The sequence below is a fragment of the Heterodontus francisci genome, chromosome 25 (assembly GCF_036365525.1).
Source record: "Heterodontus francisci isolate sHetFra1 chromosome 25, sHetFra1.hap1, whole genome shotgun sequence".
In the NCBI taxonomy this organism is placed as follows: domain Eukaryota; kingdom Metazoa; phylum Chordata; class Chondrichthyes; order Heterodontiformes; family Heterodontidae; genus Heterodontus; species Heterodontus francisci.
In genome coordinates, this window is record NC_090395.1 from 65340072 (window position 1) to 65484250 (window position 144179).

The window sequence follows — 144179 nt, forward strand, 5'->3', positions numbered from 1 at the left end:
GATATCAGTGGATGAACACACAATTTGTCTGTGATATTTCTCTGAATGAAACTTTAATATGGGCATAAGTCCATTTATTTTATGAGTTACTAATAATGGATAATGGATTGCAATAGAAAAGCTTTGTGCATTTGTCTGTTAATAACACCAGCAATAATCTCTTAATTTCTTCAAATACCACACAGGCTATAGAATTGAAGCTGTCAGCAGAGATGAAGACATTGACTAAAATGGGACTTTCAGACTGTCCTTTATAAAGATAGCGTTTAAGTTTAAGGTATCAGTAACAGAAGCATTACAACTGAAATGCAAGTGGGGTGCATTGAACATGCTCTGAAACAACGGCGGTACTCTGGAATTAGACAGGCGTCTTCTGTTCACGGTGATGGTCATCATAAATATAAGTGGGAAAGTCTTCTTCTGTCTGAATGCTGGATTTGATTGTTGCCATGTCATATGTGATATCTTGGCCATCATCTCCAAAAGACTTTTAAAAAAGCGTCCATAAATTATTGTCATCATACACGTCAGTTGATTTCAAATAGAAGAAAATTTAACACTTGCGACTGATTAAGAATTCTATTATAAAATGATATATTTCTTTTGTTTTACTTTCTTCCATAATTTAATTGAGAAGCTGGAATAAATTAGATGAAGGGGTTACAATTTTTCATCAAGCCCATGATGAAAGATCTTTGACCTGAAACATTAACTCTGTTTCTCTCTCCACAGATGCTGCCGGGTCGGCTGAGTAATTCCAACATGTTCTGTTTCTATTTCAGAATTTTTAAACAATCTCTTTTATTTCAGTGTAAATATATGAATGTAACATTCCAACTTGCATTCCAATTGATCCGTGCTAACTGCTTGGTACTATCAGTGACATGGATAGTAGGGATCAGTTAGATCCAAAAATCACTTCATATAACAAACACAGAAGACAGCCATTACACCTTCGCTCCAAAAACTGACAGTTTAAGTAAGTTGAAAGCTTGGGTCTGGTCAAGGTCTGGCCGCTCACAAGCCTTGAACTTAATTTACGAGCAGATGCAATTAAGGGTATCAGTTGTTGAAGACGACCCAATGCTTATCTCTTTCTGTGTGTTTCTTGTCCTCTCACCTCCCTGGAGACCTGGGGTTTCAACCTTCTAACATCTGCAGCAATAATTTTGCTTTAGGAATGGAGGACTGGTTTATTCTCGGCTACAAATCTTCAGCTCAAGCCCCAGGAAGCAAAAAAAGGGGCAGGAGCGGTGTGGAGGTGAGCAGACTGTGGTGGTGATGTGAAGCCTGGGATAGAGTGACTGAGAAGAATGAATGAATGGGAAAGAGAATGAGAGCGAGCCAGCAGCGATGTCAGGAGGCACTGAGCAGGGAGATTAAGATTGGGAGTTGTAAGGAAAAAGGTTGGGACTAGAAGGGATTGAGATGGGATAATATTGCACCACCACCTTGATGAGAATTAAGCTCTAGTGCTTAATGTGAAGCTGCAAAGATAAAAAAAAAAATCAACACTGGGCCCGGATTCTCCTGCCAGCTGCAACTCCAGAAGAGGCAGCTGGGCAGTTAAAGGGGCAGAAGCGTTGCGAAGATTGACGCATTGTTTGCATGTTAGCCTTTGGTAGGGATTGAGGCCTACAAAGCAAGGTAAGCGAGGATCAGAATGAAGGAGTGGAGGCCCTCTCCCTCTTTGGAGAGGCTTCAGAGCTGTTATTGCTGTTTCCTGAGACCGACAGTCACCATCTCCATGGCGAGCTTGGGACGCAGCAGTAAAAAGTGAAAGGAAATCTGCCAGCACCTGGGCCTTGTTAGCGCTTTCTATTCTTTGCCTGTGGCACACAGGGAAGAACTGGCTTCAGTCAGGGAGGGTGTGGAGAAGCAGTCGGGTGGTGAAATCACTGCCTGAATTTTCCATCACAGCCATAGCTTGATAACACACAAAGGGACATTTTCCTGCAGGGATTGCAATTGCGACCTGGAACCCATGTTCATTTTACCCCCTCCCCAGCCTGAGGATGCCGAGTACAACGGTAGATCCCTAACTACCTACTGGATTCTTGGTCATTGTCAATCACTCCAGGTGGTGTATTTATGTATTAAGTCACTGGAGGGCAGCAATAGTACTTATTAAAGACTTGCCTGACCAAACATCTGGCTGCTTATGTTTTGCTTTCCATTGCAATCATTGATTTAATTATGAATTGGTTCAATCGAGGAAACTGTCAGAACTTAAACATGAATTCAATGTTTAAAGGTGCCTTTCATCACTTAGTTTTAAGTTGTGCAATCAAATATCATTGACTCAGTGTATGGCATTTCTTTCTCTTGTGGTTTAAAAGGCTAATAGTGAGATTTATCCCATTGTTATTTTAACCTCCACATTAACCCACTTAAGATGAACATTAACGTCACACTGATTGAAAAATCTGGACTACAGACTGAAATTGGGTAATAAAGGGACAAGTGAATTATTCCATCCTAATTCAAGTTTCAGTTCTTTGTTAAAAAGAAGTTTTGATTTGAATTGATTTTAACCTAAGTACAGAGATTTACTTGTACTTATTTCAATTTAGTATACGATATTCGCTGCTCACAATGCAGTCTCCTCTACATTGGGGAGACTAAATGCAGATTGGGTGACAGCTTTGAGGAACACCTCTGTTCAGTCCACAAGCATGACCGTGAGCTTCTCGATGCGTGCCATTTTAATTCTCCACCCCACTCCCACTCTAATCTCTCTGTCCTCGACCTCTTACACTGTTCCAATGAAGCTCAATGGAAGCTTGAGGAACAGCACTTCATCTTTTGATTAGGCACTTCACAGTCTTCTAGACTCAACAGTGAGTTCAACAATTTCAGATCATAACCTCTGCCCCCTTTTTTAGGAGGCAACTGTTGGTGTTGATTCTGCTTTTCCCATTTATACCTTCTCTAGAGATACCTTTGGTTCCTTGACTTGTCCCAATACTATCTCCTTTTGCCTTGTACCATCATCCGTTTTGCCATTTAATCTCTCCTGCCTTCCAGGGGCAGTCCTCCTTTTTGAGGACTCTTTGGACCATGAAGGGGCTGCCTGGCCGCAATGGCCACCCTCACAGTAACGGTGATGCCTGCCCTCACCGACAACTGCACCCCCCTCCACCTCCTCGCTGGTGCCCCCAGACCCCACTTATCTGCTTGCGAGGGCACACATCCATCAATGTACTCTCATTGGTGCAGTTCCAGCAGTGGCCACCACGCCCAGTGACGCTGCTGAGCTGTTGGCCTTCTGACTGGGCCGGTAGCTGTTGGGAGCTGGCCACCAACCTTAATAGGATGGCAGGCCCGGCGGCAGCCACTTAATTGGCTGCTGCCTGTAAAATGTGGGCCCAGGTCCTAAAGTGGGGTCACCACCCCCTGCCCCCACCACCCCAGCTTTTGGCGCCAGTGGTGGGACCCCTGCTGGCTCAAAAAAATCCCAGGCATTAACTCTGCTTTTCTCTCCACAGATGCTGCCAGACCTGCTGAGTATTGCCAGCACTTTGTTTTTATTTCATATTTCCAGCATCTGCAGTATGTGCTTTTGTACAGAGATAATTGGCTTATTTAGTTTTCTGACCATAAATAAATTGACAATTAAATGAGGATAGGTATGTGACTTAAGTTAAAAATCTGACATCAAATATGTTGCTGTGTGAAATTCTTACCAGATCATTAAAGACTGGGTTAGATTCTTCCTTTGTATGTTTTGATCCTTTCTTACCTAAGAATGATAGAAGTATAGATGACAAAGACATGACTGTAAAGTTGAAAAATAATATTGTGAATCCATTGCTGTACATATTTTAATGATCTACACTGTGCTTTTGCATTTGCAACAGACATGTTTACTAAAAAGTAACATCCTAATATCAAAGATCAAAATGGGGAAATAGAATCGGATATGTAAGTTCAGAAATTACTCTTTTGCAATATTTATAGCATACTAGCATTTAGAACAGTTGTATGATACTCCTCTGTCTTTTCTTTTTCTTTTTCTTTTTGGGCCTCCTTATCTCGAGAGACAATGGATACGCGCCTGGAGGTGGTCAGTGGTTTGTGAAGCAGCGCCTGGAGTGGCTATAAAGGCCAATTCTGGAGTGACAGGCTCTTCCACAGGTGCTGCAGAGAAATTTGTTTGTCGGGGCTGTTGCACAGTTGGCTCTCCCCTTGCGCCTCTGTCTTTTTTCCTGCCAACTACTAAGTCTCTTCGACTCGCCACAATTTAGCCCTGTCTTTATGGCTGCCCGCCAGCTCTGGCGAATGCTGGCAACTGACTCCCACGACTTGTGATCAATGTCACACGATTTCATGTCGCGTTTGCAGACGTCTTAATAGCGGAGACATGGACGGCCGGTGGGTCTGATACCAGTGGCGAGCTCGCTGTACAATGTGTCTTTGGGGATCCTGCCATCTTCCATGCGGCTCACATGGCCAAGCCATCTCGAGCGCCGCTGACTCAGTAGTGTGTATAAGCTGGGGGTGTTGGCCGCTTTATGGCCATACTAGTCTGTCTTTTAACAGGGACATTAACCCATTTATTTCAAATATATAAATTTTTGTCTTGGTGGTAATCTGCTGGAGTGGAACACCTGTCTTTTAGAGAGTCATCTGTGTGTTAATTCCAATGAAACCAAATGAAAATATTGCATTACTGGCTGGCAATGATCTGAAACTACTTCATTTGGAATCCCATATTTAGTAAAATGCTGATTGCAATTGCACTTGAACTCATGGTACTTGTTTACTGACGTCTACAATGATTTGAACGAAATTCAAATTCATCAAACGTAACTTTCCAGCCTTGTCTGTTTAGAACATCATACTTACACTAGCTTGTTGCACACTTCTTGTATATACTCCATTGTATATTGTTCTCTTTTTATGGCTTTATTTAAATCTGTAGGGTCAAGACATATTCTTATTCATTGTTTAACTTGACGACTGCTGCTCTAGAGAATCCTGCAGGTGTCAGCTGTGGCTCGGTTGGTAACAATCTGAGTCAGTAGCTTGTGGGTTCAAGTCCCACCCCAGAGACTTGAGCACAAGGACAGAGCCTGATACTCCAGTGCAGCACTGAGACAGTGAAGCACCATTGGAGATGTTGTCTTTTGGATGAAATGATAAACTGAAGCCCCTGTCTGCCTCTCAGGTGGGCGTAACAGGTCCTGTGGCACTATGTCGAAGGCGAGCAAGGGAATTCTATCCACTGTGTCCTGAACAATATTTATCCCTCAACCAATTCACTAAAAAACAAACAGATAAGCTGGTCATTGTCATGCTCTGTTTGTGGGAGCTTGTTGTTACACTTCCTACATTTACAACAGTTCAGAAGTATTTCATTGGCCAAAAAGCACTTTGGAATGTTCTGAGATGCTGTATAAATGCAAGTACTCTTTTTTTCTTTACATCTAATGTTGGTGCTAGGCTCTTTTCAGTATAGTCGCTGACCCCGGCCATTTAAGCTGCTCAGGAATCTGTGATTATTTAGTGACCACGTGGAGTTTATTTTACCCTCTGGGTGGAAAAATGGGTAGCGCTTGTATTTTGATCTGCGAGATCCTGCCTCACTTCAATCCAATTTGTAACTGTAAATTAGGCTTGGAATTTCCTCGGAGCTGCTTGTTCACAGTCTATCATCATAACCTTGCAGAAACCCCACTTCCTCGGATTCTGCCACTCTCTTGACCAAGTTACGGCTGGTGAAGCAGGAGCAGCTCTGAGGATATTCCCGGCCTCTCTCTTCGGTTTATCCAATTGGAAGCAGAGAGCTTTTTCTTGAATTTGGAATTGGAATTTTCTTAGTTGTGTAACTTACCAGCTGCAGTTTTCTTTCTGTGTCTTATGACAAAAATAGTAGCAGTAAGGAACAGTACAATCAAAATTCCGAGCACAGAAACCACCAGCATAGTGGAAAGGTTTGTGGTGCTGTGAAACAGAAGAGTGGAAAGCTTATTTCTGCAAAGTGAAGCTCATTTTCATTCTTTGAGCAATACAGCCTCTCTTTCCAAATTTCCCAATGTCCATATCCATTCTGTACTGCTAAAAGTGATGATGTTTGCAGGGTGCATTTCCACAGGCATCAGTTGCCTACTGGCACCATATAAATGGCCACTGGTCAATATTCATGCGTGACCCTTGATAGTGACTATTAACAGGCTATTCAGCTGCAGTAGAATCACAGATAACTCCAATCCTGTCCTCACTTAATATCCACAAGAAACCTTTTCCAGCAGGTTGCTGGATAGCGATCAGGAGAAGAAATCCTGAACCATCCTCCCCTGCATGAACGGAGTCCATTTCTCCACAGAAGGTACATGAGCAGTAGGCCTTAAGGAGAACCGAGTTAAATCTAGAAACATATGAGCATTGTAACCATGCCACGGATCCAATCACACTCATAAGCAGTGCCAGGGAGATCTAGCTTCTTTAAATAGTGCAAATGAACTGTAACACATGTGAATACACACAGTTAGAGATGGACAAGTGCAGCCACAATTTATAGAATCACAGAGGTTTACAGCATGAAGGAGGCCATATGACCCATCGTGTCAGTGCCAGCTGACAAGGAGCTATCCAGCCTAATTCCACTTTCTGGCTCTTGGTCTGTAGCCTTGTAGGTTATGGCCCTTCAAGTGCATATCCAACCAAGGAAAGAGTAGGGCCCATTAGGGACCAAGGTGACAATCTGTGTGTGGAGCCGGAGGACATAGGTGAGGTTTTAAATGATTACTTCTCATCTGTGTTCACTATGGAGAAGGACGATGTAGGTGTACAGATCAGAGAGGGGGATTGTGATATACTTGAACAAATTAGCATTGAAAGGGAGGAAGTATTAGCTGTTTTAGCGGGCTTAAAAGTGGATAAATCCCCAGGTCCAGATGAGATGTATCCTAGGCTGTTATGTGAGGCAAGGGAGGAGATAGCAGGGGCTCTGACACAAATTTTCAAATCCTCTCTGGCCACAGGAGAGGTACCAGAGGATTGGAGGACAGCGAATGTGGTACCATTATTCAAGAAGGGTAGCAGGGATAAACCAAGTAATTACAGGCCAGTGAGTCTAACATCAGTGGTAGGGAAACTGTTGGAAAAAATTCTGAGGGACAGGATTAATCTCCAGTTAGAGAGGCAGGGATTAATCAGGGATAGTCAGCATGGCTTTGTCAGGGGGAGATCGTGTCTAACAAACTTGATTGAATTTTTTGAGGCGGTGACTAGATGTGTAGATGAGGGTAAAGTAGTTGATGTAGTCTACATGGACTTCAGTAAGGCATTTGATAAGATCCTGCATGGCAGATTGGTTAAAGAAGGTAAGAGCCCAAGGGATCCAGGGCAATTTGGCAAATTGGATCCAAAATAGGCTTAAAGGCAGGAGGCAGAGGGTGATGGTTGAGGGTTGTTTTTGCGAGTGGAAGCCTGTGACCACTGGTGTACCACAGGGATCGGTGCTGGGACCCTTTCTGTTTGTAGTGTACATTAATGATTTAGACATGAATATAGGAAGTATGATCAGTAAGTTTGCAGATGACAAGAAAATTGGTGGTCATAAATAGTGAGGAGGAAAGCCTTAGATTACAGGATGATATAGATGGGCTGGTAAAATGGGCGGAGCAATGGCAAATGGAATTTAATCCTGAGAAGTGTGAGGTGATGCATTTTGGGAGGACGAACAAGGCAAGGGAATATACAATGGATGATAGGACCCTAGGAAGTACAGAGGGTCAGAGGGACCTTGGTGTACTTGTCCATCGATCACTGAAGGCAACAGCACAGGTAGATAAGGTGGTTAGGAAGTCATAGGGGATACTTGCCTTTATTAGCTGAGGCATAGAATATAAGAGCAGGGAGGTTATGGTGGAGTTGTATAAAACGCTAGTTAGGCTACAGCTGGAGTACTGTGTCCAGGTCTGGGCACCACACTATAGGAAGGATGTGATTCCCCTGGAGAGGGTGCAGAGGAGATTCATCAGGCTGTTGCCTGGGCTGGAGCATTTCAGCTATGAAGAGAGACTGAAAAGGCTGGGCTTGTTTTCCTTAGAATAGAGAAGGCTGAGGGGGGACATGATTGAGGTATACAAAATTATGAGGGGCATTGATGGGTTAGATCGGAAGAAACGTTTTCCCTTAGCGGAAGGGTCAGTTACCAGGGGGTATAGATTTAAGGTAAGGGGCAGGAGGTTTCGAGGGGATTTGAGGACAATCTTTTTCATCCAGCGGGTAGTTGGAATCTGGAACGCACTGCCTGAAGAGGTGGTAGAGGCAGGAACCCTCACAGCATTTAAGAAGTATTTAGATGAGCACCTGAAATGCCATAGCATACACGGCTACGGGCCAAGTGCTGGAAAATGGGATTAGAATAGTTAGGTGCTTGATGGCCAGCACAGACACGATGGACCGAAGGATCTGTTTCTGTGCTGTATAACTCTACGACTCTATGACTTCTTAAATGTTATGAGGATTTCAGCTTTTACCATCCTTTCATGTGGTGAGTTGCAGATCCCCACCACCCTCTTGATTTAGCAGTTTGGTTTGACTACAGAGAGATACACTGAAATTTATTTGGTACCCAAGTCATAACCAGGAAATAATTTTAAGGTAATTGGTGAAAGAATTAGAGGTGGCATGAGGAGAAAATTCTTTATGCAGTGCGTATGATCTGGAATGTACTAATTGAAAGGGTAGTGGAAACAGATTCAATAGTCACTTTCAAAAGGCAATCGGATAAATACTTGAACCAGAAAAATTTACAGGGCTAAAGGGAAAGAGCAGGGGAGTGAGACTATTTGAATAGTTCGTTCAAAGAGCTGGCATAGGTATGACTGGCTGAATGGCCTGCTTCTGTGCAGTATCATGCTATAATTCAACAAGAAGTGGAATAGTGTAAGAGTGATAAACAGGGACAGAGCACGGCCTGCGTAACCCATGCAATTGCACGAGGCCTTGAGCCAGTGTGGGGCCCTGTGTGGATCCAGTGAAAGATCACCTATTCAGAGCTACATTAAAGCACAAGTCTACAGGGCATGTGTCCAGGGCCCCTGTGAACAGCTGAGGCTCAAGCATCAACTTGCACTGGCTTACATCATCAGCAGCAGGCGGTGGACAGGACTAAACATTCCTAAAGCAAAAAATACTTGACTGGGTCCATCAATAAAATAACCACTTAAGCGGTTGTTGTTTCTTTTGTTCACTCCAATGGCCAATGAACCTTTGGACCGATAACTCTGATGGCCCACAAACTGATGATAGGTGCTGTCATGCAGACCCCCACCTGCCAAAAATGAGGCATATTAATTTTGTCACATGAATATTGATTCTAAACTGTTGCTGGAGTGAAGAAACAACTTGTTTAAAAAAAAATCACCAAACTCTTGGCTGGAAGAACATTTGCGTACTAACAGACAGTAATTGTGGAGACAAAGGACTATTCCCAGGTCCACTTAAGCCACCATGGACTTTGATCACCAGACACTGAAGGTGAGGGAGCTCACATTCCAGGATGACTGCTAAGATGGCAGAATCCACAAACAGAAGTGATCAAGCCAGCCAGTCACATGACTAACCTGCTGGGCAACCTGGGGTTTTTTTGAATTGTGAAATGCAGAAGACTGTTTTGAACTGGAAGCTGAAACAAGTAAGGCTTTCGCCTGCTGTCTCTCTTTCTCACTTTCTCCCAAGCCACCGAACCCACGGAAGGCACGTAAACCTCAAAAGAAAAAAGACTCCTACATCGGAACAAGTTGTAGCGTGAATTGGGCATTGGGCCCCAATGAATTGCAAGACTTACTGGCAACCAAAGACTCCACATTGAACTTAAAGGACTGTAACTACTAGATATTGCCTCAAACTTTTCCCCTTTATTCCTTCTATTTTTTCTGTATCTATCTGCATGTGCATTTATCGCGTATGCATGCTAGCGTGGTAGCGTTGCATATTTGTAGTCGTTAACTGGATTAGAGTTTAAGATTAATAAGCTTCTACCTTTCTTGTTTAAACCTAGGGAAACTTGCTCGATTTCTTTGTCTTACAATTGGATCAGTGAACAAGGATTCACTAAGGGGGAACTAAAAATATGGTGTTTTTAAAATTAATCCCTGTTAGGGTTAAACCCTAGGGAACCCCTAGACCTTCTCACCTGGCCTTAACAATGCGAAAACAACATTCATTGTACATCAGCTTGTGCTGCTTCTGTTCCTTCCCCCTCCAAAAGAAATGCATGATCAAAGATAATGGTGCAAGCTGTTAATTGTAATGCAGCCTGCTCACGTTTATAAACTAAAATTGCTTGCCTTTTCTAACCTCAAAGTTGCATTCTTGCCATAGGGCAGAAATCGATTTCAACCTCTATTGGAGCGAGCTGCTGTGCTATGTATCATTGGAACTGCAGTAATGTGCTTGAAAGAGGAGTAAAGGAACCTTAATGCTATTATTAGTGGTGTAAGATAAGGAGTAATACATCTAGAGCATCATATTCTGTTACAAGGCCATTCAAAAGTGCATTTTACGCATCTAATGAATGTGGCATATAATGCAGACCACTAATGATAGTGTTTTTTGCTAACTTTATTGCATATTGGTGACTAACCAATGTCAGTGCACTTTTCTTAGTGCTACTGTCTAACATGGCAAGCTTTAAAGTACCATACCTTTGCGAAGTATGACCAGATCAGATATAAAACCTTAGTTCTCTCTGTCTCAGCTGTCCACTTACCCTCCTGCAGTTACGGATGAGGTAGGGGAAAGACAAGACAAATTGAGTTCACTGCTATTCTACTAGACTTTAATGCAGCTGAAGTATGAAACGTTGGTTTCTGAGATATCATACGGCCCATATACTGACATAACATTGGCATTTCAAGATCTTTATAATCGTTCATTGTGATTATACTCTTGTATTAACTATGGCATCATTTTAACAACCCCTTGTATATTACCCATTGCAAACTTTGGCTGTCCTTGTTCTTCTAGGTGGACGAGGTTGCAGGTTTGGAAGGTGCTGTCGAAGGATGCATGGTGAGTTGCTGCAGTGCATCTTGTAGATGGGATAGACACAATGAGCTGAATTTTACTTGCCCTCCAGCATTGGGGATCATGGTGTGGGGGCCTGGAAAATTCTTCTGAGAGAGGCCTGCCAAAACCCCCAATGCCGAGAAGGCCCTACTGGATTTTACTGGTGGTGGCGAGGCCTCAGTGTGGGTCTGGCGGGGCCTTCATTTCAATATGTTAATAAAGTTTAATGAATGCATGGTCACAGACCTGAAACGTTAACTTTGCTTCTCTCTCCACAGATGCTGCCAGAACTGCTGAGCATTTCCAGCACTTTTTGTTTGTGTTTCTGTTTTTATTCCTGCTGGTTTGGGGATTGCATTCACAATAGTTTCACAGCTTCCCCAGTCTGGATCTGTCTTTATAACAAACTCTTTACCTGCAACTGGATGAAGTTACCTCAGAACTTTAAAGGAACTCCAACATTTTCCTTCAAGAATAAAGACCCTAACACAAAATTGATCCCACCAGCCAGTGTCAATGGTGAGTACCAAAAATATCAAGTGCAATAAATTGCAACTTTACCTGCAAACCTAGCTGAGTGAATAACTTCTCAATGAAAAATCAAAAGGACCTTGCGAGTCTGGATAGGCCAGGGTTGATTGGGCAATCACAGTCAAGCAATTCCTGATTTATTTATTGTAAGGCCACAGAGTCATAGAGTTTTACAGAACAGAAACAGGCCCTTCGGCCCAACGTATCCGTGCCGGCCATCAAGCACCTAACTATTCTAATCCCATTTTCCAGCACTTGGCCCATAGCCTTGTATGCTAAGGCGTTTCAACTACTTCTTAAATGTTGTGAGGGTTCCTGCCTCTACCACCCCTTCAGGCAGTGCGTTCCAGATTCCAACCACCCTCTGGGTGAAAAAATGTTTCCACAAATCCCCTCTAAACCTCCTGCCTCTTACCTTAAATCTATGCCCCCTGGTTATCTAAGAAAAGTGCACTGACATTGGTTAGTCACCAATATGCAATAAAGTTAGCAAAAAACACTATCATTAGTGGTCTGCATTATATGCCACATTCATTAGATGTGTAAAATGCACTTTTGAATGGCCTTGTAACAGAATATGATGCTCTAGATGTATTACTCCTTATCTTACACCACTCCTTATCTTACATCTCTGCTAAGGGAAAAAGTTTCTTCCTATCTACCCTCTCTATACCCCTTGTAATTTTGTATAACTCAATTAGGTCCCCCCTCAGCCTTCTCTGCTCTAAGGAAAACAACCATGGCCTATCCAGTCTTTCTTCATAGCTGAAATGCTCCAGCCCAGGCAATGTCATGGTGAATCTCCTCTGCATCCTCTCCAGTGCAATCACATCCTTCCTTAGTGTGGTGCCGAGAACTATACACAGTACTCCAGCTGTGGCCTAACTATTGTTTTATACAGCTGATTATATCATAACCTCCCTGCTCTTATATTCTATGCCTCGGCTAATAAAGGCAAGTATTCCTTATGCCTTCCTAACCACCTTATCTATCTGTGCTGCTGCCTGCAGTGATCTATGGACAAGTACACCAAGGTCCCTCTGACCCTCTGTACTTCCAAGGGTCCTATCATCCATTGTATATTTTATTGGCCTGGTAGGAATCAGTTTTTTTTATGAATGCCATCCCTAAACCAGCAGCAATAAAAATAGCATTTGACTTGCATCTGGCTCCGTAATACAGCATAATATAAATTGGCAGGTAATCCATCGAACCTTATGGTCGTATTTTAAACAAAACCAATTTTGAAATAAATTCAAGCTGTTAGCTGTGCCCAGATGAGATGTTGTGTTAAACACCATGTCAGCCACATTGAATCAGCACTCCAGATGAAAGTTTGATACTACAGTAGCTCTTACATTAAATTGTTTACATTAGAACCAACTGAAAAGCAATAGCCAGTGATAGAAAACAATCCCTGGTCTCCCCTATAGTTCATCGAGCAGGTGGACTAAGCAACAAGGCCCATGAAGCTTCCAGGTTCCTGCACTGCCGAGTTATCGAAGATTAGTTGAGATAGCAGATGGGGTGACACAATTACTTTCAGTGCCTCTGGGTCAGGAAAGGGAAAAATAATTACATAATCAAAGACTCCTGCTGGAAATGTGCATGTACAAACATAGGACAGATTTGAGGGCAGATTTGGGTTTAGCTGCGAGGCAACCTGGGGTCAAATAGATTTCTGATGATGTCAAGGCTCACGCATGAATAGTGGACACAAGAGGATTCATTTCCCAGCAATGAGTCAACAGCTTCGGGAAAGAAAAGGTGAAAACTAGCAGGGTCAATAGATATAACAAGAAAGCATGTTTATTTTTTGGAAACACTCTGCTGACTAAACCTGTTTCCCAATATTCTTCTGCAGTGTGAGAGCTCTGACTTTGAGCTATTTGTTAAAGAGGACTTGGATCAATGTCTTTGTCCTCCTTCCTAGAAACAGTGGTCAACCAAAGCCACTACTCCAGGCTGGGATCTATGTTTTGATCTTGTCCAGAGGGCTTGGGACAACCCCTGAAAGATAAGCATCAGACTGTTGTATTTCTCCTATTTGTGTTAGAGCAGGCAGCGATCCATCAATATTGAGCAACAGGGTTCTGTTCTGGAATGCTCAAAAGAATATGAGTTTCATTCATTTACTTATTGATTCATAAAATTACCTTTTATTTTTCCCGCTGATTTTTTTCTGAACTTCATTTGACAGTATTGGTGTCAGAAGAGTTGTTGTTGCTGTAACAGCTGTAAAAGCAATAACCAAGTAAGTGTTTTGCTGATGTAAAAGTTTATGTCCGGTTTCCTGCACATTGGGACAAAAATATCCTTTTTGCTTTGGCTGAATTTCTTTCAGCTTGTACTGTACTCGAAACAACATTACACAGAGTTTTCTGTGATCTAGGCTCTGCAATACACAGAAAATACATGGTATGCTATGTCAGATGATTGTCAATTGAACTGCATGGGGAGGTGATCCCGGACACACTGGTGTTATCACAATGTTAATGTCGGCTGGATGTGAAACATTCAACAACAACAACTTGCATTTATATAGCTCCTTTAATGTAGTAAAACACCACGTGGTGCCAACTCCAATTTTCACAGATGGATCACATGGAGGTATAAACCACCCTGTCAGTGTCAAAGATTGCCTGTATTCAATATTGATAAAGGGACCAGCTGTTTCTTAGAGCTTTTTGGGGAAGGGCGAAAGGACATTCATTGAGAGCCATTGATTTTGTAAGAGACAAACCTCCACCACCTCCCCCCCACCCCCCACCTCCCCCCTACCAATGAGTGTGGCTGGAGAATTTTTGAAATCAACAATCCTCCCCAGAAGATGTTGTTTCAAACAAAGAGCTGGTCACATGACTTACTCGCTGGCCATCCTGGGAACTGTTTGAATTGTGCCTCGCAGAAAGGTTTGGGGCAGACTGCAATTTGAAGACAAAAGATAAGGGAGCTCTCTCCCTGTCTCTCCATCTTAAACAAAGTCCCAGGGACCCATGGTAGCAGCTTAAGCCTCAAGACAGAGGACCTCTTCAGATTTCTGGTACCAGAGAAGCCAGTTTGAAAGTGTGTACTGGGCCCCAGCAAGAACTGCAAGACCTTAACTCTAATCAAGGACTTTACGTCAAACCAAAAGACAGTAACTGAATTCCATTTACTACTCCAAACCTCTTTCTCCCCCCTCTGTCCCTATTTGTGTGTGTATTTATTTCGTATGGATGCTAACATGGTTGTGTCGTGTATTTTAGTAATTTTAACCGGGCTAGAGTGGTAAGGTTCATAAATTTACATCTTTCTTGTTTAAACCTAAGGAAACCTGTCTGATTGGTTCATTGGCAATTACAATTAGAGAGCAGTGAGCAAGGACTCACTGAGGTGAAGCTAAAAACACTGTGTTTTTAAAAGTTAAACCCTATTACAGCCAAACCAGGAAAGAGGCAAGAGGGGAGCCTGAGACCCCTTCCTCACCTGGTCAGAACAGGCCCATCTGAACCATCTTGGTGATCACATGGGCTGGTTGAAATTAGGTCAATTATCACCTTAAATGGATATTGGATTCGGTTGTTTTTATACTTTATCAAGATCAAATTCTGTCGCAGATTAAATTCCTTTATTATTACTCAAATAATCTATCACTATTTAAGGACTTACACAGTTTAGATTTGAGAGATTCATTAGTAATAGTTACTGCTGGCTGTTATGTATGTTTGCTTCCTCTCTCTCAGGGTCAGTGACCCACATTCCAGGCAGCTGAAAGTAGTGTTGTTCCGAATACCTAGTCCTTTCCAATCTCTTAGTCACATCAGTACAACAGCCTACATTTCCATAGGAAAATGCTGCTGGCATTTAGTGACCCACAATGGTGCTTGTCAGATTGAACACTTCTGCTTTTCTCTTCTGTGGCAGTAGATTTCTCCTATGTCTATACACGTGCTATTCAATGACCTTTTGAGAGAAAAGAAAAATTTGAGCTGAATAACTATATTAAAAAGGGGTATGTGGCTTTTATTATATAATTTTTATGTGTTGATCGTGTGGCTCATCTGCATAAAACTAGAAAAAAATGTGATCCTATATGCTCTGGGTCTGCACCATCATTGTGCCTACATTTTTAAACTGAATTTTAGAACCAACATGTTGCCTTTACCCTCAGGAGGAGGTTAAGAAACCATATACATTTTAATGCATTCAGCAAATACCAACTAAATGATGAATACCAATGACAGATGTGAGTCGTACTAAATTAACTGACAGTTGAGCTGTACATTGTTGCATATTTAATGGTGGTACCTCCATACGCAGAATTAATACTAAAATATCACTTGCTCTGAGGAATTATAGTTTATGACAATGGCTACAAGTCACATCTAAGCCAGTAGAGAAACCATCCTCATGTAAATTGTACATTATCTTATTTCCGATTGGAATGAACAAATAGATAAGAATAATAGCATGTAGCAATTGGCAGAACTTTAAACTGATGAAATGAGTTAATTTAATTTAATTAATGACTCCACAACAGAAAAGCACATAAAAATGGTATAAAGCCGCACACCTTATTACAGCTAATATAAATAGCTACTCTACTGAAACTTTTAATAATCTTTAAAGTTATGAAGGGATTTGATAGGGTCGATGTAGATAAACTGTTTCCACTTATGGGAGATTCCAAAACTAGGGGCTGTAAATATAAAGCAGTCAGTAATAAATCCAATAAGTATTCAGAAGAAACTTCTTTACCCATGAAGTGATGAGAATGCCGTGAATTGTAGAGATGCATTTAAAGGAAAACTGGATTAATATATGAGGGAGAAAGCAATAATAAGATATGCTGATGGGATCAGATGAAGTGGGATGGGAGGAACCTTGTCTGGTACATAAAAACTGACATAGACCGGTAGGGCTGAATGGCTTGCTTTTGTGCTGTAAATTCTATTGAATTTTATGTACTATGACACTGAAATTAGGCTTGGGTTTCATGCATATCCGTCCAAAGTCGATAGGGAAGGCAATGAGCAAAGGTAACAAGATGGAGACACTGGTTTTCCTGCTGGAATTAGTCAAAATGTAATTTTTTTATTCGTTCAGGGGATATGGGCGCCACTGGCTAGGTACTGCCCATCCCTAATTGCCCTTGAGTAGGTGGTGGTGAGCTGCCTTCTTGAACTGCTGCAGTCCTTGTAGCAGTTTGATACAACTGAGAGACTCGCTAGGCCATTTAAGAGTCAACCACATTGCTGTGGATCTGGAGTCACAAGTAGGCCAGACCAGATAAGGACAGCAGGGTTCCTTCCCTAAAGGACATTAGTGAACCAGATGGGTTTTTACATCATAAAGCAATGGTTTCACAATCACCACTAGACTAGCTGTTTAATTCCAGATATATTAATTGAATTCAAATTCCACAATCTGCCGTGGTGGGATTTGAACCCATGTCCCCAAAGCATTAGCCTGGGGCTGTGAGTTACTAGTCTAGTGACATTACCACTATGCCACCGCCTTCCCTTTAGCCTGTTGAGGGTCCTAGGCTTCCCCTATCGGACGTGTAAGGTACATGCCAATTTTTCACCTGTAATTTCAGGTAGCCACCTCTGTTTTGCTTCTATAGTTTCAGGTTGCCTATCCCAAATATTGTCCCTGGGGCTAGGGAAAGGATCATTGTCCTGGGTCCCATCCTGTTGTACTTCTGGCATGGGGCCAAGAACTTAGCGATGTTGGGCCCTAAATATGATACAGGCATGTTAGCAAGATTCACACTGAATTACATTTGTTATAAACTAACCTCAGCAGAGGACATTGTGCCATTTCGAAATAATTTTGAGATTGATAAATTGAGGAACTGAGCTTAACCAAAAATCACAAGTAAGCCAATTTGAGAAATAAGGTCAGTTGCCAATTTGTTTACCGCAGCAGAGATGTCTCAACTAACTACAGAAAGACAAGTCAGCACTGCAGAAATGAGGCACTTTTTCCTATAGCCAAACATGCTGGTTTCAAGCACTCCCAAATCAACACAAGATACAGAGTAAGATGGCTTCAGATCTGTCCCAACAGGATGTCGGAACGACAGCCGTAAAAAAAAAACTGGTGCTCTGGTGAACTGGGACACATGTTTTGCACATCAACCTTTCTTATAATCTTTAAGAGATGCTCTACAGACAGTTTTATTTCAACGATCTTCATCACTCCACCATTGGTGGCTGTGACTTTAGCTCCCAAATTCCTATGCTCTAAAATTCCCTCCATGAACCTCCCCATTTCTCTATCATTCTCTCCTCCTTTAAGATACTCCTTAAAACCTACCTCTTGGATCAAGCTTTTGGTCACTTGTCTTAAAATCTCCTTATGTGGTTCAATGTCAAATTTTGCCTGATAATGCTCCTGTGAATCAGTTTGGGATATCTTACGACATTTAAGACACTATATAAATGCATGTTGTTATTATACTGTGCATACTAGGAACTGAAATTAAGCAAACATTGTACCTATATTTCAAAAAAAGAGATGAATCTGATCCAGGTTTGCAGGCCTAAAATCAATAAAAGGTAAAATAATGGAAACTATTCTAAGGACATGGCCCGTGGCAATGTGGAGAAGTAAATGGAAAAGCAAATAGAATTTTGAGACTCATTGCCAGAACATGGAATGCCATGCAACAGAAGGCATGCTGATGTCTTCTAGTGCATTCATTCTTAGCTTTTGCCATCAGATCACTATCTAGTCCAATGCATTGGCAGAATTGCATGTGTGTGTACATCACGACACCCCAAATTCCATGGGCATGGCCAATGCTCAGGGTGAACATCCAGATATGTTGCTGCGTAATAGTAGCAGGCACTTAACGGAGGAAGGAAAATCTTTAGAGTGTCACCATATTGCTCTGAGTGGGCAACGCACAGGCCAGTTGGGCCTAACATCAACATCCGGTGGACACCATTGACCAGAAATCTATCTGGACCAGCCATATAAATACTGTGACTACAAGAGCAAGTCAGAAGCTGGGAATTCTGTGGCGAGTAACTCAGTTCTTGACTCCCCAAAGCCTGTCTAGCATCTACAAGACACAAGTCAGGAGTGTGATAGAATAGTCCTCACTGGCCTGGATGACTGTAGCTGCAACAACACTCAAGAAACTCAACACCATCCAGGACAATTAAGCAGCCTACTTGATTGACACCCATCCACCACCTTAAACATTCACTCCCTACATCACCGGTGCACAGCGGCAGCAGTGTGTACCATCTACAAGATGCACTGCGCAACTCACCAAGGCTCTTTCGACAGAACCTTCCAAACCCATGACCTCTGCCACCTAGAAGGACTAGGGCAGCAGATGCATGGGAACACCACCATCTGCAAGGTCCCCTCCAAGCCACACACCATCCTGAATTGGAACTATATTGCTGTTCCTCCACTGACTCTAGGTCAAAATTCTGCAACTCCTTCCCTGTGGGTCTACCTATGCCACACGGACTGGAGCAGTTCAAGTAGGTGGCTCACCACCACCTCCTCCTCAAGGGCAGTTAGGGATGGGCAATAAATGTTGGCCTTGCCAGCAACTCTCACATCCCATGAACAAATAAATAAAAATATTTAGTAGCCTTATTTTTTCATTTTGATCTAGGAATGCTGGTCCCCCTCTGGCACTTGTTCCATTAGAAGTTACATTATGGGACCCAGGACAATGGCTACACCTGCTGTCAGTAGACATGGAGGTGTTTCTCCTGGGATTCCTGAGGAAACTAGTTATGCATTCTAGACACTCCCCGCCTAGTTTCTGCTGAGATGGAAGACTGCGGAGGGTGGGAGGGCTTTGGTAGAAGAAATTCCTGACCCACTTGGCTGAATTTGACCCCTCCCTGTAAATGGGGCAGAAACCTGATGGATCCATTTTCTACTCGCAGAATTCCAGCACCTCCACCTGTACTGGAGCAAGCGGAATCTCCACTGTATAAAAACGTCTTCACTAACGGATCAAACAAATTACAATAAGCCTGTCAAAAAATGCTTTTTTTAAAAAAAAAGAGCATCGCAATAGACCCTCTTAGCAGAACATTTAACACTTTATTTAAGTATATAGGAATTACTCATTGGGACGAAACGAATGTTTATCTTACGTTCAAGAACGTTCAGTTGTAGGGGAACCATGTCGTAGCCGATCACTGTTATGCCGCACCAGTAAGATCCCGCATCTTCCATGGATAATTCGGTCAAGGTTATGGCAAACACTCCACTGGTCTGGTTATCTGTAGCAATTATCCTTCGGCCCCTGTTTACATCCAGTTTTTGAGTTCTAGCAATCACACTGCACAATTTCCTCTCTGACCCCTTGCACAAGTACTTCTCGTAGTCCTTGTAATATGATACTGGATAGTGACACCTTAAGGTGACAGCTTCTCCTAAAGTCCCATTCACTTGTCTTGACCCAGTTAATCTGTCTGCGAGAATAGAGAACAATATATAATTGCTTAAGGTCATGAAGAGCACCTGCTGGCAATATAGTGTGACAGCTATCTCAGAATCGAGGTATTTTACAGCACAGATGGGGGCCATTCAGCCCATCATGCCTATGCTGGCTTCCTGAAAGAGTTGTCCACTTATCCCATTCCCTTCGCTCCATAGACTTATCAAATGTTCCTTTCAAGGATGCTCGGATCCTTTCTGCTTTACAAGTCAAACAGAACCCTGAAAGATCTTATGAAGTGACAGTGATAGATAATTCATTTGTTTTTAAGCCAAACAGTTCACCTTGGTGGACAGTTTTAGGACTTATTCTATGTTCAACTTCACCTTTGAACACTAAAGCATCTTCCAGCATTTCTGTCACTTCAGTTATAACCTAAAGAATTATTTAAAAAAAATTGCATATATAACAAATCATATCAGAGTGAGAGGAAAGAACAGTCTATAATAAAAATGTGCAAATGACAAAGTGTCAGGATTTAGTTGAAAATTGGACACATGTATTTCTTTGTAATTTTTCTAATGGTGCTAAGTAGATCTACATGTGTATTCTGTTTTAGTTCCAATATCTGAGCTCTCTATTTACCCACCTTTGAGTATGAACTTTCCTCCATGTCAACTGCCAGCTCATTGAACTGTCAACTGGTCAGCACTCTACAAGGAATAGCAGCTTCATCGCCAGGATTGGAGCTTGTCAACATGAACCTGCCAGTCACAAGGGACAGCTGCAGACTGGCAGAGCCAATTCGATGAGTTGGAGAGAGAACTGATGGTTAATGGAGTCTTATTTGGTTGTGCGCAAATTTCTCCAGGAAAACATGCCCCAAACATTCCTTAAAAAATACATTACCAAGTTTTATCTTCAACATCTTCAGCCTTTCATGTGCTTATGTTCTTTTTCTACAAATATAAATGAAGGACAGATGGATTTGCCAACTGCTTCAGTTATAAAGGCTTGTAATAATGGTATAGATTTTTGCCTGCCTCTTATTGAGGAATGAAACTCTGACTAAAATTGTTCTCACCTTGAACATCTCTTCGAATTCAACTAATTTCCTTGAATTTGGAAAGGGTTACAATGGGACCTGCATTTGAACAATATGTAGAATACGGTTTTTAACAACTCTACTTGGATCCCCCACTCTGACCTTGAGAATGTAATTAACTATGCTTCCAATTTCCACCATTCCTCGCTTTCATACGATTCTTCTCTGATTATTTCCTTCCCTCTATTTCTGTCTGCCTGTCTCTCTGTTGATGGGCATTCCACAGATGCCAGCGACGACCTGGAATATGCTACTTCCCACTCCTTTTCCTGTCAGGCTCCGTCCCTTCTTCCAAGTTTCTCCATCCACAATCACAACTCTGCTGTGCTGACTCCACCTTTTGCAGCAGAGCAAAAACACCCTTCTTCCTCAGTTATGTCCATTGCATTTCCATGTGTCTCTGCTCTCACCCTTCCTCCTCCTTCTGCAGCAATAGGAGTCCTCTGTTTAACTTTCAGTTTTAAGATTCTATCCAAAACATTAACTTACATTTTCTCTCTACAGATTGTGACTGATTGAATATATAGAATTGCTGTTTTTATTTCAGATTTCCAGCATGTTATTTTTTGATCATTTAACACAATTTTAATGCAATTCTTCTGAACTATCAGCCAAATGTATGGGTTGCTTATTTTTCCTGAACATGTATTTTAAATCTGAGAATCTTTTTATTAATCTCTGAGCAAGACTAAGAATGTTTTCTGTTTAAACAGATAAGAGCCACAGGGAATACTTCATTTCTTGGAATGCTTATCCTGTACTTGAAGTAAATAAATGGTGATTCATTTTACCTTCAAGAACATTCAATTGTACAGGAGCCATTTCATCGCGGCCCAGCATTGTTATCCCACACCAATACCATCCTGCATCTTCGCGTGATAAATGTTTCATTGTTACAGAAAATATTCCACTGGTTTGGTTGTCCACAATGAACAGTCTGTTGAATCTTTCCTGCTGTAGTCTTTGAGTGCGAACCATCACTGTGCATGAATATCTCTGTCCTCCTTTACACCAGTACTTCTCGGAATTCCTGTTACTTGGTGTGCTGTATTGACAGTTGACAGTGATGGATTCTCCCAGATTTCCGTTCACAATCCTTGGTCCCACTATTCCGTGTGAACCTGTTGGAACAGAAAGCAATCGGTTGTGTCCTGACCATGCATTTGAAGAAAGCATGGATGAGGGAAAAACCGCTCGATTTAGTGGATTCTTCCACTGACCATTTATAACTTGGCCTATCGTGGGCAACTGAGTGAACACTTTTTGACAAGATCCTTTTTGCTGACAAATCACTAGAGTGCAAATTCCCTGAAACGCCTTACTGAAATATTAGTACTACATGTTGAATTTGTAACAATTTGTCCCGATGTCTGTAAGGATTTGGACACCTTGTTAGTTTTCAGCACTAAGTCCTTCCTCCAATCTTATTACTTTGGTTACACTCTGTCAGAATTCCTCCTCCCATCTGCATGAAAAATGGGAAGTAAAATATTGAAAAGTAAACACATACCTTTACCAATTATTCAACTCAACAGCGATGTTGACTCTGTTAAATCGATAGTAAGCATAAATGAATACTTGATGGTTCAGTGGGGCTGCTTTTCATTCCCCTGCCGGGCGGGAATAAGCAGTTGCAGGATTAAAATGACAGCACAGCACTGACCATCAAATTCATGTCAGCATCTGGGTCACCATCATTTTTCCAGGGGCTTTGAAACGGATGGCCCAAGTGCCTGCCAGAAACATGACGTCAATAGGACCCAGATGCAATTTCACATTCCCAGTGTGTGGTGCATGAGTCGCATACCTAGGTCCATTGGTACTTGGTATTGAGTAGTCTAACCAGCAGTCCTTAAAGGGATACTGCAGCCCACTCAAACAAAGTATTACAAAAAGGGATTTAAATGATTTCTATTGGTTGAGAAGGAGCATTAAAGCTCCCTCTGGCCGCTTAAATATTGCCCGCTCACCGACTTGTCTGACTTTCTGCAGGGCTCCTCCTCCCTTTAAATCACTTCCGCCAAGCTGCACTCTGGAGTAGAGATGCCAGGGGCTGGATTTTCATTCTGGGGTCAGGACCTTGACATCGGGTACATTTTCGGCTCCCGACCCTGCATCATGCGGCGCCTGAGGCCTGATGTGATTTTTGAATGGCTGGCCAATTAACGGCTCGGGTGCGTGCTCACCATCCATTGAAGGATGGCGGACTGGCAGGGTGGGGGAGGGGGGGTCTCCCGAGGCTAGTGGGCCAATAGGAGGCCCTCGAGCCCTGAGAAATCGGCATCCCCATCGCCAGAGGTAGGGCTGCCGATGTAGATAGGAGAAAATGGAGGCACCCTCTGAAAAGCTTTTAACAAGGATGATATTTATACTGGATACAGCCGCCAGGCCATCCTCACGTAGGGGAAAATGTCTCCACAGGGTTGCCTGCGTCTGCAACTGTAGCCATCTCATGGTTGTGGCCACGGTGGTGGGAGGTGTGCAGGGGGGTTGTTAAAGATGTTACATGGAGTGTTGGACTCCCTGTCTGCCGCCAGGAATCTGCCTCCATTCATCGGCCGGGTTTCGGCCTTGGTAGGGGCTCAATTGCCGACTAGAAAATTCCAGTGACTGTCTGCACTGTGCCCTTAATAGGCTCTAAAGGCCTTAAGTAGTTACCCATGGCTTGTGGGCAGTTGCCCATCACTGCCCATACCCCCAACCATCCACGTCTCAAAAGGCCCAAGGCGGGAACACGCCAGGTATTTGTGGGCCCATCCGCCCCCAGTCGTGCCTCTGTGGCCATTCAAAATTTTGTCCCAGATGTCCTAACCCTTCTGATTAATGAGCTGCTCCAAAAGTGAGCAGTTGTTGAAGGTGGATGGAGCCTTGGACCACTTCCACCGGGTAGGTGGCAGGAACACTCTGCCCGCCTCCCACCCGCCTCTTGCCCGTCCACTGCCAAAGGGAATTGCTCACTTGAAAATCTACCCAATCGAACAAAAACTTAAACTTACACCAACAAAGAGTAAATCTTGCAGATCTTGTATATCATTCCTTCATTTAAAAGTGGTAATTAGCTGAGTATGGTTGATAGTTGGATGCGGGGATCAGGAAATCAGTTGAGTAATATGGGGCAAAATGACTAAATAATTGGAGAAGTAAGAGTTCACCAGGAACAAAAAGAACAGAAAATGCTGGAAACACTCAACCAGTCAATCGGAGAGAAAGAGGCAAGTTAATACTTTGGGTGCAGACTGTTCCTCAAACCCAAAATGGAATATGAGCAGAATAATGTAACAGATCAATCTCATTCAAGTAATGGATAGAAGCATTCAGACATTAATGAAGCAAAGAGTGGGTAAATAGCAAAGGAAGTGAGAGGCCTGGGAAAATCCCAGCTGTGGCCCAGATGTGCACCGTGTGAGAGGAGGTGATTGGGCAGAAGTTCCATCTCCTGCTTCTGCATGGGAAAACACCAATGAAAGGACAATTGGAATTAAGCCTCCTACTTACTTTGCTGTTGTACATTCTTTGTTTCTTTAAAGCCTTAATACTTCTACCCATTATTTGACAATTATTTGCAACATCACACGATTCTTCTGTTTGTTATATACAACTTCTGCCCTCCTTTCTATGGTTGTGGTGAGTTGCTTGGCTGCATTGCTTAAGTAGGGTCCGCAGCTGAAATGTTGGGGCAGAATTTGGTGGGAAAATAAAGGTGAGTTTAATGTGCACGCCATTCTTAGTGTGAGCTCATTGATCATTCCTTACGGAGCTGATTGTCCAAGATGCCATACTCCTTAATCTCTCAAAGTGACACATGGGAGATGACTAGAGAAAATTAAGTGGTATGTAATTAGTGGCAAGATAGCAAACTGGATTAAAAATTGATTAACTTGGAAAAGCAGAGTAGGAGTTAAGTGCAATTTTTTCATTGGCTGGAGTTGGGTAGTGGTGTATCTCAGGTTACTGTTCTGGGACCACTTCTGTTCACCGTGTATAGCTATGATTTGGAAATAAACCGAGAGTGTATGGTGTTGAAATTTGCAGATTATACCAAAATAGGAGGGAGGTATAGTTAATTCATTAACAGATCAAAGGAAACTGCAAAGAAATATTGATAAGTTGGGGGAATGCGGCTAAAAGGTGGCAGATGGTATTCAATGTAGGAGTGAGATGCATTTTGATAATTCACTAATTATAATCTGAATGGAATTAGGCTCAGTGCTGTGGAAGAGGAGAGGAATTTAGCTCACAGGACATTAAAAACGGGGACATGCCACTAGGTAAAGCCTGGTGGCTTCCTAAGAGAGTCGGGGGGTGGCGGTGTCCCTCCTTTAGAGGCAATCCAGGGCCGCTGGAGGGATCCCCAGGTGGTGATCACCAATTAATTAATTAATTAATCGACAATTAATTTCCTGCCCACCATTAAGCAGCTTCAGGGGTCCGATGGAGGGCCAAGGCGGGGTCTCCCCCCACCTTCTGGCCCATTGCCAGGACCTTATGGTGAGAATAAAATGCATCCCTACATATTTCTATCTCGTGAGTTAGTCCGTGAGAATATCTGTCTGCTTGCAATAATCCAGTCCCACCAGAAAATTGACTCTCCTCTGTTTTAACCTGAACACTCAGATTCATGCTAAAATATTACTTACAGGTCAATTATTGAAACATTCATAAATGACCTCAATAATTACTTTCATATACCTGGTAAGAGAAACGATAAAACCCAGAGCTTAATTTCTTGGCAAAGTACAGTAAGTTCTGCGAGTATAGGTTCTTCTAAAATGTTTGTGTAAATAATGAATTTTTTTCCCACCTATTCAACAAAGTTAGTAATAATTTTCAACAATTTACCTGTGCGTGATACACAAAAGGTGATTTTACAAATGACCTGCTTGAAGATTTTTGTTGACTTGCAAAGTCAGGACTCAGTTCCAGGCAGACCATATCCCGACCATGAATCAGGACTTTAAACAGGTCACCAATGTCATTGACATTTCATCAAATTCCATCTGATTGTACGAATAACAAATAGTCAGGATCTGTCCCCATTTCAAAAAGTCGGTTGCCATGGCTATTCCTTTCAGTAGTTACAGATTTGTTTAATCTTGACTTGTGTCATGGAAAATTACAAACATTTCTTTACAATAGTTTCAGCTCAAGGCAAAAGTATTACCTATGGGCTACTGACTATGACTTGCTTTTAAATATTGAACCATAATTCCCTCAGTATTCCTTTAAAACAAATATCTCTCTGGATGTACTTTAACCAGCATTTTTGGAAAAATAAAACTTAAGTTTACTTAAAGCTGGTTTCTCAATCACAGCTATTTCTGTGTTCTTTCTGAACCAAAGTTGCTGAGACCTGATCTGACAGTGACTGACCCTTTCCCCGACCTCCCCCTTTTCCTCCCTCCCTCCCTGTCAGACGCTCAGTGGGATCAGTAGGGTCTTTCTCAGTCATGAAGCTCTTTTTCTAAACTTAAATGCTTTACACATAACAGGTGAATGTTTAGTTTGCAAAACTTGTTTCTCTTCTCCTTTTGTTCCTTGTGAAGATCATCCAAAGCATAAACAAAAGATATACAATAAGGACTGTTGCAATGCACAACTTATGCCATAAATGAGCAAAGTGTCATAATTTAAGAGCATCTCAAGTGAATTCTGAAGGTTTTATTCAAGAATGTGTTAAGTTGCATATTCCACAGTATTCTGTTCTTAGAAATAGTGATGAGTTTTCAGAGTTTTTTCAACTCATTTTTAAAAGAACAAAGAACAAAGAAAATTACAGCACAGGAACAGGCCCTTCGGCCCTCCAAGCCTGCGCCGATCCAGATCTTCTATCTAAACATGTCGCCTATTTTCTAAGGGTCTGTATCTCTTTGCTTCCTGCCCATTCATGTATCTGTCTAGATACATCTTAAAAGACGCTATCGTGCCCGCGTCTACCACCTCCGCAGACAACGCGTTCCAGGCAACCACCACCCTCTGCATAAAGAACTTTCCACGCATATCCCCCCTAAACTTTTCCCCTCTCACTTTAAACTCGTGACCCCTAGTAATTGAATCCCCCACTCTGGGAAAAAGCTTCTGGCTATCCAACCTGTCTATACCTCTCATGATTTTGTACACCTCAATCAGGTCCCCCCTCAACCTCCGTCATTCTAATGAAAATAATCCTAATCTACTCAACCTCTCTTCATAGCTAGCGCCCTCCATACCAGGCAACATCCTGGTGAACCTCCTCTGCACCCTCTCCAAAGCATCTACATCCTTTTGGTAATGTGGCGACCAGAACTGCACGCAGTATTCCAAATGTGGCCGAACCAAAGTCCATTACAACTGTAACATGACCTGCCAACTCTTGTACTCAATACCCCGTCCGATGAAGGAAAACATGCCGTATGCCTTCTTGACCACTCTATTGACCTGCGTTGCCACCTTCAGGGAACAATGGACCTGAACACCCAAATCTCTCTGTACATCAATTTTCCCCAGGACTTTTCCATTTACTGTATAGTTCACTCTTGAATTGGATCTTCCAAAATGCATCACCTCGCATTTGCCCTGATTGAACTCCATCTGCCATTTCTCTGCCCAACTCTCCAATCTATCTATATTCTGCTGTATTCTCTGACAGTCCCCTTCACTATCTGCTACTCCACCAATCTTAGTGTTGTCTGCAAACTTGCTAATCAGACCACCTATACTTTCCTCCAAATCATTTATGTAGATCACAAACAACAGTGGTCCCAGCACGGATCCCTGTGGAACACCACTGGTCACACGTCTCCATTTTGAGAAACTCCCTTCCACTGCTACTCTCTGTCTCCTGTTGCCCAGCCAGTTCTTTATCCATCTAGCTAGTACACCTTGGACCCCATGCGCCTTCACTTTCTCCATCAGCCTACCATGGGGAACCTTATCAAACGCCTAACTGAAGTCCATGTATATGACATCTACAGCCCTTCCTTCATCAATCAACTTTGTCACTTTCTCAAAGAATTCTATTAAGTTGGTAAGACATGACCTTCCCTGCACAAAACCATGTTGCCTATCACTGATAAGCCCATTTTCTTCCAAATGGGAATAGATCCTATCCCTCAGTAACTTCTCCAGCAGCTTCCCTACCACTGACGTCAGGCTCACCGGTCTATAATTACCTGGATTATCCCTGCTACCCTTCTTAAACAAGGGGACAACATTAGCAATTCTCCAGTCCTCCGGGACCTCTCCCGTGTTTAAGGATGCTGCAAAGATATCTGTTAAGGCCCCAGCTATTTCCTCTCTCGCTTCCCTCAGTAACCTGGGATAGATCCCATCCGGACCTGGGGACTTGTCCACCTTAATGCCTTTTAGAATACCCAACACTTCCTCCCTCCTTATGCCAACTTGACCTAGAGTAATCAAACATCTGTTCCTAACCTCAACATCCTTCATGTCCCTCTCCTCGGTGAATACCGATGCAAAGTACTCGTTTAGAATCTCACCCACTTTCGCTGACTCCACGCATAACTTTCCTCCTTTGTCCTTGAGTGGGCCAATCCTTTCTCTAGTTACCCTCTTGCTCCTTATATATGAATAAAAGGCTTTGGGATTTTCCTTAACCTTGTTTGCTAAAGATATTTCATGACCCCTTTTAGCCCTCTGAATTCCTCGTTTCAGATTGGTCCTACATTCCCGATATTCTTTCAAAGCTTCGTCTTTCTTCAGCCACCTAGACCTTATGGGATTGAGGTTCACAAGGAGGAGGTGTTATCAATTTTGGAAAGTGTGAAAATAGATAAGTCCCCTGGGCCAGATGGGATTTACCCTAGGATTCTCTGGGAAGCTAGGGAGGAGATTGCAGAGCCTTTGTCCTTGATCTTTATGTCGTCATTGTCGACAGGAATAGTGCCGGAAGACTGGAGGATAGCAAATGTTGTCCCCTTGTTCAAGAAGGGGAGTAGAGACAGCCCTGGTAATTATAGACCTGTGAGCCTTACTTCGGTTGTGGGTAAAATGTTGGAAAAGGTTATAAGAGACAGGATTTATAATCATCTTGAAAAGAATAAGTTCATTAGAGATAGTCAGCATGGTTTTGTGACGGGTAGGTCGTGCCTCACAAACCTTATTGAGTTTTTCGAGAAGGTGACCAAACAGGTGGATGAGGGTAAAGCAATGGATGTGGTGTATATGGATTTCAGTAAGGCGTTTGATAAGGTTCCCCACGGTAGGCTATTGCAGAAAATACGGAAGTATGGGGTTGAAGGTGATTTAGAGCTTTGGATCAGAAATTGGCTAGCTGAAAGAAGACAGAGGATGGTGGTTGATGGCAAATGTTCATCCTGGAGTTTAGTTACTAGTGGTGTACCGCAAGGATCTGTTTTGGGGCCACTGCTGTTTGTCATTTTTATAAATGACCTGGAAGAGGGTGTAGAGGGTGGGTTAGTAAATTTACAGATGACACTAAGGTCGGTGGAGTTGTGGATAGTGCCGAAGGATGTTGTAGGGTACAGAGGAACATAGATAGGCTGCAGAGCTGGGCTGAGAGATGGCAAATGGAGTTTAATGCGGAAAAGTGCGAGGTGATTCACTTTGGAAGGAGTAACAGGAATGCAGAGTACTGGGCTAATGGGAAGATTCTTGGTAGTGTAGATGAACAGAGAGATCTTGGTGTCCAGGTGCATAAATCCCTGAAGGTTGCTACCCAGGTTAATAGGGCTGTTAAGAAGGCATATGGTGTGTTAGCTTTTATTAGTAGGGGGATCGAGTTTCGGAGCCACGAGGTCATGCTGCAGCTGTACAAAACTCTGGTGAGACCGCACCTGGAGTATTGCGTGCAGTTCTGGTCACCGCATTATAGGAAGGATGTGGAAGCTATGGAAAGGGTGCAGAGGAGATTTACTAGGATGTTGCCTGGTATGGAGGGAAGGTCTTACGAGGAAAGGCTGAGGGACTTGAGGTTGTTTTCGTTGGAGAGAAGGAGGAGGAGAGGTGACTTAATAGAGACATATAAGATAATCAGAGGGTTAGATAGGGTGGATGGTGAGCGTCTTTTTCCTCGGATGGTGATGGCAAACATGAGGGGACATAGCTTCAAGTTGAGGGGTGATAGATATAGGACAGATGTGAGAGGTAGTTTCTTTACTCAGAGAGCAGTAAGGGCGTGGAACGCCCTGCCTGCAGCAGTAGTAGATTCGCCAACTTTAGGGGCATTTAAGTGGTCATTGGATAGACATATGGATGAAAATGGAATAGTGTAGGTCAGATGGTTTCACAGGTCAGCGCAGCATCAAGGGCCGAAGGGCCTGTACTGCGCTGTAGTGTTCTAATTCTAATTCTAATTATGTATGCTTCCTTTTTCCTCAGCTAGTCTCACAATTTCACCTGTCATCCATGGTTCCCTAATCTTGCCATTTCTATCCCTCATTTTCACAGGAACATGTCTCTCCTGCACGCTAATCAACCTCTCTTTAAAAGCCTCCCACATATTACCTGTGGATTTAGCTTCAAACAGCTGCTCCCAATCTACATTCCCCAGCTCCTGCCAAATTTTGGTATAGTTGGCCTTCCCCCAACTTAGCACTCTTCCTTTAGGACCACTCTCGTCTTTGTCCATGAGTATTTTAAAGCTTACGGAATTGTGATCACTATTCCCAAAGTAGTCCCCTACTGAAACTTCAACCACCTGGCCGGGCTCATTCCCCAACACCAGGTCCAGTATGGCCCCTTCCCGAGTTGGACTATTTACATACTGCTCTAGAAAACCCTCCTGGATGCTCCTGACAAATTCTGCTCCATCTAGACCTCTAACACTAAGTGAATCCCAGTCAATGTTGGGAAAATTAAAATCTCCTATCACCACCACCCTGTTGCTCCTACATCTTTCCATAATCTGTTTACATATTTATACCTCTATCTCACGCTCGCTGTTGGGAGGCCTGTAGTACAGCCCCAACATTGTTACCGCACCCTTCCTATTTCTGAGTTCTGCCCATATTGCCTCACTGCTCGAGTCCTCCATAGTGCCCTCCTTCAGCACAGCTGTGATATCCTCTTTGACCAGTAATGCAACTCCTCCACCCCTTTTACCTCCCTCTCTATCCCGCCTGAAGCATTGATATCCTGTGATATTTAGTTGCCAATCATGCCCTTCCCTCAACCAAGTCTCAGTAATAGCAATAACATCATACTCCCAGGTACTAATCCAAGCCCTAAGTTCATCTGCCTTACCTACTACACTTCTTGCATTAAAACAAGTGCACCTCAGACCACCACTCCCTTTGCGTTCATCATCTGCTCCCTGCCTACTCTTCCCCTTAGTCACGCTGACTTCATTATCTAGTTCCTTACAGGCTTTAGTTACTACCTCCTTACTGTCCACTGACCTCCTCATTTGGTTCCCATCCCCTTGCCACGTTAGTTTAAACCCTCCCCAACAGCGTTAGCAAAAGCACCCCCAAGGACATTGGTTCCAGTCCGGCCCAGGTGTAGACCGTCCAATTTGTAATAGTCCCACCTCCCCCAGAACCGGTCCCAATGTCCCAAAAATCTGAACCCCTCCTTCCTGCACCATCTCTCAAGCCACGCATTCATCCTGACTATTCTTTCATTTCTACTCTGACTATCACGTGGCACTGGTAGCAATCCTGAGATTACTACCTCTGAGGTCCTACTTTTTAACATGGCTCCTAACTCCCTAAATTCTGCTTGTAGGACCTCATCCCGTTTTTTATCTCGTTTTAAGTTTTAATCTCGTTTGCTATAGGCAAGGAGGACTCTCCTACAAGTCTCTAACTTACTGAAAGGAATAGCCATGGTCAATGATATTGGTGACCTGTTTAAAGTCCTGATTCATGGTCGAGATATGATCTGCCTGGAACTGAGTCCTGACTTTGCAAGTCAACAAAAATCTTCAAGCAGGTCATTTGTAAAATCACCTTTTGTGTATCACGCACAGGTAAATTGTTGAAAATTATTCCTAACTTTGTTGAATAGGTGGGAAAAGAGTTCATTATTTACACAAACATTTTAGAAGAACCTATACTCGCCGAACTTACTGCACTTTGGCAAGAAATTAAGCTCTGGGTTTTATCGTTTCTCTTACCAGGTATATGAAAGTAACTATTTAGGTAGAATGTTTCAAGAATTGACCTGTAAGTAATATTTTAGCATGTACCATTATGCCATGTCAGGTGCTTTGTCTTGAAAATTTCCTTACTAACAGTGAATGTACAGATATATGAAAATACAAACAATGATTGACAAGAAAAGACCCTCTGGTCTATCCAGCCTGTCCCACATAATTGGATATCATGTGTGTCACAATATATACATGCTCCCCCCGCACCTAAAACCATGTAATCTCCTGGGAGAAGTAAGAAACCAGAAAAAATACAGGCCAACTTGGGCAAGAAAACATGGGAAATTTGTCTCCGAGCCCCCTCAGCGATAAAACTAGTCCAGGAGATCACTTTGACCCCGATAACTCTATACAGTACCTACCTTTTCATGTGAGATGATCTCCACCCCAGCTAGAAATAGGCCCAGCTATCTCGCTTGGCAAAATTCAGCCAATTGGCATCCAGCCCATGTGAATTATTCAATTCATTGGCCCTTTCCATTTGGGATTGGAATTCTTTTACAAAGTTAGTCGTAGAGCGCTGTTACATTGCTTCATGAGTGTATTACTGACTTCAGCACACCCTGGATCTAGGCATTGGTACAAGAGCTGATTGCCAGAGAGCTGTTGTCACCATCAGGGAGCATTTGACCAAATATCGTACAAAGAATTCCAAGCAAAATTGAGGTCAATGAGAGACAAAAAGGAAAATCCTCCTGTGGCCGAATTCATATCTGAGACAGGAAGATGGTTGTGATAGTCAGAGGCCAACTTATTGTAGATTATATTGTTGTTGCCATCCTCAGGCAACATCCTTGGCCCAACCACCCTCGGCTGCTTCTTCAATGATTTTCTCTGTGCATAAGGTCAGGAGTGAGTCTATTTGCTGATGATTGTACACAACTTCACAGCTGTATTCACAACTCCTTTGATACTCCTGGTACAAAAGGTGAATTCACACGGGATCAGAGGTGAGCTGGCAAGATGGATACAGAACTGGCTCGGTCATAGAAGACAGAGGGTATCAGTGAATGGGTGTTTTTCTGAATGGAGGGATGTGACTAGTGGTGTTCCTCAGGGATCAGTGCTGGGACCTTTGCTGTTTGTAGTATATATAAATGATTTGGAGGAAAATGTAGCTATTCTGATTAGTAAGTTTGCAGACGACACAAAGGTTGGTGGAGTTACGGATAATGATGAGGATTGTCAGAGGATACAGCAGGATATAGATCGGTTGGAGACTTGGACGGAGAAATGGCAGATGGAGTTTAATCCGGACAAATGTGAGGTAATGCATTTTGGAAGGTCTAATGCAGGTGGGAGGTATGCAGTAAATGGCAGAACCCTTAGGAGTATTGACAGGCAGAGAGATCTGGGCGTACAGGTCCACAGGTCACTGAAAGTGGCAACGCAGGTGGATAAGGTAGTCAAGAAGGCATACAGCATGCCTGCTTTCATCGGTCGGGGCATAGAGTATAAAAATTGGCAAGTCATGTTGCAGCTGTACAGAACCTTAGTTAGACCACACTTAGAATATTGCGTGCAATTCTGGTCGCCACACTTCCAGAAGGACGTGGAGGCTTTAGAGAGGGTACAGAAGAGGTTTACCAGGATGTTGCCTGGTCTGGAGGGCATTAGCTATGAGGAGAGGTTGGAAAAACGCGGATTGTTTTTCACTGGAACGACGGAGGTGGAGGGGCGACATGATAGAGGTTTACAAAGTTATGAGCGGCATGGACAGAGTGGATAGTCAGAAGCTTTTTCCCAGGGTGGAAGAGTCAGTTACTAGGGGACATAGGTTTAAGGTGTGAGGGGCAAAGTTTAGAGGGGATGTGCGAGGCAAGTTTTTTACACAGAGGGTAGTGAGTGCCTGGAACTTGCTGCCAGGGGAGGTGGTGGAAGCAGATACGATAGCGACGTTTAAGAGACATCTTGACAAATACATAAATAGGAAGGGAATAACAAAGAACAGTACAGCACAGGAACAGGCCATTCGGCCCTCCAAGCCTGCGCCGATCTTGATGCCTGCCGAAACTAACACCTTCTGCACTTTCGGGGCCCATATCCCTGTATTCCCTGGGATATGGGCCCCGGAAGTGCAGAAGGTTTTAGTTTAGGCAGGCATCAAGATCGGCGCAGGCTTGGTGGGCCGAATGGCCTGTTCCTGTGCTGTACTGTTCTTTGTTCTTTGATAATGCACCTGGACAACATCCAGGCGTGGTTGATGAGCAGCAAGTAACATTTGCATGACATAAAGACTATCTGCACCATGAAAAGGCCCAACCACCCCCACCAACAACACCCACCCCCCCAACCCCACCTCTTCCCTATTTCAGCAAAGCCATGTCTCCACCATCTACATCTTGGCACCACTGACTAGAAAGGAGCTACACCAGCCATATCAACACTGTGGATACAAGTGCAGGATGGAAGCTGTAAATGGAAAGTGTTCTGCAATGAGTGGCTCAACTCCTGACTTCCTTAAGAAGTCTGCATTATGTATAAGGCTCTAGTAAGATGGAATAACCATAAATTCCTTGGAAGGGTGCAGTTACAGTAACTCTCTGGGAGCTTCATACCAGCTGGAATAAAACAATCTGCTTGATTAATGCTCCTATCATTGAGTTCAATATTCATACCTTCCACCACCAGTGCACTGCGGTTGCAGCATGTACAATTTATAGCTTGCACTGTAACAATTCACCGAAGTTAGTTGGACAGCAACTCACTGCCCTATAACATCTACCAGCAAGGTAATGGAAACACTGAGTCACACACCATCCTGACTTGAAAATATAACCATTATTCCTTTATTGTCACTGACTCAATATCCTGGAATTTCCTACCTAACACCATTGTGGGAACACCACCATGAGGACTGCAAGATTCAAGGAAAGATGCCAGCACCACATTCTCAAGGGAACTACAGATGGGCAATGAATCCAAAATTGATGACATTGCCAGAAAAGTCATCATTGGAAAGAAGCCCTGTTCTTATTCCTGTGGTAAATATGGTGTTATTTTAGCTATAATGCAGCTATAATTTATGATGAGAATTGGATAATAGTCATTTCTGTTCTTGTGCTACTAAAACATGCAATAAATTTCCAATTGCATTGTGTTTATTAATTGGTTAATGTACCTGGAATGATCACTAATTGATTGACATTACATGGGCCCTTAGTTTCGTTTATTTATTCAGTGTAATTAATTCATAGAACGAAAACGTTACTCAGGACTCAAAATATGCAGTTCCACTCCTCCACTGAAATAATGACCTCTCAGGTATGTGTTGACAGAATGAATGGTGCCACGTCCCAGTATTTATCTAGCTGGGACACCCATTGGAGGGAGGTCTGGAAATTGTGGCGTTCTTGTCGAACTGCTGGAGTGGATTTATTTATTTATTTATTTATAGATACAGCACTGAAACAGGCCCTTCGGCCCATCGAGCCGACCAACAACCACCCATTTATACTAACCCTACAGTAATCCCATATTCCCTACCACCTACCTACACTAGGGGCAATTTACAATGGCCAATTTACCTATCAACCTGCAAGTCTTTGGCTGTGGGAGGACAGCAGAAGAGCGAAGTAAAGGCTAAAGATTGGCCCCTTTCCCACGAAGGTCGCTTTCCCTTGCAGCAGCTGATCATTGTGGGATCCACTTCTGTGAGAAAATCTTCCTTTACCCAGCTGATGGTCCCCTTGCCATCCTTCAGAAAGAACAACCAATATGTTGAGAGTCCCAAAGGTAGGAAGTTGAGCAGGTGTATCCATCCTGCCAGTCACGTCCCCATTGGTGATGCCCAATTTTGAAGGGGGTGGGGGGCGTGTGCACAAGAACTGCCCTACCTTAAACCTCTCCCCACAAACACCAGCACTGCTCTGATGGGGCAAAAACCAGATTAACAGGATCCTGCCCCAATTTCCAAATTCACCTGCTCTAGTAGCTTCCAAAGATGCTAGAAATATCGTGAATTTTGGAGCCATCAACTGGCGAGTACAAAAAAACCTCCACAGATTCAGCCTGAAAATGGCAAATCTAGCCGAGCCTTGGAAAGCAGAGAACGCAAAAATACACGTAAATATTTACACTTAGCATGAGCTTACTTAGTGAACTCACAATAATCTCATCACGCAAATGTTTCACGGAAATATTACACGTGATGTGATGAATAAAGCTGGCAAAAAAGACTGGAAATTAATTTTTGAATTACAGCAGGCAAATATTGAGTGCAATCATATAATCACATTAATGCACTTGTTAAAGCAATGGGCTGAGCATGTCATAACTTTTTAGTCATTAATATAGTATTGCTGTCATTTCTACATTAACAAATAAATGAGTGGCGCAGTGGTTAGCACCGCAGCCTCACAGCTCCAGGGACCCGGGTTCGATTCTGGGTACTGCCTGTGCGGAGTTTGCAAGTTTTCCCTGTGAACGTGTGGGTTTTCGCTGGCTGCTCTGGTTTCTTCCCACAGCCAAAGACTTGCAGGTTGATAGATAAATTGGCCATTGTAAATTGCCCCTAGTGTAGGTAGGTGGTAGGAATATGGGATTACTATAGGGTTAGTATAAATGGGTGGTTGTTGGTTGGCACAGACTCGGTGGGCCGAAGGGCCTGTTTCAGTGCTGTATCTATAAATAAATAAATCAATAATATGCGTACTATTCTCTGAATCTATTGAATATAACAACACACCATCTTGCATTGTGAAAATCAAAGGTTATAAAAAGCTTTATGGGCACATACTTATAGACAAATATAACACTGCATGGGTCTGTCAAATACAAGTCGTAGTTTTTGCAAACACCTGAAGAGAAAGGTAACAAAGTAATTTCTCTCCATCTGGACTTGGATCATTCTATTTTCTTCCTTACCTGATAACGAAACAGCGATGAGCATAATTGTAAATTCAATGTTTTTCATGTTTAAAACGATCCAGCCAATATTGCAGACAGAATGTCACTTTGTGCAGTCTGGTTTTATTCGGAAACTGTGGTCTCCTTCCTATCTGTTAGATAGAAATCACGGACTTAGTAATAATGAAATGTTTGCCATCAGTTACGCAAAGGCTATTGCGAGGTTATCTGTTATCCAATGTCACTCCCTGTTTTTAGTGGTTTGAAACTTTGTCATATCAGGTGATATTCTAATATTCACTCATTTACATTTCTTGCCCATGTTGCATAGATCCAATCACAACTAAAGTTGTCCTCAGTCTACACATTGTATCAGAATCACTGTTACATATATTAAATACTAAACAGACTGGACTACATTCTGTGACAAGAACAGTATTTGAAATATTATGTTTTTAAGAAACTTGGCTGGCTTGGGTTACTGACATATTTGGAGGATGAGCAGGCAGATAACACGTGCTTTGTTCATGAATATCTGTAAAAAATTAAGCGATTAAATATGTTTGCAGATTCCTTGGGTTTTTCAGCTAGTTGGGTAACAGGGTAACACTCCCAAGTTCCAGCTCCACCCCTGGATTTCTATAGCAGTATCGGGAATAGATTAGTGCTGTGTCAGCTGTAGTTCAGTTGGTAGCACCTCTGAGTCAGAAGGTTATGAGTTTAATCCCCATTCCAGAGGCTAGGCTGAAGCTTCAGTGCAGTACTGAGGGGATGCTGCACTGTCAAAGGTGCCATCTTTTGACTGAGATGTTAAAGCAAGGCTCTGTTTTTCCCTTTGTAAAAGATCCCACAACACTATTCGATGAAGAGCAGGTGAGTTGTTCCAGTGTCCTGGCCAACATTTATCCCTCATCCAACATCACTAAAACGGATGAGCTAATTGAAAGCTTCTGATGAAAAGTATTAACCTGAAGTTATAACTCGGTTTCTCTCTCCACAGATGCCGCCTGATTTGCTGAATATTTCCAGCATTTTCAGTTTTTTAAACAGATTATCTGGTCATTATCTCATTGCTGTTTGTGGGAGCTTGCTGTGCATGAGTTGGCTGCTGCGTTTCCTACGTTACAAAAGTGACTTCACTTCAAAAGTACTTCATTGGTTGTAAAGCACTTTGGGAAGTCCTGAGGTTGTGAGAGGCACTAAATAAATGCAAGTTTTCCCTTTTTTTCCCATGAAATAGAAAGAACTTCTGGTATGCTTACGTTTCCTCACCTGTCTGGGCTTCAGTGTTCCAGGTAGAAACCCTCTTTTGACACAAAGGAATGTTGTTTCCCTTGCTCTGTAGGGGAACACTCTTGGATGCCTCTCAGGAAAGGTCCTGCAGCTGGAACTTCCTCCAGGAAGTCAAAACTGGAGATTATCTGTTCACCAAGCATCTTCATCCATTTAATAAAGAGCTCTAACAAGTTTTTCTGAAGATGAGCTGGGATTCCTGATATTTGTATCCAGAAAAACCTACGAAGAATTACTCCCTCAGCACTTTTTTCAAAGTACCCATAGCTAACTTGACTATCATTAGTCTGAAGTCTGATCTGCAGGAATGCACAAAGCCTATTTATGTAGAAATTGTGTTAGCAAATAATATTGATCAGCAACCTAGATGTTGTCAACACATATTTGACACTAGTGACTGACGGGTGCTCACTCAGATCCAAGGACATCAGAAGATGCTATTAGTGGGCCTTACACCGTGATACTCGCTGACATCACAGGATCTGATGGGAACAGGCAGCAAGGCAAGGGAGGGAGAAAAGATAAATATTTCTCTTGCAGCCCCAACAGATCATTGTACCCAGAGGAATTCGGGCTCCTGATCTCCAATGGCAGATTACTTCCCATATTATGTGAAAAAGACAACTGGGCTAATTTGCCAAGTCTGCACCTGAGTTTCAGATCTGTGCTGTTGTTAGCAAGGGGTCATACCAGCAGCACTAACTACCTTTGTCTTATGACTGCAGTTTACATAATTTGTTGAATGAATGTGTTTTTAAAATTTGTTTATGGGATCTGAGCATCGCTGGCAAGGCCAGCATTTTTTGCGCATCCTTAATTGCCCTTGAGAAGGTGGTGGTGAGCTGCTTTCTTGAACCGCTGCAGTCCTTGGGGTGTAGGTACACCAACAGTGCTGTTGGGAAGGAAGTTCCAGGATCTTGACCCAGCGATAGTGAAGGTACGGGGATATATTTCCAAGTCAGGATAGTGTGTGACATGGAGGGGAACTTGCAGGTGTTGGTGTTCCCATGCGTCTGCTGCTCTTGGTCTTCTACGTGGTACAGGCCTTGAGTTTGGAAGGTACTGTTGAAAGGTAAAACTAAAAGCCACATACTCAAACCAAGTGTTTGTAAAGTTTTAATATCATTGTGGAAGAAAAGAAAGTATAATAATTTTAACATGTCATCATACACAGATGATAAAGTAACAGGTATCTGGGGGTTAACAATCCTTCACATGCTGCAAAGTTAGATTTATAAAGTTGTGAGTTAGTGTGCCATTAGTACCTCAGTAAATACATCAGCTAAGTTGTTGATGTATTGCTAATTATGTTGTATTTAGTTATCATTCTTCGAAAGACATTTCTAAACGTATTCCTTTGAATTCAGGTATAGTTCTGCTTCAAGATTGATAAAACAAATAGGATTTCAAACTTCTATTTGAACAATTGCAGTCTTTAGTTTTGTTTATGTACCTGGGAACAAATACTCATTACTTTAAAACAGTTTATAACACAATTCATTATCTCCCATAACATAAAACACATTCTATCACATTTCATGTCATCCTCCTATTTACCCATTGCGTTAAACTGATCAGATTCAATGATGAAGAATATTTGTCACCTTAGGATTCCTTCGTAATAAATTATGAATATTCAGTTCATTCACAGCCTCTGGTTGATTGTGTATTTGACACTTATACATGTTTCTTTTTCATAATACAACAGTCACGTGAAAGATTTGATGTAATACAGGTTAACTGTACAGCTCAGTAATTATTGATCAGCTAGGCAAAGGATATAGACTAAGACTACAATATAAATTAAAAGAAGAACCATTCTATTTGACTCTACTTAGTAGTGATTTAATTAGCTATTTACATAGATGCCGATTGGCTGTGGGCTATCATATGTTGGCACACTCCAAAGGAATCAATTGGCGACCTCATGTCAATCATATTGGGCTAGATTTTGGGGTCAGTTACGAAATAATGGTGCTCACTGTTGACCTCGAAGAAAGCTGCCCTCAAAGTGCTACTGATCTCTGTGGCCTGAACATCCCCTTTCCCGATGGCAGTTTAAATATGGCACCAAGTCAAGGGGATCGCCAAGTTTGCAGCAGCAGTGATGTCAGCAAGCAGGGTAAGCAGCCAATCACATTGACGTATTCTCACAAACCAGGAAGTGGTTCAATAAAGGGTGTAAGGACAAGCCCAGCAATTACAGGCCAGTCAGTTTAACGTCGGTGATGGGAAAGCTTTTAGAAATGATAGTTGAGGACAAAATTAATAGTCACTTGGACAAATGTGGATTAGTTAAGAAAAACCAGTATAGATTTGTCCAAGGCAAATTGAGTTTAACTAACTGGCTTGAGTTCTTTGATGAGATAACAAAGGATTGAGAAGGGTAATGTAGAGTACATGGACTTCCAAAAGGCATTTGATAAAGTTTCATATAAACAGGCTTGTCAGCAAAGTTAGAGCCCATGGAATAAATGGGACAGGAGCAGCATGGATATGAAATTGGCTGCATGACAGGAAACAGAGAGTAGTTGTGAACAGTTGTTTTTTGGACTGGAGGAAGGTATATAGTGGGGTTCCCCAGGGTTCAGTGTTGGGACCCCTAGTTTTCTTGATATATATTAATGGCATAGATGTGGGTGTACAGGGCACAATTTCAAAATTTGCAGATGACACAAAACTTGGAAGTATTGTGAACTGTGAAGAGGATAGCGATAAATTTCAAGAGAACACAGACAGGCTGATGGATCAGGCGGACAAGTGGCAGATGAAATTAATGCACAAAAATGTAAAGTGATTCATTTTGGTAGGAAGAATGAGAAGTGGCAATATAAATAAAGGGTACAATTTTAAAGTGGGTGCAGGAGCAGAGGGACCTGATACGTACACAAATCATTGAAGGTTGCAGGGCAGATTGAGAAAGTGGTTAATAAAGCATATGGGATCCTGGTCTTTATAAATAAGGGCATAGAGTAGAAATACAAGGAAGTTCTGATAACCTATATAAAACATTGGTTTTCCCACAACTGGAGTATTGTGTCCAATTCTGGGCACCACAACTTTGGACAGATGTGAAGACATTAGAGAGGGTGCAAAAAGATTCATGTGAATGGGACCAGAGATGAGTAACTTCAGTAATGTGGATAGCTTGGAGAAGCTGGGGTCTGTTCTCCTTGGAGAAAAGAAAATTAAGAGGAGATTTGTTAGAGGTGTTCGAAATGATGAGGGGTCTGGACAGAGTAGATAAGGAGAAACTATTCCCATTGGTAGAAGGATCCAGAACCAGAGGACACTGATTTAGGGTGATTGGTAAATAAAGCAACAGCGAAATGAGGAAAAACATTTTTACACGGCGAGTTGACAGGATCTGGAATGCACTGCCTGAGAGTATAGTGGAGGCAGATTCAACCAAGGCTTTCAAAAGAGAATTGGATAATTATCTGAAGGGAAAAGATTTGCAGGGATTTGGGAAAAGGTGGGGGATTGGGACCAGGTAGGTTGCTCTAGCAGAGAGCCAGCATGGACACAATGGGCTGAATGGCCTCCTTCTGTGTTGTTACCATTCTATGATTTGACGAGCCTCCTCCTGCTCTGTTTACTTCATCTCAACCTATCAGCATATCCTACTATTCCTTTCTACCTCATGTATTTATCTAGCTTCCCTTTAAAGGCACCCATGCTATTCGCCTTAACCATTCCATCAGATAGCAAGTTCTATGTTCTCACCATCCTCGAAGTAATGGCCCAGAATAGTCAAAAATTGGTGCATAAAATATTCAAGATTTTCTTTTCCCATAAAGATGCGAATTTACAGCACAAATTGAGCAAACATTTACAGGACAAATAAACATTAATATGTTTGAAATAAAGTTTTTCAGAATGGAAATTGCTGTGGTGTGGCAAGGACATTGAAACTGAGCATTGACAGAGTGTTGCAGGGGGGTTTATTTTACATTAAGAATCATCATAAGTGCTAAATGGGGTTTCAGCTGCAGTTACAGGAAATGGAGACTCTCCGAGGAAACTCATTCCTTGTCTTTTTTTAAATAATTGGTGAAATTTCCAATTGAACTAATCTAGAGTAGTGTTAACACCACTCATTCCCAATTGCAACGATCTAGAGTAGTGTTAACACCTCTCCTAGTTATATATTTTTATTGAATGGAACAAGCATCTGCACCCATTGATTTTCCAGCATTGCTGAGCACAAGTTGGTGATAGCTTCATCATGTTAAATAAACCCCAGTACCCTGAGCACCTTCAGTATAGAACATAACCTAGAGAACAGGACTCCAATTGTAGTAAGCCATCAGCATTAAATAAAAATAGGCACACCAACAGTAATTGCAATGATGGGAAGCAAGAAAACATTCTAGAGAACAACACTGTTTAACAGCAGTGATTCTCTATGAATCATTGCAGAAACAATTTTTGCCACTTTACAGCAATGTTCTTCAAACTAAATTGTTAAAAATTTCAAAGATCAATTAAATATTATTTTGCCTACACATAGTGAATAGTCAGGAAGAAATTACAGCAGTGTATATTGTCCCGTGTTAATCTGATGCAGTATGTGTCCGGGTGACACAGCCACAGTAGATGAACAGGTCCATAAAAGTACAGGACTGTCCATCAACGTCTGTGGTTCGCCCATCCATCCATCCTTTGCTAATGAGCAGGATACTTTCTATTTTTCTGTTTTCTCCCAGTTTTGAATATTGTCTGGAATTTTGCCAGAATGAGGGTGACTGTCCAGCAACATTCCCTCTAATTTTTCTTTATTGTGTGCGGCCTATTTGTTGCACTGCGCAGTCCCTTTAAGATTGCCGCATGGCCACGCACCAGTGCAGCTTAGAGGGAACATTGCTGCTTAGGTAAGCAGGCTGTCAGTGATGCTGACTGTGATGTCACAGGCTATAGGTACTTAGGAACAGGAGTAGGTCATTCAGCCCCTTGAGTCTGCTTCCCCATTCAATTAGATCATGGCTGAGCCGTGTCTTAACTCCATCTACCCACCTTGGTTCCCCTTAATACCTTTGATAAAGCATTATAAGGAAATATACCATTGTAATTCTGTATGAAACACAATTGTTGCCATTTCACAACAATGTTTTGTTTTATTCATTCATGGGATGTGGGCGTCGCTGGACAGGCCAGCATTTATTGCCCATCCCTAATTACTCTTGAGAAGGTGGTGGTGAGCTGCCTTCTTGAATCGCTGCAGTCTATGTGGTGTAGGTACACCCACAGTGCTGTTAGGAAGGGAGTTCCAGGATTTTGATCCAGTGGCAGTGAAGGAATGGCAATATAGTTCCAAGTGAGGATGGTGTATGACTTGGAGGGGAACCTGCAGGTGCTGGTGTTCCGTGCATCTGCTGCCCTTGTCCTTCTAGGTGGTAGAGGTCGCGGGTTTGGAAGGTGCTGCCTAAGGAGCCTTGGTGCGTTGCTGCAGTGCATCTTGTAGATAGTACACACTGCTGCCACTGTGCGTCGGTGGCGGAGGGAGTGAATGTTTGTGGATGGGCTGCCAGTCAAGTGGGCCGCTTTGTCCTGATGGTGTTGAGCTTCTTGAGTGTTGGAGCTGCATCCATCCAGGCAAGTGGAGAGTATTCCATCACACTCCTGACTTGTGCCTTGTAGATGGTGGACAGGCTTTGGGGAGGTGCGGCCAGTAACTCATCTCCTGACTCCCCAAAGCCTGTAGTATCTCGCTTTTGAATGTCTCCTGCTGGTTTGTAGATGGTGGAGTATTATTTTCCCTACACATGGTGAATAGTCAGGATAAATTATAGTTGGGTAATAACTCTTTATACCTTTCCTTAACAAAAATCTATCAATTTCAGTTTTGAAATTTTCAATTATTCCTCCCCGCCTCCCGCCACCCTGAACCTCAACAGCTTTTTGGGGGCAAGAGTTCCAGATTTACACCAGCCTTTGTTTAAAGAAATGATTCCTGACATCATCCCTAAACTGTCTAGCTTAATTTAAAGTTTGCTTCCTTGCTCCGGAATCCACCCCTATCAGAGAAAATAGGGTAGATAGAGAGAAACTATCAGCTTCAAAGGACACCTGAAGGCAAAGGTCCCGAGGATTCATGCTACTGGCAAATATTGGAAAAAAGTGGGCATGCTGCCTGAGAATTTTCCAATATGCACCAGCTGCATGTGAGATAGAAAATTATACGTATAATGTAATGGAATAATTTACAATTTACAGGAATCTCGTTCTTCAAAAAGTGGGTCAAAAGTAACTTGCAGACGTCATGTTGGAAAAAAATTACTTTTTGAATACAACTGTAGAATACTCTGTTGGTTCTGAAGCAGGAGGCGTGGTAACCGATGGCTTGATTTTTTCCTGACTGTTGGAAGGTTTCACATTATCGGAAGTAGCGGAGTCCTCCTGAGCGTGATCGCTGGGCTGAATTGTCACAGTGGCATAGGTAACTCCTTCTTCCAACTCTCTGGACAGCTGAAGATAAAGAGTACGAAGGTGTGATTGATGGGACTGAAGTAATGAGACAATTTATCATTGAAAAACAAAAATAAAATTTCAGGTAATCTTTAATTTTAGAAAACAAACTCACTTTAAAGCATTATCAGTAAATAGGCAGTGAAATCAGTATTAAATGCAGCCACTTGAGTTAATCAGTAACTTAGTTTTTGGAAAGAATTTTAACCATTTCAGCACCGCTGTGGTACTCAAGGGATCACCAACAAGTATACCATTGGCAGAGGCTCCTTCAAAGTTTGATGTATAAAAATGCCTCAGTAGTTGAACCTGGTTGCATGAATTACAAGATCGTGTGTTTTAGCTTCATAGCTGATCTCCAACCAGTAAAAACCCAGGCCCCAAAATTCCGATTCTTGGATGCTTCTGCAACGGTTGGGGACCAGAAAAATGGGAAGGAACATCACAGCTCAAAGTTTTCCGCATGTGGAGGGTGGATAAGAGGGTAGGTTTTTCACTACTCCCCCCTGCATTCCCCACCCCCCGCCCCCCGGTCATCTCAATGTCAAGGGGGGAGCGAGCTGACGGGTTATCCTGACAATACTGTCCATTATATCCTCAGGAGGACTCAGCAGAAGTTTCACCAGCTGAGAGCTAGTGTGATCCCCACTGAGGCCCTGGGAAAAGGCCCAAAAACTCTCCCAGCCTAAGGCAATCGATTACTTTAAGTGCCCAGTACCCCCTTATGTTACAGTTTTCAAACTTCTCTTTACAGGCATTGGTGGCCCACCTTGAAGATACAGCAAACTCCATGCCTGGGATTTGTGATGGGTTCTAAGTCTTTCTCCATGATAGGAACATGGGAACAGGAGTAGGCCATCTATCCCCTTGAGTCTGATCCACCATTTTTTGTATTCAATTCATGTGATGTGGGCATCACTGCCAATCTAAACCAAAATCTATCATTTATTAACCTGTCCCTAATTGCCCTTGAGAAGCCTTCTTGAGCTGCTGGAGCCCATTTTTTTTTGCACCAGTTTTGTGCAACTGAATGTCTAGGCCATTTCAGAGAGGAGCTAAGAGACAGCCACATTGAGTTGGGTTTGGAGTCACAAACAGCGGAGACTGGGTAAGACTGGGTAAGAATGGCAGATTTCCTTCCCTAGAGGACATTCTTGAACCAGATGAGTTTTTACAACATTCAATGTTGTAGTTTCATGGTCCCCATTACTGATACTAGCTTTTTATTCCAAGTTTATTTAATTCACTAAATTTAAGTTCCTCAGCTGCTGTGGTGGAATTTGAACTCATATTTCTGGATCATTAAATGAGATCTCATGGTGGATCTGTGGCATAACTCCATATACCTTACTTTGCCTGATATCCTGTCATGCAGGCCCCCACCTGCCAAGAATGAGGCACATTAATTTCACCAGATGGACATTAAATTTCAAATTGTTCCATATTCCTATGGAAGAAGAGAAGGCCTGTAACAAGGGGTTGCCAGGCCCCTGGCTGGAAAGACATTTTTGCACATTAACAGACAGTGTTTGGGAACAAAGGAGCTATCCCCTGCTCCAATACAATCCACAAACAGACATGGTCAGACCAGTTAGTCACACGACTAACCTGCTTGGCAGTCTTTTTTTTCTGAATTGTACAGTTTTTTAAACTGGGAGTCTGGAGAAAGCTGTTTTGTTCCTGGTTTGAAAAAACCTCTCCTGGCTGACTCGCCACAGCCTCTCCTGTCTGCTCCCATCTCTTTCTCACGGAACTCCAAAAAACAACTGAAGACACATGAACCCCAAGAGAGAAACGTCTCCTACAGTGAACAAGTTTAAGAAGAATATTGGGCCCCAATGAAAAGCAAGATCTACCTACAAACAAGGACTCTACAGTGAGCTCGAAGAGCGATAACAAAAACTCTTCAGATATTGTCTCAAACCTTTCCACTTTATTTGTCCTCTGCTCTTTCTGTCCCTATTCTGTATGTGTGTAAGCGTATGCATGGTAGCATGGGCGCATCGTATATCCATAGGCGTTAACTGAATTAGAGTTTAAGTTTAATAAAATGTCACCTTTCTTCCTTAAACCTAAGAAAGCCTGTTTGTGCTAGTTTCTTTGACTTATGTTCAGAGATACAGCACTGAAACAGGCCCTTCGGCCCACCGAGTCTGTGCCGAACATCAACCACCCATTTATACTAATCCTGCACTAATCCCATATTCCTATCACATCCCCACCTGTCCCTATATATTTCCCTACCACCTACCTATACTAGGGGCAATTTATAATGGCCAATTAACCTATCAACCTGCAAGTCTTTGGCATGTGGGAGGAAACCGGAGCACCCGGAGGAAACCCACGCAGACACAGGGAGAACTTGCAAACTCCGCACAGGCAGTACCCAGAATCGAACCCAGGTCCCTGGAGCTGTGAGGTGCTAACCACTGCGCCACTGTGCCGCCCCAATTATAACTTATAATTGGAAAGTGGTGAACAAGGATTGACCAAGGGTGCGCTAATAACAGTGTGTTTAAAAATAAAACCCTGTTACAGTAAGACTAGGTGAAGGCTGAAAGGGAACCCCTAGACCTCTTTCTCACCTGGTTGTAACAATCCCTTCATAGCTCTGGTTAACAAAAATCTATCAACCTCAGATTTAACATTAACAATTGATCTAGCATCAACTGCCATTTGCAGAGGAGCGTTCCAAGATTCCCCATCTTTTATATGTAGAACAGTTTCCTAACTTAATTTCCATAAGGTTGGCTCCAATTTTTAGGCTATATTCACATGTCCTTTACTTCCCAAATAGCGGAAATTGTTTCTCTCTATCTACCTTATCAGTTTCCCTTAATATCTTGAAACACACCATGTTCAGGTCTTGCTGTGCCTCACTAGTATGGGACGGGGGAAGCGGGTGGGTGGAGGTTGTGTGGGTTGGAAATTGGAATTTGGTCCTACCCATAGTTTTTCTAACCTGTCCCCCACATACATTATGAAAAATGGGAGCCAGTCAGAAATAAAAAAACAGGTAGTTAAGAGGTTTAAAGCTACATTTTATAAGGGTAAAAGGCTAGATCTCATTAGGTTAAAAAAGGGAATTAAATTTAGAAATTGGACAAGGAATGAGAAGACGGGAAAATAGTGAGGACAGAAAGAGCAAATTTAAAGTATTATCTTTCTTGCTGTTAATTGAAATAATTTTTTCATTTCAGTTAACCTTGACATCTCTGTACAGGAACAATGCAAAAGGGAATACTGACTGGCAGAATTTAAAATAAAACAGTTTTATACTTTTAATTTAAATTCTGATTCAAGTATTCCCTTTTAGCTGTTCCCCAATCACAAATATCAAGGTTAGATAGAACATAAGTTCTACCCCAAAAAAGCACATAAAATTATGAAGTTCTCACAGCTGCCTTGAGATTACACTGCAGAATTATAGGTACGAACATTTATTTGAAGCTTCTTTGCTAGCTATTTTCATCAGTTAACACCACCACTAAAATGGCAGAGAATGCTACCGATATCGGAACTTGCTCCAAGTGGCATTCACCCACCAGCCCTGTGCTCGCTGACCTACAATGGCTTTGGATACGGCAACACCTCAAATTTTAAAATTCTCATTCTTGTTTTCAAATGTGTCCTTGACTTCACCCTTCCCTATCTCTGTAACCTCCTCCAGTCCTACAACCCTCTGAGTTCTCAGTGCCCCTCAATTCTGGCCTTGTTCATATCCCCGATGTTCATCACTTCACCATTGGTGGCTGCGCCTTCACATATGTGGCTCAGTGTCAAATTTTATTTGATAACACTCCTGTGAAGCGCCTTGGGACCTTTTACTATGGTGAAGGTCCTACATAAATGCAAGTTGTTGTTGTAGAGAGAAGAATTTGAGATGAATGCATAAAGTGTGTGTATTTATTATCCCAACACATCACTTCACAGACAGTAGATTCCACAGGCATTAAACCAGCCAGTATTGTCAAGAGGTTGCAGCCTTACCACAGAGTTTGACTTTGGAATAGAATTTTCTATTGTTGATTCCTTCTCTTTGTAGTCTAAAAAATGCAAACATAAAGGTAATTAATAAAGCCATTGAAAGCAGCAGGAGGATTTAACATCTGATTGTTTTTGTGTTGTATTAAATGCCATTTAGGAAAAAAAAAATTGCACTTTTTAATATTCTCAATTCAACATTAGGTGAAAAACTGGGATAAGTGAGAGTACTGTGGTAATTTTGTTCAATCATTGGGCTATACTTCATGAGTAGCTGACAACTTGAGCTATTGGGTAACAGTTAAAACCTTGCATTACAATAATTTATTACATAAGAAAACATTAACATCAAACATGGGTTTATATCAGTTACTTATTGTTAGGTAAAATGCTTCCAGTTTGTGTCAAGCAGTAATTTTTTTGATATATTCTGATAATATTTCACATTCAATCATCTTTTATTAACTTCAAATTGAACACAATTAATTTTATGTTTAGCTATTGGTAAAATTGTTCCTACCTATTTTTGTATGCATTAACTAATTGATCTCCTGTGGCATTTCTCTTGGACAAAAGTGGAAAAGAAAGGTTTTAGTCCTCCTGTAACTGTGTCTCTGCTTGTCTTCCAAGGATAGGTTTTAAAGGTTTCACTGGTGAAGATTCATTTCCCGTTTATGGGAACTGACCAGTTTCTATCTCCATTGGGGTCAATGGAAATGAAAAGTAGACGGTTTCTAACATGGGCAGCAGATCCACAACACTAGTTTTACACCCGGGCGGTGAGTTGCAAATTTGTTCCTGCTAAACTGTGCATGTGCTGTGGCTGTGCAGCAGCCTGGAAGGTACCGCACAGGCCTTGTTCCATGTTAACGTAGCTGTGCAAAATAATTTAAAGGTATTGCACATTGAATAAACTGGCCACGCACAACAACAAAATTTAACAGAGAACATTGTCCCCAGTCTTTAATTCTTTCTATTCCCACTTTGTCATTCCGTTTGCTTTCTACTCTTTGAGTCTCCTTTTTATACCCTTCAGGTTCTCGTACACTTTCACTTGCTGTTGTCTTCCAATCTCTTTGCCTGTCTCTGATGCTTTGTTTCATTTTTTTCTCTCTCTTTATGTTAGAAAAAAAGTAGATTTTTTTTTTCACATAAATCTCAAATGCCTTCCTGTGATTCATTCAGATTTGGTACAGCAATAAATAAGAGTGTTGCTGCAAAGGTTTTGTCAACAAATATGCTTATATATTTGCAGATGTTACTTTACATCATTTAATACTTGGATATTGTCCTTACAGAATTATGCCAGGGAGTTTGTAATTCAACAGAACCATTGGAAAGCTTATATGTTTAATTACATATGTATCCACCCAGAAAACCTGCAAAAAAATGACTCATGGCATCTAAAAAGCTGACGGACATAAATATATATCTTATGACGCACAAACTTCTCATAACTTAAGCTGCAAGCTTAACTTTTATTGCAAACCTAACCTATTCCCAGCTCCTTCCAGGCACACGTCAATGCTGACTTATGGTAATGCTGCCATGGAATGTAAAACAGTTGTACTCTTCTCACAATCACCTCACATGTTCACCTTCATATTGGTAGCCAAAAAACAGGGGAGGGAGGGCAATAGGGAGGGTAATTTTTATGCTCTCCCTGCAGTGGGTTTGGAGGTAGGGAGAGCACAAAGTTGGATGGGATTGTGGCAGGGGTGTTCCTGCCACTATCCCGCTTCTGCCAAAATTTAGTCTGGGGCGGGAAGGCCTGTGAATGGCCTTCCTGCCTGCCGCCAATTGAGGCCCTTAACTGGGCAATAAACACCCGCCCCAAGGGCCTCTTCCCACCACAGCCACAATTAGCCGTGTGGCGAGTGGCCATGACACCACATGGGAAGCATGCGCGACAAACCATGTGGGTTGCTTCCTGGCTCTGTTGGAGTGAGGGTTCCCTCGTTAAAAGGACTTTGTGCCTGAATGATGGACCCGGCATTGGGAAGGGGTGGGGGGGGGGGGTGGTGGGCCTGATGAGGGCCCCCCCCCCCCGCCCTTGCTGCCCACCCTCCTCCCCTGGGATTCCCACCTCGCGAGACACCTCCCACTCTGACCTACCGGAGGTCTGGTTCACGTGACATTCCTCGGCCTCTGGTAGGTGCAGCTACCGCAGCAGTCACTGTTTCCACCGTGGCTGATGCTGCAGCTACTGCCCTCTGATTGGCTGGCAGCTCTGCAAGGACGGGACTTCTGGCGATGGGGTCCTTGATCCTGTGGAAGGCCCACCGCTGTCCACTTAAAGTGCCTGTTTGGCACTTAATTCGACAGGCCTTCCGGAGAAGAGGTGACATGAGGATCTCGGTGTTGGTTACTCGGGACCCCCGCCGCCAGGATAAAATTCCTGTCAGAGAGTCAAGTGTGGTCTGATCTATCACTTATCTGTAAGGGGTTACCCTGTTCCCTCATTTATGCCTCTCCCCCTGTCGCCCTGGCAAAAGCTGTCAATGGATTAAGATACCTTTTTCTTTGAGCCAATGGTTGTAAGAATATTTGACTTACTATGCTGTGACATCCCTTTAATTGACTGCATCCCTTTGAATTCCACTCCACACCCATTCAAATCTTCACCTGGAGCTGTGAATGGTTAAGCACAAAGGCGGAGCCACAGAAATTGAGTGCCATCAACAGATTATCATTCTGGTGAAATTTGTACTGGTGAACCAATGTATATTAATTATATGGAAATTGGCTCTATTAACTGGTCACTCGTTTAATTTGCAGTTTGCATGGCCTTGCTGTGTACCCCCTGTCCTATTTAAGAACAATGACGATAGTTCATAAGTAATTCATGGAGTGTGAAATATCTCAGGATGTCCTGAGGACGCTGTATAAAATGAAACTCTTTTCATTGTCTAGATGCTTTTAGAGTTGAGGATTATTTGCCTGATTTAATTATTCTACAACTGAATCTAACTGTTAATAGTATAACAAATATGAAATTACTAGTGATTCCACATGAGATTATCTAATTAGATGATAGTTTTATTTACAAAGGAATCATTTAGTATTTGATAGCTCATTCATCTTGCTCTTGATATTTGTTTGAGTAATTATAATTGTTTCACTTCATCATTCGGTACCAAACTGAAACAGTCTCTTGATTTGCAGCACTGAAATGATAGAGAAAATACAGACAAGTGGTCCTTTTAATTAAGAAATAAAATCACCTTTGTGTTGCTAACATGGCTCCCGAGCATTTTAAAATCGTCAGAAAGAAACAATACACATTGCTATGTGCCATATACAAATTGCTACAATGTTACTGGCAATCCTGTCACCATTATATTATGCTGAATGGACAGAGCAACAGAGTTCCTATTCTTCGAAACAGATAAAGCAAGTACCGTCACTTTTGGCTGACTGCTTTGCTGAGATTGGTGCTAGGTTGAAATAAAAATATGAGGAGATTTCTATCCTGACAAGATGTATGTACTGCTGAAATGCAGGTGCAGGTAGCACCTCAACCATAAATCAAGACATGGTCCATTAAAAGTTGTTCCACGTCACGCGGCTGGTTTTTGTTTAGTTTCTTTGAAAGATGGATTTACTTTGTTGCATGAAGATTAGTTTCATTTCTGAACTTACCATTACCTTTGTGCTTTCTTATTTTTTTGATAACTAGGATCACGAGTCCAAGAAGCATCACCGTCAAAACTCCAAAGATTAGTCCGAGTGTTAGGAAAAGTCTTGGTGGTTTATGAAAAAGAGAGAGAAATTATATGAATACAGGGATAGGCATAATCAGGCACATATGGGCCATGCATGGTAATGCAACATTTTCAATATCTGCCATATCTCCCAGATGATATTACAGGGCAATGGAGTGGATTATTATCCAATGTCACTGAATTAATGGACCAACTATGATAGTTTAATAACAGATGAAAGGTGATCAAACTGAAACGTTAACTCTGTTTTTTTCTCCACAGATGCTGCCTGACTTGCTGAGTGTTTCCAGCGTTTCCTGTTTTTATTGTAGAATATTTTAATCCTTAAAATTATTACAAGCTGTGATGCTGAAACAAATACTCTCATTACAGATAATGCTAAAATTAACCTTGTTACTATAACATTAACCCTACATAACCAAAGTAGTGTCTTGAATACAGATTTCTTTTGCTCCACCATTAGCTGACATACCTTCAGCTGTCTAGGTCCTAAGTTCTGGAATTTCTTTCCTAAACCTGACCACGTCTTTACCACATCTCTCCTTTAAGTCGCTCTGTAAAACGTAGCTCTTTCGCTAAGCTTTTGGTCACTTCTCTTATCTCTTTATGCGGCTCAGTGTCCAATTTTGTCTGATGATACTCGTGTGAAGTGCCTTGTGATGTTTTACTACATTAAAGGTGTTATATAAATGCAAGTTGTTGTAATGGATGTTAAATTATAAAAAAAGAATTTACTATTGCTTGTCCTGTTGTCCCTTCCCCAAACCTCCACCCGACCCCAACAAGTCTTTCTCCTCTTTCTCTTTGTCTCCTATTTTTAACATTCTAATTCTGCACCTTTATTTCTAATCCCTTATGGATTAAAATTCTAGCAGGGCTGTCCCAAACTCCCCGCAAAACCTTGGTAGATGATCAGAGGATGCCCTGGAGAAACAGCGCAAACCTCTTTTAAAAAATGAATTGTTTAAAAAAAAAATTGACCTACCTTTCTGAGCCTCTTGGTCCCATCATTCAGTACACAGAAAACGGAACCACACCAGCATGCAAATGGCTTTACTAAAACTTGGAAAATGCCGTGTGGCAAATACCACACAACATGCTTTTCTAATACTGTCACAAAACAAAGAGAAGGGCTAAACTTCCCAAAGTTCTCCACGACTGATAGTTTGCCTTGCATCATGTCTGGGTCTGCTGTAGACTAATTGATAGAGATTGATTGCTATTATTAGTTATTGTACTGTGGGATTGCCAGGATAGTAGAAGCCAAACAAGGTGGATCTTGGTCTTTTTTTGTTTAGCAATTCCTATGTTCCTAAACTCAGGCTACATTATATCACTTGCAGGCAATGAAAACGGCGTGTGTATTGACTGCAAAGTCTTCAACCACTTAACACTGATATTCCTCCAATACTTAGACCAGAAGTATCAAGAAAGCCCCTATATTGACTTACTTCTGTAGGCATAAAACAATTAAACATTTTAAGTCATATGACTTAGTCACTTAACCATTGTGTAAACAGAACATCCATGAACCCCAGTCTAACATACTTTAAGTTACTCTCGAGCCATGCAGTGGATAGGGCTCGTTGCATGAATATCGAATCACACTGAAACCCAGGGAAAGCACTTCAATCAACGTATATCTGTTAAATCACAAAATTGTCTTCCCATTGCAAACTGTTATGATGTTAAATCGAGTTACAGTGAAGATTATAAGTGCTTTTGGTCAAAGATATTTCAGTTTTCAGATGTGGTTGACATGTAAAATACTGAATTAATGATATGTTATGAAAGCTACATTTCCCTAAAGCTCATAATTATACATGTCGCAAAAAAAACCTAACAATTACACTTTTATAAAGCGTATTCGTGTCATTTTAAGTTATTTTTCTGGTTTATTTTTAAATTCTCATCCTTTTCAAATCACTCCATCTCCTTGCCCCTCCCTATCTTTGTAAACTCCTGCAACTCCTCAACCCTCCGAGATATCTGCGCACCTCCAATTCTGGCCTCTTGAGCATCCCCAATTTAAATCTCTCCACCAGTGGCAGCCGTGCCTTCAGCTGCCAAGGCGCTAAGCTTTGGAATTCCCTCCCTATACCTCTCTGCCTCTCTTTTAAGATGCTCATTGAAACATACTGCTTTTACCAAGCTTTTGGTCATCTGCCCTAATATCTCCTTATGTGACTTGATGTCAAATTCTGCTTGATAAAGCTCCTATGAAGTGCCTTGGGATATTTTACTATGTTAAAATGCTAATCAACGATAAGTTATTGTTGTACTGGCAAGAGTTTGAGAAACCCATAATAGGTAAAATCACACAGCTGATAACTCCTATCTCTTGAGTTTCTGCTAGTTATGGGGATAATTCTTTGTTCATCCGGAGCAAATAGGAATATTGGATTAGTGCTACCCACCATTTTCTGACCAATTATTTCAATTTCCAATGCATGCCGTGTTCTCACTAGCACTACAGACTTGTAATGTACTGCCTTAGAGTTAGAATTAGTTACGTGAAGGCCATAAACACATGAATTGTGTCTCACTGACTTGATCTGTGCTGAGAAACTGAAATAACTCAAAGACTATCGCAAATTTCACATCCTAGTTATCTTTGTCATCCCGCTATATATGAGCTAAAATAATTCCACTAAATTTGCTTGGCACATACATAATTACGCTGAATCTTACGTATTCACTGAGGCATTATTACTGGATGCAAACTGATACAATTGTACAGGACTGTGAGGTTGTATGTTAAAAAGGTGCCTTTTCATTGATGGCAGCTGTGTTTGAATCAAACTCAAACTGATGGAAAGAAGATCTCCTCTCCTTGTCTACTCTAAAGGTTTGGATTTGAGTAGTCTTATCTCAGTCCACAATGGACAAAGGTCAATGGCACAATGCCACCCATAATTCAGCACCTGTTGACAATTCATTGGCAGTTAGGCCACAAGAGTTGTTGGAGGCAAATGAAAACTGGTGGAGTAGGAGGTTGTCTTCTGGGTCCAAGAGGGGGAATTTCCTCAGCGCTGTTGATTCATCAACAATCTTATTCACACGTGAAAACGGGGGTTTTCTGCTCAGCCTCTCCCAAGGTTACACCGGTAGAATGTGGGAAGCACCCAGGAAATTCACCCCCATTGTTTCAAGCACAATGTTAGGTTGGTGCTGGAGCTGAGAATTACATTCATTCTAAAGTACCGACATTCCCCATTTGGCAGAAACAGTTACCTGAACTTTGCCAGAGAAGTAAATGCACAATCTCTCATATGGCAGTCGGACATTTCACATTATTGTACTTGTGCAGAAATAAAACAAATGCTCAGAGTACATCAGTTCAAAAACATTTGACATTTACCTTAATCTTTCCTTGTCCTTAGGAAATAGGTTTTGATCTGTTAAAAATGATGTATCAAAATATTATTTGATTATTTACTAGCCTTGTGTGAAAGATTCACTCTCAACTACCAAGATCCATTTGCAGTGATTACTGATAGAAGACTGAAATTCTGATTAGATAGATCAAAATGCAACAGGTGGTTTTTCAATATTATCCTGGCTCACTCTTAACAGAATTATAATTTTAAATCTTGGAGATTTTACAAAATATATAATAGAGCTTGCATCAAATTATATAAACTTGTGATTGTGTAAAAATATATCATTGAAAAATATACACACTAATAAACATACATTTGTGTCCTACCTTTAGTAACTTTGAGTTCTGTGGGACTTAATTCATCCAGAAGGTGAGGTATTTCTATTCCACACCAGTACCACCCCTTATCGTTTGTTGTTAATCGCTCCATATGTACTGTAAGTATTCCTTTTACATTATCAGCTTTAATTTTTATTCTGTCATCATGGCTTTTCCTCTCAGCGCCTTGGGTTTGCACTAAAACAGTACAGCTTCTTCGGTAGTAACCTCTGCACCAGTACTTCTGATAACTTTTATAATATGTGTCAAATTTGCATGTGATATCAACTGATTTTCCCTCTGTTGCAGATTTTACTTTTGGTCCACTTATTGCAGCGTGCGTAACTGTAAATTTGAAAATATTTTAAAGTACAATTGTTGAACACTTCAGAGAAACATAAAAAAATTAAAATTGATGCTCCCTTGTAACTGACTCTATAACTGTTCCACTCATTTTTTTTCTGTGACCTCCTGTCTCTTTGTTTGCCTTTCATTTGCTCTGTCTGGCTGCCTCATTGTCCTTTCTGTAGCTCTCTGTCTGTTTTTTATTTACTGACTCTCCTCTTGCTTCGGTATTTCCCACTGTGTCTACATGGTTGTTACCAATTTACTGAGTTTTGTTTCCTTTACATTGTTGAGGACAAAGGCACACAGCCAGAAACAAAAGTGCACTGAGTTGGCGAAGTGGATTTGGGTCAGGCAGAAGAGGTGAGATAAGGGTGGAGAGAGGCTTTCTGTAAGGTTCCAAAATACATAGGGATTTCAGAGAAACTGGGAGATAAGTGATGAGTTGAGCTGGTATGTATCGAGGTAGAATTTATCCAAAATCAGACCCTTGTACCCTAAACTGATTGAAGTTGTATTGGGCCGAGACTTGTGAAAGTCCCTGGTACTGGTTCAAAAAAGAACTGGTGCAACACACATGAGCGAATCTGAAACAGGAGATGCAAACTTGGGTATGATAAGAATGATAGACTAGATAATAGAGCAGGGAAACTTACATTTTAAGAACAGAGCAAGGCGTGGGTAAAGTGACGACAGAGTACAGCTTGAACTGACACCTAAAGGTGGAAGGCTCATGAGAGTGGATTATATAAGATTGCATAGGATATACGGCAGAGAAACAGGCCATTCAGTCCATCCGGTCTATGCTGCCATTTATGCTCCCCTCGACCCCACTCTCATCTTTCCTCATCTAAATCTAGCGGCTCGACCCTCTATTCCCTTCTCCCTCATATGCCATACTATTCACGTCAACCATTCCCTGTGGTAGTGAGTTCCACATTTGCACCACTCTATGGGTGAAGAATTTTTTCTAAATTACCTATTGGACTTCTTGGTGACTATTTTATATTGATGGCCTCTGGTTTTGCTCATGCCCACAAGTGGAAACTTTCTGTATCCACTCTATGAAAACCTTTCATAATTTTAAAGACCTCTATCAGGTTATCCCACAGCCTTCTCTTTTCAATAGAAAAGAGACCCAGCCTGTCAATCCTTTCCTGAGATGTATACCCATACATAATTCCCTTCTGAAAACCACGATTGAATCTGCCTCCACCACACTCTCAGGCAGTGCATTCCAGATCTTACCTACTTGCTGTGTAAAAAATCTTTTCCTCTTGTCGCCTTTAGATCTTTGTTAATCTCTTTAAATCAATGTCCTCTGGTTCTTAACCCTTCTGCCAATGGGGACAGCTTCCCCCTATCTACTCTGTCCAGACCCCTCATCATTTTGAACACGTCTATCAAATCTCTTCTTAATCTTCTCTTCTTTAAGGAGAACAACCCCAGCTTTTCCAACTTATCCACATAACTGAAGTTCCTCATCCATGGAATCATTCTCATTCTGAACCCTCTCTTATGCCTGCACATCTGTCCTAAAGTGTGGTGCCCAGAACTGGGCACAGTACTCCAGTTGAGGCTGAACCAGTGTTTTATAATGGTTCAGCATAACTTCCTTGTTTTTTCACTCTAGCCTCTATTTGTAAAGCCCAGGATCCCATATGCTTCTTCACCACTTTCTCAATTTGCCCTGACACCTTCAATAATTTGTGCACATATACCCCCAGGTCTCTCTGCTCCTGCACCCCATTTAGAATTGTATCTTTTATTTTATATTGCCTTTCCTTGCTCTTCCTACCAAAATGTATAACTTCACACTTCTCTGCATTAAATTTCATCTGCCACGTGTCCGCCCATCCCACCAGCCTGTCTGTGTCTCTTGAAATCTAACTATCCTCCTCGCAGTTCACAATACTTTAAGTACTACAAAGATTGAAATTGTGCCCTACACACTCAAGTCTAGGACACTAATGTAGATCAAGAAAAGCAGTGATCCTGGGAAACCCCACTATGTACCTTCCCCCAGTCCAAAAAACAACCTTTCATCACTACTAGGACCCGCATGGGTCCTAGTTATGCCTGTCTTTTTGTGGGGTATGTCAAGCATTCTTTGTTCCAGTCCTACTCAGGCCCCCTCCCCCAACTCTTTTTCCGGTACATCGATGACTGTATCGGTGCCGTTTCCTGCTCCCGCCCCGAACTGGAAAACTTTATCAACTTTGCTTCCAGTTTCCACCCTTCTCTCACCTTTACATGGTCCACCTCTGACACTTCCCTTCCCTTCCTCGACTTCTCTGTCTCCATCTCTGGGGATAGGTTGTCTACTAATATCCATTATAAGCCCACCGAGTCCCACAGCTACCTCGACTACACTTCTTCACACCCTACCTCCTGTAAGGACTCCATTCCATTCTCCCAGTTTCTCCGTCTCCGACGCATCTGCTCTGATGATGCTACCTTCCATGACGGTGCTTCTGATATGACCTCCTTTTTCCTCAACCGAGGACTTCCCCCCACTGTGGTTGACAGGGCCCTCAACCGTGTCCGACCCATTCCCCGCACCTCTACCCTCACCCCTTCCCCTCCCTCCCAGAACCGTGACAGGGTTCCCCTTGTCCTCACTTTTCACCCCACCAGCCTCCACATCCAAAGGATCATCCTCCGCCATTTCCGCCACCTCCAGCGTGATGCCACTACCAGTCGCATCTTCCCCTCCCTTCCCCTGTCAGCATTCCGAAGGGATCGTTCCCTCGGCGACACCCTGGTCCACTCCTCCATTACCCCCACCACCTCGTCCCTGTCCCATGGCACCTTCCCCTGCAATCGCAGGAGGTGTAATACCTGCCCATTTACCTCCTCTCTCCTCACTATCCCAGGCCCCAAATACTCCTTTCAGGTGAAGCAGCGATTTACTTGTAGTTCTTTCAATGTAGTATACTGTATTCGCTGCTCACAATGTGGTCTCCTCTACATTGGGGAGACCAAGCGCAGACTGGGTGACCGCTTTGCGGAACATCTCCGCTCAGTCCGTAAGCAGGACCCTGAGCTTCCGGTTGCTTGCCATTTCAACACTCCCCCCTGCTCTCATGCTCACATCTCTGTCCTGGGATTGCTGCAGTGTTCCAGTGAACATCAACGCAAGCTCGAGGAACAGCATCTCATTTACCGATTAGGCACACCACAGCCTGCCGGACTGAACATTGAGTTCAATAATTTCAGAGCATGACAGCCCCCCATTTTACTTTCATTTTTAGTTATTTTTTTCTTTCTCTTTTTTTTTACATTTTTTACAATCTTTTTTTTTGCATTTTTTTCATTTCATCTTAGTTTGTTCAGTTTGCTTACCCATTGTTTTTTTTCAGGTTTGCACTTGCTGCTGTTCAATATTCAGTGTATTAACAGCTAATCTGTACAAATGCTTTGTCTTTCAACACATCATTAACATATTGTTTGCCTTTTCTCCGTGACCTTTTGGTCAGCTATGTGGCCTGGTCCAATCTAGACCTCCTTTGTTATCTCTTGCCCCACCCCCACCTCACTTGCTTATAACCTGTGACTTTTCTAATATTTGTCAGTTCCGATGAAGGGTCACTGACCCGAAACGTTAACTCTGCTTCTCTTTCCACAGATGCTGCCAGACCTGCTGAGTGGTTCCAGCATTTCTTGTTTTTCTTCCATCACTACTCTCTGTTTCCTGTCACTCAACTAACTTCATATCCATGCTGCCACTGTCTCTTTTATTCCACGGGCTTTAATTTTGCTGAGAAGCCTGTTCTGTGGCACTTTATCAAGCTGGGAGATCAGTGAAAAGGGTTGCTGTAGCAGGACTAAAGACTTCAGCCATGTGGAAGAGTAGGACTAAAGCTATCTTACTGTGAAGAAGGGAAAGGACCTGACATAGTGGAAGCAGACTTTGGTGGGAGAGAGGGAACAGAGTCAGATCTAGAATGATTGAGTTGATCCTGGGAGGGAAGACACCTAGAGCTGGGGTAGTTGGAGTGGGCCTGGGATAGAAGGAGAGAGGCAATATGTGGTCCGTTTATGACGGTCTTGATTGAAAGCTGTACCTGGAACACTTTGCTTGAAATGGAAATTAGGACATCATGTAAATGACAGGAAATAGATGTTTTGTATTTTCAGAACATCCTTTTTATCCATCCTCAGATTTCCTCTTATTGGGTTTAGAAAATAAGAAGTGAAGCTGGTTGTGTGACTAACTACAATATCTGTATCCATATCTGAGTCAGATCTTCCTGGCCAGTGCTGCTGTTCAAGGAGTTGATGCAGCATGCCACAATAAAGGCTTTAGCCTTCACAGGTCAACATGAGCTACAAGATAGTGCAATAGCAGCGAAACCACAGACCGGTGTATTGATCAGACTGGAAACTCACTACATCCTGTGTTATCTTTATAATATACATTGGTGAAGTCTGTGGGCTGGTTTTGTTTTTTTTTTCTGTGGTGGCATCCTCCTGTATAGACCTCAGCCTTGGTTTCTTGCTAATTAAAAATATGTATAGACAGTCTATAGAAGGAACACTTCACTTTTCATACATAGGAACAATTACTTTATCATTACTTTTGAATCTATTTTCAAGTTACTGCACTCTTCTACTATCTTAACTTCTTGAGAACTTCTTCTCTATGTATTTTACCAGAAACCTCAAAGGATACAGTGGCCATTGAATGGTCACAACTTTAAAGTGGTTCTGCAATATCCTGGGTCTTTGAGTACAGTAGAATTGATCTCACTTACAGTTAGGTGAAATTAGGAGCACCAGAAATAATGGAGAAAGAATTGTATTAACACAATGTATAGACTGGATTTTGTTGAGGTCCTTACGGCGGGATCTGTGACGGGGGGGACTTGCTGGAAGATTGTACCGGCAGCAGTCCGCCATGGAGTCCGACAACGGGAGTTGCTGCGTGGTAGATCACGGCGGCACGGGGGTCTGAGGCCTGCATGTGCAGGCTGTGATTTTTTTTTGGACCCGCTGTGGCAGTGGGAAAACAAAATGCAGTCCTATGTGTGTGCTGTTCCTTAAAGGCCACAACTGTATCTTATATTTTCTGGTTGTGGGGGTGGGGGTTCCCAGTTGGTTTGTATGGATGGACAGAGAAAAATGGCAGCCTCAGACATCTAGTGGGGATGTTCTTTTATGAAAATCAGGATTCCATTTCTGGCGGAGTTCTCGGAATAACACCCTAGAAGAGTTTGGTGGAGTGGCAGAGTGGGGGAGGGGTGGGTGGGAGTTCAAACAGCTGCCCCAGGCTCCACAGTCGATGTTTTTTAAAATAAAAAAAGACTTACCTTTCAGTGATGGCTGCTGAAGAGTCTTGATAAGGGTAGGCCCAATGCTCAAACAAAGGCCCAATTTGAGTTCTGGGTCAGCTGGTTTTCAAGCTACTTTTAAAAAATTCTTTCATGGGATGTGGGCGTCGCTGGTTAGGCCAGGATTTATTGCCCATCCCTAATTGCCCTTGAGAAGGTGGTGGTGAGCTGCCTTCTTGAACTGCTGCAGTCCATGTGCGGTAGGTCCACCCACAGTGCTGTCAGGAAGGGAGTTCCAGGATATTGACCCAGCGACAGTGAAGGAACAGCGATATAGTTCCAAGACAGGATAGTGCGTGACTTGGAGGGGAACTTGCAGGTGGTGGTGTTCCCATGCATTTGTTGCCCTTGTTCTTCTAGTTGGTAGAGGCCGTGGGTTTGGAAGGTGCTGTCTAACGAGCCTTGGTGCGTTGCTGCAGTGCATCTTGTAGATGGTACACACTGCTGCCACTGTGCACTTTGGGCGCAGGAAGCTTGTCCCCAAAATTTGACTTGTTGAGGACTGTTTTAGATGCAAAACAGGCAAGAACGAGGTTCAAATAATTATGAAAAGTAATGATTTCAGATTCATTATGGCCAGTGCCTTCATTAAATGTGCAGACATACAAAATGCTTTTACCCTGTACAAGATAACATTTTTCTTTGGCAGAGGGTCACAGGCAAGAGGGTAGCATCTATGCTGGGACAACCTTAGCAAAGAAATGTCTGTGAAATTATTTTAGTATTTGTGTCTTTTCAAAATTTTACCAGGCCTAGTATTGTTGGGAGAAACTGGCAAAGGGGGAGAATCATCTGTGACAGACATTTTATATTTTTAGTTAAAATTTGATGGAGCCAGCAGATTTTAGTATGCTAGAAATATTTAAAGTCACCACTAAGAATGCTGCCAAACCCACCCGCTTCCGTTCAGGGCTCTTTGTACAATCTATTCACAATCAAACATACTGACCAGTCTGTCTCACTAATCGCTGCTTTATAAAATTCGGAGTATTTATGTTAATTAGGAGATGACAGTATTGCAATGAGTAGCATAATTTTTCCAAAAAATATTAGATAGCATTTGAAACATTTCAAAGATATTTAGATTTGCATCTGATTATTTAAGGAAACAGTAATTATTTTAAAAAAATAATGAGTTCTGACTTTAAAATTCAATGTGTCCGAGAAGTTGTTCTCTACTCGGAGGTAAGGTAGCCGTTAGGAGCTGATTCACTGGATTTTTACAATCATTTAAAAGAACCCACATGAAATAGGCATGAAGAAGATTGAAAAGGAGCTGAAATGGAGTTCTCTGTTTGCTAATGGCACTGAATATTTCCCAATGGTACAAAATATAAACACATTTGGCTTTTTGTCAATAATGAAAATATTTCATTACTTAACAACAGTCAGTTAAATAAATCAATCAGAACTACAGGTAAAAATCAGAATCTTGCAACTGTTGTGACCAATTAGTTGCAAGATTCTGCCTTATTAACATGTAAGAGGTTAAAATTCCCTTCTAGTCAATATGTGTATAAAACTGGTGACATGCTTGAATCAGCAAAGGCAGGGATTTCTCCCAATGTCCGATTTTGTCGCCCCATTGCACAGGCAATGAGTGGGAGATTAAAAACACACCATGTTTTACAGCGATTAAAAAATAATGCAAGATGTTTAACAAAAATGTTTACTTGCAGTTTCTGCTTTGGTATTTGCAGAAATTACAGGAAATGCAGTATTTGAAAGACTTCAAATGATATTTACCATATAATGTCATGATTTCACTTATTATTCTCCTGCACTTTGCATTTACATTGATGTCAAACAAAACTGTGCATTATGTTCGAACTCAAAATTATTGGATGTTTCTCAACTGATTTGTGAACTCAAATTTTAACTGATCAATTGAACAAGTCAATACATATAAAGAGGCTCAATGAGCACATATTACACTGTGCGAAATGTAAAGCCCTGTTATTACAAATTCAGCGTGAACAGAAAAATAATTTGTCTAATCAGACAATTCACCTCATCCAGGTTTGAATTTCTAGCTTCACACCAATCAAGACTAAAGAAAATGGACGTTAAAGCAGGTGGTCTGATTGCTTGAGTTTGTTAAAATGAGGTTCTGTTGTATTATTTTTGATGTAAAATAGGGGACATATATTTATCTTTTTCTCTAAAGACAATCATTACTGATCTTGATAAAGAATCATAGTATGAAAAGCAGAAGATATTCCTTAGTCCAATATCATGAGATTTTCAACAGACCACATTTCCAGTCAGACTGACACAACTACATGTTTCTATTACTTCCAAAAACTCCAATAAGACCAATATTCCTTACCTGATAGGAAAGCAATGGACAGGAGAAGGATAAAACCCATTGTTTTAATGTTTTACAACTCTACTTTCCACACACAGATCGTAACTTCAGTGGCCCTGCTTCTGCACTGCAATATCTAACCAGTCATTTCCTTCCCTTTAACATGTGCGAGATTGTGACCACAACTCTTGCTAGGAACAGAAAATACAGATTACAGTTGTGACACCCTCAGACCTTACAACATGTCTAGTTTGAATAAATAAGTACCAAGGCATTCATGGTACTACACTCTGGTGCTATATAAAAGCCTTATTGTTTTTTTTCTTAGCTTTGTTTGAAGAATTGTTTAATTGTTAGTGACAGAATGACTGCTGCAAGTAGTGTTAAAATCTTACAGCCTTTGCAATCTCTATTAAATCGTTTACATTCTGTACAATGTATTCTATAAGATATGCTTTGTGATGTGTTTAATTTGCTTTGAGCCATTTTCCTTCTTGGGATTATTTGTCTAAATCCAGAAACACAAATTTGATGCTCTGCAAGTCTTGATGGGAGCTTTTGTTAAATACAATACTGATGCTGTGGCTCAGTTGGTAGCTCTGTCACGTCTGTGTCAGAAGGTTCTGGGCTCTAGTCCCACTCAAGGACATGAGTGCAATAGTCAAGGCTGACACTCCAGTGCAGTACTGAGGGAGCACTATGCCATTGGAGGTTTTGTCTTTCGCATGAGATGTTAAACAGATGCCCTCTCTGTCCACTCAGGTGGCTATAAAAGATCCTATGGCACTATTTTGAAGAAGAGCAGGGGCATTACCCCCAGTATCTTGGCCAAAATTTATCCCTCAATCAACATTACAAAAACAGTTTATCTGGTCATTATCACATTGCTGTTTGTAGGAGCTTGCTGTGTTTCCTACGTTACAACAATAACTAGGCTTCAAAAAAAAAGTGCTTCATTGACTGTAAAGTGCTTTGCGACATCCAGAGCTTGTGAAAGGTGCTATATAAGTGAAAGATTTTCTTTTTCTCTTATGATGATGTTACAGACAGAATTGAAAGAGAACTGAAACCCCAGTTCCCTTCCCCTTACTGCAATCAGTGTGTTTTTGACAAGGAAGATGTATGTGTTTCTTAACCCCTGAGTGGATGGCTAATTTCAATAACCAGCAGCAGTGGTGAACTTGGAAAGGTACAGGCTTGGAGACCTTAGGATGTTGTAGTCTCCAGTTTTAGGCAGAGGTGTTCTGCCTTTGTTGCTGTCTCTGCAGCTGTTGTTTGCAGACTCACTAGTTTCTCCCTGGTGCTTCAAGTAAAAAGATTCTTTGCTTGTGATTAGTTTCGGTCAGATGGCCACCTGATCAATACTTCTATTGTCTACCCAGAATGATTTGAAGGTCAAAGGAATTACTACACAGTGGGAATAGATGATAGCTATTCGCACCTACTTATGATTTAACTGTTTTCTTACAGCTCTCTTTATTAAGTTACGAGCTCAGAGACTGTGGGCTGAATTTTATAGGGGCCTCGAGGTCGGGAATGGTGGCATGGGGGGTGTGAAGATCACTCCGGATGAGGCCTGCCACCTGCCACTGACCTCGACGCCGGCAGGACACGTCCCGATCTTGGCGGTGGCAGCGAGGCCTCCTGTTGGCTCCCCTGCCGCTCGACGACGGGACCCGGATTACAATATGCAGATGGGAACTTACCATTCATTAACATGCCGGCCGCTGTGATTCAGACAGCATGCTGTGATCCCCATCCTGGCAGCCGGTATTGACGGCCCTTCGGATCCACGTTCGGGGAAACGGGATACAACTCCTGTGGCAAGGGGGGGAAGGAGGTACCTTTCTCAGTGCGGAGGTGGGAGAGCAGGGTTAAATTCTTCGGCTTGGTTGGGGAGATGGTGGGAAGGGGTTGAGGGTTAGAGTTTATGAACTTTGGTGGGGGGGGAGAAGGTCATCTAGTCAAAGTAAGTGTTTTGGGGGGTGAGTGGGCAAGGAATTGAATGTAAGCCTATTGGGGGGGGGGGGGGGTGGGAGAGGGGATCCTCTGGGGTAGAGTGATTGCAGTTTGCTATAATATCACATTGAGTTCAAGAGTGACATACTTAAGTCGAAAACTAGAGTCTTAAACTTAAATAAAACTAATTACATAAGTATGAGTGGTGAGTTGGCTGAGGTTGATCGGGAATTAGATTAAAAGGTAAGGCAGTAGTTAAGCAATGGTGAACATTCAAGAAATATTTCATAATTCTCAATGAAGATATATTCCATTGAGAAATAAAATCTCTATGGGAAAGGTGATTCATCTTTGTCTAATGAAAGAAGTTAAAGATAGTATTAGATTAAAAGAAGAGACTTATAATATTCCCAAGAAGAGTAATAGGTGTTAGGAGTGGAAGGGTTTTAAAAATGAGCAAAGGATGACCAAAAAATTGAGATACAGGAAGAAAGTAGAAGATGAGAGTAAACTAGCAACAAATAGAGGTTGGAATTTTATGGTGAGGCAGTGCCCCGCCCACCGGCTGGAAAGCCGGCCACCTCTGCTGGGCTTGAAAGCCATGCTGCTATTTTGCGTGGCTCAGGCCCTTAGTTGGCTTCAGTCAAGGCTTCTGCACTGCTGAGGCAGGAAGTCCTGCCTCCAAGAGCTGCTGGCCAATCAGAGGGCCGGCAGCTCTTCAGTCCAAGCAGCACCACTGGGAGCGCTGGCCACTGCTGGCACTGCACCCAGCAAGAAGAGGGCCTTGGGCGTCGGTCTCCAGAAAGGTATGCTGGGAACAATTAACTAGGCTCCAGTGATGGTGGAGGGGGTGTGTCAGGGTTTAGGGCAGGGGGTTTGTTTTAGCGGGGGGCAGCCCATGCTGCTGGGGTGTCCCTCTTTGGGGCACAGGGTGCCCGATCAAGAGACCTCCTCTAGCCTGCGAGAAGGTCTCCATGTATTACTAGGCGGCCTCCTCAGGTGCTGAAGGAAAAGACCAATGGTGGTGGGATGAGGTCCATAAGTGGCAATTAACTGGCTACTTAAGGGCCTCAATTGGCCTAAGGGTTGACGGACCATTTGCCACCTCCCCTGCCGCTGGTAAAGGGACAGGTAGGTGAAGGGCATGGTGCCCCCTTCCCCACCACCTCCAACTAGATTTCATGGACTCTTTGGCCCCCTAGCCTGCTCCTGGGGTGGGAGTGGAGGTAGCATTAAATTCTGGCCATAAAAGCAGATGATAAAAGCTTCTACAAGTACGTAAAAAGGCAGAGAGCAGCAAAAGTAAATGTGGGTCCATTTGAGGCTGAGATAGGAGTAATGATAATGGGAGATAAGGATAGGCAGAGATGTTAAACAAATATTTTGTATCTGTCTTCACAGTAGAAGACACAAAAAACATACCGGAAATAGTGCGGAACCAAAAGTCTAATGAGAATGAGGAACTTAATTTATATTTGTACAAAAAAAGTACTGTAGAAATGAACAGGACTAAAAGCTGACAAATCCCCAGAACTGATGGCCTACATATAAAGTGGAGGCTGCAGAGATAATCGATGCATTAGTTGTGATTTTCCAAAATATTCTAGATTCTGTAATGGTCCCAGTTGATTGGAAGGTAGCAAATGTAACACTGCTTTCAAGAAAGGAGGGAGAGAGAACACATGGAACTGCAGCCATCTAACCTGACACCGTTTAGAAAATGCTGGAATCCATTATTAATCCATTGAAGTGCTCTTAGAAAATTACAATATGATTATGCAGTGTCAATATGGTTTTATAAAAAGGCAATTGTGTTTGACAAATCTGTTTTTGAGAATGGGTACCAATGGATGTAGTATATTTGGATTTTCAAAAAGCATTCAATAAGTTGCCACATGATTGATTGGAATTGATTGGGGTTGGAATTAATATATTAGCATGGATAGAGGATTGGTTAAAGGACTGAAAATAGAGAATAGGAATGAATGGATCATTTTCACCAAGGCGGTCTGTTATGGGGGTGGGGGGCAGGGGGTGCCCCAAGGATCAGTGTTGAGTCCTCAGCTGTTTACAATCTATATTAATGTTGCAGGAGTCAAGTGTAATGTATCCAAGTTTGCTAATGATACAAAGCGAGGTCGGAAAGTAAGCTCTGAGGAGGACAAAAGAGTCTGCAAAGTGATATTGACAGGTTAAATGAATGGGCAAGAAGGTATAGTGTGGGGAAATGTGAAGTTCTCCCCTTTGGTTAAAAAGAGTAGAAAAACAAAATATTTTTGAATGGTGACAAAATATTAAATGTTGGTGTTCGGATGGACTTAGGTGTTCTCGTACATGAAGCACAGAAAATTAACATGCAGGTACAGCACAGGAATATAGGAACATAGGAGCAGGAGTAGGCCATTCAGCCCATCGAGCCTGCTCCACCATTCAATAAGATCATGGCTGATCATCCACTTCAATGCCTTTTTCTCACACTATCCCCATAATTCTCTTATGTCATTGCTATTTAGAAATCTGTCAATCTGCTTTAAACGTACTCAATGACTGAACTTCCACAGCTCTCTGGGTTAGAGAATTCCAAAGGTTCTCAACCCTCTGAGTGAATAAATTTCTCCTCATCTCCGTCCTAAGTGGCTTCCCCCTTATTTTCAAATTGTGTCCCTTGGTTCTAGACTCCCCAACCAGGGCAAACGTCTTAGCTGCATCTACCCTGTCTATCCCTTTAAGTATTTTGTAAGTTTCAATGTGATTACCTCTCATTCTTCGAAACACCAGAGAGTACAGGCCCAGTTTCCCCAATCTCTCTACATAGGACAGTCCCGCCATCCCGGGAACAAGTCTGGTGAACCTTCATTGCGCTCCTTCTATGGCAATAATATCTTCCTAAGGTAAGGGGACCAAAACTTGCGCACAGTATTCCAAGTGCAGTCTAACCAAGGTTCTATACAATTGAAGCAAGACTTCTCTACTCCTGTACTCAAAACCTCTTGCAATAAAGGTTAACGTACCATTGGCCTTCCTAATTGCTTGCTGCATGTGCATGTTAGCTTTCAGTGACTCATTGACAAGAACACCCAGTTCCCTTTGTACACCTACACTTTCTTGTCACGTAAATATCTTCAGATTAACATAAATTGAAGGTTTCACTGAATTCAAAATGTTTTTGCCTTCCTTATTTTGTGAAAGTCACCACCAAATTCACATCATTTATTTTCCCCGCAGCAAAAGTGAGTCAGGTGTCAGCCAGTATTCTCAATTTTCCCACAGCTCCCCGATATTGACAGCACTCATTCCTCCCTCCAAGCCCTTGCCAAATATCTTCTCACTATCATGCTGTAATCCATCCACCACCCCCGCAGCTGATAACATGCAGCTTCAGCATCAACAGCAAACACTCAACACCCTGGCTGCTCCATTCCACCTTCCTCTGTCCCTCAATGCACCTGACTAACCCTACCCTTCCCTACCCAAGTACCCTGCCCTGATCCTCCATGTAGCCACCCGCCTCATGCCTTCGCTATCATTGTCTGATATGATTCACCCTTGCTGGTACTGACACTGGAGCAAACATCCATTCCAAAGCTGCCGTTAGTTTTGAGGCTGAGTTAAAGAGAGAACAACGCAGACCTGACACTTAGCTGCACAAATCCGAATGCCGCACTCCATTGTAAAACAATCGTGAACCGGGTGGCATGGGAATAACGCTCGCTGTTCACTGGAAGGTAGGATTGAATTGTAACTATGTGTAGAGTAATGTGTACTCATATTATTTAAATGAATGCAAAGCTGCAATCCGCCACCGTGCTGGAGGAACCCTGGAATGCCGCAAACACGCCAGCGACTTAATTTCTCTCACATATCCCGCCATCAGGAATCTGAAAAAAAAAGTCCCCCGCCTAATTATATCACCCTGTACAACACCAAATCTGTTCTTGCACAGCTCTTAAAATTCCACCCATATTCTCTGGAGTTTAGAAGAATGGGAGGTGATCCCATTGAAACATATAAGATTCTGAAAGGGTTGACAGGGTAGGTGCTGAGTGGCTGTTTTCCCTGATTGGAGAGTGTGAAACTAAGGATCACAGTCTGAGAATAAGGGGTTGGCCATCTTGGACTAGGATGAGGAGAAATTTCTTCACTCAGAGCGTTGGGAATCTTTTGAATTCTCTACCCCTGACAGCTGTGAATACTCAGTCATTGAGTGTATTGAAGGCTGAAAACGATAGATTTTTGGACACATAGATATGAGAATAGGGTGGGAAAGTGGAGTTGAGGTTGAAGATCAGTCATGATCTTATTGAATGGCGAAGGAGGCTCATGGGGCTGTATGTCCTACTCCTGCTGCTATGAATTTAAAGCACAAATTACGCGCAACACAACTCTAGTTTCTGTGATCTTTTGCACTAGTTTACTGAAACATTGTCCTAACAGCCAGTTCTAACTGCAAAACTGGCCTCATGCCCAGATCAAACTAATTACCATGGCAAATTTCTGCTAATTGTACATGTTTGTGCACTTTCGAAGAGGCTCTGAAAATTAAGTTCATTTTAGATGTGAGGACACTGACTGGCACCTTTTGAAAGCATTTAATATAAAAGAAATGAATTTACTAATAAAACTAAGTGTACACCAATAAGCCTAGTAAATGGTTCTATATAGATTTTTAAAAGTTATTTCCAGTGGTTTAAGATCGGGTCACTCCCAGGTGACGGACACTGATTAAAAATGTTTCTTTTTTCCGATAAACCCACTTCCAATTGTATTACTAGAACTGTCCCAGATTGGCATGCTTTGTAGCATTTTGAAAATTGCTTTGTGCATTTTGTTCATTTGAGGCTACTATACACACATGCCAGCAGAGGGGCTGAAAAGTGAAAGCAAAAGAATAAAGAAGCATCCATTGTTTTCAACAGCATGTCGTATCATATCTTTTACTAAACTCAGCTAAATCTTACTTCAGTCCTGAGAAGACCACGTGCTTAAACATATTGAGGAATATTTGTTAACACAAAAAAAGTACGCTATAAAATGCTGCCTGAATGTGCTGGTTCATGGCAGAGTTTGCGCTCGGTGATAATGCAAATGAATTTGAGTGGAAACTTGAGCAAAAAGTATCTCCTGAAAACTAGCGCAATTTTCACTCAGATCACAGAATTACATCCATGGTGGAAACTCTACCCCCAGGTACTTCGTTGAAGCAGAGCAGAGAGAGCTTCATTTTTCATTCAGTGATGTTGAGCCTAACCTGATAGTCGTCAATGTATAAAATGTTCCACTCCTCTACATTGTTAACTGTGGGCGATGAAAATTTGGTCAAGTAACGCTTTATACCCAGCATGCTCTAAGGCAGCTAAAGATAAGCGCAGAACTTGCTGAAGTTAGCTAACAGACATGTCAAAGCTTGTGCTTAGGGATATGTGACCGTTAGACGAGAGTTTTGAACAAGAATACATAAAGGAGGAACAGATATAGGGAAACGAAAAACAACTCTAGACTTCTGTCCAGTTGGCTAAATGGCTAATGCTTGCCAAAGATGAAATAATGCTTGAAGATTTGGGCGGCACAGTGGTTGGCACCGCAGCCTCACAGCTCCAGCGACCCGGGTTCGATTCTGGGTACTGCCTGTGCGGAGTTTGCAAGTTCTCCCTGTGACCGCGTGGGTTTTCGTTGGGTGCTCCGGTTTCCTCCCACAGCTAAAGATTTGCAGGTTGATAGGTAAATTGGCCATTATAAATTGCCCCTAGTATAGGTAGGTGGTAGGGGAATTGAGGGAAGGTGGGATGTAAGAGGCTAATGGGATTAATGTAGGATTAGTATAAATGAGTGGTTGATGGTTGGCACAGATTTGGTGGGCCAAAGGGCCTGTTTCAATGCTGTATCTCTAAATAAAAATAGAATAAATAATTTGTGCAAAACAAGATCATGTGAGTCATGGGTTCAGCAAGGAGCCTTCAAAGAATATATAAGGGTTAACACTGGAGGGTATTCTTGACGAGAACCTGGGAACAACTCTCGAAGGCAGGACCCTGAGTCTGGAGGCTCAGTGATCAACTGTGACAAGAGACTGATCACCTCTGTGTTGATGGGTAGTATCTTGTACAAGAAGTGAGACTTGTACTTATTTGGTGTCTAAATAAAACTGTTGTAAGTATTTGTATGCTTTAGCGATTTTAGTACTAATAAAGTGAAGTTATACAAGACTTTGGTTTTAGTGTATCTTTGTCCGTCACGTCAGTTGATACCCTACAGAGAAAAAGGGTCAACAAAACTCTCACCTTAAACTGGACACAAATTTAATCCGACTGCATGAAAAAAGAGGCCTTTTTAAGAGTCTGGACTGTTCATTATTGGACTGTGCCAGTGGAATTTGGTGAGAGTTGGCCTGTTCATCAGTTGATGTCTGATAAAGTGCGAGACGTGCCAGAGGTGAACTCGACTGAAAGGGGTGCAGTGTTGTTGGTCTAATAAAACAGAAAATGTTGGAAATACTCAGCACGTCTGGCAGCATCTGTGTCAAGAGAGTCATAATTGCAGCAGCTTATTCGGGAGCAGAGAGTGCGAGCGAGTGATCAGCTGGGAAGGGGGCTGCTGGGTAAGTGAAACCCTATATATTTGGGCCGTTTCTGAACCCGAGACACTACACGGGTAGTGTCTCCCACCCGCCCTCCTCCTCTAACCAAAAAAAAAAGGACTCGGTGGTGTGTAGATAAGGTAAGGCTTTTTCTATTTCTCTTTTTTTTTATCGTGTGATTGGTAAAAACTTTTCGTTCCTTTTTCATTTAACTAAGTTAAGCTTAAGATGAAAAATGGCAGGAGATCTCAGACCCGTGTCATGCTCCTCTTGCTCAATGTGGGAGCTCAGGGACACGGCTGATGTCCCTGACTCCTTCACGTGCAGGAAGTGTGTCCAGCTGCAGCTCTTGTTAGACCGCATGACGGCTCTGGAACTGCGGATGGACTCACTTTGGAGCATGCGCGATGCTGAGGAGGTCGTGGATAGCACGTTTAGCGAATTGGTCACACCGCAGATTAGGATTGCTGAGGGAGAAAGGGAATGGGTGACCAACAGGCAGAGAAAGAGCAGGAAGGCAGCGCAGGAGTCCCCTGCGGTCATCTCCCTCCAAAACAAGTATACCGTTTTGGATACTGTTGAGGGAGATGGCTCACTAGGGGAAGGCAGCAGTAGCCAGGTTCATGGCACCATGGCTGGCTCTGCTGTTCGGAAGGGCGGGAGAAAGAGTGGAAGGGCTATAGTCATCGGGGATTCGATTGTAAGGGGAGTAGATAGGCGGTTCTGTGGTCGAAAACGAGACTACCGAATGGTATGTTGCCTCCCAGGTGCACGGGTCAGGGATGTCTCAGATCGGCTGCAGAACATTCTGAAGGGGGAGGGTGAACAGCCAGTTGTCGTTGTGCACATAGGCACCAATGATATAGGTAAAAAACGGGATGAGGTCCTACAAGCAGAATTTAGGGAGTTAGGAGCCAAGTTAAAAAGTAGGACCTCAGAGGTAGTAATCTCAGGATTGCTACCAGTGCCACGTGATAGTCAGAGTAGAAATGAAAGAATAGTCAGGATGAATGTGTGGCTTGAGAGATGGTGCAGGAAGGAGGGGTTCAGATTTTTGGGACATTGGGACCGGTTCTGGGGGAGGTGGGACTATTACAAATTGGACGGTCTACACCTGGGCCGGACTGGAACCAATGTCCTTGGGTGTGCTTTTGCTAACGCTGTTGGGGAGGGTTTAAACTAATGTGGCAGGGGGATGGGAACCAAATGAGGAGGTCAGTGGACAGTAAGGAGGTAGTAACGAAAGCCTGTAAGGAACTAGATAATGAAGTCAGCGTGACTAAGGGAAAGAGTAGGCAGGGAGCAGATGATGAACGCAAAGGGAGTGGTGGTCTGAGGTGCATTTGTTTTAATGCAAGAAGTGTAGTAGGTAAGGCAGATGAACTTAGGGCTTGGATTAGTACCCGGGAGTATGATGTTATTGCTATTACTGAGACTTGGTTGAGGGAAGGGCATGATTGGTAACTAAATATCCCAGGATATCGATGCTTCAGGCGGGATAGAGAGGGAGGTAAAAGGGGTGGAGGAGTTGCATTACTGGTCAAAAAGGATATCACAGCTGTGCTGAAGGAAGGCACTATGGAGGACTCGAGCAGTGAGGCAATATGGGCAGAACTCAGAAATAGGAAGGGTACGGTAACAATGTTGGGGCTGTACTACAGGCCTCCCAACAGCGAGCGTGAGATAGAGGTACAGATATGTAAACAGATCATGGAAAGATGTAGGAGCAACAGGGTGGTGGTGATCGGAGATTTTAATTTTCCCAACATTGACTGGGATTCACTTAGTGTTAGAGGTCTAGATGGAGAAGAATTTGTCAGGAGCATCCAGGAGGGTTTTCTAGAGCAGTATGTAAATAGTCCAACTCGGGAAGGGGCCATACTGGACCTGGTGTTGGGGAATGAGCCCGGCCAGGTGGTTGAAGTTTCAGTAGGGGACTACTTTGGGAATAGTGATCGCAATTCCGTAAGCTTTAAAATATTCATGGACAAAGACGAGAGTGGTCCTAAAGGAAGAGTGCTAAATTGGGGAAGGCCAACTATACCAAAATTCGGCAGGAGCTGGGGAATGTAGATTGGGAGCAGCTGTTTGAAGGTAAATCCACATGTGATATGTGGGAGGCTTTTAAAGAGAGGTTGATTAGTGTGCAGGAGAGACATGTTCCTGTGAAAATGAGGGATAGAAATGGCAAGATTAGGGAACCAAGGATGACAGGTGAAATTGTGAGACTAGCTAAGAGGAAAAAGGAAGCATACATAAGGTCTAGGTGGCTGAAGAAAGACGAAGCTTTTAAAGAATATCGGGAATGTAGGACCAATCTGAAACGAGGAATTCAGAGGGCTAAAAGGGATCATGAAATATCTTTAGCAAACAGGGTTATGGAAAATCCCAAAGCCTTTTATTCATATATAAGGAGCAAGAGGGTAACTAGAGAAAGGATTGGCCCACTCAAGGACAAAGGAGGAAAGTTATGCGTGGAGTCAGAGAAAATGGGTGAGATTCTAAACGAGTACTTTGCATCGGTATTCACCGAGGAGAGGGACATGAAGGATGTTGAGGTTAGGAACAGATGTTTGATTACTCTAGGTCAAGTCGGCATAAGGAGGGAGGAAGTGTTTGGTATTCTAAAAGGCATTAAGGTGGACATGTCCCCAGGTCCGGATGGGATCTATCCCAGGTTACTGTGGGAAGCGAGAGAGGAAATAGCTGGGGCCTTAACAGATATCTTTGCAGCATCCTTAAACACGGGTGAGGTCCCGGAGGACTGGAGAATTGCTAATGTTGTCCCCTTGTTTAAGAAGGGTAGCAGGGATAATCCAGGTAATTATAGACCGGTGAGCCTGACGTCAGTGGTAGGGAAGCTGCTGGAGAAGTTACTGAGGGATAGGATCTATTCCCATTTGGAAGAAAATGGGCTCATCAGTGATAGGCAACATGGTTTTGTGCAGGGACGGTCATGTCTTACCAACTTAATAGAATTCTTTGAGGAAGTGACAAAGTTGATTGATGAGGGAAGGGCTGTAGATGTCATATACATGGACTTCAGTTAGGCGTTTGATAAGGTTCCCCATGGTAGGCTGATGGAGAAAGTGAAGGCACATGGGGTCCAAGGTGTACTAGCTAGATGGATAAAGAACTGGCTGGGCAACAGGAGACAGAGAGTAGCAGTGGAAGGGAGTTTCTCAAAATGGAGACGTATGACCAGTGGTGTTCCACAGGGATCCGTGCTGGGACCACTGTTGTTTGTGATATACATAAATGATTTGGAGGAAAGTATAGGTGGTCTGATTAGCAAGTTTGCAGATGACACTAAGATTGGTGGAGTAGCAGATAGTGAAGGGGACTGTCAAAGAATACAGCAGAATATAGATAGACTGGAGAGTTGGGCAGAGAAATGGCAGATGGAGTTCAATCAGGGCAAATGCGAGGTGATGCATTTTGGAAGATCCAATTCAAGAGTGAACTATACAGTAAATGGAAAAGTCCTGGGGAAAACTGATGTACAGAGAGATTTGGGTGTTCAGGTCCATTGTTCCCTGAAGGTGGCAACGCAGGTCAATAGAGTGGTCAAGAAGGCATACGGCATGCTTTCCTTCATCGGACGGGGTATTGAGTACAAGAGTTGGCAGGTCATGTTACAGTTGTAACGGACTTTGGTTCGGCCACATTTGGAATACTGCGTGCAGTTCTGGTCGCCACATTACCAAAAGGATGTAGATGCTTTGGAGAGGGTGCAGAGGAGGTTCACCAGGATGTTGCCTGGTATGGAGGGCGCTAGCTATGAAGAGAGGTTGAGTAGATTAGGATTATTTTCATTAGAAAGACGGAGGTTGAGGGGGGACCTGATTGAGGTGTACAAAATCATGAGAGGTATAGACATGTTGGATAGCAAGAAGCTTTTTCCCAGAGTGGGGGATTCAATAACTAGGGGTCACGAGTTCAAAGTGAAAGGAGAAAAGTTTAGGGGGGATATGCGTGGAAAGTTCTTTACGCAGAGGGTGGTGGGTGCCTGGAACGCGTTGCCAGCGGAGGTGGTAGACGCGGGCACGATAGCGTCTTTTGAGATGTATCTGGACAGATACATGAATGGGCAGGAAGTAAAGAGATACAGACCCTTAGAAAATAGGCGTCATGTTTAGATAGAGCATCTGGATCGGCGCAGGCTTGGAGGGCCGAAGGGCCTGTTCCTGTGCTGTAATTTTCTTTGTTCTTTGCTCTTTTATAATTAACGTTTTAGGTGAATAACCTTTCATTTCAGGTTTGCAGCATCTGCAGTATTTTACTTCCTTTGGGCTACCTGGTGATTATGTGGCATTGATGGCTGGGGTGTCAAAAATAGATAGCTTCTCCACCTGTTGCGATTGTGTTGGGACAGCAGGCGATGAAAAAATGGAAATAAGTTAAAATGAATTACACAACTGCAGTGATCTCTTCCACAAAGCAGTTCAACCACCTTTAATTTTACGAGGCGTGATCAGACTTCTAGTTTATTGAAGAACAATTAATTTTGCAATATAGGTGACTTCCATGAAAAAAATACAGTTGATTTTTGCACAAAGTTACAGCAACATTGAGCACAACAAAAATCAGTTCACATTATGAAGCTAATTTCCCACTGCGCGCTTCTGACAGCCTCACCCACCTGGAGTGTGCAGCAGAGTGTGCATGTTGTACAAGCACACAATTTTCTGAACATTTACTTTAAATGATTGGGGAATCATGCCGGAGTTTCCCAGCTGCTGAAGCTTCCTGGCAAAGGGCGAAGCCAGAAGATGATCCCAGGTATATATTCCAGGACATTCCATGGGGATTTTCCCAAACTCCCATGGTATCCTTGATGGGATATTGGGACAAACACTGTGAGGTTACTGCACGAGGTCAGGAGAACCTCTGAAGAATTTCCAGTCCATTATATACATTGAAAATACAAACACATTGAATGGAAAAAAGTCAATTCAGTTGTCAACACTGAGGGCTGATGAACCAATGCTTTGGCAAATTGTTATCCATTGTTAACCTACAAATCTTTATTGTGTAAAATCTAGTCACAGCTATAAGTGTTGTGGCCCCAGTTTAAACTTATAGGTCTAGAAACTACGGTAAATGTGAACATTTGCACTTCAACCATTCAGTAATGGGACAGAAATGTGGCAGTCATTACTACAGTAATGCATCATGCACATGAATCTCACCTTTTAAAAAGCTGAAGTGAGAAACATTCATTTAAGATGAGTAGATTCAAATATTTTTTCCACATTCTTTGTTTCTGGCATTGCTGGAACTATTCTGTACTCCTCTGTTGTTGTGGGATTAACTAACCCTTGATGATAGTTTCAAATTATTCTGCAAGAGACCTATTTACAGTATTTACCCTGCATTTGCTCTTCATACATCTTAAAGAGAATTAGTGATTTTGAAAGAACAGAGCAGGGTTATTGTAAAATATCTTTCAGTCAGTCCATGCCAGACATATGCCGAATAAGGGCACGATGAGGATAGTTTTGCAATTCGGTTGACTGGACATTCTGCAGTGCACTGAAGGTGTTGATGAATCATGAGACAGTAATGTAAAATTACACATCCTATTGCCCTGGAAGCCAAAAACAAAGGATAGTTCATATATCGCAATGTAGAATGCTTGCTTTATGTTAAGTGTCAATTTGTGCTTAGCAATCATTACGTTATTACACAGTCAATAAAAAAGAACATCGAAACGATTGAATTAAGGAAATGTGTTCAGAAAATGGATCATTCTTAAATATAGCACAAGCTGAATTTTAAGCTGTTTCATTTTCTGGGCTCATCAAGGATAGGAACCACAATGCTGGAGAATAAGGACCCTTTCCTTCTTCTCTCAGCATTGTGTTAGGTAATCTAACCTGGACTGAATTCTTCTGAAACTGCGATCAGGTGCTTTGTTGGACTAGGTTAGAAAAAACATTATTATTCAGTGCCGGATACTGACAATGAGGGAGCAATGTGGAAAAGTTGTTGCTGCTGGGCTGAGTGGCCTCCTTCTTTGATGTATCATTCTAATGATTCTATGGTAAAATTACTCATCACTTCCCCAATGACATTGGATTTTAACTTTTCGACATGCTGGCTGCAGGGGAGCCCAGCAGCATATGAGGAAGTTGCTGAAACCCATCAATCAGTGACTTCTATACGCAGCCAATGCATTAGCATCTGAAGTCTGGCTTTCCCAACAATTAGCTCAAGTGGGTGTGATGATGAACTGCATCTGCCTATTTCAGCTCAACTATTTAAAAGGACACTGCGAGGAACAGACTATTAAAGGTATTTAAACAGAGCCAATACCTGGAGCTATGGACACTTAATGTTGCAAGGCAGCACCATGCTTTGCTGATGCCCCCCGATAGCTGATGCTGCAGCTGTAAGGGCCCATAGGGAGACTCTGTTTCCTGCCAATGGGAGAAAGAAGCCTGCCACAGAGGTGAGGTTGGAAGTCACTGAGGAGATCAGCAACAGGAGTAGGATACTCCTTCAGCTGGAAGAGTTTTAATGATCTAATCAGGGCAGGGAAGGTGAGTGGCATGGCACATTCAAGTATAGTCTGATGTGCGTCTTACCCTAATTCCACTCAATCTGCCTTCCCAACCCTTCTCTTGCACATCTCTCCTCATACCAACACACCTTGCAGGTGCACCCATCCCTCCCTGTCTAGGCACTTTCTCACATCCCCATCTGACCATCCACCAACTGACACTCACCCCCATCTTAATGCAATGTCACACCCATCCCTCGCAGTGACCTTCCACATGTTGTCCTTCTATCCTCTCAACACATTCCGTTTCACACGCTCATAGTTCTCTTATTTCCCTCCTTGCAGGTGATGAGAGCACAGAATGCCAGGGAAAGGCAGAGAACCCTAAGTGGCCCTCCAGCCGTCTCCACATTGACAGCTGCAGAAGATAAGCTGAGTTTAGGCATGCCTGGCCTTTGGAGATGGTGAGATGGGGGCCTCCCAGCTACTTGGTGATGGAATTAAATATCACACATAGCAAAGCATGCACTCATGTTGACTTGATGAAAGATGATAATGTGCACACTGTTGATGGCACCTTCTTACCCTGAAAGTTCTAATTCATGCCTGTTATCTCCCACATGCTTTTCAAGCATTCCACAGCAGGAAGAGGATGAAGACGCCTTAGAGGAGGCCATTCACTCTGAGGATATGCTGTCACAGGACTTATTTTTATTCCTTCATGAGATGTGGGTATTACTGGCAAGTCCAGCATTTGCTGCCCATTCCTAATTGCCCTTGACAACTGAATAGCTTGCTAGGCCATTTCAGAGGGCAGTTAAGAGTCAACCACATTGCTGTGGCTCTGGAGTCACATGTAGGTCAGACCAGGTAGGGACGGCAGATTTCCTTCTCAAAAAGACATTAGTGAACCGGATGGGTTTTTACAACAATTTATGACAGTTTCATGGCACCATTACTGAGACTAGCTTTCAATTCTAGATTTTCATGAATTAATTGTGGGGTTTGAACCCATGCAGGGCATTAACCTGGCCCTCTGGATTACTATTTCAGTGACATTACCAATACGCCACCACCTCCCCATGCGTTCATGCATACTGTCCATTGGCACACAACAGGTCCTGTGAGTAAAAGACTTTCACTTAGGCAAGGAAACAGGTGTGAAGTCTCAGGATTTAAAGGATTTTCTTGCCTGTCACTTGTTCAGCCCCCTCAAATCCTACTGTCCTGTCAGCTTGATTTTCCTGGTGAGTTCCATGGAACTCAGGAAACCCATGCACACACATTTAAATTCAGAAATACCTGTTAAAACAGCTGATAATGAGGTATTTGCATAATTACCAACCTGCCTGTCCTTTGGGAGTTTTTCCATACACAGCAAATCACGCTGAGGTTAAAGGTGGAAGTCGGCAGGTTACTGTTGGTTTCCCAATGCACCGTCAATTTCGGCCCCTTTTACCAGTCGCCCACTCACAAACATTAACTTTTTCAAGTTTAAACTCACCCCATTGAGCTTTGGGGCATTTTTAAATATATGTTCTGTACTAATCATGCTACATTGGTAAAATATTACATATTAATGCACTTAATATTCCGAATCTAGTGTGTCCCACATTTAGAAAATTCATTAAATAAATGCTAACTGCATCTACATTTAAGCTTTGAAAGCTGCTTGACTGGGTCAATAAAAAATCTTCCCTAAACATGATCTCAATATAAGATAAAATGCAAGTCTTCTGGTTGTTATCCTTTCTAAAATATTTATAATGAGTAGGTTATAAAAACTTCATCCAAAGTTTTTGTAGTCAAGCTTAAATGCACAGAAATGATTAAAATCAACAACTTACCAGTTTTCATCATCTATATTTTCAGTTTGACTAAAAGGGCCCAAACAAGCAGAATGGCAAAGAATGCCCAGCGTAAAATGCTCCATATAAAATAGTACAGAGAATTATTTTGCCTAGGTAGATAGAAGACAAAATGGTTTAATCAAAATAGTTTTCCATATCCAGAGTTACCTTGGATGTATGAATTATTTGGTTACACTTGTGATGGAAGGTAACAAGTTTTTCTACTGTCCTGCTCCTGGTGCATGCTGGGAAATGACACACTTTGACCCATGACATTCCATCTATTAAAATTAGTGGACAGTCAGTATTGAGTTGGAAAGTGCACTGTCTCCCAGTATTAGCTTGTACCAAGAGCATTGAAGTGGCAAATCTCCAGTTTCCTTCTCTCATTAGATATGATAGCATAATGACAGCATAGTATCACGAAATCAGCTTCTATTGATATCCATGTGCTACAAGAATACTTGCTAACGTTAAAAGTAGAAACAGAAATGCTAACGTTAAAAGTAGAAACAGAAAATGTGGAAACAGGCCAGTCAGCAATTACAGACAGAGTAGCTGAGTTGAACATTTCAGGTGTAGACTCTTCATCAGAACTGAAATGTTACCTTGCCTGTTTTCCCCACAGATGTTGACTGCCCTTTACCATCATTTCCTGATTTTGATTCAGAAATCCAGCATCTACAGGACTTTTGTTGTCAATAAAATGTATTTTTATGTTTTGATTTAAACATACAATCAATACTGTGAACAAAAGATGTGGGTAGGCTGTTGTTTGCGAGTTTTAAGTGCAATACTTAATGAAGAAAAAGAAATTGGGGCCAATTTTAATTCTGCAGGCAAGAAATACACAGGATCGGGTGGAACCCAGCTTTTACACCTGGCAAATATTAAATTGCGGGTGGGGGATGGTTGGAAAACCAATATTGCACCTGATCCCATCAGTTTCCTGACAGACGCATCAGTTTCCTGACAGACGCATTGGGTTAAAATTGCTCCGTTAGAAACAGTCTATGACAGGTTAAAATACTTTTTTAGAATATATTCCTTGCACAGTTTGAAACAATGCAGGGCTCTTGGGTGTATCGGACTTTCATAGACCTCCATCATGTGAAGTAATGAATGAATAATGCTAAATTTCAATCCGTGGGGGTTTAGCGCTTGGAATTTCTACGACTGATCTCGCACTTTGGCCATTTGTACCATTTCTCTTGGGTTTTCACCAATTTCCTGCTGAGGTTATGGCGAGAGATGGGGAGAAGCCCCATGAGAATTTGCGCACAGATCTTTAACTAAAACTAATCAAAGATCTTTTTTTATGTCCTGGTAATTTTTTCAAGTGTAATAAATTGATGACTTTGGTGGCTAAAGGATGGCAAATTACAATGTACCATTGGTGCAAGTGAGGATTCAGTTCTGTGTCTGTGGCTTGATTTTAACTATTGGGTGTCCAGGTGTGCGAGACGGCCGACTGATAGTGCTGTCTGTCCTGACTTTTACTTCTATTGACTTCAACAGGACAAGATCTACAACTGGCTGCCACACACACTTTGCATTATTGCATAAAGGCAAAAATGCCCCCTTTTGATTCTGGTATGGGTGTTAAAGATGCATTTCCTTCCACAGGACTGACCTCCCACACTTTGGGCAATTATCCACCTGTACCTTCTCAGAATCTCTCATATTGCAGTAGGACATTACTCATTATTGTGGTTAGGAACATAGCAAAATAGAAAATTTAAGGCACAGAAAGAGGCCATTCGGCCCATCATGTCTGTGCCCGCCAAAAGATAATCCAGCCTAATCCCTCTTGGTCATTAGTCCTATAGGTTATGACACTTCAAGTGCATATCCAAGAGTTTTTTTTTTAGAACAATGAGGGTTTCTGCCTCTACCATCCTTTCAAGTAGTGGGTTCTGGATCCTCTCTGGGTGAAAAAAACTTTTCCTCAACTCCCCTCTAATCCTTTTCACAATTACTTTAAATCCATGCCCGCTGGTTATTGACCTCTCTTCTAAGGGAAATAGGTCCTTCCTATCCACTATATCTAGGCTCTCAAAATTTTATACATCTCAATTAAATCTCCCTTCAGACTCCTCTGTTCCAAAGAAAAGAACCCCAGCCTACCCAATCTTTCCTCATAGCTAAACATTCCTGACAATAGCCTCATAAATCTCCAATGTACCCTGTCTCCAGTATGATCAGAATTGTGCAGAGGCAGATGTCCAGAATGGTCCAGTTTAAGTAGGTATGCCATTTACCTTAGGATTTCCTTGCCCGATGGATCACCTGAGATTGAAGGAAGTAACTTGTAACCTGTTAAAAATTACATAAATGATTGATTATATAGATTATACTGTCAAATTGTGGTTCACATCAGTCTTAGCCATCAGAGATAAATTTATACTGATTTGTGATAAAAAAGATGGAAAATTTCATGGGGATAGAATTAGTACCAAAATGAAACACTTTGTCGTTTTTCACTATTCTGCTGGCTTACTCTTAATTGAAAACTTTGGAAATTTTGAAAAATACATAATAAGTCATGCAGCAAATTATGTAAACTCAAAGGCATACAGCTGAAAAATATACATGATAATAAAAAAATTCAGATCCTACCTTCATTGACTTTAAGTTCTACAGGACTTAAGATGTCCGACAAAAATCTTTCAATTCCACACCAGTACAAGCCTTGGTCATTCTTTGTTAATTGATTCATCGTTACTGAAAATTTTCCTGCTTCATTATCAGCAGCAATGGTTATTCTGCCATCAGAATTTGTCTTCCTCGGGCCTTGGGTTCGTACTAGAATAGTACAATCTTCCCAGTTGTCGCCTCTGCACCAGTACTTTTGAAAATTGCTGTAGAATTTGTTGTATGTACATGTGATATGGACTGATTGTCCCACTGACCCATTTACTATATCCGGTCCATCTAGTGCAGCGCATGTAACTGTTCAGTGTGAAATTAAAACACATGTTTTAATGTACAATAAAAGTAAATAAATGCAACAGTTTAATAGCATAGAGTGTATTTTGAATGTTTAAACTTTAAATATGTGCATTGAGACTCGTAAACTTACTCTGCCAATTTGATCATTCTAATGATGTGCTTAAGGGACCTCCATGCTTACTGTCTTTTGCAAAGGAGTACAGAAAGCATTCTGTACTGAAACCCTTCTGCTCTCGTGGAACTATGGGGCAAGATGTTCGGGCCCCGCCAAGGTCTGGAATGGAAGCGGACGGGGTCTGGAAATACCAGCATGGCAGTGTGCCGGATTCCTGACCTAATTCCCGGCATCAGCCATTTTGGCTGAGGCGGGCTCGGGGCCGAAGGAGCTGTCCAATCCCACGAGGCAGGCAGCCAATTAGGCTCATTAAGAGCCTTGTCAAAGGTAAGTTAAGTTAAGGAAAATCCCAGTCGGTCTCCAATTTCCCAATGTGACAGGGGGCAGATCCATTGCCTGGAGGCACGACCCAGTGGCAGGCCAGGGTGCCAGTGATCCAGGCCAGCCTATGGGCCTGGGTGGGGGTGAAGCCAAAGGCTATCCGGTAGAGGGATATCCTCCCACAGTGTGGCCTGGCTGCTGTCTCTCTTTTTCAATTAAATTTTTAAAGAAGTGGATGAGAGAGGACCGTCGTGTTGAAGTGCTCTCCCAGTTATTTACTGCTCATTGGAGCCAGATGCACCTCTGAAGCTGGAAGGCCTCTGAATGGCCCTCTAGCTTCAAAAGTCCGCCCAACACCCTTAATTGGTCTGGGAACATGTCTCCATGCCAATTAAGGGGGCGATCTGATCAAAATCCTAAAGAGTGACTGTTTCCCCCATTCCCCACCGGGGTAGATTCAGGAACTGGAAAGAGTCCCAGCTCCTGTTTCCTGCCCCCATGGTGAAAATTCAGCCCATGGTCTTTCAGGGCTAAATTATGTGGAGAGATTACTCGTGGAGAGAAGTTGTATTCCTTGGAATTTAGAAGGTTGAGGGGTGATTTGATTGGAGTTTTCAAGATATTAAGGGGATTAGATAGGGTAGTTAGAGAGAAACTATTTCAGCTGCTGGGACAGTCTAAGACTGGGGGGCAATGACTGAAAATTAAAGTCAGGCCTTTCATTATTGAAGTTAGGAAACACAACTACAGAGAAAGGGTGGTGGAAGTTTGGAACCCTCTTCCACAAATGGCAATTGATGCTAGGTTGATTACCTATTTTAAATCTGAGACTGATAGAATTTTGTGAACCAAAGATACTAACGGATATGGGGCAAAGGCGAGTATATGGAGTTAGGTCACAGAATAGCCATGAACTTATTGATTGTTGGAACTGACTCGAGGGACTAAATGGCCTCCTTCTTTTTCTATGTTCCCATAATATGATGTAAACATTAATGAAAATTGATTATCACTTCAATGTTTGAAGCAGTGTACATGGAACATTAACCTGCAAATGTTTACATAACAATAAAATGGCCATTCCATACGCCTTAATTCGAAAATTTTGTAAGCTATCTGTAAAATTTAACGAAGTGACTCCTGACAACACAAAACATGCGCAGAGCGATCGCGGACGTCATCAGTGCGTGCAAACATTTGCCAACTTGCCAGTATGAATGTGCATATGCGCCCGGTGATGTCACCATGCCATGCTATCATCACTCCACAACAGGCGTGATTGCTGGTTCCATTCCCCCGAACAGTTCCCCGCTCCTTCCCGCCATCCCCGCTTCAATTGCCGCTTTCAATTTCCCGCTCCGTCCCACCTCGCCGCTACATTCCCTCGACCACTCGTTCTCACCCTTGCCCTTCCCTCACCCCCCCTCAACCACTCACTCCCAGTCTCGTCTCTTCCACTTCGGCCGATCGCTCCCCACTGCGCCGCCCGAAGAAGTGGCAGGGGGCAGGGAACAAGCCGCCGAAGTGGCAAGGAGAGGAGCAAGCGGCCAATGGGTGTTGGGCGATGCGGCAGCGAGTGACCAAGAAGAGGGAAGCGGTGGGGCCTGCATCGAGTGGCCGGGGTGGGGGAGTGGGAGCGAGCGGCCGAAAGGGAGAGCTGGGGAATGAGTGGCTAGTAGACGGGCATGGGAGCGAGTGGCGAAGAGAAGTGTGATGGGAGGAGGGAGCGGGGTACTGTTGGGGATGGGATGGAAGCGGCGATCGCAGCCACTTTGGGGATTTGGGTTTAAGGCTACGTTTGCATTTTGTGACAAATTGAGCAGCGCCATCTTTAATACTGGTCGCTGCCCGAGACGTCGCAGAAAGTGACATTTCAGTCGATGAGGCTGCATTTGTGCATTTGACAATGCTGCGCCACCTAGTGTTTGAGTTGTCAGCAAACACGGCCAATATTTAATATTAGTCCTGTCATTGTTCAACTGAAGGGATTCTCGATAAGCTGGTTCCAGCTAACTTCAGTCTGAGATACTGGTCCTTGCAGCTTCCATTGCTCACATTTCATCTCTTGCAGTCACTCTTCACTGACCTATAAATGAACATACTTGTACCCGGGTCACTGTACACAGATCACTAAAATATAGTTGTTAGGTACATAGAAAAATCTAAAAGGCTGACGGAATGTTAGCTTTTATAACCAGAGAGTGAGAATATAAACAGGAGGAAGTTTTGCTACAGCTATAGAAAGCCCTGATTAGACCACTAGGAACAGTTTCTCCAATGATAGGAGGGTTGGTAACCAGAGGACACAGACTTAATGTAAGCAGCAAAAGAACTAGAAGGGAGATGAGGCAAAATATTTTTACACTGTGCATTTTGATCTGGAATGCGCTGCCTGAAAGGGTAGTGGAAGCGGATTCAAGAGTAACTTTCAAAAGGGAATTGGATAAATATTTGAAGAGGAATCATATTGCAGGGCTGTGGGTAGAAGTAGAGAAGTGGGACTAATCGGATATCTCCTTTAAAGAGCCAGCTGAATGGCCTCCTTCCAGCTATATATGATTTTATGATTCTAGGATGTTAAGGGATAGAAAATCAGGCACTGATCATCACTCTGTGAGTGGTACTCCTCACCAGTAATACTCAATTGTGCATTCACCTTCCTGTCCACTAGTTTCCTTTCTACACTATCAATTCCAATAATCTTACAACACTGCTGCTGAAAACGAAAGGAGACTTGCCATCTTTGCACTGTGTGTCATTTCCTCAGGTTCTTTGATCCACCGTGTATTGACTGTGGAATATGAGGAAAACTCATTCAAATCATGGTGAAGCTTAAAAGAGCTGCATTAGGATGTGTCGCAAAGAAGGGTGACACCCTTTGCAGCAGGCGGCCACACTTCTGTATAAACCCATGTACTAACAGCTGAGTATGCATCAGGCCGGCTCATATGGACCTGGGAACCAATGCTGTGGTTTTTCTAGTGCAATTGATGTGGTATTGGGTGAGGACAATGGTTCTCTATGTTGGTTTGGCTGAGATTTCAGACAGGATGAGCGACTTGCTACAACATGGTAATTTATGCTGTCATTCTTTCTAGCTCTTTTCTACAAATTGATGTGAGGGGAAGGATTTTTAACTCATGATCACCCAATCAGCACCTGATTAGTAAAATAGGTGTCAGGCTTCCAAATTATGGACTGGATTTTCTTTGCTGCCAAATGTGTGGGCCAAGCCCCACCGTGTCCCCGTGATCTTCCTTGATGGGGCCAATGATAATGAGCCGGTCGGGCCACCCCTGCCCCCACCCCCCCCAATCACGTGGAGGCAGCAATGGCTTCAGCTGCCTGGGCGCAGGCACTGGCACCATTATTAAAGGGCCACCAGCCCTGCCGGGTCTTTGAAATTTTTAAAGGGCTACCTTCCCCAATGTACCACCGATAAACCTTCCCTCCCCCCAATAACAACTAAATTCAATATTCACCCTCTTCCCCCCTCAAAACACTTGACCTTCCCCCCCCCCAAACTGAACAAAGTGCAAAGGTCACTCCTTCTCACCCTCCCCTACACTAGTAATTTGCATCAGAGCCAGTCACCTTCCCCTCCCCCACCCCCACTGCACGAAAAACCATGTTCCCCCCTTCCCCACCGTGGTGCCGCCTGCTTTCCCTAGACGGGAAAGTGAAGGCACGTGAGTGGCAGCCGCCACACAGAAGATTGTGGCCCGAAGGTAAGATCGCTGTTGATTTTATTTAAAGGTATTCATTTCATTAATTTAAATATGTTAATCCAGGTCCCGTCGCCCAGTGGCGGGGTGGGGGGTGGGGTGGTGGGGGGGGGGGTGCGGTCTGCCACGGAGCCTTGCTGCTGCCGGGAAGATCGGGCCCGGCACTGCCGTCGTTGGTCTACATGTCAGACCGCTGCCGGAACGATCTTCCGGCTCCCCCCGCCACAGAGCCCGATGCAGGAGCTCAGTAAAATCCCAGCCTATGTGTGGTGATTTATTTGCGTCCAATATCTGCCAGAACTGCACTTGACATCGTTTTAAGGATCCTTCTGCCAGATTTGACTTCATGAGCGCTGAATTTTTCCATCTTAAAGCTAGTCCAAAAATCCTGGGTGAGAACAGTCGAGGAGGGCATTATAATAGCAAAATTGTAAAGGGATCCTCACCTGCACTTTGGTAAGTTCCTGGTTATAAAGGCCTGCTCGGGTCTGCAATAAAAACCCAACCCGAGCCCAACAGAACCACATCCGACCCGAGCCCGACCCGGCCCGAGTCCTTCCATTTTTTCCCACGCCCGACCCGACCTGGCCCGACCATCAGTTAACTTACTTTCTGTTTTTCACATTGTTGCTGATCTGCACAAGCTTAAAATAACTCCAACAAAACCACCTTTCTAGTCTAAAAATTAAATTATTAGTGGAGCCACTTATTTGTGATAGAGCATGTCCGACCCGGCCCGAGCTGAGTCCGAATGCTGGACCCGGAAGTGCAACCCAACCTGACCCGACCCCGACACATGTCGTCGGGTCCCGTCAGGTTCGGGTTGGGTAGCAGGCCTTTACCTGGTTAGTTTGAGATTGATAGTGAGTTTTTATACCTACTTCTAACTATGTTGGCTGTTGTAGTTGACTTTAAAAGTGGTAACTTCCAAGCTGTGGTGAAGCTATGCCGAAATAGGACCTATCAATATCCAGCTGGCTAACCATCTCCATTTGTTGGTTCCCAAAGAGGGAAGAAGGAATCAGAGTAGTTGTGCAGTACAGGCCAACCTAGAGAAATCAGAGTAATCGGATACATAAAGAGTGAGCAGCAGAAGCGGATTTTGACAATTAACCCTTTTATATAAGTTAATGAACATGTGTTATGTAAGTACGTTGTATGCCTTCATGTTTGATAATTGTTCCTTGCCACAGTTCGGGGGCAGCTATAGAGAGTGCAATGCGAAAAATAGGCATGCTTGTGCATTTGGCAAGTGTGTGCAAAGCTCCATCAAACTTATGGTGAAGTACTATTACTCCTACTTTTGTATGACAAGAGATGTGATTAGCAACATTCAAATGCCTACATCTATAGGCAGTCCCTCGGGATCAAGGATGATTTTCTTGCACTCTGGTTCTGTGCATTTTAAGAAGGCTATTGCAGTCGATGCATGATCCGCAGACTCTACCACATGTAGAGCAGGTGGTGTTTGAAGGATCGGGTCGAGGAATTGCTTGGGGGAAGCTGTGCACTCCTTCTGCTGCCTGGACATGGCCTCATTATGCTCCTGTCAACGTCTCTCGAGGTGCTCAGTGCCTTCCTGAATATTCCTCCTCCATTGTGGACATTTGTGGGTCAGGGACACCCATGAATCGGTTGGATGTTTGATCACTTCAAGTATGGTTTCAGAACATCCCTAAAGTGTTTTCTCTGTCCTTCTGGGAGTCCCTTGCCACAAAGAATTTTGGAGTAGAGCAGTTGTTATGGGAGCCCAGTGTCAGGCATGTGAATGACATGGACTGCCCAGCAAAGTTGATTTTGGTTGATTAACGTCTCGATGCTAGAAACGATGGCTTGGGAAGGGATGACATTAGACTGCCTAACCTGCCAATGGATTTGAAGGATTTTGTGACTGATGGTATTTTTCCAGTGTCTTTAGATGCCTGTTGGAGATTGTTCAAGTGTGTTTAAAGTAAGACCCATCCTGTCATATGCTTCAGTGAAAGAGTCAACGATGACATGGCACTCAGTCTCTGAGTGAGCACATACCACAAGCATCATCTGTGTGCTGAAGCTCGATGACTGAGCTTGGAGTGACCTTAGTTTTGGAGTGGAGGCAATGAAGGATGAATAAATTCCCATCTATCTCCACTCCTGTGGGCAGCTTTCTGGAAGTGAGGTGCAGAATTGCGGTGAGGAAGAGAGAGAAGAGGATTGGTGCAATGACACAGCCTTGTTTGACCCCAATCTTCATTGACGTAGGGTCTGTGGTGGTCCCGTTGGTAAAGATCACAGCTTGCATATCATCATGCAGTAGGCAAAGGACGGTGACATAATTCTGAGGTCAGCCAAAAACCCTTATGATTGACAGAGTCAAAGGCTTTCGTGAGGTTGAGACCTTGTAAAACGGTTGGTGCATTTTTCCTGGATTTGCCACACAGTGAAGATCATATCTACAGTGTCACCCATTGGGTGAAATTCACATTCACGACTCTGAAAGGAGCTCTTCGACCACTGGGATGAGGTGGTTGAGGAGGAGCCTGGCAGTAATCTTATCTGTGAATTCAAATAACCTAGTCTAGACTGGTGAGTATCCACAGAATTGACTTGGTATAAGTCAGACATGCTAGTGCCAAGTAGTTTAAGCAGGTATTGACTAATAATGTGGTCCATAGTCTGCAATTGGTGTTACATTGCGCCTTGCCTCTCAGGTGTAAGAAATGACCAAAACTGATACATGATGTTTGGAATCCGATCATTGTTTCTGGGGTAGGTTGAGTGCTGGAAGTTGTTTTTAGGGGATTGGCAATCGGCTCTTTGTTTGGAACATCAGCATTATCCCAGGATGCTTTCCAGTGTGTCTTTAGGATTAAGTGAGGAAACTGTAAAAACAATAGGCTGATCCCAAAAGGCTTGCGAGCTTCCAGCCATGTCTTTGTAAGCTTCTGGAGATCTGCCTGAATTGCTACGTTCAGGCTGGCCATGGGTTGACTGTACTCATGAGTTGTATGTGCATTTTTTTGGATTCTGGATGGGGGTATTTGTGCCAAAGTGGGCACCTATTGAACAGGTGTTGATGTTAATGTTCTGGTTTGGTATGTGCACTGGCCACCCAGAATGATGTGCAATATTCAATGGTTGAACATACTGGTACTAAAGACACTTCAGTGTGTGCATTGGCACCCCAAATACCATCCGAGGGTTTAAGAATAAGGCTAGTCCTTGCTTTTACCTTTTAGCATTTCTTTTCCAGGTGAGCTTTAAAAGTTAATCTTGTGTACAAAGTTACACCCCACTACTTCAGACAGGGCTAATTTTGGACTGTTCATCAAATAAGGTGACATTAAATGGTTCCTTGGCTTGACTTTGCTGTTTTGGTGAAAAGGTTTGGCTAAGGTTTTTGGAAGCCGAAGACGGTGATGTCTTTGACCTGTGTCACAATGTCATCATCATAAATGAACTTATGCAAAATTGCGTCACTAGTGTAGATGTGGAATAGTGAAGGAACAAGCACAGCTCCTTGAGGTTGATCATCGTTGAGCTTGTGTGCTTTTCTTATCTGTCCATTCAAAAGGCTCTAAGAACAGAACATAAGAAATAGGAGCAGGAGTAGCTCATATGGCCCCTTGAGCCCACTCCACCATTCAATAAGATCATACTTCAACTCCACTTTCCACACTATCACCACATTTCTTGAGTCCCTTAATGCCCAATAATCTATCAACCTAACGCTTGAATATACTCAATGATTGAGCATCCACAGCCCTCAGGGGAAGAGAATTTAAAGATTAACCACCCTCTGAGTGTAGGAATTTCTCCTCATCTCAGTCTCAGGTTGGCAATTTAAGATGATGACCCCTAGTTCTAGACTCTCCAGCCAGAGGAAACAGCTTCTCCGCATCTAGCCTGTCAAGCCCTTTAAGAATTTTATAGAGTTTAATGAGATCACCCTCATTCTTCTAAACTCTAGAGAATATAGGCACAACCTACTCCATCTCCCCTCATAGAACAGCCCTCTCAGGAATTAATCTAGTGAACCTTTATTGCACCCTCTCTAAGGCAAGTATATCCTTCCTTAGGTAAGGAAACCAAAACTGTATTGAGTACTCCAGGTGTGATCTTACCAAAGCCTTATATAATTGCAGCAAGATTTCTTTACTCTTATGCGCCAACCCCCTTGTAATAAAGGTTGACACACCAATTCCCTTCCTAATTGCTTGCTGCACCTGCATGTTAACTTTCTGTGATTCGTATACCAGGATACACAAATCCCACTGAATACCAACATTTACCAGTCTCTCGCCTTTTAAAAAATATTCTGCTTTTCCATTCTTCCTACCAAGGTGGATAATTTCACACTTCCCAACATTACACTCCATCTGGCACCTGCTGGCCCAACCACTTAACCCATCTATATCCCTTCACAGCCTCTTCTTCCTCCTTGCAGCTTACTTTCCCACTTAACTTTGTATCAAGGGCAAACTTGGATACATTACATTCAGTCCCCTCATCTAAGTCATTGATATAGATTGTAAATAGCTAAAGTCCAAGTACTGATATTTGCTGCACTCCATTAGTTACATTCTGCCATCCTGAAAATGACCTATTTATTCCTATTCTGTTTTCTGTCCATTAATCAATCCTCAATCCATGCTGATATATTACCCTCAGTTCCATGATTCTTGTGCTGAATTTTACTAGCCCTCCGATGTCGGGGGTCATGGTGATGGGGAAAGTTCTTCTGGGAGAGGCCCGCCATGATCCCTGATGCTCGGAAGGCCCTGTCGCATTTTACCAGCAGCGGTGAGGCCTTGGTGCGGCCCCTGCCGCTCGGTGGTGGAGCCTTCATTTTAGTATGCAAATGATATTACAATTAAAGAATAATTACTTACCTGGTAGCGACGGCTGTCCCAAGCCGATATTCCGGCCATTCCTTCGGAGCTCCGTTCGGAGTTCCAAGGCATGACACTGGTGGGGAGGGGAGAGGAGTGAAATGTTCAGGGTGGGGAGTGGGGAAAACCATTCCGATTGGTTGTGGGGATGCTGGGAAGGGGTTGAGGGTTAGAAGTGCTGAAGTTGTGGGGGGGGGTGGTGGAAGTTCGTCATTTAAAATATTTGTTTTCCGGGGGGGGGATAGGTTATTTTATTTATTGAGAACTCCATCTTGAAAGTTCCAAAAACATTTTATTTCGCGTTTCAGTTCAACGGCACCTTTAAAAATTTAAAGTTACCTTAAGGGATTGAAGTCCTTTAAAAATGGCGGCAGCGCCTGCGCAGTAGCACCAGAAGCCATTGCCGGGGACAGAGCGGTCGCCCCCTCTACGTCATTAGGGCAGCCGCTCCGCCCCCTCCATTTAAATGTGCCCTTGCGCAAATTATTTGGGAGGCTCAGTGGCAGCTGCTCCGCACGTGTGCCAAACCTTCTTTCGAGCTCACGCCGTTATAAAATTCAATGCTTTGTGTGGCACATCATTGAATGTGTCATGAAAATCCAAATATACTACATCCATTGCCCCCGCCCCCCCTCCCAGTTACATCCCTCCAATAGATTTGTCAAACACAATTTTCCTTGCATAAAACCATGTAGACTCTACCTAATCATATTGTGATTATTCATGCCCCTGATAATACATTCTAGCATTTTCCCTCCTGCCAATGTCAGGCTAACTGGTTTATAGTTCCCCATTTTGCCTCTCCCTCCTTTCTTAAACAGGGGGGTTATGTTTTCTAGCTTGAAGTCCATAGGGGCTGTTCTAGAATCTAGGGAATTCTGGAAGATCAAAACCAATGCATCTACTGTCTCTGCAGCTACATCTTTTAAAAATCTTGGATGTAGGCCAGCAGGTTCAGGGGATTTGTCGGCTTTTGGAAAGAAGGAAATAAAGAAAGACTTGCATTTATATAGTGCCTTTCATGACCACAGGAGATCCCAAAGCAACTTGCAGCCAATGAAGTGCTTTTGAAGAGTAGTATTATGTAGGAAACAGAGCAGCCAATTTGCGCACAGCAAGCTCCCACAAACAGCAATATGATATTGACCAGGCAATCTTTATTTTACGGATATTCATTAAGGGACAAATATTGGCCAGGACACCAGTAATAACTCTCCTACCCTTCTTTGAAATAGTGCCATGAAAGTTTTTATGCCCACCCAAGAGAGCAGCCAGGACCACAGTTTAACATCTCATCCAAAAGATAGCACTTCCAACAGTGCAGCACTCCCTCAGTATTGCTCTGGAGTGTCCTTAAGTCACTGGTGTGGAATTTGAACCCAGAACCTTCTAACTCAGATGCAAGAGTGCTACCAACTGAGCCACAGGTACACTCGGCTCATTAATTTTCCAGTCCATTATCTTCACATATCAATTACTTTAATTTCCTCACTCTCACTAGACCCTTGAGTCCCCACTATTTCCTATATGTTATTTGTTTTCTATTATAGAGGAATAGATTTGAAAAATAGAGAGGTTATATTCAACTTGTATTGAATCTTGGATGGACCACACTTAGAGCACTGTGTACAATACTGATCTCTATGGACATGAATGTAACTCAGTGCAAGTGAATGGATTTTGAGTTTTTGAGTTACAAAGTGGATACAGAGGCACTGAAGAAGGTGTAAAAAAGATTTACACAGTTGATACCAGAAGTGAGAGGTTATACCTATCATGAAAGTCTGAGCAGGTTTGACTTCTTTTCTTTAGAAAAGAGAAGGCTGAGGGTTGACCTAATAGAGATTTTAAAAATTATGAAGGGCTTTGACACGATAAACAGAGAGATGTTTCCACTTGTAAGAGAATCCAAAACCAGAGGACGCAAAAATAAGATAGTCACCAATAGAGAAGTCAGGAAAAACTTCTCTAAGCAGGAGCAGTTAGAATATGGAACTTGCTACAAAATGAGGGAGTTGAGGTGAATAGCATAGACGTATTTAAGGGAAAGCTAGATAAGTGCATGATGGAGAAGGAATAGAAGGTTATGAAGGTAGGGTTAGATGAAGTTGTATTGAAGGAGGCTTGTGTGGAGCACAAACACCAGCGTTGGGGCTGAATGGCCTGTTTCTGTGTTGTAAATTCTATGTATTTACATTTACAAAATGATGTAAAGTTTAAGAGTATTTATTTTGACAACCTTTCACACACCAGCAAATTTCTTTCTCACCTGGGTGTGGTCATAGGTGAGAAAACATTCACTGATTCTGATAATTCCATCCATTTTTGTGCTACTCGCCAGAGGTTGCTGTCTTTATCGCCCCTACCACTTCTTAAAAATTACCATTTAATTTTACTTTTCTTAGTCTTGTGCAATAAGGCTGCAGAACATAATAGTACAGCGAGTGAAACAGTAAGAAGTAGAAAGTGATTAAAAGGATTACGACATGGATGGGTGTATGCTATCCTTTTACATTATGAAGAGGCTTTTCTTCGGAGCAGATTGCTGACACATCAAACTGCATGGATTCATAAAATGGCTTTAATTATTTGAAACTGATATTGAAACAAAACATACAAGAATAGCTGAAGCTACATTAAAAAGAAACAAAAAGAAAGAGTTGCAATTATATAGCGTCTATCACACCCTCAGGATGTTTTACAGCCAATAAAATGCTTTTGAAATGTAATCACTGTTGTAATGTAGGAAAACATGGCAGCCAATTTGTGCACAGCAAGCTCCCACAAACAAAAATTAGATGAATGACCAGATGATTTGTTTTTATGTTGGCTGAGGGATAAATATTGGTCAGGACAGAGGAAGAGCTCCACTGCTGTTCTTCACATTGGTACCATGAAACTTTTTACATCTACCTGAAAGGGCAGGTGCGTTGTCTCAGCCTTCAGTACTACCCTCGAGTGCCATCACGGTTTATGGTCTCTGGAATGGGACTTGAACCCAGAAACCTTCTGGTTATAGAGACTAGTGTACAACCATTGAGTCACAGTTGACACCAAAGAGGCATTGATATATGGGGCTGGATTTTCTTGTTTTTATGCCTGGGTGCGTTGGATTTCCTATAGGAAAATTGGGTAGGGAAGATTATACCCTCTCCAGCAACGGATACCATCTGGTTTTCTGTACATTTAAATTAACTCTTAATGTTAACAAATTTTAATTGGACAACAATTCTAGAAGAGAGTTCTGCTAATAATACTTATTTCTATAAATCTCACACTAACGCACACAATTGTCATGCACCCATAGAAGTTCATAGCAATTGTTTCTTACCTGAGGAGATCATGAAAAGATGAAATGCAAAATCCATACTTTAATGTTTTAAAAATGAACAAGTATCACAAAGTTATAGAACTGTTCCTACTTTTTCACTTCACTCAGCTTTACTGAGCAACGTGACTGAAAGCGAAACAATAATATTCCAGATTCTGGTTTTCATCTGTTCAAGTTGACAGGAAGTATATTTTAAGGAATGGGGAGGGACTAATGACAAATGAATTATTTTGGTCTTTATTAAACTTTTTAATGGATTTTTTTTGGCTGTTTCTGCAAGTCTGGCAGAACAAAAGCTATTAGTATGAGTCCGATTTTGGAGGGTTTTCTCAAACAAAGCTGTGTTTAATATCCAAATATCAATGGAAGGTCAAATTTTATTTTTTGATCGCTGGCTGGATGGCTACCATAGATAATCTGGACACTTGAATTAGAAGAATGAATCATTACATTAAATAAAGTAGATTTAAAAAAAAGTGTTTTACTTGATGTAGTAGCTCCCTCTTGATCACTGCCCTCCTCCCCCATACCCGAAGACCCCCCCTGAAGGCTGCCACCAGAATTATAGCAGCTGGGCATTCTTCCGGCCTTTGCCAGTGAGTTGCCAAGTTACACGCAATAAACATCTGCAGCTTGCTGGTCTTATTAAAATGAGGCTCTCGGCCCAATATCAATCGAACTGTGGACCTAGCTATTCCGGCACAGCGATTGACAGATCCTGTCAATAGGTCATGTGAACCACTTTGTACTCTAAAGTACTTTGGTTTCTAAACTGTCCTGGGAGGAAGTACCCAAGTTTCTGTTGCCATCTATTGCTTTTTGAACTTTATTCCCATCACACTGGAGCCTAGCTTTCAAATGAACTTTAATAATGCATTGATTGCAACGTTCCTCTTGAACATAAGCTTGATTGTTTGAATGAGAGAGTGGTCATTATAAGCCAACTTGCCATTAATGTGGTTTCGTACCAAATTTATTTTGGTAACGCTTCTGTGAAGCATATTGGAACGTTTTGGTATGTTAAAGGCACTATATAAATGCAAATTGTTATTATTGTCATTGCTAATACCCCATTGACGCATCAAATAGTCACTAATAATGGTGACTTCAAAATTAGTTGTTAATTTCTGTCTTCCTGATTCTTAAAAAATTGCTTGAAGTGTGATTGCTGCTAACATCGTCATGGGAACGAATAGTGCATTGGTGTGGTTTTGACTTTCTGTGATAGTGCCAAACACATAGCGAATCAGCAGCCCGATTTATCTCTCCCCAATTAATTGCACAAAGTCAAAATCTATTTTATGGCCAAAATATCAAAGGATCTCATTCATATTCATGATAGGTATAGCTGCTATTAAGAAGCACAGGTAAGAATCAGCAACTTTACTTTTGTCCTATTTCCATTTAAGTTCAGACATTTGCTTTGAAGGAATCAATTGTGGATCTTCTGAATCTGAGATTAAATTAACATGGATGGCATTTCTATTTTGTACTTTGTAGCCGTGCTTTATCACATTGCAGTTTCACCCATCATGTTTTGAATCCACCCAGGATTACTTGTATCTCCGAGAAATACAACATTCCTCAGACTGCTATTCTCGCCGCATCCTGAGATCCACACTCAGTGCTATGCACCGCCACATGTACACACTGGACCTCTCTCTCCAGCAGCACCGTCTCATCTTACCTCAAAGCTGTTCTACTCCACAGTTTCATTTCATCCTTCATCTTATCCGACCCATTAACAAAAATCTTTTTTTCTTCCTTTCAGGTGTCAAGGAACGCAAGTTCCAGCAGCTGATGGGGACTAATGTCCCTCCAGATCCTTCTTCCCCTTCACTTCCCTCTGATCCCACCCCTTCTGATCTGACCCCTTGCCGTGTATTCACTATACCCTCTGACCTCCCCCTCTCTGACGCTGAACGTTCTGTACTCAGCAAAGGACTCACGTTTATCCCCTTACGCCCCCACTTCAATGAATTTCGCGCTCGGCATGACATTGAGCTCTTCTTCCGTTGCCTCCCCCTCCGGGCTCACTTCTTTGACCAGGACTCCTCCCCCCGATCAGCAGACCCATTCACCTGCCTCCAGCATTCTCCCTCTACCTGGACCCCTCCCCCAGCCTCTTACCCGCTCTTGATCTTTTCATTGAAAACTGTCGGCGAGACATTGGTCATCTCAATTTCTCTGTCCCCCTCACTCACTCTAACCTGTCCCCCTCTGAACTTGAGGCACTCCGTTCTCTCAGGTCTAACCCTGACATGGTCATCAAACCTGCAGACAAGGGTGGTGCTGTTGTTGTATGGCGTACCAACCTCTATCTTGTAGAAGCTCAACGCCAACTTTCAGACACTTCTTCCTACCTCCCCTCGGGACCATGACCCCACCACCGAATATCAAGCAACTGTCCACAGGTCTGTCACTGACCTCATCTCCTCTGGAGATCTTCCCTCTACAGCTTCCAATCTCATAGACCCGCAACCCCGGAGAGCCCGCTTCTACCTCCTTCCCAAAATCCACAAACAGGACTGTACCAGCAGACCCATTGTGTCAGCCTGCTCCTGCCCCACTGAACTTATTTCTTCCTATCTTGACTCTATCTTTTCTCTGCTGGTCCAGTCTCTTCCCACCTACCTCCGTGACTCTTCTGATTCCCTACGTCATTTTGACAATTTCCAGTTTCCTGGTCCCAACCGCCTCCTCTTCACTATGGACGTCCAATCGCTCTACACCTCCATCCCCCACCAGGACGGTTTGAGGGTTCTCCGTTTCTTCCTTGAACAGAGGCCCAACCAGTCCCCATCCACCGCCACCCTCCTCCACCTGGCTGAACTTGTTCTCACATTGAACAACTTCTCCTTCAACTCCACTCACTTCGTCCAAGTAAAAGGTGTTGCTATGGGTACCCGCATGGTTCCTAGTTATGCCTGTCTTTTTGTGGGATATGTCGAACATTCCTTGTTCCAGTCCTACTCAGGCCTCCTCCCCCAACTCTTTTTGCGGTACATTGATGACTGTATCGGTGCCGTTTTCTGCTCCCGCCCTGAACTGGAAAACTTTATCAGCTTTGTTTCTAATTTCCACCCTTCTCTCACCTTTACTTGGTCCATCTCTGACACTTCCCTTCCCTTCCTCGACTTCTCTGTCTCCATCTCTGGAGATAGGCTGTCTACTAATATCGATTATAAGCCCACCGACTCCCACAGCTACCTCAACTACACTTCTTCACACCCTGCCTCCTGTAAGGACTCCATTCCATTCTCCCAGTTTCTCCATCTCCGACGCATCTGCTCTGACAATGCTACCTTCCAGGACAGTGCTTCTGATATGTCTTCCTTTTTCCTCAACCGAGGATTCCCCCCCACTGTGGTTGACAGGGCCCTCAACCGTGTCCGGCCTATTTCCCGCACCTCTACCTTTACCCCTTCCCCTCCCTCCCAGAACCACGACAGGGTTCCCCTTCTCCTCACTTTCCACCCCATCAGCCTCCATCTCCAAAGGATCATCCTCCGACATTTCCGCCACCTCCAGCGTGATGCCACTACCAAACGCATCTTCCCCTCCCTTCCCCTGTCAGCATTCCGAAGGGATCGTTCCCTCCATTACACCCTTGTCCACACCTCCATTACCCCCACTACCTCATCCCCTTCCCAGGGCACCTTCCCCTTCAATTGCAGGAGGTGTAATACCTGCCCATTTACCTCCTCTCTCCTCACTATCCAAGGCCCCAGACACTCCTTTCAGGTGAAGCAGCGATTACCTTGTACTTCTTTCAATTTAGTATACTGTATTCGCTGCTCACAATGTGGTCGCCTCTACATTGGGGAGACCAAATGCAGACTGGGTGACCGCTTTGCGGAACACCTCCGCTCAGTCCGCAAGCATGACCCCGAGCTTCCGGTTGCTTGCCATTTCAACACTCCCCCCTTCTCTCATGCTCACATCTCTGTCCTGGGATTGGTGCAGTGTTCCAGTGAACATCAACGCAAGCCCGAGGAACGGCATCTCATTTACCAACAGGCACACTACAGCCTGTCGGACTGAACATTGAGTTCAATAATTTCAGAGCATGATGGGCCCCCATTTTACTTTTATTTTTAGTTATTTTTTTCTTTATTCTTTTTAGATTTTTTTTGTGTTTATTTTATTTTATCTTAGTTTGTTCAGTTTGCCTACCCACTGTTTTTTTCATGTTTGTGCTTGTGACTGTTCAATTTGCAGTCTATTAACACCCTATCTGTACTAATGCTTTGTCTTTCAACACACCATTAACATATTGTTTGCCTTTGCTCCATGACCTTCTGGTCGGTTATTCTCTGTGACCTTGTCCTATCTACACCTTCTCCTTTGTTATCTGTTACCTCACCCCCGCTTTACTTGCTTAAAACCTTTCACATCTCTAACATCTGCTAGTTCTGAACAAGGGTCACTGAAACGTTAACTCTGCTTCTCTCTCCACAGATGTTGTCCGATCTGCTGAGTATTTCCAGCATTTTTTGTTTTTATTTCAGATTTCCAGCATTCGCCGTATTTTGTTTTTCCTGTATCACACTGTGTTATGTCTGATATTGATACGCTAAGTTGGTTTTCCTTCTAAATATGCATGGTACAATGTTTGGCATTCAAAAAGGGAGTTATCTTCATTAATAATGCTCATTAAAGCATTTTTCTTTCAGGATGATGAAAATACTTCAGAATTTTTGCCACAATAGCCTGGGACGCAGTTAAGGTGCTGGTGTCATCCAGTGGGCATAGTGTGTTATTGTTTACTGTTTTCTTTGAGAAAAGGCTGTGGAACACTTTTTGCCATGGCACACTTGAATAACATTAGGGATTTATGTTATCAGTCAGCGAGATTTAAACTGGAACCAATTTAGTTTCAATGAACAGCAAAAGTTTTTCAAAATAGCTGACTGCAACGTACCAGCTAAATATGTTATTGTGTCACGAATGAATCAGTCTCAGCAAAAACTGCAACATAGTAAGAGAAATGAAGAAATTAAGGAATTAATAAAAGTCATTACTCAGCATATTTATCGCAACAACAACTTGTGTTAAATAGTGCCTTGAATGTTGCAAAATGTCCCAAGGCGCTTCACAGGAGTGTTGTCAATCAAAGTTTGACACTGAACCACTTAAGGAGATATTAGGACAGGTGACTGAAAGCTTTACTAAAGATGTAGGCTTTAAGGAGATTCTTCAGGAGGAAAGAGACATGGAAAGGTTTAGGAAGGGAATTCTGGAGCTTAGGGCCAAAACAGCTGAAGGCACACGCACCAGTGGTGTAGTGAAGCACACAAGAAATAGGAGCAGAAGTAGACCATATGGCCCATCGAGCCTGCTCCACCATTCAATACGATCATGGCTGATCTTGGACTTCAATTCCACTTTCCTGCCCACTCCCCACATATCTTGATTCTCTGCGAGACCAAAAATCTATCCATCCCAGCCTTAAATGTATTCAATGATGGAGCATTCACAACCCTCTGGGGTAGAGAATTCCAAAGATTCACAACCCTTTGAGTGAAGTAATTTCTCCTCATCTCAGTCCTGAATGATTGACCCCTTATCCTGAGACTGTGTTCCCGTGTCCTAGATTCCCTGACCAGTGGGAACAGTCTCTCAGCTTCTACCCAATCAAGGCCTTTCAGAATCTTGTATGTCTCAATTAAATCTCCTCTCGTTCTTCTAAACACCAGAGAACATAGGCCCAATTTACTCAGCCTCTCATCATAGGACAACCCGACAAGAAGGGAGTAGAGTTAAAGGAACATAGAGTTCTTGGAGGGTTGTTGGGCTGGATGAGGTTACAGAGATAGGAAGACTATGGAGATACAAAGGCTATGGAGGGATTTGAACACAGAGATGAGAATTTTAAATTCGAAGCACTGCTGGACCGTGCGCTAATTATTTTGTTTTGTAAAATATATTTTAAATAGAAATTAATGCAATATTCATAATTTTAATAGATATTTTAATATTACTTAATTTTGTCATAATAATAATTGAGTAAATTAATAGATTTCATGCATCCCATATGAAAATATAACAATATGAGTCACTTAACAGATCCCTCGGAGAACCCTTCCATTGTTTGAAAACAAGTTCCACTTAAGATAGATTTCACAGAACCATCATTGCAACATTGCTGTTCTATACTTCCTACATTTATAGTAAATAATATTTGTTACACCCCAGTTACAGAGCAAAACCCCGAAGGAGAAAAGCTATTGTTGAAGATAGCATATGACTGGTTAGGCTGGCCTCAGCAGCAAAGGCTTTCAAACAACTTAAAGCTTTGGTTGTCATGTAATCTAGCTTCAGATCTATTTGGTTAAAGATTAGTTATTTTACTTGAGCAACCTCCTGCTGGAGATGTGGGTAATACTTCCAAGGCCACACATAATATTGCCCATCCTCAGTTCTTATGAGTAGGTGGTGCCAGATTTCCTTCATTGCAATTGTCTTGTAACAGAGAGGTTGAGTAGGTCCCTTTTAGAGGGCCTTAGAGTTAGCCACATAGTGCATGACTGGAGGCACAAGTAGGTCAGACTGAGTACGAGTGGCAGGTTCCCTTCCCTGAAACAGTTATTCGTATTTCCTCTGATGTTACTCCACAACTAACCAGATCGATTGTACTCAATTTTGTAAGTTGATGGGATTTCGTGACCTTTGGGTTAGAATCACTGGTACATTACTGTGCCCATTCACCATCAGGTTCACAGATGTATTCATTTTGGGAGATACAGGATTGCTTGTTGTTATCTTGCATCAAATGCAATGTGAGTAGAGTGCCTCATCATGCGTCATGAGTTATTGCTGATTAATAAGTAAAAGACATTAATATGACATGGAATTGCATAGAAATTACAAAATGGAAACAAGATGTTCAATCAATCAGTCCTTGTTACTGTTGATCCTCCACATAAGCACTCGTCCTAATCCCATGTTCCTGCCCTGTCTCCGTGTCTCTTTATTCCCCTTTCCTTGAACTAGTTATCTAAACTATTCTGAAATCTTGACGTAGGGCTGAATTTTACCGGCCCCTCGAAGTCGTGGGTCACGGCGTGGGAGGTGGTAAAATTCTGTGGGAAGAGGCCCGTCTTGGTGTGGCGCCCCCCCCCCCACCCCCACCCACACCCCCACCCCCGCCGCTCGGCGGTGGTACCCCAATTACCATATGTCAAATGATACTTACCTCTGCAGATTATGCAGCCCGCCGCCTCTCGTTCCGCACTTCTGGATTTTAGGTTGGACGGGTGGCCATCACGTGCCATCCCGCTCCTGAACAGAAAAGCCGGTGGGTCATCAGAGGCAGAAGGTTTCGCTACGGAAGGTAAGTTCAATTTTCAGGGGTCTCACTCTGCATATTGGAAGGGAGGAGAGAGGGGGGGATATTCGGGGTCTCTGCATTCTGTAATGGAGGAGGGCAGGGAGATACTCAGGGGTCTCATTCTGTATACTGGAAGGGAAAAGGGAGGGGTCTGGGATTACTGGAAGGAAAGCTTTGCAGGCATGAACGGAGGTACTGTGTACCTTCCCTCCTTAAACAGTGTACACTCTGTGTTTGTTTGTATGTGTGAAGGAGCAATGGCACTCTAGTCATCCTGTGTGTGGGGATGGTGCCAGAAAGGGTAAAAACGTTAAAGTTATTAAGATGGTGGGGGCAATCGATTCAGCTGGTAGGATCTTGATGTGGTTATGCAGTGCCACTCTGAGTCTTGGCCAAGATGGGCCATGCCACACCACAAAGTTGATCAATGAAAGCAGCTGATGTACCCGTCAACACCAATCCCTGCCCTGTTAGGAACCTTCGAATAAATGAAGGATACAACTTCATTTATCATATGGAAATGGGTATGGTTCATCCCACATAATGTGAACCACTTCTTCTGAGGATCCGTATGCGTTGGAGGCAAGATCAACAGGCAGGTGTGGTCCAAGTAGAGGTCGTGAACAGCAGCCCCCAAGGGGAGCTCGCCATTACGGTCGCTGTGCATCTACAAGCCCCACATGACATGCCATCGGATGTCAGAGCACCAGTGTCAGAGCCGATTGTGCATGTAGAAAGTGTGGTGACACGTCTCTGTCCCCTGCTCAACGATGACCTGCAGCCCATGGGCTTCGGTGGATATCCTATGCCTTTGGTCCTCATAGTGGCAGCGGTTCCTAAGCCTGACGCCTATGCAGCATTTCAGGGGCCCACTAGAGACCTTTGTGGGGTCACACAGTCAGCAGTACACCGCTGCATCAGGGAGGTCACCGACGCCCTGCACCGGAGGGCCAGTGAGTATGTCCACTTTAGGACAGACTCTCACAGCCAGGCCCAGCGGGCCATCAGTTTCAGCACCATTGCCGGAGAACCATAGGATTTAATGTTCACAGACTGCACTCAAGTGGCCATCAGGCCTCCCGCCAGGCTACCACCTGTAGACATCACTATTAAACGAATCCTCTCAACCCAGGTGAAGCAGGTATGTGATCATTGCAGATGCTTCATGCAAATCTGTGCCTCACTTCTCAGGCAGCTTCCATGGTACCTGGGTCCTGTGCCAGTCCCAGCTGCCACTGCTGTTCACTGAACTGGCTCAGATAGAGGGATGGCTCCTTGGAGACAAGGGCTATCCCTTGCAGACATGGCTCCTGACACCAGTGAGAGACCCTACCACTGCTGCAGAGGAGAGATACAATCCCAGCCACTGAGCTGCCAGAGCCGTCATTGAGCAGGAGATCGGCATGCTGAAAGAGCACTTCCAATGCTAATATAGATAGGGTGATGCTATGGGCCGAAAGGGCCAGGTCCTTTCTTTGCTGCTCGCTGTGCTCTGTACAACTATGCACCCAATAGGGGGCAGGCCTGACATGATGAGGAGAGACATCAACAGGATTCCTCCTCGGACTGTGAGAACGCTGAGGACCTACAACAGGAAAGGAGCATGGGAGTGCACCCAGGCTCTGCATGCAGGGCTAGCAGTGAGCGAGGGATGTACGACAGTGGCTTATCAGACAAAGGCTCTCTGCTTCATAGGAACCACCATGAGCTCTGCAAGCCACACATCATCCTCGCTTCACCTGCTGTGCACCAGTCAACATCTGCAGCGTCCCTGTGTAAACCATTAGAGGCAGCAGCTGACTGAGCCAATGTCCATGTCACTGCATCCGTGGAGACACTCATGAGCAATGGTGGCATGGCAATGATGTTAATGCATACATTGGCTCTCCTGAAGGGCCAACGGTGCAAAGGGATATGACATTGGCACTACATGCTGGCACATATCATTCACACAGAGAAAAGGACTCACATGTTGGTGCATTCCCATTTGTGTCAGTGTGTTCTCCGTAAATGCTTGCAAGTGCCCCTTCTAGGTGCAACCTCTGAGCTAGCAGTCTGACTGGAGGAAGGCTGCTGATCTGATTACCCTTTGGCTGTGGATGACCCTGTGCGCACGAGGCCTAGAGGGTCCCGGCTGGCTGGGGGAGTGCTCGTTAATCTCCTTCCAGCATTGGACCCTTTGGTGCTGGATGTCCCCACGGCTACTCACCTCCTCTGCCATCTCCTGCCAGAATGCCTTGTTCAGTCGAGAGGGCCACGTCTTACCGTCGCTGGTGAAAAGGACTTCCTGCCTTGCCCACACAGCCTGGAGGAAGGTGAGCAGGGACGTTTTGCTGCACTGTGGGGCCACCCTAGAGGGTCCCTCTGCCATCCTCAGCTTTTGGTGGGGTCCTTTAAATGCAAAGGTGACTCCACTGTATAACTGCTCTAACTTCTGCCTACAAGGTTTATTGTGCACATGTTTGAAAACCAATGCAGGACGATTTAAAAAAAAAATTCATTCATGGGATGTGGGCGTCACTGGCCAGGCCAGTATTTATTGCCCATCCCTAATTGCCCTAACTGAGTGGCTTGCTAGGCCATTTCAGAGGGCATGTAAGAGTCAACCACTTTGCTGTGGGGCTGGAGTCACATGTAGGCCAGACAAGGACAGAAGATTTCCTTCTTTAAAGGACATTAGTGAACCAGATGGGTTTTTACAACAATCGACAATGGTTTCATGGCCATCATTAGACGAGCTTTAATTCCAGATTTATTAATTGAATTCAAAGTCCACCTTCTGCTGTGGTGGGATTTGAACCCATGTCCCCAGAGCAATACCCTGGGTCTCTGGGTTACTAGTCCAGTGACAATACCACTACGCCACCGCCTCCCCGAAGGGAGGATTGAGGAAATAGGAACATTTGAGGAATGATTGAGGAAATAGGAACATAGGAACAGGAGTAGGCCATTCAGCCCATCGAGCCTGCCCTGCCATTCAATATGATCATGGCTGATCATCCACTTCAGTGCCACACACATTCCCACCTAATTTTGTGTCATCCGTGAACTTGGAAATACTACATTTGGTCCCCACATCCAAATCATTGATATATATTGTGAATAGCTGGGGACCAAGCACTGATCCTTGCAGTACCCCACTAGTCACAGCCTGCCAATGTGAGAATGACCCGTTTATTCCTACTCTCTGTTTTCTGCCTGTGAACCAGTCCTTAATCCATGTCAATATATTACCTCCTATCCCATGTGCTTTAATTTGGCTAACCAATCTCCTGTGGAGGACTTTATTAAAAGCCTTTTGAAAATCCAAGTATACCACATCCACCAACTCCCCTTCATCAATTCTGTCAGAAACATCCTCAAAAAACTCCAACAGGTTCGTCAAACATTTCCCATTCATAAATCCATGTTGACTATGCCCAATCACATCATTATTATCCAAGTGTCCATTTATCATGTCCTTTAGAATAGATGTTCGCATTTTCTCAGCGACTGATGTAAGGCGAACAGGTCTGTAATTCCCTGTTTTCTCTCTCCCTCCCTTCTTAAATAATGGGGTGACATTTGCAACCTTCCAATCGGCAGGAACCACTCCAGAATTTATAGAATTTTGGAAAATGATCACCAATGCATCCACTATTTCCATAGCTACCTCTTTCAACAATGTTGGATGTAGAATATCAGGTCCTGGGGACTTACCAACCTTCAGTCCCATTAATTTCTCCAATACAACTTTCTTACGAGTACTTCCTCAGTGAAGACAGACACAAAGAAATCATTTAGCTTTTCGGCTATTTCTCTATTCCCCATTATAAATTCTCCCAACTCTGCTTGTAATGGACCCACATTTGTCTTAGCCAAACATTTCATTTTCACATAACTTTAGAAGCTTTTACAGTCCGTTTTTATATTTCTTGCTGGCTTACATTCATATTCTATCCTCCCTTTCTTTATCTGTTTCTTGATTCTCCTTTGCTATATTGTAAAATCCTCCCAATCCTCAGGTTTACTATTTCTGGCAACTTTATAGGCCTTTTCTTTTAATCTTATATATCCTTAACTTCCTTTGTTATCCACAGTTGACTGTCTTTACTTTTGGAGATTTTATGCCTTGGGTATACTTGCTGTAAACTATGTAATATTTCTTTAAAGACTATACATTGCTTATGTACTGTCATATCTTTTAATGTATTTTCCCAATCCACCTCAGCCAATTTCCCCCTCATACTTTCATCATTTCCTTTGTTCAAATTTAGCACCCTGGCTTCAGATTGAACTACCTCACTTTCAAACATAATGTAAAATTCTATCATATTATGGTCACTCATCCCAAAAGGTTCTTTTACAGCACGATTTTTAATTAGCCCTTTCACATTACATAATACTAGATCTAAAATAGCCTATTCTCTAGTTGGTTACTCAACATATTGCTCTAGAAAACTATCCCTAACTGTCTGGCAAACCCCCCACCTACCAAGACTGAGGCACACATTATTTTGCCGCATGAACATTAAAACTTAAAATTGCAAACCCTGACTGGAAGGATATTTGCATTGTACTAGTAGTGTTGGAACAATGGGGATCCAGTCGTTGCTTCCCCAATACACAGAAGAAGTGGTCAGACCAGTTTTAGTCACATGAATAACTGGCTGTTGCAGAGAATTGAACCTCCAACAAAGGATTTTGAACTGAAACAAAGCCATGTGCTCATGGAGTAAAGATCTCTCTGGGAACTGAAGTAAGAAGACCTATCTTCTGTCTGCTTCCTTCTCCTTCGCATGAAACTGAATCTTGTGAAAACATGTGAAACTCAAAGAGTGAAAAGTTTCCTATGTGAACAAGGTTTTCAGAAGACTACTGGGTCCCAACAAAAAGCAAGACTACTTACTAGAGGACTACATCGAGCTTGAAGCACTGTAATAAGATATTGCCTCAAACCCCCTCCCTACTATATTTTCCTCTTCTCTTTTCTGTTCCTATCTGCATGTGTATATCACATGTGTATGCTAGTGTGGGCACGTCGTATATCCGTAGGCGTGAACCGTATTAGAGTTTAAGTTTAAGTTTTAATAACATTTCATCTTTCTTCTTTAAACCTGAGAATGCCTATGCGAATTGGTTTCTTTGTCTTATAATTGGAAAACTGTGAGCAAGGATTCACAAAAGAGAAGCCCAAAACACAGAAAATTAAACCCTGTTACACTAAGACCAGGTTAAGACAGTAACAGACCCCTAGACACCTTTCTCACCTGGTCGTAACAGAAATTTGGGTGCTAGCGTCTGGATTTTACCCACAGACAAATAAGTGAAATGGAAGTGGGAAGCCAAATTGTTCCCAATCAAAAAGAGCAAGATTTCAATACAGGTTTTCTTGTGGTTGTGTGTGCTTAAATACTAACATGTTTGCAACTGAAGCGAGTAGCTTCCCAAGCCAGGGTGAAGTAACTTGGGATAAGTTAAAAGCAATGTCTATGGAAGAGTTGAGAAAAATGGCTGAGCAGTGTAGGGTCACAGTATGTGGCAAGGCTAGGAAGTTTGAACTCCTAAGGCTAGTGGCCAACCATTTCTCTCTTCAATCTGAAAAAGCAGAAGCAGTGTTAGAAACAAAATCTGACAGGGTACTTTCAGCAAAGATACAATTGGAACAGAGGAAACTTGAATTTGAGGAAAGGAAAATAGAGAGAAAGAGGCAGGAGAGGGAGAAAGAGAAGGCCATCCAAAAGGAACGTGAAGAAAGTGAAAGGCAGGAGAGAGAGAGAACGAAAATTCATGAAAGGGGAGCTCGAAGCACAGTGTGTTTAAAATTAAACTCTGTTACACTAAGACCGAGTAAAGAGAACAAAAGACCCTTAGACACATTTCTCACCTGGTCGTAACACTGACACACTCCAGAAACTCGTCCTCCACAGCATTAGTGCTCATTAGGTTTACCCAGTCTATATGCAGATTGAAGTCACCCATGATTACTGTATTACTCATGCCTCATGCTTCTTTAATCTCCTGATTAATACCATGCCCCACACTACCACCACTGTTTGGTGGCCTGTAAGCAACTCCTACCAATGTTTGCTGCGCCTTGCTGTTTCTTAGCTCCACCCAAACATTTTGTTCTTCCAAACTGAGATCCTCCCTTACTAATGTACTGATTCCATCCCTTATTATCAATGCAACACCACCTCCTTTTCCTTTTTGCCAGTCCTTCCTAAATGTTGAATATCTTTGAATATTCAGTTCCCAGTCTTGGTCACCCTGTAGCCACATTTCTGTTATGGCAATTAGATCATACCCATTTTCCTCTACTTGGGCCTTTAAATCATCTACCTTGTTGTGAATGCTGTGTGCATTCAGTTAGAGTGCCCTTAACCTTATCGTCTTGACATTCTGCATTCTAAGCCTAGTTGATGCTCGCCTTTGTTTCGCCTGCCTTCGAATGTCACTTGCTACTTTTCTACCTCCTGTTCCCAGCTTTACTTCCTTCCAATTTGAGCTACCCCTCAAGTTCCCGAACCCCCTGACAAGCTAGTTTAAACCCTCCCCTAAAATCCTCCATTAAAAAAATCTCCCTGCGAGGATGTTAATTCTGGTCCTGTTAAGGTGTAGCCCATCCATCTTGTACAGGTCCCACCTGCCCCAGAACTGGTCCCAATGCCTCAGAAATCTGATGCCCTCCCTCCTATACCAATTCTCGAGCCACGTGTTCAATCTATGCTGTTGTCATGGTTTTTCAACTATTACATGTCAACGCATAGAGTCGTAGAGTTATACAGAACAGAAACAGGCCATCAAGCACCTAACTATTCTAGTCCCATTTTCCAGCACTTGACCCTTAGCCTTGTAAGCTATGGCGTTTCAAGTGCTCATCTAAATACTTCTTAAATGTTGTGAGGGTTCCTGCCTCTACCACCACTTCAGGCAGTGCATTCCAGATTCCAACCACGCTCTGGGTGAAATTTTTTTTTCCCTCAAATCCCCTCTAAACCTCCTGCCTTGACCTTAAATCTATGCCCCCTGGTTATTGACCCCGCCACTAAGGGAAAAATTCTCTTCCTATCTAACCTATCAATACCCCTCATAATTTTGTATACCTCAATCATGTCCCCCCTCAGCCTTCTCTGTTCTAAGGAAAACAACCCTAGCCTTTTCAGTCTCTCTTCATAGCTGAAATGCTCCAGCCCAGGCAATATCCTGGTGAATCTCCTCTGCACCCTCTCCAGTGCAATCACATCCTTCCTATAGTGTGGTGCCCTGAAATGTACACAGTACTCCAGCTGTGGCCGAACTAGCATTTTATACAGCTGCATCATAACCTCCTTGCTCTTATATTCTGTGCCTCGGCTAATAAAGGCAAGTATCCCATATGCCTTCCTAACCACCTTATCTACCTGTACTGCTCCCTTCAGTGATCTATGGACAAGTACACCAAGGTTCCTCTGACCTTATGTACTTCCTAGGGTCCTACCATCTATTGTATATTCCCTTGCCTTATTAGTCCTCCCAAAATGCATCACCTCACACTTCTCAGGATTAAATTCCATTTGCTGTAGCTCCACCCATCTTACCGACCCATCTATATCGTCCTGTAATCTAAGCCTTTCCTCCTCACTATTTACGACACCACCAATTTTCATGTCATCTGCGAACTTACTTATCATACCTCCTATATTCACGTCTAAATCATTAATGTACACTCCAAACAGCAAGGGTCCCAGCACCGATCCCTGTGGTACACCACTGGTCACAGGCTTCCACTCGCAAAAACAACCCTCCACCATTACCCTCTGTTTCCTGCCACCAAGACAATTTTGGATCCAATTTGCCAAATTGCCCTGGATCCCCTGGGCTCTTACCTTCTTAACCAATCTCCCATGCGGGATCTTATCAAAAGCCTTACTGAAGTCCATGTAGACTACATCAACTGCTTCACTCTCATCTACACATCTAGTCTCCTCCTCAATAAATTCAATCAAGTTAGTTAGACACGATCTCCCCCTGACAAAGCCATGCTGACTATCCCTGATTATTCCCTGCCTCTCCAAGTGGAGATTAATCCTGTCCCTCAGAATTTTTTCCAATAGTTTCCCAACCACTGATGTTAGACTCACCGGTTATAATTACCTGGTCTATCCCTGCTACCCTTCTTGAATAATGTTACCACATTCGCTGTCCTCCAGTCCTCTGGCACCTCTCCCTTGGCCAGAGAGGATCTGAAAATTTGTGTCAGAGCCCCAGCTATCACCTCCCTTGCCTCACACAACAGCCTGGGATACATCTCATCTGGGCCTGGGGATTTATCCACTTTTAAGCCCGCTAAAACATCTACTACTTCCTCCCTTTCAATGTTACTATGTTCAAGTATATCACAATCCCCCTCCCTGATCTCTACACCTGCATCGTCGTTCTCCACAGTGAAAACAGATAAGAAGTAATCATTTAAAACCTCACCTATGTCCTCCGGCTCCACACACAGATTGCGACTTTGGTCCCTAATGGGCCCTACTCTTTTCCTGGTTATCCTCTTGCCCTTAATATACTTATAAAACACCTTGGGATTTTCCTTTATATTGCCTGCCAATGGTTTTTCATGTCCCCTCTTCGCTCTCCTAATTACTTTTTTAAGTACCCCCCTACACTTTCTATACTCTTCTAATGCCTCCTCTGTTTTCAGCGCTCTGAAGCTGCCATAAGCCTCCTTTTTTTTCCTGATCCAATACTCTATATCCCTTGACATCCAGGGTTCCCTGGACTTGATGGTCCTACCCTTCACCTTAACGGGTACATGTTGGCTCTGAACCCTCACTATTGCCTCTTTGAATTATTCCCACTGACCAGATGTAGACTTTCCTACAAGAAGCTGATCCCAGTCCACTTTGGCCAGATCCTGTTTTACCAAATTGAAATCGGCCTTCCCCCACTCAGTACCTTTATATCTGGCCCGCCTTTGTCCTTTTCCATAACTACCTTAAATCTTACAGAGTTATGGTCATTATCCCCGAAATGCTTCCCCACTGATACTTTTACTACTTGTCTGGCTTCATTCCCTAGGATTAGGTCCAGTACTGCCCCTTCTCTTGTAGGACGTTCTACGTACTGGCTCAAAAAGCTCTCCTGTATGCATTTTAAGAATTCCTCCCCCTTTAAGCCTTTTGCACTATCCCAGTTGATATTGGGCAAGTTGAAATCCCCTACTATTATTACCCTATTATTTTTACACCTCTCTGAGATTTGCCTACATATCTGTTGCTCTATCTCCCCCTGACTGTTTGGAGTCCTGTAGTACACGCCCAGCCTAGTGATTGCCCCCCTTTTGTTCTCAAGTTCTACCCATATGGCCTCATTTGAGGAACCTTCTAAGATATCATCCCTCCTTGCTGCAGTAAATGACTCCTTGATCAACAGTGCAATACCACCTCCTCTTTTATCCCCTATCACGCCTGAAGATTCCATACCCTGGAATATTGAGTTGCCAGTCCTGCCCCTCCCTCAGCCATGTCTCTGTGATAGCAATAATATCATATTCCAAGTGCTAATCAATGCCCTCAATTCATCTGCCTTATTAGTAAGACTCTTGCATTAAACTATATGCAATCCAACCTTGTATTTTTCACTTGTGCCTTAACTGGTCTATATTTGCTCTGCCTTCTAGACTGACTCAGTTTATCTTCTATATTTGGCTGTGCTTCACCCACAACTGTACCTCCACTCTGTATGTGCATGTGCATGAACACTCTGCTTTCGCAGCAGCTGATCATAGTTATTGGTGTAATATTTCTAGTTGGCAATGCAGCAAGAATATGAACATATTTTGCTGTTTTTTTAACAAAGATCGCTTAATTGTGTTTGAATGTATTTTCACATAACAGTTAGCTGAGAAATGAATACAGATTCCAAATGCATATTAGTCTGCGGCTTTTCACATTCCGATGATTAGAAGCCCATAGTATATAAATATTCTTCAATTATGGTTTTATTTTTATTGTGTATTTGCCTTTTATGGTACGTTTAAGTCTCACGTCCTGGAATGTGCAAAATTAAGATTTTTCACCCAGGTGCGGCACGTCTACAAGAAGGAATGCTACACTTAAGTGGAAGAAGAGGATCGCAACTTCACAGGACACTGGGACACAGCAGGGTAAGTATGTGGCAGCAAAGCAGAAAGTGCTGGGGTAACTCAGCAGGTCAGGCAGCCATTGTGGAGACAGAAGCAAAGTTAACTTTCAGGTCTGTGAACTTGGTGACAGACCTGAAAGTTAATTCTGCTTCTCTCTCCACAGATGCTGCCTGACCTGCTGAGTTTCTCCAGCACTTTCTGCTTTGCTGCCAGATTGACAGCAGCCCCCACTCTTCAATAGTGAGATAAGTATTTCTTTAACAGCTGACAGGAAGAAGGTGCAGGGGCGCTTTAAATAGGGCCCCAGCACCTGCTGCACAGTTGTTAAAAGGTCTCTCACTGTGCCGGATGTCCTGCCTCTCCCCATGTAATATGGGGGGGAGGGGGGGTGGTGGCTCGGCGCTCTGATGCTAATGAGTCCCAGCGCAAAATATCGCGGGGGCTCGGCAGCCGCTGCTGAATGCGGGCACCCCGTCGAGTTTAAAGGGTCTTGTTGTGGAGCACGGCGCCCGAATAAAATTCAGCCCATAATGTCCGCTTCAATCGCTGACTCAAGTCGTACATGTCACAGTCTCACAACCCTCTGTGAAAACGTCTGTCCTGCTCTGTGTCTTCAATCTCTTATTTTATTTTTCTATGGATTATTAAAGAAATTTCATTTGCTGAAAGCAGTTTCTATCTGCAATTTACTCTGTCCTCTCCCTTCATAACTTTAAATACACCTATCAAATTGTCCTTGATTTCCTCTGTGCCAATGAAAGCATCCCCAATTCAGAGAAAAGCTAAAATATAGTCATATAATAAGGGAATTTAAAATAAAAAGAAGATATTGAAGAATAATCTTAAATGCTCATACTTAAATGTTCATTCCCTCCCCCACGGGTGTACCGTGCTGCACTACAGTGTGAACATAGGGGACATAGGTTTAAGGTGCGAGGGGCAAAGTTTAGAGGGGATGTGCGAGGCAAGTTTTTTACACAGAGGGTGGTGAGTGCCTGGAACTTGCTGCCAGGGGAGGTGGCGGAAGCAGATACGATAGCGACGTTTAAGAGACATCTTGACAAATATATGAATAGGAAGGGAATAGAGGATATGGGCCCCGGAAGTGCAGAAGGTGTTAGTTTCGGCAGGCATCAAGATCGGCGCCGGCTTGGAGGGACGAATGGCCTGTTCCTGTGCTCTACTGTTCTTTGTTCTTTGTTCTTTGAACTATCTAGAGGATAAACTGCAGCACCTCTCAAGCCTGTGACCTCCAGCATCTTGCAGGGTAAAGTGCACGAGAATGCCATCATCTTCATGTTCCCCTACACCTCAGAGAACATCTTGACTTGGACATGCGTCATCATTCTTTCATCGTCCCTGGGTCAAAAATCTGGAACTCCCTACCTAACAGCACTGTGGAAGTACCTTCACCACATAAACTGCAGTGGTTCATGAAGAAGGTGCACCACCTTCTCAAAGGTAACCAGGGCTGGCCAGTAAATGCTGGTCTTGCTAGCAACATCCATATTCAGTGAATGTATTAAAAAATAACTGATGTAGGGAATATTAAGTCCTTAAAACTATTGTGATCATTCTTAATCTATATGAAAACAGTACTGCTGCAAATATAACTTAGATTTGCAGTAAAATGAGACGATAGCTGTTCCTGTGCTAAAATGGAATGAGCAAAATATCAATGTTTAGCATTCAATATTATTCAATAGATGGAAAGATATACTTAGAACCAACATGACAGAATAGAGTGAAAAGGGTTTGAAAATGTAAAAGAAATAAATGAAAAATAAAGATTGTGAAACTCACTAAAATACAACATCATCACACTTGAGAACTGTAAAAGCAAGTTTATTTGTAGAGGTTTAATTTTTAACCAGTGTTTTAGGCTGCTGAAGTTTCACAATGCAATTGGAAATGGCAACACAACAAGTCAGAAGAAAAATCAGCCAAAATATAGAAAAAGAAATTAGATTAAAACAGCCAAAGTAGCCTTAAGCCTATCAGCGGGCTTCATCACATACAGCTTTCAGTGGGTATTTTCATGAATTGAGTTATCCTGCAAGAATTGTGATAAGAAGTGCTGTCTAAATGAGGTTCACTCAGTAAAACAAGTTCAGTGACCTCCAACACAGAATTATGGAATCGTACATTAGGAGGCCATTCGGCCCATCACGTCTGTGCTAGCTCTTTTGAAGAGCAATCCCAGTTGGTTCTCTGTAATTTTTTCACCTTCAAATATTTATCCAATTCCTTTTTCAAGGCTACTATTGAATCAGCATCCGCCACTCCATTGGGCAGTGCATTCCAAATTCTGACCCTTCCTACTATCTGTTCCCTTTATGCTACATGCTTAGGGCTGTGTTTATTTCTCCATTTCTGACACCCTTCATTCTTTCCTTTGTTATTTTTGGAAATGCCTCCTTTATAATTTTTATTTTTGAGAAGAATATGCCTGGCTTTTTACTTTGCTTGCTCTAGCCATAGTCCCAAAGGACTATAAGCATCTCTCCACCCATTTGAGAGAGACAGTTGATGATGTATAGCTTGAGGTACAGCTCAAGTGTGGGGCAAGGTCAAGGAGGCAGGCCTCCATGAACTCCCACAGCTGGTATGGGGATTGAACCCATGCTGTTGGCAGCTTTTGGTACTGCATGCTAGCTGTCTAGCTAACTGGCCCCCCAGCTTTTTACTTATTTTATTTCTATTTTCACATGGGCTAGGAGCGAGAAAAAGCTGATTTTGACTTCACTAAAAGCAAATGATCAAATCCAGTAAGAAAATTAATTGATGAAGAATAATATAAATGGGGGAAAATACAAAGATGTTTTGCAGGTGTTGTATCTTCCAAAGGGAGGTTTTCTATGAATTAATTTTATTAAAAAAAGTGAGAGGCTTTCATGCTTTTCAGACCGGGAGACCACTTTTGGATGTTCTGTCGTTTTCTTGATGACGTAAGCTGGCATGCTCTCGATGACAGTGGACAGTGCTCAACTGAATCTGCATAGTGCATTTACGATGCGGCCAACTGCTCTGCAAGTCTGAGCCAACGTGCGATTGTGGCCATGAGTTCCAGACAATGGAACATAGCACATCAACCTGCCCACTAAGATCTGTTGCAAGAAACACCTAATTTCTCCACCCAACATCTCAGGAGTACATCGACTGGCTATTTAAACTGGACATCCCATTATAAGCTTTTCCTGAAATACGAATACTAAGTAGTGTTCAAAAAGGTTAGCAGCAGAAATGTTACTTACCAAATGATTAATGTAAGAAGCTCATACATGTAATCAGAATCTCTTTTACAATCCCTAATATAGAAAACAGACTTTCAAGTACATTACTATTAGTTAACCTTTAATTAACTAATACTGATGCTGAACAAACTCAATAGCCATGTTATTAAACCCAATGTACCAGTATACCGTCCCGCAAACACACAGCCATGTAACCTAGCGCTATGAACACCTCCTGTAGGCACTAAGGCGTTCCACTAAATCCAGTGTACCACTCTACTCTTTCACAAGCGTCATTCAATCAAACATAATGCTTGCCTCACAAATTAAGTGGTCTATCATTGGGGACACATTAAGGGTTAAGAGTGTTTATGCATTATTAATGCAGGGGCATGGTCTGGGATAACACAACCCATACTGATGGATGCAGACCACCTCTCCCTGGTGACTATCAGGCTATCAATTTTGACACAGCTACAATAAACATCTGGGAGTGGAAGATTGAGGCTGTGGCATTTATTTTAGCACAAATAATTGCAGGATTTAGTTTTGATAAGAAAATCCAACCCTGACAACACCCCGCTTCCCCGCCCCCCCCCCACCCACCCACTTCTCTTCATGTGACATACAGTTAAGAAAAAAAGAAGGAAATTAATGAAATCATTTCAGAACTTCCTTCTCGGTAAACTATATTTAAATCTAATGTAACCAGCAAAAGTAGTTTCAAGTTGAATTGATTGCATAAAATGAAAAGTGAAGGAATGCAGTTCTTTACACTCAAAATAATTTCCATCGGTGTTTTAATAAAAGGGTCAAGAATAGAACCAAGAATCTCCCTGGACCTTTAAGCTCTGCAGTCAAGGCAATGTTTTGTCAGCGCCTTTCAAAACCTGAGCCTGTCCCGATCTAATGATATGCATTGAGGCTTAATGGACAAACTCGAGGGCCACAATTAGAATCAGCAGAACAAGTGGAACTCAAACCTGCCCAACAGAAACGCACAACGGCCATGTTGGAGAATACAAATACATGAGACAGATTCTCCTCTTCAGCCCCAAGGGCAGCAGAACTTTGTTGGGTTGGAACTTCTGCCTGCCTCAGGCCTGACTTCAGGGTCATGTGAATGGTATTGGTTCACTCTAACTGCTGTCTGGTTGCCCGCCTCACTTAGTTGGGTCAAGGCTGTGGCACCAGCTGCAGCGTAGAGTAACCACTGGATAGTTCAAATAATTTTCCTTTGGATTTTTTTTTTGGCAATCAAGTGCAGTCATCATGCTAAATGTTCAAAAGTTAAACCCTCCCTAGCAGTCATTTTTGGACACATGTATTGTATGCCTGCTCTCTCTCTCTGGTCAGCAAGTGTCTGGTGTAGCGGGTCTGTCTCCAATTTCCCTCTCCTGTTTGCCCAGATTACACCAACTTATGAAAGAAGAAATTTGGCCCTTGTATGTCCACACTTGGGTGAAAGAAATGATTAGTGAAGACACAGCTTGCTGCTACTTTTATGGGATTATAGAGCTCCTCTCTGGCTTTTGCTGGATTAATCAGAAAGCAATCAGGATGCTGGACAATGTACCACACCAGGTGAGGCAGGGAGGCAAGTTTGGGAGGTCCCAACAGAACAGAGCAAGTCCTCACTACTAACCAGAACAGTAGCCCAGACCTTGGACTAGCTCCTGGACAATACCTTGGAAGATCCATTAATCGTATATAAAAAAAAATGAGAAGGTTGACAGCAATTGTGCTGTGGTAATTTTAGAATGGTTTTACTGTACATTGTGTTTTGTATTTCTTTCCTGGGAAGACAAGGAGAGGGTGGGCGTGGGGGTGGGGATGGGTCATATCTCCTCCACCAGAAAGTTTAGAGTTTTGACACTTTATCTGATACATTTTCCTACATTTTGGAGCAGCTGCTCCACATCATATGATATGCGTATGGAGGAAATAAATTCCCCACTGTGCTAGACAGGAAACAAGTGTAGGAGTAAATAATACAGTTGTGGTAATCCAATATTCACAAATTATATACTCTCACTTCCAGTATCTTGCTGAACTTTTTGACCGTGGAAGTTATTGTTGGCAATATTAGTAGTTAAATAGCTTTTCTGCTTTCTCGGAGACATTAATCCATTTATTTTAAATGAGTTAACACTTCAATTTTAAAAAATGGACAAAGGAATGTCATAATATTCATCCAATAACATCAGAAAGAGCAAATTCTTGGCTTTGACCCCAAAAATAAATTTCTTCATTTATAACTGTATTTGCAAAAACAGCACTTTATTCAGTAACTGATAACTGGATCACAAGGGGCTGCCTCCATCCCCTTAATCTTGACAATGTATCTTTTTAGAATCAGGGTCTGATATACTTCTGTGGATCATATAAAATGTTCAAGATTAAGTTTCAGATTTGCCATTCTTGAGATAAAAATTATTGTTTGGTTTTTGTTTTATTGTTTGACACCTTGGGCTGCATTTTAAAAGCCCGCTGCTTACAGCCCTCAATGACAATTTAAATTTTTAAAGAGACGCTGATTGTAAAGTTTATAAAAATGAATAAAACAATCTTTCCATGACCTCTCCCACCTTCACCCCTTCCCATCACCCCCTTGACCAATCCGAAGAGTTTGACCCTGCTCCCCCCTCTCCCGCACTGATAAAAGTACCTCCTCCCCCCTCCCCACAGGTGTGGCATCTCGTTTCCTCGAACGGGAATTTGAAGGCGTGTCATTGCCGGCCGCCAGAATGAAGATCTCAACCTGATGTCATAATCGCTGCAGTCTGCACATTAATTAATGGTAAGTACCCAATAGCATATTATAATGCGGGTCCCGCTGCCACCAAGATCGGGGCAGGCCCTGCCAGCGTCAGGGTTGGTGGCGAGCCTCATCCGTTGCGATCTTCATTCCCCCGACCCCGTAAATATTCCCGGCGTCAGAAACCCTATAAAATCCAGCCCCTCATATCAACTGGACCCTCCTGTGGGCTCAGTTCCAGTGAATGTAACAGAAACCTGTCTTGAATTTTTGCTCACCACGGGATTGAGACAGTAGCGAATCAGATGACCAATTTCCCTTTCCCATATTGCGGGTTGTATAACTAGCGGTCGATCACCTACCAATCGTTTTGCATCCCCTCCGATCTTTACCCTGAAAATGTACGGTTCCTAGTAGATTGGGGATTATTTTTACCAAGGCTGATGAAAAATGCGAGGATCATAATTCAGTAGAGAACCAAACTGAATATAGAAAGTACAGGGGAGAGCTTTAACAGGATCTAAGAGGGAGTATAAGAATGGATTAGCAGTAACATAAAAGGGAATCCAAAAGTCTTTTATAAAGCTATAAATATTAAAAGGGTGGTCAGAGCAAGGGTGGAGCTGATTCGGGACCTAAAACGAGATCTCATAGAAGCAAAGGGCATGGCTGAGGTACTTCGTATCTGTCTTCACAAAAGAAGAGAATGCTGCCAATGTCACAGTAAAGGACGAGGTAATAGACGTATTGGATATGATTATAGATTAAGAGAAGATACTTAAAAGGTTGGCAACACTCAAAGTAGAAAAGTCACTGGGTCCAGATGGATGCATCCTAAGCTGCTGAGGGAAGTAACGGTAGAAATTGTGGAGGATCTGGCCACAATCTGCCAATCCCCCTTAGATATCGGGGTGGTGCCAGAGGACTAGAGAATTGCAAATGTTTCACCACTGTTGAAAAAGGGGAGGGAGAAACATAGCAACTACAGGGCAGTCAGTCTATTGCCAGTGTTGGGGAAACTTTCAAAGACAATCTGGGACAAAGTTAATGGACACTTGGAAAAGTATGGGTTAATAAATGAAAGCCAGCATGAATTTGTGAAGGACAAATCATGTTTGACTAACTTGATTGAGTTCTTTTGATGATGTAACAGAGAGGGTTGATGAGGGTAGTGTGGTTAATGTTGTGTATATGGTGTTTCAAAAGGCTTTTGATAAATTCCCACATAATCAACTTGTTAGCAAAATTGAAGCACATGGGATTAAAGGGATAGTGGCAGAATGGATACAAAATTGGCTAAGGGACAGAAAGTAGAGATTAGTGGTGAGTGACAGTTTTACAGACTGACGGGAAGTACACAGTGGGGTTCCCCAATGGTTGTTATTAGGACCGCTGATCTTTTTCATACATATTAATGACCTGAACTTGGTTATACAGGACATAATTTCAAAATTTGCAGATGCCACAAGACTAGGAAAAATAATAAACAATGAGGAGGACTTCAGAGGACATAGACTGGTGAAATGGGCAGACATGTGGGAGATAAGATTTAACACATTGAAGTATGAAGTGATAACTTTTAGAAGGAAGAATGAAGAGGGCAATATAATCTGAATTGTAACAAGAAATGCTGGAAATACTCAGCAGGTCTGGCAGCATCTGTGGAGAGAGAAGCAGAGTTAACGTTTCAGGTCAGTGACCCTTCTTCAGAACTAGCACATATTTGAAATGTAAAAGGTTATAAGCAAGTAAAGCGGGGGTGGGGCAGGAGATAACAGGAGAAGGTGTAAATAGGACAAGGTCACAGAATAGCTGACCAGTAGGTCGTGAAGCAAAGGCAAACAATATGTTAATGGTGTGTTGAAAGACCAAGCATTAGTACAGATAGGGTGTTAACGGACTGTAAATTGAACAGCCGCAAGTACAGACATGAAAAAAAAAGTGGGTAAGCAAACTGAACAAACTAAGATAAAATAAAATATAATAAACACAAAAAAAAATTTAAAAAAGGAAAAAGAAAAAAAATAACTGAAATTAAAAGTAAAATGGAGCCCGTCATGCTCTGAAATTATTGAACTCAATGTTCAGTCCGGCAGGCTGTAATGTGCCTAATCGGTAAATGAGATGCTGTTCCTCGAGCTTGCGTTGATGTTCACTGGAACACTGCAGCAATCCCAGGACAGAGATGTGAGCATGAGAGCAGGGGGGGAGTGCTGAAATGGCAAGCAACCAGAAGTTCGGGGTCCTGCTTGCGGACTGAGCGGAGGTGTTCCGCAAAGCAGTCCCCCAATCTGCGTTTGGTCTCCCCAATGTAGAGCAGACCACATTGTGAGCAGCGAATACAGTATACTAAATTGAAAGAAGTACAAGTAAATCGCTGCTTCACCTGAAATGAGTATTTGGGGCCTGGGATAGTGAGGAGAGAGGAGGTAAATGGACAGGTATCACACCACCTGCAATTGCAAGGGAAGGTGCCATGGGAAGGGGATGAGGTGGTGGGGGTAATGGAGGAGTGGACCAGGGTGTCACAGAGGGAACGATCCCTTCGGAATGCTGACACGGGAAGGGAGGGGAAGATGCGTTTAGTAGTGGCATCACGCTGGAGGTGGCGGAATTGGCGGAGGATGATCGTTTGGATATGGAGGCTGATGGGGTGGAAAGTGAGGACAAGGGGAACCCTGTCACAATTCTGGGAGGGAGGGGAAGGGGTGAGGGTAGAGTTGCGGGAAATGGGCCGGCCATGGTTGAGGGCCCTGTCAACAACAGTGGGGGGGAATCCTCGGTTGAGGAACAAGGAAGACATATCAGAAGTGCTGTCATGGAAGATAGCATCATCAGAGCAGATGCGTCGGAGATGGAGAAACTGGGAGAATGGAATGGAGTCCTTACAGGAGGCAGGGTGTGAAGAAGTGTAGTCGAGGTAGCTGTGGGAGTCAGTGGGCTTATAATGGATATTAGTAGACAGCCTATCACCAGAGATGGAGATAGAGAAGTCGTGGAAGGGAAGGGAAGTGTCAGAGATGGACCATGTAAAGGTGAGAGAAGGGTGGAAATTAGAAGCAAAGCTTACTAAAATATATATAAAAAAAGGAAAAGAAAATAAATCATTGAATAAAATAATTAAGCAGTTAATTTAAACACATTAAGGATGGCAGGACAGGTGATGTGTCATGGCTGCAGCATGTGGGAGCTCCTGGATGCCAGTGTGATCCAGGGCAAACACATCTGCAGTAAATGTTTGCAGCTCGAAGTCGGAGTCCGAGCTGCAGACACTGTGACACATCAGGGAGGGGGAAAGTTATCTGGACATTTTGTACCAGGAGGCAGTCACATTCCTTAGGATAGGGTCTTCTGATTTCTTCAATGGTCAGAGACAGGAGAGTGTGGCTGCAGCTGAGGCAGGTAAAGGAACCCAGAGGACAGGAGTGCAGGAGCCTCAGCCTTTGCGATTGTCCAACAGGTTTGAGGTTTTTTCAGCTTGTTTGGAAGAGAGTGGGGACGGCAGGGTGGATGAGCAACCTGAACATGGTGGTAGTCGGGGACAGTATAGTTAGGGGGATTGACATTGTTTTCCACAGCAAAGAGCGAGAATCCTGAAGCCTGTGTTGCCTGCCCAGTGCCAGGGTTCGGGACATCTGCTCAGGGCTGGAGAGGAACTTACAGTGGGAGAGGGAGGATCCAACCGTTGTGGTCCATGTAGGTACCAACGACATAGGCAGGACAGGAAAGAGGTTCTTCATAGTCAGTATGAGGAACTAGGTGCCAAATTAAGAAGCAGAACCTCAAAGGTAATAACTGGGGAGGCGGTGGCGTATTGGTATTGTCACTGGACTAGTAACCCAGAGACCCGGGTATTGATCTGGGGACATGGTTTGAGTCCCACCACAGCAGAAGGTGGAATTTGAATTCAATTAATAAATCTGGAATTTAAAGCTAGTCTAATGATGGCCATGAAACCATTGTCGATTGTTGTAAAAACCCATCTGTTTCACTAATGTCCTTTAGGGAAGGAAATCTGCTGTCCTTACCTGGTCTGGCCTACATGTGACTCCAGATCCACAGCAATGTGGTTGACTCTTACATGCCCTCAAAATGGCCTAGCAAGCCACTCAGCTCAAGGGCAATTAGGGATGGGCAATAAATGTTGGCCTGGCCTGCGACGCACACCCCATGAAAGAATAAAAAAAAATCTCTGAATTATTACCTGAGCCACGAGCAAATTGGCATTGGGCAAATAAGATGAGAGAAATTAATGCGTGGCTCAAAGACTGGTGTGGTAGAAGTGGGCTCCAGTTCATGGGGCACTGCAACAGTACTGGGGAAAGTGGTGGCTGTACCGTTGGGATGGAACAGTGCTGGAGCTGGTGTTCTAGTGAGCCGCGTAACTAGAGAAGTAGAGAGGGTTTTAAACTAAATAGTGGGGGCAAAGGATCAAATTTGGGAAGATATGGTAAATCAAGGAGTAGAGATAAGGCAAGAGAGAAAGGTATTAATATGGGACATGATAAACAGACCATGACAGGAAGGGACAGAACATATAAATCTAAGAGTAAATTAACAGATAAGGACAGAGGTTACAAAAATAATAAAAGGACAAACCCAAAGGCTCTGTATCTGAGTGCATGTAGCATTCAAAACAAAACAGATGAACGGAGAACACAAATAGAAATAAATAAGTACGATCTGATAGCCATTACAGAGACATGGCTGCAGGACAACATAGTTTGGGATCTGAATATTGAAGGGTATATGGCATTTAGGAAGGACAGGAAGCTAGGAAAAGGTGGAGGGGTAGCTCTGTTAATTAATGATGGCATTAGTGCAATAGAGAGGGGTGACCTAAGTTCAGGAAACCAGGATGTAGAAGCAGCATGGGTAGAGATGAGAAATCATAAAGGCAAGAAGTTACTTGTGGGAGTGGTGTACAGGCCACCTAACATTAACCACACTGTAGGACCGGGCATAAAGGAAGAAATAATGGCAGCTTGTTAGAAAGGTACAGCAATAATTATGGGAGATTTTAACCTACATATAGAGTGGAAAAATCAGATGAGCAGAGGTAGTCTGGCTGAGGCGTACATGGAATATTTTCGGGATAATTTCTTGGAACAATACATTCTGGAACCAATCAGAGAGCAGGCTATACTAGACCTGGTATTGTGCAACGAGATAGGATTAATTAATGACTTCATAGTTAAGGCACCCCTAGGTAGCAGCGATCATAATATGACTGAATATGACTGAAAATTGGCATGGATAGAAGATTGGCTAGCTAATAGGAAACAGAGAATAGGCATAAATTGGTCATTTTCTGGTTGGCAAGATGTGACGAGTGGTGTGCCACGGGGACCAGTGCTGGGGCCTCAACTTTTTACAGTTTCTATAAATGACTTGGATGAAGGGTCCGAAGGTACGGTTACTAAATTTGCTGATGACACAAAATATGTAGGAAAGTAAGTTGTGAAGAGGACATAAGAAGGCTACAAAGAGATATAAATAGGTTAAGTGAGTAGGCAAAGACCTGACAGATGGAGTATAATGTGGGAAAGTGGGAAATTGTCCATTTTGGCAGGAAGAATTAAAAAGAAGCATATTATCTAAATGGTGAGAAATTGCAGAGCTCTGAGATGCAGAGGGATCTGGGTGTCCTAGTGCACGAATCACAAAAGGTTATTATGCAGGTACAGCATGTAATTAGGAAAGCTAATAGAATGTTAGTGATTATTACCAGGGGAATTGAATACAAAAGTAGGGAGGTTATGCTTCAGTTATACAGGGCATCGGTGAGACCACATCTGGAGTACTGTGTACAGTACTGGTCTTCTTATTTAAGGAAGGATGTAACTGCGTTGGAAGCAAGTCAGAGAAGGTTTACTAGACTAATACCTGGAATGGATGGGTTGCCTTATGAGGAAAGGTTGGACAGGCTAGGCTTGTATCTGCTGGTGTTTAGAAGACTAAGAGGCAACTTGATTGAAACATATAAGATTCTGAGGGGTCTTGACAGGATGGATGTGGAAAGGATGTTTCCCCTTGTGGGAGAATCTAGAACTAGGGGTCACTGTTTAAAAATAAGGGGTCGCCCATTTAAGGCAGAGATGAGGAGAAATTTTTTCTCTCAGAGGGTCGTGAGTCTTTGGAATTCTCTTCCTCAAAAGGCAGTGGAAGCAGAGTCTTTGAATATTTTAAGGCAGAGGTGGATAGATTCTTGATAAGCAAGGGGGTGGAAGGTTATCAAGGGTAGTTGGAAATGTGGAGTAATCAGTTCAGCCATGAACTTATTGAATGGCGGTGCAGGCTCAAAGGGCCTAGTGGTCTATGTTCGTATGTAAACGCAGACTGGGTGACTGCTTTGTGGAACACCTCTGCTCAGTCCGCAGGAGGGTCCCTGAGCTTCCCGTCGTTTGTCATTTTAATTCTCTACCTTGCTCCCACCCTTTCAGATGAGACAATAAACTGATACCCCTTTTGCGCTCTCAGTTGCATGTAAAAGATCACAAGGGACTATTTCAAAGAACAGCAGGAAAGTTATTCTCCCTGTCCTGGTCAATATTTATTCCTCAATCAACATCACAAAAACAGATTATCTGGTTATCACATGGCTGTTTGTGGGAGCTTGCTGTTGCAAATTAGCTGCCACATTTCCCACATTCCAACAGTAATTGCACTTCAAAAAGTACTTAATTGGCTGTAAAGCTCTTTGGGATGTCCTGCGGTTGTGAAAGGTGCTATATAAATGCAAGTCTTTTTTGAGTTTTGGGTAGGGAGGAAGGGGGAAATTGGAATTTCACATACTGACACTGAGCTGCTGAATCAGGCCATGTCAATCACAAAGTGATGATATATCCTTACTCAGCCTCCAGAGGGCATACTTGTTACATGAAACTTGGGACTGACTGTCCCTTCACACTGGTTGTGCTGCTGCTATCTTTGGTAATTCTCCATCATTTTCCCTCTGCGTTACACAACTATAGACACTTGAAAAATAGGAAATTGTTCTGTAAATACATTTAAGAATAGAAAACTTCTCACACTATTGCAGCTTTAACCTTTTAAGTAGTTATCTTAAGTTACCCTGGACATGTCAACTCTCTCCCGATTCTGGTGCAGTGGAGCGAGATGCTACGTGTAGCAGGCTCGAGGGGCCGAGTGGCCTACTCCTGCTGCTAGTTCATATGATCGTGTATCATGCTCACAGCTTCGTTGCACACAGCGGCTGATAATGGAGATGTCCCAAAGTGCTTCACAGCCAATGAAATACTATTGAAGTGTAGTCACTGATGTATTGTAGGGACATGCAGCAGCCAATATGCACACAGCAAGATCCCACAAACAGCAGTGCTATAATGACCAGATAATTATTAAAAATTATTTTGGCTGAGGGTTAAATATGGCCAGGAAGAACTTTCCTGCTGTTCCTCGACATAGTCGTAGTCATAGAGTCGTAATGGCACAAAAAGAGGCCATTCAACCCATCAAGTCCAATCAGTCCCATTCTTCCGCTCTATCCTGGTAGCCCTGCAAGTTTATTTCCCTCAAGTTCCCATCCAATTTCCTTCTAAATCATTGATCGTCTCCACCTCCAATGTCCTCATAGGCAGTGAGTTCCAGGTCATCACCACTTGCTGCGTAAAAAAGTTCTTCCTCACATTCCCCCTGCATCTCTTGCCCAAAAACTTAAACCTGTGTCCCCATAGTCCTTGTGACCGTCAGCTAATGGGAACAGTACCATGGGATCTTTTACATCCACCTCAGAGGGCAGACTGGGCCTGCGTTTGACACCTTATCTGAACGATTGCACCTCCAGCAGTGCAGCAGTTCCTGAGTACTGCACTGGGAGTGCCAGCCTAGATTAGAAGGGTGAGCTCCCGACCAGGAGAATGTGACAAGGATGGCAGGGGATGGTGGCTGAGGGCGTGGGGGGGAGCACTTGGAGGACAGGCTGTCTGAGAAGGTGAGCCAGCAATGTAGCCTGGCGGAGAGCAGGTGATTCAAAGCCTGAATATATTGAGATTTTAAATCTGGGCAGATTTAAGTTTAAGTTCAAAGAAAAAATATACATGGATGCAGCCTGGTATAGGGCACTATCAATGTGGGACATTTGACTTCCTGCTGATTTCTAGAAGCACAGTAATCATATCTGCTGCGAGTTTCCAGCAGTCTGTATTCTTGTGACACTGGTGCAGTTCCAAACTTCTGCAGTTGGGTGTCACTGCAGCCCGCTGTGGCTTGTTACTAAGTGCTTCATTATGTTGTGTTTGAAAAGAGCTTGTTGACTCTTAAGTATAATTATAAAGTCATTGGGCTGGATTTTGCAGTCAGTGATGGTGCTCACTGCTAACTTCGAAGAAAGCTGCCAAGCGATCTCTGTGGCGTGGATTTCACCTTTTCTGACATTAATTTGAATTTAGCAACAAGTCAAGGGGATCACCAGGGGCTGAGTTTTTGCCATGGAGGCAGGAAACAGGAGGCGGGTCCGTTTTTGAAAGCCGTCTCCGATGTCTCAACTATCCCCTATTTCACTATGACTTCGGCAGGGCCTTCATCCTTGGAAAGATGGATGTAAATTATTCATTCAGTACCTTGGCCATGCCCTCTGCTTCCATGCGTAGATCCCCTTTTTGGTCCCTGTCATGTTCGGCCCCCACCTGCCAAGAACGAGGCACATTAATTTTGTCATGAACATTGATATTAACCTGTTACTGGAGTTAAGAAAGGACTTGTTAAACAGATCAGCCGTGGCTGGAAAAGACATTTGCATATTAACAAACAGTGTTTGGAAGGACAATGCAGCTGTTCCCTGACACATTCAACCCACAATGAACTTTTGATCACCCGACGTTGAAGGTGGGGGAGCTCGCATTCCAAGTTGACTGCTAAGATAGCTGAATACACAAACAGACATGGTAAAACCAGCTAGTCACAGGACTAACCTGCTGGGCAACCTGAGTTTTTTGCATTTGTACTAACAGTTTGGGCAGAGTGTCTGTTTGCGCCTGGGCCGAGAAGGTCTCTCCTGTCTGCTCCCATCTCTTTCTCACAAACCTCTGAATCCACTGAAGACACTTGAACTCCAAGACAGAAAAGTCTCCTGCAGTGAACAAGGTTTAAGAAGAATACTGGGCCCCAATGAAAAGCAAAGTCTACCTACAATCAACGGCTCGACAGTGAGCTCAAAGAACTGTAACAGCAACTCTTCAGATATTGCCTTAAACTTTTCCACTTTATTGGGGTGGCACAGTGGCGCAGTGGTTAGCACCGCAGCCTCACAGCTCCAGCGACCCGGGTTCAATTCTGGGTACTGCCTGTGTGGAGTTTGCAAGTTCTCCCTGTGTCTGCGTGGGTTTCCTCCGGGTGCTCCGGTTTCCTCCCACATGCCAAAAGACTTGCAGGTTGATAGGTAAATTGGCCATTATAAATTGCTCCTAGTATAGGTAGGTGGTAGGGAAATATAGGGACAGGTGGGGATGTGGTAGGAATATGGAATTAGTGTAGGATTAGTATAAATGGGTGGTTGATGGTCGGCACAGACTCGGTGGGCCGAAGGGCCTGTTTCAGTGCTGTATCTCCATCTATCTTTATTTCTTCTCTTTTCTTTCTGTCTTTATCTGCATGTGTGTATCACATGTGCATACTAGCGAGGGTGTGTCGTGTATCCGTTGGTGTCAACTGAATTTGGGCTTATGTTTAATAAAATTTTAACTTTATTTCTTTAAACCTAAGAAAGCCTGTTTGTGCTGGTTTCTTTGCCTTATAATTGGAAAGTGGTGAACCAGGATTCACCAAGGGGGAGCTAAAAACATAGCTAAAATTAAATCCTGTTACAGTAAGACAGGTGAAGGTTGAAAGGGAACCCTAGACCTCTTTCTCACCTGGTCGTAACAGTTGCTAATTAGCCCCACCCCTCCTAAACCTTTGTTATTTATATACCTATAGAATACGTTTGGATTTCCTTTTATGTTAGCTGCCAGTCTCTTCTCATACTCTCTCTTTGCTTCTCGTTTCTTTCTTCATTTTCCTGCTGAACTTACTACATTCACACACCAAGGCTCCTTAGACAACACCTTCCAAATCCACGACCTCTACCACCTAGAAGGACAAGAGCAGCAGTTGCATGGGAACACCAGCACCAGCAAGTTCTCCTCCAAGTCATACACCATCCTAACTTGGAACTATATCGCCGTTCCTTCACTGTCTCTGGGTCAAAATCCTGGAACTCCCTTCCTAACAGCACTGTGGGTGTACCTACTGCAGATGGACTGCAGCAGTTCAAGAAGGCAGATCACCATCACCTTCTCAAGGGCAATTATGGATGGGCAATAAATGCTGGCATAGTCAGCGATGCCCACATCCCAGGAATGAATTTAAAAAAATCAGCCTGGTTCTCATTCGTATTAGTTACCTGACAACTGTCACACACACCCTTTTTCTGTGTCATCTTTCTCTCTATCTCTCTTGTCATCCAGGGAGCTCTGGCTTTGTCTGTTCTACCATTCCTCTTTGTGGAAATGTACCTAAACTGTACCTGAAGCATCTCTTCTTCAAAAGGCAGCCCCATGTTCTGTTACAGTTTTTCCTGCCAATCTTTGATTCCAATTTCAACATCCATTCTCAGCCCACTGAAATTGGCCCACCCCTAGTTAATTAATATTTTCTCTGGATTGCTCCGTGTCCTTTTCCACAGTTAACCTAAACCTTATGATACTATGATCATTGTCCCCTAAATGTTCCCCTGATGACACTTGATACATTCGATCTAGAAAATTCTTCTGAACACACTTCAGAAATTCGTCCCCTCTCTGCCCTTTACACTCTCATAGAGTCATACAGTCATAAGGCCATTTATTGCACAGAAGGAGGACATTCGGCCCATCATGTCCATGCTGGCTCTCCACGGAGCAATCCAGTCAGTTCCACTGCCCCACTCGATTCCTGTAGTCCTGTAAGTTTATTTCCTTCAGGTGCCCATCCAAGTTACTTTTGAAATCATTCATTGTCTCCACTTGCACCGCCCTCATGGGTAGCAAGTTCCAGGTCATCACCACTCGCTGCATAAAAAAGCTCTTCCTCACATTACCCCTGCATCTCTTGCTCAAAACCTTAAATCTGTGTCCCCTGCTGCTTGTGCCATCAGTTAATGGGAACAGTTTTTCCTTGTCTAACTTATTTAAGCCTGTCATAATCTTGCAGACCTCTATTAAATCTCCCCTCAATTTCCTTTGCTCTAAGGAGAACAACCCCAGCTTCTCCAACCCAACATTGTAACTAAAATCCCCCATCCTGGAACCATTCTGGTAAATCTCCTCTACACCCTGTCAAGGACTCTCACATTCCTCCTGAAGTGCGTTGACCAGGAAATGGACGCAATACTCCAGTTGGGGCATAAGCAGAGCTTTGTAAAAGTTCAGCATAACTCCCCTGCTTTTATACTCAATGTCTCTATTTATGAATCCCAAGATCCCATATACTTTACTAACCACTCTCTCAATATGTCCTGCCACCTTCAAAGATCGATGCACATGCCCCTCTGTTCCTGTACACTCTTTAGAACTGTGCCACTAAGTATATATAGCCTCACCCTATTCCTTCTGCCAAAATGCATCACCCTACGCTTGTCAGTATTAAATTCCATTTGCCATCTCTCTCCCAATTCTGCTAGCCTATTTATGTCCTGTTGTAGGTGGTTTGCCAACATCATTGTTTGGTGTCATTGACAAATTTTGCGATTCTACTCTTTATTTCAAGATTCAAGTCATTCAAATATAAGCAAAAATATTCAGTAATCCCAACACTGACCCTTAGGGTACACCACTGTCTACCTTCCTCCAAACTGAAAAAAATAGCCATTTATTACGACTCACCCATTCCCTGTCCTTAAGCCAGTTCTTTTATCCAGTAGGACACTGACCCTCCTGTTCCATGAGCCTCAATTTTGTCAGCCAGCTTTTTATGTTTCACCTTATCAAACCCTTCCTTAAAATCCATGTAAACAACATCCACCGCATTCCCTTCATCAACCTTCTCTGTTACATCATCAAAAAATTCAATTAGATTAGTCATGCATGATCTGCCTTTTATAAATCTGTGCTGGATATCCTTAATTAACTCAAACCTCTCCATGTGTCTGTTGATTTTTTTTCCTCCTGATTATTGTTTCTAAAACCTTACCCATCACTGATGTTAAACTAACTTGCCTGTGGTTGCTAGGACTGTCCTTACACCATTTCTTGAATAAGGGTGTCACATTTGCCACTCTCCAGTTCTCTGGCAATTCCCCCGTATCCAGGGAGGTTTGGAAAATTATAGCAAGCCCTTCCACTATCTCCATCTCCACTTCCTTGAGCAACCTGGGATGCAAGCCATCCAGATCAGATGACTATTGACCCTAAGCATAGCCTGCTTTTTAGTACCTCCCCCTTCTCCATTTTTGCCCTATCCATTGCCTTGACTCTCTCCTCTTCGACACTCATTACATATATTAGCCTTGCCCTGAGCCTCTAAGCGCATGTTAGTCTCTTTGTTCCTAATAGGCACCACTCTACCTCTTTCTACCTGCTTACTATTTACATGCCGGTAGAAGATTTTTGGGTTCCTTTTTATGTTGACTGCCATTCTATTCTCCTATTCTGTCTTTGACAGTCTAATCTTCCTCTTCACCTCCCCTCTCATCGTATTGTATATGGCCTGGTTCTCAATGACCTGGTTCTCACTTGAAGAATTCACCTGACATGCATCGTACACCCTCTTTTTTTGTTTCGTCCCTCAATCTCCTTTGCTCCAGGTAGAACAACCCCAGTTTTTCCAAACTAACCTCATAAGTAAAATCTTCCATCCCTGGAGTCATTCTGGTAAATCTCCTCTGCACCCTCTCAAGGATGCTCACATCTTTCCTAAAGTGTGGTGACCAGAACTGGATACAATGCTCTAGTCGAGGCCTAACCGGAGCTTTATAAAGGTTTAGCATAGTTTCACTGCTTTTGTACTCTATGCCTCTATTTATGAAGCCCAAGCACCCATATGCTTTGCTAACCACTTTCTCAATATATCCTGCAACCTTCAAAGATCGATGCACGTGCTCCCCCAGGTCCCTCTGTTCTTGCACACTCTTTAGAACTGCACCATTAAGTCTATTTGTCTCTTCCTATCCCTCCTGCTAAAGTGCATCACCTCACACTTCTCTGTATTAAATACCATCTGTCACTTAGCTGTGCTTTCTGCTAGCCACTCCTCTAAGTTTGGTATCATCATCAAATGTTGAAATTCTACTCTATTCCTAGATCCAAGCAATTTAATTTATCAAAAAAAGCAGTGGTCTGAGCACTGACTCTTGATGAACCCACTCTCTACCACCCTCCAGTCTGAAAAACAACCATTTACCATGGCTCGTTGTTTCCTGTCCTTCAGCCAATTTGTTATCCAATTGGACACTGACCCTCCTACTCCATGAGTCTCATGAATAATTTTTTTATAGTCATTCCTGGTCCATGGGCATCACAGGCAAGGTCTGGATTTATTATCCATCCATACTTGCCCTGAGAAGGTAAAGGTGGGTTTCTATGGGGAAAGAGTGGGGGAGTGGGCCTAGCTGAGTTACTCTTGCAGAGAGCCAGCATGGACACGATGGGTGAATGGCCTCCTTTTGTGCTGTAACAACTCTATGATTCTATTCTATAATTCTTCTTGTATCACTGTTAACAGTTTGATAAAACTGAGTAGCTTGCTGGACTGCTTCGGAGGGTGGTTAATGGTTGACTATGTTGGTGTGGCACTGGAGTCACACATGGACCAGACCAAGTAAGGACAGCAGGTTCCCTTCCCGAAAGGACGCGAACCAGGTGGATGTTTAGGACAATCCAGCAGCTTTATGGTCTGATACCAGCTTTTTAATTTCCTGATCTTTTGAACTGAATTTGAAATCCCAGCTCTCTGAATGATCAGGCTAGGCCTCTGAATTACTAGTCGAGTAACATAGCCACTACAGATATGAATGAAGTTTGATTATTTCACTTAGACTGGACTTGTAGAATTCAGCTGGACATGGTTGTGGTTGTATGTGGCGGAGTTTTGCTTAATTGTGTTTGGGGAGAATTTCAAGTGGCCTTAATGTGGAGATGTAGCTGTGATTATTGAATCTTCCGTGGAGTAGAAATCTGGTGGATTATCAGAGCCAGGTGGAGGAGTGGCATGATGGAGAAGGGAAAGTGTTGGCAGGGGAATGTGAGGAGGGGAATATGAAGGGAGGAGGATAGGTTGGTGACGGGGAAGTGGATGAAGGAAGACAGTGGGAAGAAGAAGGCGTTGAGGAGAGGGCAAGCAGACTCAGGAAGAACTCACCAAGTCACTCCTAGGGCTGGATTTTCGCAGCGGGGGTTGGGAATCTGACACCCTGATGAATTCCGGGTGCTGACCCCATGCTTCAGCTGTGTTGCTCTCGAGATGCAATCTTTGGATGCAGGAGGCACCCAATTAGATACGCTGAGGAGGCAGGACCTGCCTGCCTAGCGCCAGCAGCAAAGACAGGTGGCAGCCATGTTGGCAGCTGCTGCTGTCTTGCCCAGGAGAGCAGGGAGCTCATGAAAGGGCCAGGTCAGTAACGATGGCGAAAAGTGGCCATGGACACCAAATAGACATACAGTGCTCGTCCTGGCACTAGTTAGCCCCTGAAATTTAATCTCACTGCACATGGAAACAAACTTGCTTTTGTCTTGCAGCGACCCCGGCAGCAGACTGGTCAAGATCACCAAATTCTGATTTAAAAATTGCCTTCCCGAGTGCCCCAGCCCCTGAACAAGCTCCTAAAGGAGATTAATGAGCCGTGAATTGACGGCATACATGTTCCCATTCACTCCCTGCCGCCAGTACTTTGAAAATTCAAAATTGTCCCAGAGGCATTGGGATTCTGAGGCAACGTTCCAGATTGTGATTTTCAAATGGCGCCGACACCGGGTCCTGACCCTGTGTCCCTTTGAAAATCTGGCCCCTAGAGCTACAGAATGTTCCAGCATTGGAAAAATGTGCTTGTTATGAATGCTGGACTTTGTAACATGATTATGTTTTAAAAACTGTGATTTAAAAAAAATTAAGATGGAGTCAGAAGTCAAGTGACCTCACATCCAAACCACCTAAAGACAAGAGAGAAATCTTGGTTACTAGGGCAACAGAGAACTGTTACGAGTGCTTCCATTTTTTTTGTTAAACTTTGAAGATTTGTGGAATAAACCGAAAAGGAGTCCACAGATTTTTTATTACAAGGGTCACTGAGAGCTCTGGAGTGTGAACAGTTACTGAAAGGCACCTGTCTTCAAATAATTACCCAGCAGGTGTTGTTTTTGACTTGGGGAAAATGTTTGCAGAGAAGTGACAGGTCAAGCTTTATAGGCGTCAGGAGCCTTGACTCTTGATATTGTTTATGGTTTCTCTTTGAGCAGTGAATTGGGATATGGATAATGGTATGAAAAAGACTGTTGGAGAAAACTTACCAAGGAAACAAAACCCCAGCTCAGTCTGTTCCAGCTCTTTAAAAATGCCTGCCAGTTTTCCATATCTTGAGTAGCTGCGAAACAAGTGTAAGAAACTGCCTGAAACCTCTGTTACTGCATTTTCCCTGGAAAGCCTACCCAAACTGATCTTCAACATCATCTGACAAGAACTGTTCTCGGAAGATCCCATTGACAGCTGTGATTGCGTATTTGGGACGCCAAATCTTCTCTTTTTTTCTTTAAGAATTAGCAAGTGTTTTGGCCAACATATTCTTGTTTTTTTTTTGTGCTAAGCTCTAAAGAGTAAATCTCTATTTTTTTCAATTAACCAGTGTGTGAGGGACTAAGGTGAAAAGGAAGCTTTTATACTTCAACCTGTGTGTTTATGCTTTGCATGATTAAGACTTGTTTTATAATAAACTGATAATTTTGATGTTTATTAAAGGAACCTGGTTGGTGTGTTTTATTCTGGGATAAAAATAGAGTCTATGATTGACTCTAAGTGGGAAAAAATTTAAATATATGTTGTGATCTGTGGAGAAGTGGAACTGAATGAACAGTGCACGCTTCCCACCTCAGTTGTTACAGAACTCAGATCAAAGAATTTTTTTGAAAAGCAGAAAATGCAGGGGTTTGACACCTGCAGAACAATGGGTTTCACCCTCCCAGACTTTTGGCTCGTAAAACAAGAAGCCAGTGATTCTGAGGATGCAAATGTGCATGGCAGCTACTAACATCTAGAAACAATGAAAAGCCCGGGTAGTGCTGCAGAAGCCAGACTTGTGGATTTTTCATATTGGAAAAGGACAGTGGGCTATTGACTTTTGATTCCAGATAAATTTAGCAGATTTTCTGACAGCAGAGAGGCTGTGAGAAAGGAAACCAGCAGTTGCAGCATCAGAGAGGCTGTAAGAAAAGAAGACAACCAGCGGTGGCAGCCTCAAGGGAGAGAGAGAGGGAACAGCCGCTTTCTGAAGGATAGCGAAGATGATTCTCGACAGGAGCGAGAGTAACAGGGTAGTGGTTATGGGGGACTTTAACTTTCCAAATATTGACTGGAAATACTATAGTTCGAGTACTTTAGATGGGTCTGTTTTTGTCCAGTGTGTGCAGGAGGGTTTTCTGACACAGTATGTGGACAGGCCAACCAGGGGCGATGCCACATTGGATTTGGTACTGGGTAATGAACCCGGCCAGGTGTTCGATTTAGATGTAGGTGAGCACTTTGGCGATAGTGATCACAATTCGGTTAGGTTTACCTTAGCGATGGGCAGGGACAGGTATATACCGCAGGGCAAGAATTATAGCTGGGGGAAAGGAAATTATGACGCGATTAGGCAAGATTTAGGATGTGTAGGATGGGGAAGGAAACTGCAGGGGATGGGCACAAACGAAATGTGGAGCTTATTCAAGGAGCAGCTAATGCGTGTCCTTGATAAGTATGTACCTGTCAGGCAGGGAGGAAGTTGTCGAGCAAGGGAGCCGTGGTTTACTCAAGAAGTTGAAGCGCTTGTCAAGAGGAAGAGGGCGGCTTATGTTAGGATGAGACGTGAAGGCTCAGTTAGGGCGCTTGAGAGTTACAAGCTAGCCAGGAAGGATCTAAAGGGAGGGTTAAGAAGAGCAAGGAGAGGACACGAGAAGTCATTGGCGGATAGGATCAAAGAAAACCCTAAGGCTTTCTATAGGTATATCAGGAATAAACGAATGATAAGAGTTAGAACAGGGCCAATCAAGGATAGTAGTGGGAAGTTGTGTGCGGAATCAGAGGAGATAGGGGAAGCGTTAAATGAATATTTTTCGTCAGTATTTACAGTAGAGAAAGAAAATGTTGCCGAGGAGATTACTGAGATACAGCCTACTAGGCTAGATGGGATTGAGATTCACAAGGAGGAGGTGTTAGCAATTTTGGAAAGAGTGAAAATAGATAAGTCCCCTGGGCCAGATGGGATTTATCCTAGGATTCTCTGGGAAGCCAGGGAGGAGATTGCAGAGCCGTTGTTGTTGATCTTTAAGTCGTCATTGTCGACAGGAGTAGTGCCGGAGGACTGGAGGATAGCAAATGTTGTCCCCTTGTTCAAGAAGGGGAGTAGAGACAGCCCTGGTAATTATAGACCTGTGAGCCTTACTTCGGTTGTGGGTAAAATGTTGGAAAAGGTTATAAGAGACAGGATTTATAATCATCTTGAAAAGAATAAGTTCATTTGCGATAGTCAGCACGGTTTTGTGAAAGGTAGGTCGTGCCTCACAAACCTTATTGAGTTTTTCGAGAAGGTGACCAAACAGGTGGATGAGGGTAAAGCCGTGGATGTGGTGTATATGGATTTCAGTAAGGCGTTTGATAAGGTTCCCCACGGTAGGCTATTGCAGAAAATACGCAAGTATGGGGTTGAAGGTGATTTAGAGCTTTGGATCAGAAATTGGCTAGCTGAAAGAAGACAGAGGGTGGTGGTTGATGGCAAATGTTCATCCTGGAGTTTAGTTACTAGTGGTGTACCGCAAGGTTCTGTTTTGGGGCCACTGCTGTTTGTCATTTTTATAAACGACCTGGATGAGGGTGTAGAAGGGTGGGTTAGTAAATTTGCGGATGACACGAAGGTCGGTGGAGTTGTGGATAGTGTCGAAGGGTGTTGTAGGGTACAGAGGGACATAGATAGGCTGCAGAGCTGGGCTGAGAGATGGCAAATGGAGTTTAATGCGGAGAAGTGTGAGGTGATTCACTTTGGAAGGAGTAACAGCAATGCAGAGTACTGGGCTAATGGGAAGATTCTTGGTAGTGTAGATGAGCAGAGAGATCTTGGTATCCAGGTACATAAATCCCTGAAAGTTGCTACCCAGGTTAATAGGGCTGTTAAGAAGGCATATGGTGTGTTAGCCTTTATTAGTAGGGGGATCGAGTTTCAGAGCCACGGGGTCATGATGCAGCTGTACAAAACTCTGGTGAGGCCGCACCTGGAGTATTGCGTGCAGTTCTGGTCACCGCATTATAGGAAGGATGTCGAAGCTTTGGAAAGGGTGCAGAGGAGATTTACTAGGATGTTGCCTGGTATGGAAGGAAGGTCTTACGAGGAAAGGCTGAGGGACTTGGGGTTGTTTTCGTTAGAGAGAAGGAGGAGGAGAGGTGACTTAATAGAGACATACAAGATAATCAGAGGGTTAGATAGGGTGGATAGTGAGAGTCTTTTTCCTCGGATGAGGATGGCAAACACGAGGGGACATAGCTTTAAGTTGAGGGGTGAAAGATATAGGACAGATGTCAGAGGTAGTTTCTTTACGCAGAGAGTAGTAGGGGCGTGGAACGCCCTGCCTGCAACAGTAGTAGACTCGCCAACTTTAAGGGCATTTAAGTGGTCATTGGATAGACATATGGATGTAAATGGAATAGTGTAGGTCAGATGATCGGCGCAACATCGAGGGCCGAAGGGCCTGTACTGCGCTGTAATATTCTAATTCTAATTCTAATTCTAATACTGTGAGGGAGTGCAAAGACTTGAACCTGTGTTTTAAAATGTTGATATTTGCGGAGAAGTAAAAGACCAACGGGATCACCGAAAATCGCATTATTTCATGGAAGTCCAGGTCTAAAGGGTTCGGAAGAAGTGAGCAAAGAGGACATTGCCTTTGAGAAAGGTCTGGGAGATCCAACTCATTGAAACTTTGAGACTTTTAACTGCAAAGACTTTGCCATCAAGGAGGACTGTGTAACATGTAAGTGTGGGGTGAGCTTTTCAAGTGTTTTGTCAGACAAACCCACCCACCTGCCAAGGAAAAATTAATTTAATCACATGAAGATTGATTTTAAACTAATGTTGGTGAAGAAAGAATTTGCTTTAAAAAACATTTGGAGACTTTGGCTGGAGAGAGATATTAGCATATCAACAGACAAGTACGTCAAAGGACAAAGGAGCTATTCCCTGCTCCAATTTAATCCACAATGGACTTTTGATTATCAAATGTTGAAGCATTCCAGGTGAATACTAAGATGGCCGCATACACAAACAGACAGGGTTGGGCCAGTTTGGTCACATGACTGGCTGTTGGAGTTTTTTTTAAATTTGAACTTCCAACAGGGAAAGAAATCAGAAAGCATTTTTCTCCTGGACTGAGAAGACCTCTCTCCTGTCTGCTCTCATCTCGCTCTCAGCAGCTTCGGAAACCATTGAAGACATATAAACCCCAAGATGGAAAAGTCTCCTACAGTGGACAAGGTTTAAGAAGAATACAGGGCCCCAACGAAAAGTAAGAGCTGTCTACAATCAAGGACTCTACGGCAAGATGGAAACACAGAAACAGTAACAAGAAACACCCTTTAGAGCCTGCCTCAAACCTTTCCATTTTATTTCTCTTCTCTTTTCTGTCCCTATTTGCAAGTGTGTATTGTGTGTGCATGCTAGCTTGGACGCATTGTATATCCGTAGGCATTAACCGTATTAGAGTTTAAGTTTAAGGTTTAATAAATTTCACTCTTCCTTCTTTAAACTTAAGAAAACCTGGTGTGCTAATTTCTTTGCCTTATAATTGGAAAGCTGTGAACAAGAATTTGCAAAGGGAGAGCTCAAAACACAGTGTGTTTAAAAATTAAACCCTGTTACAATAAGACCAGGTGGAGACAGCAAAAGACCCCTAGGCACCTTTCTCACCTGGTCGTAACAGTTTCAATAAGTTAAGAAAACACCTTTCTTTGTAATTTGGGATATCAGCTACTTACAAAGTGCAATTTCATTAATGGGAATTTCTTTTGGTTTAGCTGTTACAACAAAAGTCTTAAAATGTGAAATCTTGTCATATAATTATTGAAATTGGTCTGGGGGGTTCATATCTCATATTTTATCGCTGATGGTCTCACTGAGGTTGGAACACACTTGACCTATCAAGTTTATGCTGGTCTGATGTTTCCTCATGAGCTGCCACCTTGATCCCATTCTCCTGCTCACTCATTTAATCTTCCTTTTTTTCCAGTAACTGTATCATTCCATTTTTTAAAAATTGTGGACTCTGCTCTAACAATGGTTTGTGGCATAAAATTGCACATTCTGACCACTTTCTGTGGAAGGAAAACATTTCCGATCTCCCCTCTGTCCTATTTAGATTTTTAAAAATTTATCAGAGAATTATATTGTATTTGCAGCCCAGAAATATTCAATTTGGCCCACCTGGTCCATGCTGGTGTTTCTGCTCCACATGAACCGCCTCCCACCCCCTCTTCATCTAATCCCATCAACATATCCTTCAATTCCTCTCTCCCTTATGTGTTTATCTAGCTTTCCCTTAAACGCATCTATGCCATTCAGCTCAACTGTGCCTTGTGGTAGTGAATTCCATATTCAGGCTCATTCTGGCTGAAGAAATTTCTCTTAAATTCCATCATTAGGAGCTTCTGCTTTCTATTGTCGAGCCAATTTTCAATCCAGCTACTTAATTGCAGGTGTAAAATTAACTAGAGCCTTGTTATATTCCGTTTTAATTAGCTGAGATATTTAGGATGCATTCCACCTTGTCCTGCAGATGTTTAATCCTTTAATTTATATCATAGCTATTATTTACTGACCTCCACATATCCTTTAGCAATTTACAGTACAAATGGAGGCCATTCAGCCCATTTCTTATGTGAAGTCTCTCTGCTAGAGTAGCAAAAAGCTAATCCCAACGTCCTCTCTCTCTCCACCTCCATAGCTCCAGACCTTCCTCTATTTCACATATTAATGCAGTTTTCCCTTAAAAGATGCAGCTCTGTCTACCTCAACCATTCCCTGTGATAAAGATTCCATGAACAAAAAAGCTCCTGAATAAAGAAATTTATCCAAATCCATCTCCTCACTTTCTCTTAGTGACAATTATCATAGATACTTGGTCTGATGTTATCAGCTCTAAAACTTTTCCATTAATGAAGACTGGTGTTAAGAATGAATATAATACATCTACAATTTTCTGATCAACCTTTTAATATTTGATAAAGGTTGTGCGTTCAAGCCCCACTCCAGGACTTGAGTACAAAATCTAGTCTGACACTCCAGTGCAGTACTGAGGGAGTGCCGCACTTTCAGAGGTGCTGCCTTTCAGATGAGACATTAAACCGAAGCTCATTTCACAGAATTGTTACAGTGCGGAAGGAGGCCATTCAGCCCATCTTGCCTGCACTGGCTCTCAGAAAGAGCAATTCCCTTAGTTCCTTTCCCCTGCCTTCTCCCCATAACCCTGTACATTCTTCCTTTTCATATAACTGTCTAATTCCCTTTTGAATGCTTCAGTTGAACCAGCCTCCACCACGTTCTCAGGCAGCGCATTCCGGACCTTAATCACTTGCTGCGTGAAAATGTCTTTCCTCATGTTACTTTTGCTTCTCTTACCAAGTACTTTAAATCTGTGCCCTCACGTTCTCATTTCTTTCACAAGTGGGAACAGTTTATCTCTGTCTACTCTGTCCAGAGCCTCTCATGATTTTGAATACCTCCATCAAATCTCCTCTCAGCCTTCTCTTCTCCAGGGAAAACAGTCCTAACATCTCCAATCTGTCTTCATAACTGAAATTCTTCATCCCTGGAACCATTCTAGTGAATATTTTCTGTACTCTCTCCACTGCCCTCAGGTCTTTCTCCAAGTGCGGTGCCCAGAATTGGACCCAATGCTTCAGCTGAGGCTGAACTAGTGTCTTATACAAGTTCAACATAACTTCCTTGCTCTTGTACTCTATGCCCCTATTAACTTTATTAGTGCTTTATTAACCACTCTCTCAACCTGTTCTGCCACCTTCAATGACATTCACATGTACACCTAGGTCCCTCTGCTCCTGCACCCCCTTTTGAATTGTACCCTTTATTCTATATTGTCTCTCCATGTTCTTCCTACCAAAATGAATCATTTCACATTTCTCTACATTGAACTTCATCTGCCACCTGTCTGCTCATTCCACCAACTTGTCTATGTCCTTTTGAAGTTCTACACTATCCTCCTCGCAGTTCACAATGCTTCCAATGTTTTAAACAGGGATAGACAAGCTCTGGGTAGCTGTAGCTAGTTAATTAGGAAGCTAGCTTAAACTGGTTTCTGAGTTCTAGCAAAGCTGATTTATCATTATCTTCAGAGAGTATAAATTCAGGGATCTCACTGCTGCTTGAGTGCACAGAGTGTGAAGAAGGGAGCTTGGTAAGGAGAGGAACTATAAATTAATTGAGAAAAATCTATTTAATTTAATTGAGAGCGAGAGAGCGAGCGAACGCACGCAAGCGCATGCATTCACCGGGAAACAGCAAGGGGGGAGCGGGGCTAGCTGCTGCTGCCGTCAGTCTGCCGGCATAGGGAAGCAGGTAGGTGATTGGCTGAGTGAGACTTCGGAGCTACAAACAGCGCAAGAGGGAATAGGGATCAACGAGGCAGCGGGAGCTAGTCAGTGAGTATCTGGCAGGTATTTTCTTACTTTATTTTCTTTTCTCTGCTATTTTTATTTTTTCCTCTAACATTTAAGTTTATCTACTAATTATAAGCTAAAATAGCTGTTGTCAGTAAGTGGTTACTCGTTTGTTTGTTCTATTTATAATCATTTTGTGTTTATTTAACTTCCAATTTTAGTGCAGTAAATAAATAATTTGAGGCATGGCAGGGCTGCTCACACCCATTGAATGCACATCCTGTGCCATATAGGGACTCCAGGACCCTACCCATGTCCTGGACAACTACATGTGCAGAAAGTGTCATCAAATGCAAAAACTGGAGTGCCAAATCTTGGAACTCGAGGAACAGCTGCTGTCATTGAGGTGCTTTCACAAGGATGAGAGATTTGCCCTCTCAGATGGAGGTAAAGGATCCCATGGCACTATTTCAAAGAATAGCAGGGGTGTTATCGCTAGTGTCCTGGACAATATTTATTCCTCAATCAATATACTAAAAACAGATTATTTGGTGTTTATTACATTGCTGTTTGTGAGAGCTTGCTGTGTGCAAATTGGCTGCTATGTTTCCTATATTACAACAGTGACTATAGTTCAAAAGGTACTTCATTGGCTGGAAAGAACTTTGGTACATACTGTGGTCTTGAAAGGAGCTATATAAATACAAGTCTTTCTTGTTCTTTATTTCTACTCAATTTGGCTCTTAAAGGGAAAATCCAGATCATAGCAACCCACTTACTTGTCCTATTTGCTTTCTTCTTTGTATCCTAGAAATGACCAAAATAGTTCATCCACAAAAAGCAGAAGTACACTGTTACGACCAGGTGATAAAGGCGGCTAGGAGTCCCTTTCAGCCTTCACCTGGTCTTACCGTAACAGGGTTTAATTTTAAACACACCGTGCTTTTAGCTCCCCCTTGGTGAATCCTTGTTCACTGCTTTCCGATTATAAAGCAAAGAAACCAGCACAAACAGGTTTCCTTAGGTTTAAAGAAGAAAAGTTGAAATTTATTAAACTTAAACTCTAATTCAGTTAATGCCTATGGATACACGATGTGCCCACGCTAGCATGTGTCTGTGATACACACATGCAGATAGAGACAGAAAGAAAACAGAAAAAATAAAGTGGAAAAGTTTGAGGCAATATTGAGGTTTTTTGTGTTATGGTGCTTCGAGCTCACTGCAATGTCCTTTATTGTAGGTAGATCTTGCTTTTCACTGGGACCCAGTATTCTTCTTAAACCTTGTTCGCTGTAGGAGACTTTTCTCTCTTGGGGTTAATGTGTCTTTAGTGGATTTGGAGTTCCGTGAGAAAGAGATGGGAGCAGGCAGACAGGAGAGGCTGTGGCGAACAAGAGAGATCATCTCAGTCCAGGAGCATTCTGCTTTCTGCCCAAACTGTTTGTACAAATTCAAAAAACTCAGGTTGCCCAGCAGGTTAGTCATGTGACTAGGTGGTTTGACCACGTCCATTTGTGTATTTGGCCATCTTAGCAGTCAACCTG

At 42.9% G+C, this 144179-nt stretch overlaps 2 protein-coding genes across 2 annotated transcripts; both read right to left on the reverse strand.

Annotated features, from left to right (window-relative positions):
- Nucleotides 1–233: 233 nt before the first annotated feature.
- LOC137384035 (polymeric immunoglobulin receptor-like) lies at nt 234–64311 on the reverse strand. The gene is made up of 14 exons (XM_068057600.1): nt 64201–64311; nt 56203–56538; nt 55855–55891; nt 52411–52511; nt 51325–51399; nt 48775–48830; nt 44597–44784; nt 37042–37127; nt 21857–22186; nt 19674–19994; nt 13713–13791; nt 5837–5946; nt 3687–3742; nt 234–487 (listed from the first exon to the last, which is right to left on the reverse strand). The coding sequence occupies exons 1-14, from the start codon at nt 64238–64240 to the stop codon at nt 359–361; spliced, it is 1944 nt and encodes a 647-aa protein (XP_067913701.1). The 5' UTR covers nt 64241–64311; the 3' UTR covers nt 234–358.
- Nucleotides 64312–77166: 12855 nt separating this feature from the next.
- On the reverse strand, nt 77167–96489 carry LOC137383951 (CMRF35-like molecule 7). Its single transcript, XM_068057390.1, has 5 exons — nt 96383–96489; nt 83687–84019; nt 83329–83383; nt 81065–81177; nt 77167–78302 (listed from the first exon to the last, which is right to left on the reverse strand). The coding sequence occupies exons 1-4, from the start codon at nt 96417–96419 to the stop codon at nt 81078–81080; spliced, it is 525 nt and encodes a 174-aa protein (XP_067913491.1). The 5' UTR covers nt 96420–96489; the 3' UTR covers nt 77167–78302; nt 81065–81077.
- Between the last annotated feature and the right edge of the window lie 47690 nt (nt 96490–144179).

What these genes read in the sequence shown, in the direction of transcription:
- LOC137383951 (XM_068057390.1), bottom strand. Translation starts at nt 96,419, where the DNA reads ATGGATTTTGCATTTCATCTTTTCATGATCTCCTCAG. An exon ending in TCTTTTCATGATCTCCTCAG is followed by an intron (nt 84,020 to 96,382) that starts GTAAGAAACAAT and finishes CACACTGAACAG; the next exon opens with TTACATGCGCTGCACTAGAT. An exon ending in TCGGGCAAGGAAATCCTAAG is followed by an intron (nt 81,178 to 83,328) that starts GTAAATGGCATA and finishes CTATCTACCTAG; the next exon opens with GCAAAATAATTCTCTGTACT.
- LOC137384035 (XM_068057600.1), bottom strand. Translation starts at nt 64,240, where the DNA reads ATGGGTTTTATCCTTCTCCTGTCCATTGCTTTCCTATCAG. An exon ending in CAGAAAGAAAACTGCAGCTG is followed by an intron (nt 3,743 to 5,836) that starts GTAAGTTACACA and finishes TATCATTCTTAG; the next exon opens with GTAAGAAAGGATCAAAACAT. An exon ending in ACCCAGTCTTTAATGATCTG is followed by an intron (nt 488 to 3,686) that starts GTAAGAATTTCA and finishes CTTTTTTAAAAG; the next exon opens with TCTTTTGGAGATGATGGCCA.